Source organism: Jaculus jaculus, chromosome 1 (genome assembly GCF_020740685.1).
Source record: "Jaculus jaculus isolate mJacJac1 chromosome 1, mJacJac1.mat.Y.cur, whole genome shotgun sequence".
Taxonomy (NCBI): domain Eukaryota; kingdom Metazoa; phylum Chordata; class Mammalia; order Rodentia; family Dipodidae; genus Jaculus; species Jaculus jaculus.
In genome coordinates this window covers 310,160,243-310,304,421 of record NC_059102.1, presented here as the reverse complement: position 1 = coordinate 310,304,421, position 144,179 = coordinate 310,160,243, and the positions used below count along the sequence as shown (strand labels likewise).

General features: G+C 46.3%; 1 protein-coding gene across 5 annotated transcripts; it reads right to left on the bottom strand.

The window, feature by feature from the left end:
• Positions 1 to 38,740: 38,740 nt before the first annotated feature.
• Positions 38,741 to 137,591, bottom strand: Fam78b (family with sequence similarity 78 member B). Of its 5 annotated transcripts, none has more exons than XM_045159478.1 (4): positions 137,298 to 137,591; positions 51,153 to 51,834; positions 50,903 to 50,998; positions 38,741 to 41,773 (listed from the first exon to the last, which is right to left on the bottom strand). In XM_045159478.1, exons 1-2 carry the CDS (start codon positions 137,558 to 137,560, stop codon positions 51,312 to 51,314), a joined length of 786 nt encoding a protein of 261 aa, XP_045015413.1. In that variant the 5' UTR covers positions 137,561 to 137,591; the 3' UTR covers positions 38,741 to 41,773; positions 50,903 to 50,998; positions 51,153 to 51,311. The 5 variants fall into 5 exon arrangements, with proteins under 5 accessions (XP_045015413.1, XP_045015409.1, XP_004652005.1 ...); XM_045159474.1 differs by having other exon boundaries at positions 50,909 to 50,998; XM_004651948.2 differs by having other exon boundaries at positions 50,903 to 51,834.
• Between the last annotated feature and the right edge of the window lie 6,588 nt (positions 137,592 to 144,179).

Here is a 144,179-nt window from a genome sequence, read left to right as displayed (position 1 = left end):
GAGCATCGCCAGTGTCATTCTAACAAGCACACAGCTCAGGATTGAGCTGGGAAGGGCTAGTAGTCATGGCGCCGCCTCCTATAGCCTCTGGTCTTTCCTCTTGTTGTTCAGCTGCTTGTTATAATGGGAGGTAGAGGTGGAGGCCATCATCTTTCCTTCAGTGTCCACAGAGCGCTCAGTGCCTCAAAGTGCTGAAAGTCTCTATTTGAATCTTTTTGAATCATAGCCTCTGTATCTCCAGAAACTTGGCACAGTTTACTCAAAGGGTTGTCTGAGAAGATAATTTGAGAGACTCTATTTACTCTGGCTCCATCTTAAATGTTCCTTCCTTAGTGATTATCGGGGGCCCTGGGAGTTCAATCCCTCCAGCTCCTTAGTGGAGGAGGAATGTCTTCGAATGATACGGTTAGATGTCAGTCCGCCCTATTTGGTCATTGTTTTAGTCAGCGTATCCAGACCATGACCAATACTTTGTTCTGGGAGACAAGAGGATGTGCTAGGAATGGGTCAGAGGCACGTAGAAATGGTACTGCTTATGAAAACCCCTGATTGCTTGGTGCCTGATTTGTGGCTGAATTCTCCTGATCTCTTCTGTCCCTGAACTCCCTTGGAAATTTCCAGCTTAACTCAGAGTGCATGGTGGCTTCAGTGACACGCAGTTCCCAGCAGACATTCTGACATTTCACTCTAGGTGGGAGGACTTCACGCCAGTCTAGTGAAGAGCTGCTGGAGCTGTCAGGGTCAAGGCCTGTGAACATGCCCACCTGGACTATGCCAGCCCCAGGCATCCACAATGCACCATTTTAGCATCCCAGGGTTTGATAAAGACCCAGCTTTTACACTTACTAGCATTGTGTGAAACTGGCTGTTTGAAATATATTAGCAGCTGCTGTCATATCCAGCTGGCAGGAAGCCAGAGAAGGAAATTAAACTTTGCATTTTCCCGGCCCTCCCCTCCTCCTGGTAGCCAATCAGTTCTGCTCAGTGTGCCCGAGACAGCCGAGTTTTGCCATTTGTCGGAATGAAGGCGCGTGGGGAGGTCAGTCAATTCAGAGGGCTTCTGCCAACCTATCACCAGCACTGGGAAGTCTAACGTTACCCATGGAGAAGCGTCCCTGGCTGCCGCATACCTCACCCTGAACGGAGTGGGACCTAAGGAGAGGCAGAGGACAGTTGTGGTGGCCAACGTCACACTTTTAAATGACAAAGAGAAAAATAATTCATAAAAGTTGTAAAAGTGGCATATGCCGACAGTTTAATAAATCAGCATGCAAATCATAAATTACAGCTCTATTAACTCTATGATAATTAAACCATATCCTTCAATTGAGAGAGGAAACTCCAACTGTTCTGTGCATTCTTACTGAGACATTTACGCTGCAAGGCTGAAAGAATCTTTTCCTTTTTCTCAGTCATCTTTCCCCAGGCTGCTTCTTGGCCCAGGGCTGCTGGGGGCTAGAGCAGAGAGGAAGCCCCTCTCCTCCCACCACTGGAGGATTTACAGTCCCCGTGAGAAGCAGGCGTGCTCATTATGCCTCTCACAGCAGGATGCAGATCACACCCATCCTCCCAGTCAGCTTCCATTTACTAAACTTTTATTGTTTCCAGAATGTTTTTTGTCCTCATTGAAAAAGGCAGGAATGGTAGACTCATGACTTTATTTAATTAATTTATTTGAGAGAAAGAGGGGGTGGAGGAGGCAGAGAGAGAGAATGGGAGTTCCAGGGCCTCCAGCCACTGCAAACAAACTCCAGACGCATGCGCCCCCTGTGAATCTGGCTTATATGGGTCCTGTGGAATCGAACTGGGGTTCTTGGCCTTTGCAGACAAATGTCTTAACCACTAAGCCATTTCCCCAGCCCCAGAATGGTTTTCATACTAGGATCCCAAGACAAAATGTTGAGTCTCTGCTCTCCAGGAATTTGCAGTTTGTGAGCAACCAGGAAGAGAATGCTGCATTTGCAGAGTAAAGACTTGGGTTCAATTCCCAGCTCTGCCTCTATTTCCTACTAGTTGGATGGAGGAGGATGAGAACAATCTCAAAAGGTTAGTGGGTTGGAAACAGGCTGAAGAAATAGAAAAGTGCTGGATAATGGGAGTTAACCTGGGCTGCCAGGTGAAGGGGGAGGCGGGTGGTTGAGGCACCTCTTGGACCGTCTTTCTGGAAGAACTGACTACTCCTGCTGCTGGGGTCAGAGGATCGGACAAAAGCTTGGGACATACCCTGGTTTCTTTATAAAAAATACTTTATTTATTTCTTTAACACAGAGAAAGAGAGAGAATGGGCACTTCAGGGACTCTAGCTACTGCAAATGAACTCCACGTACATGTACCACCTTGTGCATCTGGTTTTCCTGCGTTCTGGGTGATCAAACTTGCTAAGCCTTCTTTCCAGCCCCACCCTGGTCTCTCTGCCCACGCCCATCTTGTCTTTTGGGGGCATGGATCCTCTTACCTGTGGAGCTCACTACTTCTCCCTGAGGAGGTACCTGGAACCATGGGATACCCTCCCAAGAGGCAGTGTGAAGTTTGCTAGGAGCTTTGTCTCTTATTTGGTTATTATTTATAACTTTTATTTTGGAAGATTCTAACCTTATGAAAAAGAGAAAAATACAGCTTGGGTATCTTTCATCTGAAATGTTTTGGACCTGAAGTGTTTTGACTATTTTTCACATTTGGGGATCTTTTCATATACATAATGAAATATCTTAGGAATTGGTAACCAGAATTCATTGCTTCATATACACTTTATACACAAAGCTTTTATAGAACATTCAAAATAATTTATACATGAAACAATTTTGTGATGTGGAATTTTCCACTTGTGACATCATATTGGTATTCAAAAAGGTTTGGATTTTGGAACATTCTAGAGTGTATATTTTAATAATTGAGATGTTCAGTCTGTAGTTTAATAAAATACCTACCCACACTTTAACAATCATTAGTACCAATTCAACTTACAGGGTCTTGCTATGTACAGAAGACTGGCTTAGAACTCATTATCCTCCTGTCTCAGCATACCCAGTCCTGGGATTATAGACATGTGCAACCTTGCCCTGTCTCCCTGTATTATTTTAAAAGAAAGTACATCTTAAAAAATTACAAACACAGGAATCTGGGGAGATAGTGGTTAAAGGTACTTGCTTGCAAAGCCTACCAGTCTGGGTTCAATTTTTCAGCCACCATTATACAGCAGGATGTGCATTTATTTGCAGTGATGAGAGACCCTGGCATGCACAGGCATGCGCGCGCGCACACGCACACACACACACACACACACACACACAAATGAGTAAAATTAAGAAAATGAAAAGCCAGGTATAGTGGGTCACAATGTGTAATCCTACCACTCAGGAGGCTGAGGTAGGAGGATCATTATAACCATGAGGACACCCTCTGCGGAATAGTCCCATGCCAGCTTGGGTAGCAGAATGAGACCCTGTCTTCCAAATCAAAAATAACCAAACATCACAATAGTATTACTATACCCAATTAAAAAAATCCTTAAGGGCTGGAGAGATGGCTTAGTGGTTAAGCACTTGCCAGTGAAGTCTAAGGACACTGGTTCGAGGCTCGACTCTCTAGGACCCATGTTAGCCAGATGCACAAAGGGGCGCATGCATCTGGAGTTCATTTGCAGTGGCTAAAGGCCCTGGTGCGCCCATTATCTCTCTCTCCTGCCTCTTTCTCTGTCTGTTGCTCTCAAATAAATAAATAAAAATAAACAAAAATTTTATAAAAGAAAAAATTCCTTAATATTATTAAGCATTTAGTTACAGTGAACTTTTCTCTGCCTCACAAATGGTTTTAGGTGGTCTGTTTCTGACATCGGGGACTGTCTGAGGCCCACATGCACTCTGTTGATACTTCTGCATGCCATGTGCTGACTGGGATGATCTAGACAGGAGAGACACACAAGGGAAAGTCTTGTGTCAGGACCCAGGTGATCCAGTAGACTTGGCATTCAGAGCACGTGGAGTGGATGGAGATGCTCTTGTACCTTAGTAAAGGAGGAAGCATGTGAGCATCTGAGGCAGGAGGGGGAAGCTAGGTGATTCTAATCTGATAGCTTCTGTGTTCTCTCTCTCTCTCTCTCTTTATTTATTTATTTGAGGTAGGGTCTCACTCTAGTCCAGGTTGACAGGCTGACCTGGAATTCACTATGTAATCTCAGGGTGGCCTCGAACTCATGGTGATCCTCATACCTCTGCCTCCCAAGTGCTGGGATTAAAGGTGTCCGCCACCATGCCAAGCCCCGTGTTCTCTCTTAATGGCATCTGAAGGAAATAAGAGAATTGATTTGAGCTGGGAACAGTCACAATGGCTTATCTGATAGGCTTTGAAAGGAAAGAGCAGAGATAAGACTTGCTGAAGTTTTAGAGCTACTTAATGACAGCTTTAAGAGCACAACTTTGGTCTTCTGCTTTTGAGTCTGGTCTTGTCCTAGCCTGGGCTGACCCAGAATTCATTGTGTAGTCTCAGGGTGGCCTTGAACTCACAGTCATCCTCTGTGGAAGTTTGATTCAGGTGTCCCCCATAAACTTAGGTGTTCTGAATGCTAGGCTCCCAGCCAATGGAGATTTGGGAACTAATGCCTCCTGGAGGTGACGTATTTGTTGGAGGTGGGCTTATGGGTATTATAACTGGTTTCCCCTTGCCAGTGTTTGGCACACTATTGTCCACCTTATGTTGTCCAGGGGATGATGTCCATCCTCTGCTCATGTCACCTTTTTCCCTGCCATTATGGAGCTTCCCCTTGAGTCTGTAAGCCAAAATAAACCCTTTCTGCTAGTAACGTGAACCTGAGTGCAACATTCTCCTGCCTCTGCCTCCCTACTGCTGGGATTAAAGGTATGTGCTACCACACCTGGCAGCATAATATATTTTGATCATAATATTTCCCATTACCTTCACTTGTTCCCCTTCTCCTATGCCCCTTCTACTACTGAACCTTTCTTCTTTTTCAACTAAACTTTCTTCTACTTTGATGTCTTTAAAAAAATTTTTTTTGGACCTCCTCCATCATCCATGATGGAATGTTGACGGGCCCAACACTACAGGGTTTTGGCAGATAATGATGGTCGCTGTGCGGTCATGACTGCAATGGAAACTTCATATCTGGAAGGCAGTGCTCCAAAGCACCCCTCCCCATCCTCTGGCTCTTACGTTCTATCTCCCTCTCTTCTCCACTCTTTCTTACACGTCAGAAGACATGTCTCATCGGGTGTAGAGCACTTGTGACTTACTCTCAGTTTTGAGTCTTTGCACTATCAACTTCAAAAAGAAGCTAATTTAGGGCTGAAAAGATGGCTTAGCAGTTAAGGCACTTGCCTGCAAAGTCAAAGGACCCAGGTTTGATTTCGCAGGACCCACATAAGCCAGATGCACAAGGTGGCACATGTGTCTGGAGTTTGTTTGCAGTGGCTGAAAGCTCTGGTGCGCCCATTCTCTCTTCTCTTCCTCCCTCTCTCTTAAATAAACAAACAAGTAAATAAAAAGAAGATAATCTATGGGCATAAACATAATATTTAGAGGGCAAGTTGATGGGTACAGCACATTCATTAGTAGATTCTCCTCTACGGTGTATGATCTTCCCAGCCATAGGCTTTTGACTGCTAATAAATAGGAGAATATGTAGTTCTCTGCCTTCACTCTAGTACTTCCTGGCTGGCTCCAGTGGGCTAGCAGGGAGAGTGTGTCTGTGAAGATTATTTGTATTTTCAGGATTGACTTAGGTAAGTCTAGATATTGGAAAGCATGATGTAAACCCAAGATCTTGGTAAAGGATGAAACTTAGAACCTCAAGACTGAAGTGGACAAGAATAAAGAAAGCTCAGTAGCATGGGACACTGCTGGACTTTGTAAACAAACATACCATTTTCCTATGCACCTGACAACCTATAGGCATCCAAGCACTCCTACCTGCATCCAGCTACACAGACACCCCACTTAAAATAATGAATTGTGTCTCCTCCCCTGCAAACCTTAAGTACCACCTCTTTTGTGGTCAGTTTCTATTTAAATATGTTCTAAGATATGTCCAGGAATGGAAGACAGAGGGCCATCTAGCATGGACTGGTTCTGAGTCCATGCACAATAAGAGAAACTGTGCCCCTTAAGTAAACTTCTAGCAAGAATCCCCTATTTACTATCTTATGCCTATGCATAAATGGGCAAACCTATGATTGAAGTCAGCTGTCATGGGAAGAGACATGCACAGTAGAGAAAAGGTTATGTAACTCAAGTCTGTGAATCAAAATAGAAAACCACCCAAACTATTCTCCTTAGTGACCAGCACTTTCTTCTAGAATGTAAAACTCAAGCCTTGAACAATAACTGAGGCCACTGAGTCCTTCTCCACTCAGGTGGACCACTGCACCTCTTTGAAGTGTACTAATGCTTAGCTCTTAAAAAATTCTTGCTGGTTTTCTTTTGTGTTTGCTTCTTTTCCAATATTTTGAATAAGATATCAAGAACCTGGAAGCATGCCGACAGAGACAGGACCTTTGATTTTAAAAAGAGATATTTTTTAATTAATTAATTTTTCATTTATATATATGGACATATTTAGCATGTTAACATCACATGTTGGTACCATCATTTCTTCCTCCCTGCCCCTTTTCTGAAGAGGCCTTCCTCATTGGGGATGCAGGTCAACCCCATGGGGAATGTGGGTCATGCATTATGGGGCAGCAGTCAGTTAGGGCAGAGAGGCAATGTCTCTGTGCAAAATGTACCAACTTGTGGCTCTAACAATCTTTCTTCCCCCTCTTCCACAAAATTCCCTGAACCATGCTGGGAGCATTTTATGTCTACTTCAGTGTTGAGCACTTAGGAGCATCTGAATCTCTGGTTTGGTAAATGTTGAGTGTCCTTAGGGTTTGGGGGATGGGAGAGGGTGAGGGGCATAAAATCTGAACCCAAATTGAGCTGGTACCATAGAATCCTATATCCTGGAAATCAGAATAAAAGGTGGAACCCTCAAGTGGATCTTAGAGGGGGCACCTGAATCTAAGGGCCCTGGAGAGAGTGAGATGAAATCTAACCTCAAATTTCTCCTGTTTCTCTTTCTTCTCTGGCTTTTTCTTTTTTCTTTTCCTTTGGTGCTGGCCTGTAATTCCCTGTACCAAGATATGGCCTAGATCCACAATGAGCTGTTGATCAGAGAAACCTACTAGATATCCCAAAACAAACAAGACAGACGTCTTTCAGAGCACTTGATTTACCCACTAGAGGTTAATGGTAAGACCTTACTGCTGAAGATACCAAACGCTGTTGGCACGGACCATGGAGAGACCTTGTTGGAATCCAGAGGAGAGCCAGTCTTCAGATAATTAGCCCATCTAGTGCTGGAAGGTGCTACATGAGCTACCAGGGGAAAGTGGCCAACATCTGTCCAAGCAACTCAAAGTCTAAGTGACTCAGAAGCAAACAACTTGATGTGATGCTCACACAAGTACAATAGTGGCACACAGCCATGAAGGGTAACCAGCTGCCCTTGGATTGGCTAACAGATCCTCTCAGTGGAAAGGAAACCATATCTTAATTGGCACCGATTTCACTCTCCACTGGAGAATCTGCTTCTCTTTTTCAGATGGGAACTGGACTTGGGATAAATGACCCAGTGTACTCCACCCCTTCCCCAGCTGAAACCACAGAGGAATTGGGGAAATGAGCAAGAATTCTGCTCTCTTAGTTAAGCTGATATCAGCACAAGGGTGATGGAGAAAGCTACTAAAAAGAAATCTTTTAAGTGTTCCTTGAGGTTGATGCTCATTGGTGGAATGTTTTCTGCAGCATCCTCCAATCCTCTGGCAAGTGGTCATTCAGTTAGTTTGACCCTGTGATGTGTCTGGGGCGCTCACCATCTTTCAGCTTGGATACCCTACTGTGTGGCATCTCTAATGGCAAGACAACATCAGTACTAATGTTGTATTGAAATCTGCCTCCCTGTAATTTCTACCTACAGAGCTCGATTCTGTTTCTGGGGCTGTTGCAGTGAGATTTATCCTTTGCCCCACCACCCCCATCCCGGGCAGTCCTTCAGTTGCTTGGAGCCACCTCTCAAGGACCCCTATTGAGAAGTGATGTGCTTCTGAGCTGGAGTGGAGGAGAGGGACAGAGAGAGGAAGAAGGAGAGAGAGAGAGAGAGAACATGAATGAGTACGATGAGTCTTAGTTTTTGTTTCTTGTTCTGTGTATTCAGATCAATAAACTCTGCTGCCCCTTCCATTTCTATTTCTTTGCATACATGCGTGCATGGGTGCATGCATGTGCATATGTGTGGATGCCCGAGTAGAAGCTCAGTCATTGTTTGTCAGGGCAATCCACTTTTGTTGAGACAGTCTGTCTTTGACCTGGAACTTGTCAAGTAGGCTAGACTGGGATTTCAAGTGTACACCAGTATACCACACTTTTATTTTTTTTAATGTGAGTACTGAAGATTGAATTGAGGTCTCATGCTTGCATGGCAAGACTTTACCATCTGAGCTATCTTTACAGAATATTTCTATTTCAAACATGCTTCCTTTTTTTTTTTTTCATTTCAGTGTTTGTCACCCCAATCAAATATTCAACCACATTCCTCTTCTCTTCCAAGAATCTTGTCTGGACCCTCTCATGTGCCCTGTGTATAGCAGCTGCAGCCAAGTTCTGCTTGGGAGAAACATGCTTCTCCCCTCTCTGCTGGAGTCCAACAGGAAGCTCACAGAATCAATCAGTGGTTCCTCCTAAACCTGCTTATTGGTGGGAAAACAACAAGGAGTCTTTGGCTTGGGGATTACAATTTAGAATCCTGATTGGGATCCTTACATCATCCCTGCCTATTCAAACCCCCTCCACAGGACCCTCCTCATCTGGAATGTCTCCCCCTAGTACTCGAACCTATATTAGCTCTGTCCCTTTTGTTAGTTTTAATTAACAGCAGTAGCATATGGTGGCAGGGTGTGGTAGGACCATCTGTTGCTGGGAAGAGGAATGATTTAGCACAGATATTGTTCAGAGTTGTGACAATGGAGATAATGAAAAGCAGACCTAACTTCACTCAGCCTTTTGTTTTCACATCTTCCAGGCACACTGCACTTGCTTGTCCTCGCACTGGATGATCCTTTGTGCCCCACCCACCAGGGTGTCACTGCTTAACAGCGACTCCTGCCTGCCATACGCTTTCTGCAATTGTTTTCTATGCTTTAGTTGCCCCCCCCCCACCTCAGTGGAGATATATTAAACCATTAATGGTCGAGATGAGACTCACTGCTTCTAAGCTTGACACAAATCTGGTCACATACCACTGTGAACAAAGAGTGGCCTGATTTCATGAGTGAATAATGGAGTTGCCTTCTCGGTAATTCAACAAAAGTGCACTATAGTTTTTAAGAAAACTACGTTTATTAATTTATTTAAGAGATAAAGAGGGAGAATACCGGTGTGCCAGGGCCTCTAGCCACTGCAAATGAACTCCACATGTACTGCTTTGTGCACCTGCCTTTATGTGGGTACTGGGGAATCAAACCCAGGCTGACAGATTTTGCAAGAAAACACCTTTATCTGATGAGCAATCTCCCCAGTTGGCATTGGAGGGTTTTTTTTGTGTGTAGTATGTGGCATATGTGTGGTGTATGTATGTGTGTGTACAGATGCACATGCTCACATATGTGCCAGCAGAGGTCAGATGGATGCTGGATGTTCGCTATTGCTCTTCCACTCATTTCCCTGAGACAGGAGTCTCTCTGCGAGTCTCTCACTGAATCTGAAGCTTACTGTTTTTGTTTACAATTATACCACCTGACCAGGGAGCCCCAGTGATCCTTTTGACTCGACACCCCTCAGTGCTGGGGTTACAGACTTGCATGACCATGCTTGGTTTCTTGTGTGGGTGCTAGGGATTGAACTCTGGTCCTTGTGCTTGTGAAGCAAGCACTCTTACTTGATGAGCCATCTCCCAGGTTCCTGCACTGTAGTTTTAATGTCTTTTTTTTTGGGGGGGGGTTTCGAGGTAGGGTCTCACTCTGGTCCAGGCTGGCCTGGAATTAACTATGTAGTCTCAGGGTGGCCTCGAACTCTTGGCTATCCTCCTACCTTTGCTTCCCAAGTGCTGGGATTAAAGGCATGCACCACCATGCCAGGCTTTAATGTCTTCTTCTGAAATCTTTCTTTCTGGACCAGCTTCAAGGAGATGTACAGAGCGGTCAAATGGGTGTGGTGAAGAAAGACCCATGATATGCATGGGCAAACCCCACACTTCCACTATTTTCTGGGCATGTGAGAAGAAAGAGATGGGCTATTATCTGGCCAATTGGGTCTACACCCACCTGGGATTCTCCCCTATTATCAGGGGCAGGAATCTGATTTTGCTCTTTTTGTTTTTTTTTTTTCTCATTCTTTCACTTCTTACCCTGCACCTTCCTTTCCTAATTACACTGATGGGATTTCCAAGTCCAGAGCATCTCTTTCCTGTTTTCCTCAGCTCATCTGATTTTATTTTCAGTTTGCTTGGGCTGAGCCCTTGACCTGTTATAATTATTTTCCCAAAGTGCCTGCAGTCCCCAGAGCACACAAGCCAATTATCTGCAGAGGCACAGAGTGATCTGTCAGCTCCTGTTGGATCTGGGGCTCGCAGACCCTGCATTTTAGTTGGGTCCTAGGGGCTCCAGCAGAGTAGCTTGCAATCACTTCAGCAGGAAAGGCTCCACTCTTTCTGAGGCTGCTCACATCATAAGCAGCACTGATACAGAGTAAGCCTTCTATGGGCACTCATTCTAAGACATGGTACCAAGTCTGCTTTCTGGAGTGAAGCTATGAGGGGAGATTCATCTTATTCAATTTATTTTCTCATCTATGAAACACCTTTTTAAAATACTTTTTATTGATAATTTTCATATATGAACAAAATGTAATTTGATCATCACCCCCTGTTGCAGTCAGGTTCGTATTGCTGGTAGAAATCACCCAACCAAGAGAAGATTGTGGGAAAAATAGGTTTATTTTGGCTTACAGTCTTGAGGGGAAGCTCCATGATGGCAGGGGAAAATGATGGCATGAGCAGAGGATGGACATCACCCCCTGGCCAACACAAGGTAGACAATAACAACAGGAGAGTGTGTCAAACACTAACAAGCGGGAGCTGGCTATAACACCCATAAGCCTGCCCCCAACAATACACTGTCTCCAGGAGACGTTAATTCCCAAATCTTCATCAGCTGGGATTTTAGCATTCAGAACACCTGAATCAAACCACCACATTCTGCCCCTGGCCCCCATAAACTCATATCCATATGTGGTGTAAAATACAATGCATTCAGTCCAACTTTAAAAGTTCCCATAGTTTTTATCAATCCCAATGATGTTCAAACATCCCCATAGCCCAAGATCTTTTAACTGAGCCATAATACCAAAAAATTTCCCCAAAACCCATAATGGCACAGAATAAACATTCACACTGCAAAAGGTGGCATTGGGCATAGCAAAGAAATACTCAAACTATTAATAAATGATATAAACAGGACAAATACCAAACTCTAAAACTCCAAGTCCAACAACTCTAGTTAGTAACAAGTCTCCCAGTCCGATAACTCTAACCAGCAACAAGTTTTTAGACTTCCAATTCTGCCCCTCCAGCTAGGCTACTCACAGTCCTGAAAAACTTCTTTGGGGCCGGCAGCTTTCCTTAGCAGCCATCTCATGGTCCAGCATCTCCACTGTGTCTCCACTGCAACCCACGGTTCATTCTCATGGCTCCATCGGGTCTCCATGCAGGCAACCAGAAAACCCGCTTCACACTGCCCATGGCCATTTCCAAAACACAAGACCATGTTGCAAACTCAATGACCCTTTCTTTCCTGCATTTCTTATACTCCACAATACCAGGTGGGGTACAAATTTGTTAATCCAGGGAGGTAATAAAGCAGACTTTGAAGAACAGGACACTCCTTGAGCGCTCAGGCCCTACAAAAGAGTCTGCATTCTTTCTGTTGCTCCAGTGCAGCTAGCCTAGCGTCAAAGGTTGTGATCTCTCAATTGCAGCTGAACATGCAACAGTTCACCCAAAGATTTTTCTTTCTGTGCCATATCCATCTGCTAACTATGGTTCATTTCTACGCAAAGCAACCCTGCACAACTTCTCAGGACATGGGCATAAGAGCAAGCTTCTCACACAAACTGCTAGCCCAGTCCAAGTAAAGCTCTTTCTCACCCTCATAAGACCTCACAGTCCATAGTTCTTACTGCATTCAGGTCTTGGAGCTCAGACCAGAATAGTCCATCAGGCTGTACTAACAGCACTACAGGGCATCTCTTAGGCCAAGGTTTCAAATCCTTCCACATTCCTCTTGAAAATCAGCTCCAAAAGGCCAAAGGCACACAGTCAGGTGTCTAGCAGCAACCTCCTAGGTACCACTTTCCTGTTGCAGTCAGGTTCATATTGCTGGTAGAACTCACCCAACTACGAGCAGCTTGTGGGAAAAAAGAGGTTTATTTTGGCTTATAGGCCCGAGGGGAAGTTCCATGATGGCAGGGGAATACGATGGCATGAGCAGAGGGTGGATATCACCCCGTGGCGAACATAAGGTAGAAATAGCAACAGGAGAGTATGCCCAACACTGGCATGGGGAAACTGGCTATATCACCCACAAGCCCACTCCCAACAATACATTACCTCCAGGAGATATTAATCCCCAAATCTCCATCCCCTGGGAACCTAGCATTCAGAACAGCTAAGTTTATGGAGGTCACCTGAATCAAACCACTATACCCCCCAATATTTTCTTTTGCCCCCTCCCCTTCCACTGAACTTCTTTCCAGGTAGTCCCTCTTCTATCTTGATGACTTTATTTTGCCCTCCTCAATCATTCATGATCAAATGACGAGCCCAATACTGTACAGGTCTTGTAATGACAAGGTAATGACAGATGCTGTGAGGTCATGAAGTAACTAACCACGACTTCCCGTCTGGAGGACAGTGTCACAAAGTTCTCTCTCCTTCCCCCGGCTTTCATGTTCTTTTTGTCCCTTCTCTTGGAATGTCCCCTAAGCCTTAGGGGATGTAGTCCACATCTTTTGAGCCCCAATTAGGTGCTAGCTGTTATGCCAGGTGCTATGTGCCCAGCACAGAATTGGATAAGATTCAGTCTCTGGTCTCAGGATCTGCGGTGTAGAAATGGCAAGCACACAGGATGTTCCATGTGTTACCAGGCGGGCACACACCAAATGCTGCAGGAGTCTAAAGATAGGAGGGAAATTCACTTCTAAATGAGGGAGCTGAGAATTCTTCATGAGCAAGTATATGTTTAAGGATTCATTTGCTTTGAAGAATGGGCTTCATTGGACATGGAAAGGTGGGATGGAAAAGCCCATTGTGAGCTGAGTCTGCAAGGGCTTTTCTGAGGCCAGTCAGTGGACCTGGCTTCTCCAAGGCCAGCTACTGGGCCTTCCCAGGAAACCTCTCCAACCCCCATGCGCCCTGTGCCAGCTCAGCTCCTGGGGAGGCCCTGCTCAAGGGAGTGTCGCAGGCTCACAGCTCCAGCTATATCTGGCCCAGCTCACAAAAGTTGAGGAAGTACCCTACTTCCCACAGTGATCTCCCCCAGGTGGATGAGTTATTCAACTTCAGAAGAAGGACCTACAGAAATCAATCTCCCCTCCTCCTAGGTCTGTCACTCCCAAGTCCTACTGGTCATCTTTGTACCATCGCTCAGGCTGATCTTCCATCTCCCACACTTCAATATCCCTTAAGACTCATCGCCAGTGTTGACTCTCCTTAGAACCCTCCACCATCTTCTGAGGCTCCTAGGGTCCCCATATATATATTATCAGTGTCCAGAGCCACAACATTTAAACAAAAACACCTGCTGTGTTTTTCCCTCTGTCATGTCAGTTCTTTGAGGGCAAGGGCCCAGGGTGTGCATTTCTCCTGATGCATAGTAAGAGCTTAATTGGTGCTTGTTCGATGAATAAATGCTGGCTGTGCACCCTATAAAACAAGTGTCTCTGAAATATATGTAGGAAACTTGGGGTAGAAGGATCAAAGAGAAGGGTTTTAGCAAACTTTTCTTCAAGCTGTTGTGGTATTTAAATAATGTCACTACTTTGTCTAGAGGGCTTGGAGAATAGGTTCAAAAAGTGGGAAAGTCTTCTGGGATGTGATGACAGACATCTGTTAAATGTGGCCCAGTGACCTGGGGCTAGGGGACCTGGACTCATAGGACTCTTTATTTCCATAAATGTGTGGCTTTTGTCAAACACTGGCCTCAAGAGTCCTCAAGAAGGTGATAGTCTAGATCAGTAGACCATGGAGTGTGGTCCTCAGACCAGCAGTATAAGTGGCACCTGAGACCTGGCTGGAAATGTCGGTTCTGGGATCCCACCTCAAATTTATGGCATCAGAAATGCTAGATGGGCCATGTGATCTGGGTTTCAACAAGTAGTCTAGGTAACCCTGATACAGGCTTAAGTATCACTGGGTTAGCTCAAAGTACTCTGTATTTATTTATTTTTTTAAAGAAAGAGAGAAAGAGACAGCGAGAGAGCGTGAGAGAGCAAGCAATGGACACATCAGGGCCTCCAGCTGCTTTAAATGACTCCAGATGCATGCACCACCTTGTGCATCTGGCTTACATGGGACCTGCAGAATTGAACCTGGGTCCTTTGGCTTTGCCAGCAAGCACCTTAACCGCTAAGCCATCTCTCTAGCCCTTGATGTACTCTGTGTAAGAATCATTTAGCAAGATTTACTTAAAATGGAGATCATCAGAGGCCAGTAAGTTAAAAAGGAGACATAAAGGGAAGAGAAAGGAAGGTAGGAGGGTACTTAATAGGTTGATATTGTATATATGTAAGTACAATGATTGTGATGGGGAGGTAATATGATGGAGAATGAAATTTCAAAGGGGAAAGTGTATGGGGGGAGGGAGGGAATTAACATGGGATTTTTTTTAATAATCATGGAAAATGGTAATAAAAATTTAAAAAAATGAAAAAAAATAAAAATAAGAAAAAAAATAAAATAAAATGGAGATCTTCTCTTCCCACCTCAGAGGGTTTCTGATTTAGAAATCCAGAGCAGGGCCCAGGGGTGTACACCTTGTGCAAGAGCACTGGGGAGAGTCAGAAGCAGGTCCTAAGGCGGCCCCTTCATCAGCACTGCAGGAGCTGATCACTGGGGTCCTTGCAACCTGGCTAGTGCCTGGTTCTGCCTGCCCAGGAGCTGATACAATGTGCAGCAGAAAGCCCTGCTTCCTAAGTGTACAGACCCTCACAGGAAACAATGGTGACTACAGTGTGGGACAGGATTCCACTTGAAAAGGGACAGACTTTCCTCAAAATAGCTGAGTGGTACCAGGGGGAGGGTATAGGTCTTCCGCCCCTTTAACCACTCTTGTAATTTACATTTAAAAATAGAAAGAAGCTCATGAATAATTGGTGAGTCATGAGCAAGCCCCTTCAAAATACAGTCATGAATAAAATATCCCGCTTTGCCTCCTCTAATGGTACAGGCCTTTGATGTTTTATTGATGGATTCCCTGCCCTGAGTGCTGGCAAGCTCCTGGATTAATTCATGCACCTGGCCCTCAACCCTGTGGGTCAGTGGGCTTGCCCTTGTTAACACATAAACACACCACCCTGTTTTAGACAGTTCAGGAGGCGGCCTCAAGTCCCCTTGGAACAGAAGCATAATTACAGGATGTGGGAACCCCTGCTTTGGCCCGCTGAGAGGGTGGGACCTAAGTCACCAGAAGCCCTTGTTTGTAGCCAGGTAAGTCTTTAGAGCAGCTGTGCATGTGTCTCCCATTTTATTGCTTCTTAAAAAACCAGGCATGGAAAGCAGACATTAGGGAGGTGTAAGTAATACTCTCCCAAAGCTTGGGGGTGGAGGGGGGGGGAAGAACAATGCCCTGGGGCGTGTGTCTCACCTCATAAAGGTTCTGCCTGTCCTGAGGGGCTCTGTGAGTGTTACTAAGGCAGAAGCCTCCAAAAGGGCTGTTAAAAAGGGTCCTTAAAGAAGGAGAGCCTTGGCTCTATATCTACCTAGGCAATCTATGTACTTGGGCAACTGCTGGAGACTCTATTTATAAGCAGAGACTAGAGACTGCCTAGGATATATTGTTGCCTATACAGGTATAATAAAAAAGGTGGTAATGAGGGACCCTTTATATTTTGTTTTAATAAAATAAATAAAACTGAGTATGGTGGTGCACATAGCTAATCCCAGCACTTGGGGATGAAGGCAGGAGGGTCAGAAGTTCAAGGTTTTCTTTGGCAATGTAGTGATATTGAGGCCAGCCTGGCCTACATAAGACCTTGTCTTAATAAATAAATAAATGGATATACAGAAAGATCTTATAAGAAGAAAGAGTTCCATGTATTAGAAGGAACACTGAGAGCCAGACTCGGTTGCTCTGAGTGTAGATATCTTGACTAGGAGGAGACCTCAGCTTCCCGGAAGATGGTGTTAGTAGGCTGGGAATGTACGCTGGGGTGCCACAGTAAGAGAAGAGGCTCCAAGAGCCAGTGAAGGTTGAACATAGTCAGGGGTGCACCAGAGGTTCATCTAGGATCTTTCAGAAAGTTCTTCCTGGGAGGGAAGATGGTTTCTGAAAGGAGAAGAGGGCAGTTACTTTCTCATTGCTGGGATAAAACACCTGACTAGAAGCAGCTTATGTAAGGTAAGGGTTTATCTCACCTTACAGTTTTGAAGAGGTTTCTATCATGGTGGGAAAAGCACAGCAGGAGCAGACAGCCAGCATTACATCTTCACATCAGCAGAGCAGAAGTAAGCAGAGTGTGCAAATACCCAGTGGGACTGGATTATAAAATTTAAAGGACTGTCTTCAGAGACTGTCTCCTTCTACCTCCCAGAGGTTCCATAACCTTTCTAAGTAGATCACCAACTTGAGATTAAGTATTTAAAAACATGAATCTACTGGGGACATTTTATATTCAAACCACCACAAGGCCAGAAAGACATATTTCTCCTTTGAGCATCTGAATTCTGTGAACCCACTTGAACAGACTCTTTGCACTTTCTAATTTTCTTTAAAAGTCATTGAGGGCCGGGTGTAGTGGCGCACGCCTTTAATCCCAGCACTCGGGAGGCAGAGGTTGGAGGATCGCCGTGAGTTCAAGGCCACCCTGAGACTACATAGTGAATTCCAGGTCAGACTGGACCAGAGTGAGACCCTACCTCAAAAAAAAAAAAAAAAAAAAAGTCATTGAGACTGAGGTGCTGCTGAAAGGCAAAGGGTGCTAGAACAAGCTTGGCTTAAGACAAAAACAAAGGAGCTAAAGATTTCTCACTCCTCCATTATGTGGAATGGTTCTGCTGGTATCCTACCCTTGTCTTAGAACTTCTAGGTACCCAGTGCCTCAATTCTATAAACTGGCCACAGTTCTATAAACCTCTTTTTTAGAGCTCAGACCTCACACCAGTCCACTTCTCTACCCCTTGACTTCCTGACCTTCATCCCTTCAAGAGCTAGTCTGGGAAGCTATTAAAGGAGCTAGTGATTTAGTCATACCCGCAGCCGCTGCTTTCTGCCTCTTGCTATGTAACCCCAGGTTTCTGACTCTTCTGGAGGTGGTAAAGCTGACCCACCGGACAGCCACTAGAAGCTGCTCTACCCTGATTGACAGCCAGAATCCAATTAGACAGGCTTCTCCCAGAACATGGAAAGGGAAACAGAGCAAACCTCAATCCAAAGTGGGAGCAAATGTAGAGAAGCCATGAGGAGACCAGAAGAGAGGAACTAGATAGGACACATGGCCCGGGAAGGAGAGGAAGCCGTGAAACAGCCAAAGCTGAGCACGGGAGGGGAAGGAGCACCCTCCGGAAGGGAAGTGAGACGTGATGCCCAGAGAGAGAGACACCTCAGTGTTCCTGAGGGGGCAGGAGTAGGCAGTTCTCACAGCTCACTTGGGCCCTGAGAAATTTCCAGCTCCAATTTTGTCTTCCATCCCCATGGTTCCTTACGGAAGATTGTCTCAATAGACTAGCAGTATAGTGTGGCTGGACCTCAGGCCTGGGTCCTTACTATGAACAACTGGGTCATCCTGGGTAAGTTGCATCTTTCTAAATTGTACTGAGTGGCCACCATGGGCCTCAGGCATGGTTTCTGGCACTGGAGTACCCAGTGAGTAAAACAGGCTTTCTTTATTCTGAGTGAGAATGGGAATGGAGATGCAGGACCACAGCATAGCAGGCAAATTGTCTGTATCTAGAGGTGATAGGTGGTATGGGGAAATTCAAGCAATTCATGGAAATTCAAGGAAATTCAATTAAGAGAGAGGGAAGGAGAGAAAGAATAGGTGCCTCCAACTACTGCAAATGAACTCCAGATGCATGTGCTACCTTGTACATCTGGCTTATGTGGGTCTAGGGAATTGAACCTGGGTCCTTTGGCTTTGCAGGCAAGTGCCTTAATGGCTAAGTAACCTCTCCAGCCATTTCAGGTTTTTGTTTGTTTGTTTTTCTAGTCATTGCTTTTGTCCGTTTGTTGAACATCTAAATCCCCTTACCTGGTCAGTTTTATTTTAGAGTCATAGTTTCAGCAGGAGCAGTCTGAGGGGGTCTCATTGAGGAGGTAACATTAGACCAAAGGCCTGCTGGTGAGGAAGTGAGCCTTGTCGGGATTTGGACTACCACCTCCGAAGGGACTACCAGGACAGTGGGGAAAATGACTGCGGTCATCTGTACACTCCTCTGCAGGGGGCACGCTGCAAGACCTCCAATGGGTGCTTCAAACTATGGTTAATAACTAATCTTTTTTCTTAAAGCCTTTTATTATGGTTATTTATTTTTCTTTGAGAGAGGGGCAGATGTAGTGAGAAAGAATGGGTGTGCCAGGGCCTCCAGCCATTACAAATGAACTCCAGACACATTATGCATCACTTTGCGCATCTGGCTTACATGGGTCCTGGAGAATTGAACCTGGGTCCTTTGGCTTCACAGGCAAGTGTCTTAACCACTAATCTGTGTCTCTCCACCCCATTAATAAGTAATCCTGAACATGTTTTACGTTTTGTTTTGTTTTTCAAGGTAGCGTCCCACCTGCTATAGCCCAGGCTGACCTGGAATTCACTATGTAGTCTCAGGGTAGCCTCAGACTCACAGCGATCCTCCTACCTCTGCCTCCCGAGTGCTGGGATTTAAGGTGTGCTCCACCATACCCGGCTTTTGTACATTTTTTTTCCCTATAACAATGATAAAGTTTGATTTGTAAGTTAGATACAGTAAGAGATTAGCAGCAATAACTAGTAGTAAAATAGAACAATTATAACAATAAACTATAGTAATATTACTTACACCTTGTGAATTATTTTTGGAAGTTTTTACTTGCTATCTTAAAAACATAATTGGCTGCCAGTAACAAGACCCTTAGAAAGCAAGTCATGGGTAGTGGAGACTACTGCTTCTCTTCACTTCAGTAGGATGGTCATAAGGGTAGCAAGTGCCTTGAAGATTGAATGATGTGACCTGTCAAAGTGGCTGGGTAAATTTTAACAAAAATGAATGAAAGCTGGTTAATAATTGTGCCCCTGTTTCCAGTGTTTGCATGTGATGCTTTAACCTGCAGGTGCAAGTTTTTATGCATGCGTTTTAGGAGTGGTGGGGAGGCAGGGACGAGGAAGATACATGGAGAGTTGCTTTCCAGCAGAAGTGGGCATTGTTAGTCAGGGGAGCCTCTTGATGTGCGCAATCCTTCTTCCTAGTCTCCTAAGGGCCAGAAGGGCATTCAGATGAAGGGTTACAGTTGTAGTTGAAGAAACTTCTCCTTCTTTCACTGCTATGACTTTGGCACATTCCCAGGACCCTCTCTAGCTCTTTCTCCCCAGTCTGATTGAAAAGGCCTATTTAGAGTCTCCAGGCATGTTCTCCCATAGGACACTCAACACTGATTCCATCTGAGAAGCAGGAGGAAGTTGGGGTGGAAACAAACTGAAGGCATAAGGGATCAGAAACCCAAGAGAAAAGGCACAGAAGACAAGGCTCACGATGCCTGCACCCCTGCTAACAAAGTGAGACAATGGGACAAAATGAGCCTGTCCTCCTGGGGCAGAGAAGCACCTTTGACTCCTCCTGGATAGAAAGTTATCATAAAATATATGAATTACTGATATTTATGGTATAAATGTTACCTTTAGGGTTGTGTTGTACACAGGTTCAGAACCATATATAACATCATGAGTGGTTGTGGGAAAAGGGCTCAGATACTACTCCAGCCCCGTGATCCTTCCAGGGGCAATGGCATTCCAACAGGATCAATGCCTTAAGGGAAGGAAAGCATAGCATTGCCCACTGGCATAGGGAATAGAATTTGTGTGTGGGGGTGGGGTGGGGGGGAGAATACTTATGTGGGCTTTCTTGGATCCCTTAAAAAGACCATAAATGTGCCAGTGGGTCCATACACACAGGAATACACTCTTGGGTGTAGAGGTGTTCACTGCTGACCCAGTTCATTCATTCTTCTATTTACTCATGACTCAAAGGCTATTTCAGTCCTCTAGGTCTTGGTGCAGAGCCAGTATTCTTCCCTGAGTGTGTGCGCTTGACATATTTGAAAGTGGGTGCCAAAGCTGTGGCTGTAGGCTTGGGTGTTGACATACTTGCACACAAGAAGCTCTCAGGAGGTGAGGATAGCTCATTGTTGCCTTGTTCACACAATCTGAGAGATTGTACAAAATGAGAAGTTATTGAAATTCCGGGGCAAGCAAACACGCCCCCCCCCCCCCGCAAAAAAAAAGATCTGGCAGACGTGAAAATAGAATATATTTCTGGATTAGCAGAGGGAGAATGTGGCTTGTACTTATCTTTATACCTCTCAGTAAGTGTTGAGCTGAGCACCCTTTTTCTGGAAACATATTTCTAATCTCACCCAGGTCCCTTTGTTCAGGATTTATGCAGTCATGACTGTGGTCTCACATGGCTTTGTCATCAGGCTGCCAGGGTTTTAAGGATCATACTGCTGTTACTGACTGTGTGTTCTGGGGTGAGCTGCTCTTAGGGAGCCTCAGTTTTTCTCCTATAAAAGTGACAGTTGTTCAATTGTCTTTTAGTGTTGTCCTAAAAATGTGTTTGGGAATGCTGAAGCAGCTGACAATAAGCTCTGGAAGAGTAGTTTCTACTACTTGTAGAAGAAAAAAAAAAACAAAGGAGACACATAGAAATATGCATGGATGTTGTTATTGTTTGATCAGAAGCGGCTGTCAGAGGCCCATATGCTCAAAGCTTATCCCTAGACTGTGGTGCTATTGGGAAGTGACGGGACATTCAGGAGGCAGAACCTAAGAGGAAGAAGTTAGGTCATTGGGTGCATGTGGCTAGAAGGGATATTAGAACCCCAGCCTCTTCCTTTCTCTCTTCCTTTTACTTCTTTGCTACCCTCTTCAGGGCCTTGTGATTCAGGTGTTCTCTCTAAGGATCTGAGGAAGGTTCAACCTTTTAGTCTGTCTTTTAGGCAGTAGAATTTTATGGTACCATTGCCACTTGGATCCAGTTTTATGTCCCCCACCCCCAGCCTTACCCTTCCTTCCTGACCCACCCTCCCTATTGTCCAGTCCTCAAGATGCTTATTATGTATGTCAGCATCTTGGTTAGGAGTCACAGATGAGTGAGACCATGCACCAATTATCTTTCTGTGATTGGGTGAACTTGCTAAGAATGATCTGTTCAAGTTTGTCCAGCACCACTGGTTGAAGACCCTGTCTGTTTTCCAGCCTACATTGTTAGGATTTTGTCAAATATGGAGTAGCTGTACTTAGTTGGCCCAAAGTCCGGGTCCTTGATTCTATTCCATTGGTGTATAATCCTGTTTTTATGCCAGTACCATGCTGTTTTTATTACTATGGCTTTGTAATATAGCTTTAATCAGGTATGGTGATGCTTCCAGAGGTGTTTCTTTTGCTGATGATATGCTTGGATATATGAGGCCTTCTTCCAGTTCATATTAATTTTGAGATCATTTTTTCTATCTCTGTGAAGAACAATGTTGGGATTTTTATTGGTATTGCATTAAATCTGTATATTGCCTTAGGTAAGATTGCCATTTTCACGGTGTTAATTCTGCCTATCCAGGAGCATGGGAGGTCTTTCCATTTTCTCAAGTCCTCCTCAGTTTCTTTTTTGGGTGTTTTTAATGTTTTTATTGTATAGGTCTTTCACATCCTTGGTTAATGTTATTACAAGGTACTTTATTTTATTTATTTATTTTTGTTGCTATTGAAAATGGAAGAATGTTGCTTATTTCTTCCTTTTATTTTTGTGCATTGTGATCTGATATTATGCAGAAAATTATGTTGATCTTCCTAAATATATGGAGGCAGACTTTATGACCCAGTATATGATCTATTTTAGAGAAGGTTCCACGGGCTGCTGAGAAGAATGTAGTCTGTGGATTTTGGATAGAATGTTCTGTAGATATCCATAAGGTCTAATTGATCCATGGTTTTGTTGAGCTTTCTCATTTCCCTGTTAATTTTCTGTTTGGAGATGATCTATCTATTGCTGATAGTGGAGTATTGAAGTCCCCAACTATGATGGTATTGGTGGTTATTTCTGTTTTGTTGTCAAGTAGGTTTTGTTTTATGAATTGTGGTGAATCTCTGTTTGGTGCATAAAAATTGATGATTATGATGTCCACTTGTTGGATCAGTCCCCTGATAAGTAGGAAGTGGACTTCTTTGTCTTTTTTGATTACTTTTGGTTTGAAGTCTATTTTATCTGATATTAGTATAGCTACACTTGCTTGTTTCTTATTTCTGTTTGCTTGGAATATCATTTTCCACCCTTTCACCCTGATGATGTGCCTGTCTTTAGTGGTGAGGTAGGTTTCTTGAAGACAACAGGTTGAGGGGTCTAATTTCCTGATCCACCCTGTTAGCTTATGTCCCTTGATGGGTGAATTAAGGCCATTGATATTTAGGGTAATGACTGTGAAGTTTGATTTAATCCCTGCCATATCATGGTGGCTTATGTGGTTTAGTGTTTTCTTAGACTTTGTAGCTTTTTGTGCTTTCTCTGAATTTGGTTATTGTGATCTGCTTCTTGTAGGCACTTGAGGTTGATTATTTGATTCTTCTGTGTGGAGAATTTCCTGAAGTACTCTCTGAAGATTAGGCTTTGTGTTCATATAGTTGTAAAGCTGAGTTTTGCTGTGGAAAGTTTTTCTTTCACCATCTATTAGGAGGGATACTTTTGCTGGATAGAGTAGTTTGGGTTGGAAGCCATAGGTTCTTAGACTTTGACGTGTTCCATTCCAGGCCCTTCTGGCTTTCAGGGTCTCCATTGAGAAGTCTGAAGTAATTCTGATGGGGTTACCTTTATATGAAATGTGTTGTTTCTCCCTGGGTGCTTTTAAGACTTTCTCTTTGGCATCGATGTTTAGAGTCTTAATGATAATATGTCTTGGAGAATTTCTCCTTTGGTCCAGTCTGTTTGGAGTTCTGTAGCTTCTTGTATCTTGATGGGACTTTCTTTTGAGAGAGTGGGAAAGTTTTGTTCGATAATTTTGTTGAACAAGTTCTCCATGCCTTTAGTCTGAATTTTTTCCTCTTCTGGTATTCCCATGATCCGAATGTTGGGTCATTTAAGGGTATCCCACAGTTCCCTCATGTTCTGCTCACAAAAACTTTTGAACTTATTGAAACTTTTGGACTCATGAACTGTTTCTTCTGTTTTGTCTTTCAGTTATGAGTTTCTATCCTCCACATGGCTGACTCTACTCTTGAGATTGTCTATAGAGTTTTAGGCTTCTTCAATTTGATTTGTATTTTCTACTACTTATTAATGTATAGTTTCCATCCCTTTGTCAAGTTCCCTTTTCACATCATTTTCTGATTTTCTTAATGTTTCTTAGAATTCATCCTTTCATTTTTTTGTCTCCATTAAGCTTAGTCAGCTGCTTATTGAGGTCCTCTTTTTCATTGCTGTCCTTCAGATCATTTAACCATCTTTGGATCTTTTCCTGGTTCTTATCTATTAGGTCTAATCTAGCAAGGACAGCATTCATATGATTATTGGCCCTTTGTTGCTCTTCTGCATGTTCTGCCATTTGCTTGGTCAGGGTTGCATAGCTTCTATCTTTATTTTGGGGTTCTAATCCTAATGTGTCTTCTATGTTTTGATTACAGTCATCCATTGTAGGACTGGGTGATCTTATTGGATTTAGTTGCATTTTATTTTCATGTTATTCCTTTTGCATTGTAGTCTGGCCATCATAGTATAGGAGTCTTATTTAATTTGGGAGGAAGCTGTAATCTACCCTGTGGGTCATGTGACATGTGCAGGGTGTCGTGGAAGTCTCCTGTGGTGGAAGAGCCTAGGGAGGAGGAAACCATAGCCTGCTGGCCTGGTTCCACACGTGGTGGGGCAGTGGTTTGTGGAGGTCCCTGGTGACTGCAGGGGGAGTGCTCTCCTGCTGACCTGGATCCATGTAGAGAGGTGGTGGATGGCAGCAAGTGAGGCCGTGTTCGTGCAAGGAGGTCCCCTGGTGGGGAAGGCTAGCCTGCTGGCCTGGGTAAGCTCATGGGGGTGGGGGACAGCAGTGAGGGGGATGGTGTTCATGCCTGGAGGTCCCCTGAGGGAATGCTAGTCTGCTGGCCTGGGTCCGTGCATGGGGGTGGGGGCAGTGGCCACAGGGTGGGGGGTAGTGGCAAGTGGGATGGCGTTTGTGAGTGTGGAGGTGTGCGGCCTGGATCCGCTTGCCTGTGGTTAGTGCAGGAGGAACCTGCTGCTGGGACTATGGCTCGGGTGGCTGCTTGAGGGGATTGGGGGACTTGTGGGCTATCTGGGAACATGGGAATCAACAGATTCCTTTTTTTTTTTGCTCCTCTGTGCCCCTCCCACTGGAGGTCTATTAGGGACTGCTCACCCCTAGAAGACCCAGTGAACCTTCAATGTCTTGCCTTTCCTTCCCTTGGAGGTGTGGCGCACTTAGGTGGATACCATTTTGACTGAAAGTTCCAGGTCAGGAATCTCTTTATCAAGAGATACAAGGGGCTGCCCTCCCAAGTAAGGAAAATCTGGGAATGCGGATCATTTCAGCGACAAAGTTGACACTTCTCCTCATTCAGTGTGATGTCTAAAAGGGGGAAGGGAAGAAAAGACCCCAGACATAGTTAAAGGGCCCTGCCCAGACTGGTGGGCTCTACTTTAGACCAGTCAAATTGCTTTTTTTCCCTCTCAAATAAGTAAATAAGAATAAAATAAAATATTTTTAAAATTATTATTGTTATTATTAACAATATATTTCATATGAATAAATCATGTGTTGGTACACTCTTTTCCCTCATCCCTGTCCCCATTCCACTGGGGACCTGCCTCAGTGGGGTTGCAGGTATTCCCTATGGGGTTGTGGCTTATGCACTGTGGGAGCAGTGGTCAGGTATTTTGGGGGGGGGGATGTCTCTGGGCATGATGCTTCAACCTGTGGCTCTTACAATCTTTCTGCCCCTTCTTCCGCAAAATTCCCTGAGCTATGTTGAGTGGGTTTTAAATCTACTTTAGTGATGAGCTCTTAGGAGCCTCTGGATCTCTGCTTTGGTAGGTGTTGAGTATCCTCAGGGTCTGTCTCTTTCACCCCGGTGCTGATTTTCAGGTTCAGCATGGAAGCAGCACTTTTGCTCATCTTCCCCATTCCTCTGTGGATTCAGCTGTGACTTGGCTGCAGTGAACTTGTGGCAATCCTTTTCCTTTTGTCTCTGCTTCCCAAGTGCTTATAAGTTGCTTAACTAAGGTACTTTGTCGCAGTGATAGAAAGCTGACTAAAAATTTCAATATGAAATGTGATAAAAGCTAAATATCATTAAATATAATAAGCTTAAAACTTTTAAATGGATATTCACGAGTAGAAACAATTCAAATTTGGAAAAGGCTACATATTCTGTTAATATTTCTAGTACTCAAGCTTCCCTGCCACACATGGTAAGTTTCCTCCCTCCTCTTTGAAGGGCTGTAATGTACTCTCCTCAGTTTCACTTTATGCTTTAGTCATTTTAACTTCCAAGACTTTTTATGAACCTTCTCTTGCCTGAGAGCCAGAAAACATGATTTCAAATGTCTAACAAATAAAAAAGCACCCTCAAGTTTGTTCTACAAAGGATTAGTTTTCCCACACCTCGGTGCCCCAGACACATCCATCTGCCTTCCTGACACCTCGAGAAGCTGCTGGTGTGCATCTGTGTTACGTGATGTGAGGCAGAAGCTGGCATCGTGGGTTCAGGAGGTGTAAAATGTGTGAAAGACAGATTCCAGGTCAGAGTGGGCCCCGGTGGGCACTATGGTCATCCCGCACTACTGCCTCTTCTTAGTACAGTGTGACTTTCCCTTGCTGTGGGCTCTCACCTGACAGCTCTCAGCGCTGGGCACTGGAGAGAAAGCCAGTGTCACAGCCAGAATCTCTCTTTGGTAAAAGGTAAGCAAGGCTGGGGAGACAACTCAGAGGTAAATTGTTTGTCTAGTATCTGTTGGATCCCAGCACCTGGTAAGGGGTGGGGATAAAGAGACAAAGCCAATGAAAGGGCTGAACTCCTACAAATGATGTTGGCTACCCCCTAACCCCCACTTAGCTTTCCTATGGGCTCCTAGTACCACTCAGCCAAGTAGAGGCCCAGTGACTCCCAGAGCTGTGTTGGGTCCAGGTGACTCCAGCTCTGAGGATATTCTGCTTCATTCTGGGCGCCTCATGTCCTAGGCCTGTGAGAACCAGGAAGACTGTCAGGAGCCTTATGCCCAGCTTGTGCATCTTCCCACAGCCCCCATGAGAACTCCAAGAGGCATTCGGATCCAGCGTGGGTGCTTCCCCCATGGAACTGCAATGACCATTCTCAGAGCACAGGTTCCAGGATCAGGGGTCCGGGAGTATACTTCCATTTATTCAAAGGGTATATCGAGGCCTTGGGGTCCTGACCTTGGGGAACTCTTAGTAAGCAAGTGGCAGGACAAGTTGTGTGGATGCTGAAGTATGTAGGAGTGACTGGGGTGACTGGGTTTTGCAGCATAAGTTGGAGTGGGGAAAGAAGGGGGAATATGTAGAGGGCAGTTGGGTAGAATTGTGGTGAGAACAGTGTGGTGTGTACGCACACTTAGTTCTGTCTAAATAGTCTTTTGCTACTTTGAGTGCCTTGTATATACTTATTTTTCCCTTCCATCTTCTCCATAGAGTTCTGAAGTCACCTTCATCAGAGATCGAGGAACTGCTCTACTAAAGCATTACCATGGGCTAAAATCTGACTTCCCAGCCAGAACAGGCTCATTTCTGATGTAAGCCAGTGATGTAAAGCAGTGTTGATCCAACTCAACAGCACTCAGAGGCGCCCCTGGAGAGCTGGGTCTTGGAGATACAGCTCATTTCATTCCAGTCACACTGGGCCTCTGCAGTTCTTTGATCACATTGGCCCGAGTCCAACCTCCAGACCTTTGCCTAGCTCATTTTCTCTTTGTAGTAAGCCCCTTCTGTGGGAATATGCAAGTCTCATACCCTTCTTCTAAGTCTGTCTCAGTTCTATCTACTCCATCAGCCTTCCTGGGCCACATTATTTTAAGTTCTTATCAGGCCTCATCCTTATTTCCTGCTTGACTTTTCACAAGAGCCATTATCACCAGCATAGCGTATATATTACTCATTTTCTTTAATATTTCACTTCTATGACCCTGACTAGAAACCAAGCTCCTGAAGACAGAATTTTATTTGCTTGGGTGACTTGTATGCCCTGAGCCCCTAGAACACTTTCTTTTTAAAAAAACCTATTTTATTTATTTATTTATTTATTTGATATAGAGAAAGGGGGCGGGGAGAGGGAGAGAATGGGCATTCCAGGGTCTTCAACCACTGTAAATGAACTCCAGATGTATGTGCCACCTTGTACATCTGGCTTATGTGGGTCCTGGAGCATCGAACTGAGATCCTTTGGCTTTGTAGGCAAATGCTTTAACCACTCAGCCATCTCTCAAGCCCCCTAGGATACTTTCTATCACATAGGAGATGCACCCCATATGCTTGTTGAATGAATGTCAGGGAAATGGACCCTTTGTCTCCGAGGACTGAGTGATGGAAATGAGGGAGCACTGGACATGTCTGCTGAGAGCTGCTGGATGGTACACCAAGAGCGAAATAAATGAAGCTCCCCGGCTTGCTCTCTAAGCCCTGATCTTGGGATTCCAAGGTCCATGGTCTTCTTTCCTAGGGGATCTCATTCCTTTACCAGATCCAGGTCACAGGCTCACTCAAGGACTGGGCTTGGAGGGACTGTCTTGCTTCTCTTTGCTTCCCCATGGATGTTCCTAAACTCAACACTCCCCACCCCTCACTGACCCAGAGAGCTGACTTGAGTACAGTCTGTGATTTCCTACTAACTTGGCAACAAAGGTGTTAATCGTGGGTACAAGATTTCCTTGTTCACAGCTTCTAGTTTCTGCCCACCTGAACTCAACAGCAGGAAGGTCCTTTGTTAATGGGGGCTTAGGGGAGACAATACAGAGTCAATGTGCTTCCTCAGCTTTGGCCCTGTTTTTCCTGCTGCTTTTCAGTGGCCTCCCTGACCCTAGATCCCTGGCTGCCTACTGAGTAACTTCATCCACACTAGCAGTGCGTGCATAATCACTTCAGACTGAAGCGGAGACCTCCCGGAACCCTGCCCTGAGATGGGAGTGTGACACAGGAGCAAACTGTGAGGAAACTGGGGAGGAAAAGTATGACAGAGACCAGGTGGGATTAGGTCTGGGTTTGGGCACTTTCTCCAAAATGCAATCCCTTCAAGAGCATATAAATTGTCTAGAATTTTCTCACAATCAGACTTTCTCGAGCTGTCTCAGGTGAGGGGATTTCCTCAGGACTAGGGGTTGTTGGTATTTCTCAGCCTTTGCAGGGCCTGAGAAGGGTACCCCAGAACCCTGGAGAAGCTCAGGCACATCTTTGGCACCCACTATTCTGGCAGAGAGGGCCTTGGCTTCTGGGAGACTGAAGCTAGAAAGGAGCTTGGGATGGGCGTGGAGCCCAGTCTTTGAGCAGCAATGTGGATGAGTTGGACAAACACTTGACTTAGACTGAGGCTGGTCCTCAGTGGACCTGCAGTGGTATTAGAGGAGATGGAAACATTAGCAGTTTCACATTTCAAAATGAGGTGGCCTTGGGGGTATTTCTATATAAGCCATACATAAACCAGTCCCCTTGTTATTATCCTCAAGGGGCCTGTCAGCCTTCCTACACCCTAGGGTCCAGAGCAAGAGCTCTAGCTCTGAGGATCTTCTTTGTGATGGAGGCAGACAGCTGAGAGGGCTTTTCTCTGCTGAAAGCAGAGCAGACAGAGGCTCAGAACCCAACAGAAAATAACCTGAAGTATTTCCTGTCTGTCTCCTGCCTGACAGAGGAGGGATAAGCCCAGGGAAGAGACTGGCCTCGTGCTCTCAAGGGCCTTTTTATTGGGCAGAAAGCTTCTCTAGCCCTGAGCCAGGTGACACCCTAGCCAGCTGAGTGCTGGGAGGAAGATATCTCTCCCTGCAGAGCTCACTGTCGCTCCCTGGCTGAGCAAATGCAATTGCTCTTTTCCGTTCACTTAGTTTTTTCATCCTCAAGCAGCATGGCTTTGTGATATGCAGGCTTCTCATCAAGGTCCATGCTGGTGGCATGCTAAGTACATTGACCATAGAACACAGGCTAAGAAAGTCCAGTGAAGTCCAGCTTCTGACTTTATTGCCTTTCAATCTCTCCATGTCTGTTTTTTTTTTTTTTTTTACATGTATATCAGGGCATAACACCCCATAGAGTTGTTCAATGGGATAGAGTGACCCAACTTTGTAAACCACTGGTTTTATGTAGGGGGCATACTGGACTTTAATTCTTGAGGACATGGACTTGTTTATTCATCTCTCAAATGAAATTGTGTACTGTTACAAGAGATGGCCACATCACAGTAGCTGTTTTATTTGACATCAAGGAGATATGCATGCATAATTAAACAATCAAGAGGATCTGATTCTAGATCACTTCTTGACAACCTAAAAATATTGCCTGGCCATGGGTACCCCAAGGTTTCCTACTCTCTCCTCTGAGAAGCCAGGTTTCTCCAGGAGATGGGCTCTCTACAAATGTGGCTTGGGAGGGCTTTTATTTTGTTTGTTTGCTAGAAAGTTTATTAGCTATTGTCAGGCTTAAAGGTCATTGGGGATGGAGTCCTACCTCATACTCAGCTGTTTGGAGAACTAGGAAGTGCACGACTCTTGTTACCAGTCAAAAGAATGGGACTTGAATCCTATCTTTGGCTCTAAGTGAAGGCATGACATTGCCAACTGACCAGAAGGTTGGAGGATTACTACTAGCTGGATGCTTCCTGGTAAATAAAAGAGAGGTGCCATTGTCTTCCCCCTAAGAGTTAATCCAGAAACATGGGTCAATCATGTGGGCTGGAAAATGCCCTTTGAGGGAAGCTGTTTCAGACACTTCAGAAATCCTATGACGCCTACCTAAATATAGATCAGTACAATGGTCTCTGCTCACTGTCCACTTTTGCCCCATGAAAGTGCTGCTCTGTGATGGCCTCTCTCGCTAGTGTCTACTCTTACCCCTTGAAAATGCTTCACTTTGCTATGTCCTAAGCCCCCTCTATCTTCAGTACTGTGCTCTGAGTGTCGGGGCATTTACAAGGACTGGGAAGCAGAAGGAAGTCCAGCGGGAGATTCCAGTGTCACTTTTAGGTGTCAGTTTAATTTCTTGGAATTCATAAGAAAGAGCCAGTATCAAGTCAGAATTTCTTTTCTCTCTGTCTCTGTCTGCCTCTCTCTCTCTCTCTGTATACACACCACAGCACATCTGTGCACCATCTTCTTTGAGATAGGATCTCTTACAGAAAATGAACTTTTAGACTGCAAAGGAACTTGAGACTAGTTGACCCTGGAGTTTGTGTGTGTGCCAACAATTTTTTAAAAATTATTTTTTATTTTGCAACTTTAGTCCTAAATATTTATTTTTCATTTTTTGTTTATTTATTTATTTATTTGAGAGTGACAGACAGAGAAAGAGACAGACAGAGAGAGAGAGAGAGAGAGAGAGAGAGAGAGAGAGAGAGAGAGAGAGAATGGGTGCACCAGGGCTTCCAGCCACTGCAGACCAATTCCAGATGCGTACGCCCCCTTGTGCATCTGGCTAACGTGGGTCCTGGGGGATCGAGCCTGGAACCGGGGTCCTTAGGCTGCATAGGCAAGTGCTTAACTGCTAAGCCATCTCTCCAGCCCTATTTATTTATTTTTTGAGGTAGGGGCTCACTCTATCTAGACCAGGCTAACCTGGAATTCACTATGGAGTCTCAGGGTGGCCTCAAACTCACAAGATCCTCCTACCTCAGCCTCCCAATTGCTGGGACTAAAGGCATGTACCGCCACACCCAACAATATTTCTTATTTTAAACTTTTATTGACAATTTCTGTAAATATAGACAATATACCATGATCATAATTCCCTCTCACCACTCTCCCTTTCCCACTTCCAAATCCTCCCTTCACTGAATCTCTTCTTATTTCCAGCTAGTCTCTCTTCTATTTTGATGTCATCATTTCCCCCTCTTATTATGCAGGTCTTGTGTAGGTAGTGTCAGCCACTGTGAGGTCATGAATATCAAGGTCACTTTGGGTCTGGAAGACAGTATTGTAAGCAGTCCTCCCCTTCCTTTGGCTCTTACATTCTTTCCACCACCTCTTCTACAATGATCCCTAACCTTGGACAGTGATAGAGATGTCCAACCATCTTTCTGAGGGGTGATTTTTGAGGTAGGGGCTAGTTCTAGCCCAGGCCAATCTGGAATTCACTATACAGTTTCAGGATGGCCTTGAACTCATGGTGATCCTCCTGCTTCTGCCTCCCAAGTGCTTGGATTAAAGGCATGTGCTACCATAGCCAGCCTTAACTATCTTTTTTTTTTAAATTTTTATTTATTTATTTGAGAGCAACAGACACAGAGAGAAAGACAGGTAGAGGGAGAGAGAGAGAGTATGGGCACGCCAGGGCTTCCAGCCTCTGCAAACGAACTCCAGACACGTGCGCCCCCTTGTGCATCTGGCTAACGTGGGACCTGGGGAACCGAGCCTCGAACCGGGGTCCTTAGGCTTCACAGGTAAGTGCTTAACCGCTAAGCCATCTCTCCAGCCCTTAACTATCTTTTTTTAAAAAAATATATTTTTATTTATTTATGACTGAGAGAAAAAGGCAGAGAGAGATGGGGCAGGGAGAAAGTGAGCACACCAGGTCTTCTAGCCACTGTAAATATACTCCAGATGCATGTTCCAGCTTGTGTATCTGGCTTATGGGGGTCCTGGGGAATTGAACCTGGGTCCTTTTGCTCTGCAGGCAAGTGCCTTAACCACAAAGCCATCTCTCTAGTCCTTTTATACTTTTTAATTGACTATTTTATAGATCATAAACTATGATAATTTCCTCCCCCACTCTTTCCTTCATAAATCCACTATCCATCATATCCCATCCCCCTTTCAATTAGCCTCTCTTTTTTTATGTCATTATCTTTTCCTCCTAGTATTATGGTCTTGTGTAGGTAGTACTAGGCATTTCAGGGTCATGGATATCCAGGCCATTTTGTGCCTGGAAGATTGCATTTTAAGTAGTCCTAATGCTCTGTGTAATTTGAATAGATGACCCCCAATGTATTCAGTGTTTTATTAGTTTGTAGTTTGGGTCTACAGCAACCACACTGGAGGAGGTGTCACTGGATGGATCTTAAGGTGTGGTGGTGAGTTTTACATTCCAATATAAAAATATGCAAAGTGCCTACTTCTGCCTCATGTTCCTGAAGTGTGCTGTGTGGCTTTGGATTTTGGCTTGGAGCTTCTCTCTCTGTTGGTCCTTTAAGAGGGGCCAACTTCTTCTGGCACTATGGAACTTTCCTTGGATCTGTAAGATTAAATAAATCTCTTTTTTCCATTACTGTGCCTGGTCTGGGAGTTCGTCTTAGTGAACCTGAAGCTGTGTGCTACAGAAATTGGTACCAGGAGTGGGGTGAGATGAATCTGACCTTGTGGAGTTTGGTCTTTTGGAACTTTTGTTTTGGAGGAATGTGCATGGACATGGTACTTAAAACTGAAAACACCTTCTGGAGTGGTAAGTCATGTTTTATGGACTATTCTGATGACAGTTTGAGAATGCTAAGTACAGTGAAAGAGGGGGCCAACTTCTTCTGCCATTATAGAAGTCCCTCTGGATTTGTAAGTTTCAATAAATGCCTTTCTTCCATAACAGTGCCTGGTCTGGAAGTTCATCTCAGTGACCTAAAGCTGTCTGGTACACCTTCCTTTGGCTGGATGCTTGAGTTCTAAGTTTTTCTGGTTCTCTTTCCCATTTCTGTAGATGGGTGGGGATCACAGATGCGTGAACCACTTTGCATCTGGCTTTATGTGGGTGCTGAGGAATTGAACCTGGGCCATCAGGCTTTGCAAGCAAGCACTTTTAATCACTGAGCCATCTCTCTAGCCCTATCAACTCCAAATTTCTCAAAGAACAATTTCCTTGCTTGTTGTATGTGTCTCTCTTATGGGCTGTTCTATTTTGGATGGGAGAAGGATGTTAGAAAGAAAAGCTCGGGATTCCCCATTAGGTATCATTTTCCCACTCAGAACCTTAACAAAAGATACCTACAGCTTTGATTGGAGCTCATTCCTCTCTTTCCACAGTAATAGAAAATAACTGGTTCTGATCATCTTCAGTGTGGATAATCGCACCAGAGTGAACAACTGCTAATGGCAGACTTGTCTGTCGGGTCTAGACAAAGACCAGGTTCCAGCACTTAGAAGATAGATTTAATTTAAACTATTTTGTGCCTTAGTCTAAGGACATGAGATTTTGTCTTGCTGACTACGATCTCCATGATTTTTAGCATCTCCCATACCCACTTTACTTATTCTTGGAGTTCTTTCATCTTTACCTTAGTTCCTTTTCTATCTTTGAGATTCTCAGTGCTTGAAAATGAGGCTTACCCATTTTCTTCATTTTCAACCTGGGTTCATCAAGGCATCTTTGTCTTTTGTGTGATTTTATCCAATTTAATCTTGACAGGAAGGAGCCTGAGAGTCAGGGAAAGGACACTTTTGCACAGGTTGCCTTCTCTGGTTATTCTAGAGTCACATGCTTTGGGCAGCAATAGACAGAGCAGGCAGCACCTGGAAGCACTATGACAACTGCCTTTACTTTATGTTTATGGAACCTTTTGAAAGTGAAAGCTTTTTTTTTTGGTAGAAGCATGGGTTCTACCAATTTCAGGCCCTGCTAGAAAACAGAGCTGAACTCTCCTCTGAGAGTTTGCTTCCTCTGAATGTGCTCAGGTGTAGAGATATCTTATGTGTCAGCTTAGACTGATGGACTCCTATCAGTTTCTTCTCAGCCTAACCCCACACTGTTTCCCCCATACCCCTTTCTGCTCATGGGTGGAAAGTTTTCCAATGACTGGAATTAAAAAGAGGAAGCAGAGTTCAGGGGGAGGGGGAAGCAATCAACTGGTTGCTCCCAGCTACATTTATGCCTCAGGGATCATGTGTGCCAACATCTTTTTCTCTACCCATGTGTGAGTCAGAGGATGCTGAGAAGTCAGAGCCAGGGCAACACACCAGTGCTTCTTCAGCACCCTGAGAGCAATTCCGCGCATGCTTTTTGAGAACACCTTAGGAGTGGGCTTGCTTTGAATCCATTTGAATCAGATAATTGGTTTCTAGACAGAAAATATATACTGTTTTAATTTTTCCAACTCAAGTAAGAATTGCTCTGGGAGTTGTGTGCACTGTGCTATAAAAATAACTCCTTTTAATTATATTTATTTACTTAATGAATCACACAGATAGTAGGTAAGTGCCATTTTGAGACAGTCTGCAGTTATCCCAAAGTATTGCATTTGTTCTATGCCTTATAATTTATAATGTAACTTCACAGCCCATCTTATGCTGTGTTCACAGGGAGTCTTTCTAGGTTTAGTATACCTAGTAAGAAGCAACGCTGGTGTCCCAATATTAGATCTTCTGGCTTTGTGGACATTGAGAAAAATCATATAGGGTCCTTGCCCTGACACCAAGCAAGTATGTGGCTTTAGAAAAGTCACTTTGCCACTCTTAGTGGCAGTAACCAGAATCTTCATGGGTTGCTGCTAATGTAGGAGAAAATAAACCAGATTCTGCTTTGGAATCTATAATGTGTAGGTCTAAGGATTACGTGGAATGGGATGCCCATTACTGTAGAGACTAAAGGGAGTGCTTGGTAAGGCCAGAATTATTATTATTATTACTTTTAATTTTATTTACTTATTTGTTTTTAAATTTTGAGGTAGGGTTTTACTCTAGCCCAGGCTCACCTGGAATTAGTCTCAGGCTGGCCACAAGCTTACAGTGATCCTCCTACCTTAGCCTCCCTGAGTGCTGAGATTAAAGGCATGTACCACCATGCTCAGCAGAATTATTATTTTTAGTAAATGTATTTTACAATTACTTCTTGGTAGAATCCAGATACAATATCATGTAGAAGCAATGCTTCTAGCCTCTTGGTTACCCTTATCTATTCTTTCTTCCCTTCTTATAATACTTCTCATAGTTGAGTACATTATTTTCTTATTTATTATGTCTATTGTCTTTCTTCTCACTAGAGGTTCCCAGAGGAATAGATAGAGTTTGTCTGTTTACACGGCAGTTGCTTAATATGTCATACGAGGTACTTTTGCCGTGCAGCTCACTTCATTGGTCTTTAATTATGCAAATATAGAGTTCCATGGAGAGAAAGGAGGGCATGTGGGATGTGGAAGTAGATTAACTTGTATAGGGAACGTGGGACTTTCTGTGAGGCAAAGAATGATAGTTCAATTCCTCTTCTTCAGGTTTGAAGTTGGGCTGGCCATTGGAGTGTCCATGGGGACCCAGATCTGGGCTCAGAGCCCAGGAAACATGGTGAGGTCACTATGTTGGGGAGAGCAAGGACTCAGGTTGTTGACTTGGTATGTCATCCTGGCCTGTTGGGCATTCTTGGAGAAGAGAGTGGTGCGGGGTCTGGCCAGCACTACACCTGTGTCCCGGACACCCTGACAGCAGTGAACTGCTGGCCTGCCGCGCGCAGTGGTAGGACAGGGATGGGTGGTTAGCAGGAGCAGGTTAGCCTGACTCTCTTTCTGCTTGCTGCTCTCACTTTCTCTGGACAGAGTTAAGGACACAAGGTTTTTGAGAAAATGAGGAAACCTTAGGAAGGGATCATTATCTTTTCTGCCATAGGAATGCAAGAGGGTTCCAGTAATTAATATGGGAAACGAAGTAAGTGGCCATATTTGTAGCACAAGTTGATTAGGCATGTGAGACATTCCTTCACGTAGGTAGCAAAGTATATAGAGTTTTGTCTAAGTAGCCTGTCTTTGAATGTTTTCTTTAAATACGTCATAATTTAGTTTCTTTAAAATTCAGAAAATGTCATTGTTTCTTTCCCCAAATCATGACAGAGTCAACTGTGGAACTTTCTGTATTTTTTTTGGAAGTGAGAAAGAAATACCACTGATGCTTTCAGTTTGCTTCAGCTGTTGCCCTGCCTCTCTAATCCTCACGGCTACATCACAGCTGTGTATGCACTTGTATTATAGTAGTGAGTTTGGCCACTTTACTGTTTATTTCTTAAGCAAACTAAGGAAAGGGGGTAACTATATTCTGAGGCATGGGGAATTGAACCCACGGCTTCATGTGTATGAGGCAAGTGCTCTATTAGTAAACTATATCCAGAAATCTCTTCTTGTAGATAGCACACCTCAGACCATGCTTTCTGACACAGAGGATGCAGGGGTTTCTAAACTCTGTGGTTTCTTCCTACAGAGTTGACCATGTGCTGGTCTCTTGACTTGGCCCATAAGCATGCTTAAAAAGTAGCCATGCACAATAGAGGTTCTTGTCCTATGTATGCTTTTTTGTGAGGCAGGGTCTCACTCTAACCCAGGCTGACCTAGAATTCACTATATAGTCTCAGGCTGGCCTCAAACTCACACCAATCCTCCCATCTCTGCTGAGATTAAAGGTGTGAGCCACCACGCCTGGCATATATGCATTTTTTTTTACAGGAGTATAACCTACTATTTACTAATCCTTTTCTCTGTGTCTCCATCTTATTTATTTATTTGAGAGAGAAAACAGCAGCTCAAGAGCAAGAGAGGGACAGCAAGAGAGAGAATAGGCATGCCAGGGCCTCTAGCTGCTGCAAGCACACTCCAGATGTATGTACCATCTTGTGCATCTGGTTTTACATGGGTCCTGGTGAATTGAACCTGGGTCCTTGGGCTTTGCAGGTAAGCACCTTAACTGCTAAGCCATCTCTCCAGGCCTATCTGTCTTCTTGCTCTCTTTGTTATGTCTTTTTGTCATGTATATGTGTGTGTGTGTGTGTGTGTGTGTGTGTGTGTGTGTGTGAGTGAGAGAGAGAGAGAGAGAGAGAGAGAGAGAGAGAGAGAAGAGAGAGAGAGATGACAGAGACAGAGAGAGAATGAATTAGTGACTCTCAGCCTTATTAAAACTGCTGATCCCAGAGAAGAGTCATATCTCTTATGGACAATAACCATGATAGATATGAATAAAGGAGAGAGGAGCTGGTAGATGGATGACACCAACCACTTACCAGTTAGGCTCTGGTGCCCACTGTGGCAATGAGGGCCAAGGTGTAGGCAGTGGGAAGAGGCAGAAGGAAGGCATGGCAGAGCAAGGGGCTTCAATGCCTTCCCACCCGTGGAGTTCTCAGAATCTAAGTACATATCGCAACCTCCCTCCCAGCCCTGCCCTTCCCACTCTCACTTGGATGAGGTCTGACTTTTTAAAAATGTGTCTCTCAGAGAGAGAAAAGGCAAAAGACCGGAAACCTAACCACCTTCAGGAAGCCATCTCTCCAAAGTTAAGAAGTGTACTCAAAAGCAGGGTGCAAACTGGCCAAAGGCACTCCATTTCTAGAATATTCTCGTTCCAACTTCACAACGTTGAATCAGAGACTAGTAGAGTGCTATCATGTAATGTTTGTGTCTTCCTCCCTAAATTCATATGTTGAAATTCTAAACACACACGGTGATGGTGTTAGGAGATGGGGCCTTTGGGAGGTGATCAGCTCATGAGACTGGGGTCCTCACAGTGGGGTTGAGTGCACTCATGGATGAGGTCTTAGGGGGCCTGCTCACTCCTCCTCCTCCTCTTCTTCTTTTTGTTTTGTTTTTTCAAGGTAGGGTCTCACTATAGCTCAGGCTGACCTGGAATTCCCCATGTAGTCTCAGGGCTGCCTCAAACTCATTGTGATCCTCCTACCTCTGCTTCCCGAGTGCTGGGATTAAAGGCGTGCACCACCACGCCTGGCTTGTTCACTCTTCTTGCATGTGAGAGAACCCAAGGGGAGGTTGTCCATGTGCCCGCAAATGGACCCACACCAGTCACAAGTATGTGGGAAACTTGTTAGTCTCCAGAGCTTCAAGGAATACATTTGTTGTGTGCACAAGCTACATGGTCACTGGTCTTTGTTGTGCAGCCTCAGCACATGATCGCTGGGAAGGGGGCTCCCTGTCTTTCCTCTCCTCACAGTCGTCTGTGTCTCTTTCTCATTGTAACGTTTGGAGTATGTGGCCTAAAGTGTCACAGCTTTCCTAGCTAAGCAGGTCTCTTGCAACTGTTTTCTGTACATTCCAGACTCTGTGTGTACCTGGAGTCTCGCCTAGGTTTTGTGGAAAATCAGGGACTTAAGTTTTAAGGACCAAATTAAAGAGAAATATACTTTGCTGTCATTGTTGAATACATACTGTATTTTAACACTTTTTTTTTAATCCCAGAGAAGTGAAATGCAACATCCGTTTAAGTTTATGTAACATCCAAAGACTGACGACTCAGAATTTCCTAATGAAAGTCATTTTTAAGGCACTCTGCAGAGCCAGCTTTCGTCTCTTCCTTCATTGAGTTTTTCTTCAAACTGCAGCAGAATACCTGGCTTCTTTGTCTTCAGCGACACACACATGCTCATGCTCTTAACCTGCGCTTCTGTCCCCGACGACACTGGAAAACAGCACAGTTCCAAGGGCGGGGAGGGGGCATACTTGGGGGAAGGTAAGAAGACAGCAGAGGCCACGTACACACGAATTAACTGATACAGCAGAAGCAGAAACGAGAAGAGCAGGAGGGAAATGGGACAGGGTGGGGTGGACCAGATGGCTGGTGGCCGATGAAAAAATAGGCTGCATTTCCCAATGAGGTTTAAATTAATTTAGCTGATTTTTTTTTTTAAAATACTTTTTCCATTTTTAAAGATAGGGCCAATGCAAGGGAGGTATCTCAAAATGATGGAGCATGTGTGTCGGTAAATGTGCTTGCTTGTGCTCATGTATTTATGAAGGGTGATCCTGAAGATAGGCATGTCTTGGGGGTGAGATTCTAAAATGCCAGCTGATTTAAACACAAAAGGTAATTCTCATACTGCGCCTGAAATTCCCACCATTAGCGCCACTTTTTCTGATTAAGGCATTATCTGTAGTCCCAATCGACACATAGAGGTCACCTGGGAAGTGTAACGCTCAACTCTTTAGCACCCACTGACTGAGCTGGCGCCCATCACAGAGCAGGATCTGGGAGAAGAGACTGGGGACAGGGTCCTTCTGACTAATGGAGAGAAGGCATGGTGCTATGAATTCAGGAGAGGACGGCTGGGCAGCTGAGAGGGCGCTGAACGCACTTGCTCTGGGAAATTGCTCAGAGTGGGGGAGATGAGATAGGAGAAATGAACTGCCCCCATGTTACAGACTTCCCTGTGCTCGCTTGCTCTCTCCCTGTAATGGATATGACCAGCAATTTTTTTTCTGTGTTTATAACGGCTATGGAATTTACTTGGGCCCATGATGAGTGCCATGCCAGTGACACTTCACTGAATGAAAGACACCAGGTAGGTCATTACTGTAAAATTGCAGTCCAGAGTCCCCAGAGATGTGGGTGGTTGATATATAGTGCACTCACGTGTGCACACATCCACATGCTCACACACTCAGTCGTCCTCAGCAGCGAAGATCTCATAAATGTGAGAGATGAGGAGTCTCTCCGTCATCTAGAGTCTGTTTGCTTAAGGGTTGCTCTCAGGTTGTCTGGCAAAGGACTGGCCTGGGGGACAAGGTGACTCCTTCCTATTCCTAGGGGACCCTCAGTTAACTCAGCAGCTCTGCAGGAACAGCTAACTGTTGGGTTATAAAGATGGGCACGAGTCCTACCAGGAAGTGGGCTGTGGAGACATGCATGTCAAGAATGTGCCCTTTGCCCTCTTGGAGCTCGGGCTAGTTGAGAAGGTGCAGGTGGAGAGTGGACCTGCGCAAGGAAAAGCCTCGGTTGCTGGAAAGTCAGAACCTGGGCAGGCACCAAGCTCAGATGGGACTCTGGGGACCTGCCACCTCCTCAGGACCTGCCCAGGCTGGTGGGGGAAGGTCCAGTGAGGAGGAAGAAGAGCTGCAGGAATGGGAAGGAACTCCGGAGGAAGCTTGAGAGCTAATGGAGAAAGAGAGCTGGAGGGGGAGCAGGGGTGGAGAAGACACTGTACGTTCTTCCTCACCACAGTTTCACATGGGAATCCCCTGGATCACTGAAAACCCTGCAGCCTCAGCTTCTACCCTTATCGATTCTGCCATTGTTGTCTTGGGGAGAAAACCATGCCTGGTGTTTCAAGCTCCCCACAGGATTCCAATGTGCATCAGGTGTTGGGCACATTGCACCAGAGCCGAGTGAGAGGCCTAACTCAATGGTCAGCATGGAGTCAGCTGGCCAGCCTCACGTGAGGTCAGGACGGAGGGGAGAGGGAGCACAATGTAAGGGGCAGTGGGTGGGGGGATTCTGTGAATTGTCTAAAAGGTTGAGCTTGTGCTGATTTGCGTGGCTTTATAGCTTGCTAGCTGGTGGTTTCTAATCCTGTTTCTGGTTGAAAATCTGGCTGGGGAGAGGGAGGTATTTGGGCACAGGGAGAGAATTTCCTCTGTCTTTTCTGTGGCTTCAGATAGTCGTATTCACTGTGCTCTATGGGAGCCACAAAGACAAATTCAGGACTGATGCTTCAAAGATGGAAATGAATTTTCTGATGTATAATAAATACATATCCCATATATAAATAAATCGGTGAATATGCAAATCAATCAATCAATCAATCAATTAGTAAAACAATGCACACCATTTTGCAGTAGTTCTTCCTTCACTCTATGGATCTGGTAACACAAACTCTGCCTATGGTTTCCTGAAGGCACCCAGCAACGTCATGGCAGGGCAAACAATGGCCTCCCATGGACCTTATAGAAACTTCAGAAAATGAACACTGACCATCCATGTGGAGAAAAGAGGAGAAAGGGAAGAACCACATCCCCTCTGTTTCCCACCCAAGAGGGTGGGGTGGGGAGGCAGGTTTGGAAACCGAGACTGGGCCATGTTTGGTGTCTGCAGCCCAGGCCGATGCAGCTTTGTCTTTGAGAGGCTTCCCTTGAGGGTTGGGATGGGCTAGAGGTCTGGGTGAACCCAATCTCTCCACACACGAAAAAGATACTGCAGGCACAACTCCCACTTCAACATAACTCCCCACGAGCCCACCAGCCAGTGTGCTCTGGCACGTGAAGGTGGGGGAGGAGATTCTGGTCATGGGACAGGAAGGTGGTGAGAAGACAGGCGTGATGGCACTTTTAGACAGGAAACCAACTGTCCCAGGGAATCAGCTTCTGGAGCCACCAGCCACTGTGCATTTCCTCCTCAGTCTCTGTCATTGGTTCTGCTTGCTGGGCTTGCCTTGTCCTAGCAGGAGACCTGAATGCAGACATGGAAACATGTAAATAGAATAGGTGTTATGACACTGACCAAAGAAATGGCATTCCCTGAAAGAAGACGTTCATCGTTAGAGCTCCCTAGGTTTCATGGGGAAGACAGCTGAAATTCTGTGCAAAGTTCTGAGTACCTTTATGCACATTTCTGCATTAAGAAGGTCTATAGCTTTCATCCAGTTCTTAAAGGCTGAAAGACTAAAATTTATTAAACGGTTTCTAAGTCACGTGTGTTAAGCCCATAAGGCACAAAAGAATCTGCAGAAATGGTCAAAACAAACAAACAAACAAACAAAAAAAACAACCAGTCCTTTAATGGCACTGTTCATTAGCATACCTGGCAGGAATCTGCAGGAACCTGAATGACTAGACCTGTATGATGTAACCAGGACTCCTATCCCTGGCTCATGCCAACATTACCAAAACCTTCTTCTTGGGTATGTGTCTATATTGTTCAACTTGAAATCACCAATAAATTCTTCTTTAAAAAGAAAACATGTGGAGGATGATGCCGTGCAGTGGCAGAGCACGAGCCTTGTGTGTTCAAGGCCCTGGGTTCAATCTCCAGCACCACAAAAGCAAAACAAAAGAAAACATTGAGTCAAGACTGTGGGTCCTTGTGTATACTGCTGCATGTTTTAGTTGTAGCCTTCAAGAAGTAGGTGAGCTGAATTGTTAAAATAAAAAAAAAAAGTAATTTTGAATGTACAAAGAGAGTTACTCTGAGTTGAAGCCAAACACTGGGCATTTCTTCTTTCTTCTGTGATTAATATTTTCCTATTTGGGTCCTGATTTTTCTTTTGGACTTACAAGGAGGTATTTCTATAATGGTATGAATATTTTTATGATTACAAATTAAGTAATATTTGCTTTTTCAGATCGCATATGTAATTCTACTTTTTAAAAAATTATTTTATTTTTATTTATTTGAGAGAGAGGGAGAGAAATAAGCAGAGAGAGAGAGAGAAAGAGAGAGAGAATAGGCACTCCAGAGCTTCCAGCCACTGAAAATGACTTCCAGAGTTGTGCGCCACCTTGTGCATCTGGCTTATGTGGGTCCTGGGGAAAAAACCTTGGTCATTTGGTTTTGTAAGAAAGTGCTTTAACCACCTAAGCCATCTTTTCAGCCCTGATTTCACTTTTAAGAAAAAAAAAATCAGGTGGGAGAGATGGATCGGCAGTTAAAGGTGCTTGTTTACAAAGCCTGATGGCCAAGGTACAATTTCCCAAGTAGCCACATAAGCCAGATACACAAAGTGCCGCATGCATCTGGAGTTTGTTTACAGCGGTAGGAGGCGCTGGTGGGCCTATATTCACACTCACTGTCTGCCTTTTTTTTTCTGTCTCAAATAAACAAATAAAAATATATATTTTTAGAATGAAAAAACAATCCCAAGCACTTATGTAGATGGTCAAATAAAACTTTGAATTGTCTGAATTCATACACAACCCATTATACATAAAAATGGGAACTTAGCCTAAAATCTATTCTACAAAGTGTCCTATAGCACTCTGTTCACTGGAATAGTGGCGGTGCTCTTTGGTAAATACCTGACAGCTCCTTGTCTGCAAGAATGTGATTGGTCAGAATTGATTGTAGGCACTGACTAGGCCAGGCTTTGCCAGCTCTTGTTACCTTGCATGGCATAAGAATGACAACCATGACAAGGATAGGGAGGGGGTAAAGTACAGTATAATTCTACGTGTGCCGTGGCCTTGTACCAACTGAGAGTTGGCATGCTGCTTACAGACCGCTCTGCACAGATGCCCATGTAACATTACCAGGATGACTGCCTTATACAACCATTATATTATTATCATATCAATTCTATTATGCCTATTATATAATAGCGATGCCATGGGTTAGTATTTTTGTAAAAAAAAAGCTATTGCATGGCCAAGTTTTGTCCATCAGTTTGCCCAAAGCAAAGTACAAGATTCTCAGAGCTCTCTGCTAGCATGTTTTCACAAGCCTACAACTTTGGGGGCAGTGAATATGGCACTGAGAATCAGACTTTTTCCTGTTTCACAGACTCAAAACCAGACCTCAGGAGTCTCCAGGTCCCAAGACTAATCTGTGCCATTGAATATCATGTTTGGTACAGAGATCTATTTGGTAAGATCTACTTTGCCAAAGACAGAAAGACAAGATACGTTTTGGCTACAGAGGGTTTGGAATACGCCTGAGTTTAAAGTCACTTGTTTTACAGCCAACTTCTCGTGTCCCTTCTTGTGGTCCCTGTGCCCAAAGAAGGGATCTTTCTTTGATTCTGTGAGTGCCTCCTGTGATAAGGCCAGGCTGTTTAAATCCATGAAATTCTTTACGTGAGGCAGCAGATGTTCTTAGTTTTCTGGTGTGTGTGTGTGTACATGTATGCACATGCACACAAGGGTAGCTTCTTGGTCTCTATTCATCTGATTTGCATGTGCAGAGTGTTTTTTTTTTCCTAATTAATTAGAAGTAATAGCTTTCCCTAGTTTCTGGTGCATGAGGGAGTGAAGTGGGAAATAATTTAATTGGCTGTCTTGCTTTCAAAGCCCAGTTTAATGAAATAGTTCTCAGCCCAAAGTGCATGCATTATCTTTCCTGTTATTTTTCCAATTAACATTTCATTGGCTCATGTCTGTGTGGGATATTCTAATTGGTTTGAAGGGTGGAGGTGAAGGGGTGCAGCAGGTGGAGAGATAACCTACTATCTGTTCCACCTCCAGTGCTGGGTTATGTACTGATGGAGTTCAAGGATTTCCCTGACCCCTTTCTTCTGGTAAGCACACAATGCTTAAGAGAAGCCATTGCAAACTTATCACCCTCTGGGGCTAGAAAGAGACTGGACCATTGCCCTAAAAGGCAGACTGGCTGATGTGCTGGGCAGAGAGAAGGCTAAGGAGACATTTTTCAAAGTTCCAGGCTTCCTTTGAAATGTTATGACCCAGTGATAAATGAATGGATTCTGTGGCTTCCTATGACATCTATCTCCCTGAGGGTGGGGTTCTGTTTAGCCTGGTGCATAGGAGAAACTAGATACAAAGATTTGTTGAAAAAAAAAAAAAAAGACTATTCAGAGGCCTTCCAGGATAGCTTCCTTGCACTGCTGTTCTTCTGTAGTAAACAGTGAGCTGATGTAAGTCTCAAGGTCAGCCACTAGGAAGGCAAGCCAGGACCCTGGGCAAACATCTAGGCTGCTCTCACAAGGTCACACAAACACACAGACCTGAGAAAGAGCATCTTCTTACAGTCTAGATGTCCTAGTGTCTTGCACAAATCACCCTTGTCCTAGGCCTGACATGAAGCCAAGCACCCTGTCTTCTTCTCTGTCTCCTCCTAGTTCCCATAATGCTGGCCATCAGCCAACCTGAGTCATCCGTGGACTCAATGACGCTTCCGTGAAAATACTTGTGGCTCTCTGTGGCCCTTCACAGTCTCCAGTGAGGGCTGTGTGGCACTGGTTCACGCTCTTTCTTGGCCCCTTCCTCCTCACTGCTGCAATTCTGGCATCTATTTTCACTTCTACTGGGCATTTCTGACCCAGCACTCAGCTGTTTTAAGAATCAGCCCACGTTTTCTGGGTTAGCCAAGGACAAATATGAACTGGGAGGCAGAAAGGAGGCTCTAAGCTTGGCCACATGGCACACTGCCCAGAGGCCTTGGCTTAGTATTTGTCCTGGCGAGAAGAGCTGGTTAGGTGCTCCTAGGGAGCACACGTAGGCTCAGCTGGGAGAGAGGCATAGTTTGGGGTGTGGGGCAGGAGAAGCAGCTGGAGGAAAGCAATTCAGCTCACCGAAGGGGACAACAGAGAATGGGGCTACTACAGGCAGATGGAGGGGATGCTATAACCACACACACCTCCAGCATGGCGTGACTGCCTGGGGTCTGCATGCTGGGCAGGAAGAAGCACTTCCTCATTTTATTTATACTCACTTGACAGAGTCTGTAAAGTCACTTCCAAGTTGTGGGGTTCCAGCCAAAGCTGGAGGGACAGACAGGCCAGTGGAGAACCACACAATAGTCTGAATAGATGTATTTCCCCATTTTGTCATCTCATTTCCTAATGGGAAAGATTCACTTGCTCCTGGCTGGCTTCTATAGCAACTTAAATCCAGCAAATGGTGCTGGGATTTTATGTCTGGCTTAGTCCTGATAGTCACCTCTCCTCCCCAAAAGGCCTCTCGGAGTTTCTAGTATCTTCAGGACTGTGTGCCATTCTCTTTTCTTTCTGTCGCTGCCAGGATATAGGCCTTCTCCAGAGAAGTGGCAGGGGGTTGGGGGGAGAGCTCAGAGCCCTCCGGATTCCCCGCAGGGGGCCATGCCTTACCAGGCCAGCAATTCTATTGATAAGGCAACGCTTTAGACATGTGGCAGTGTTTCAGATATCACTGCAGTGTGTATGGAAGTTGGTGATTAGAACTGCCTTGGGAGGGTCCTAGCTGACCTGGGGGCAATAAGATTGCACTTCCCTACAGGAATTCCTATAAAAGCGCTTGGGAATGGTTAAATAACCTTGGCTGTCCTCTGGTCACTGAACTAGCAACTGTCTGGAAAGCCTTCCATAGGCAGATGTCCTACCAGGGAAATGAGAACCAGATGTACTGAAGATCTCAAAAGAAATTAATGGCAATAAGACTGTGGAGTAAAAATATCTGTGTGCACTGAGCCTGCTCACTCAGCTCCTGTTCTATCTAAAGATCATTTAGGCTTAATTATAGAGTTCAGGCATTCATTGGGCTTTTGATTAATTTTCTTTTCAGCCTGGAAAGTGTGTGAGTGTGGTGGTTCTCTTCTCTCTCTCTCTCTCTGTATGTGTGTGTATGTTTACATCTTTCTTTGCAACTCAGTTGGGAGCTGGCTCTAGCAATGTTTAATTGTGCCCTCAGTTCTAACAAGAACATTCAATGTGCCAAGCAGGGCTTGGAAAACCATTGTTTCTGTTGCCTCCGCCCCCCAGGCTGCTCCTGCTCTGTGTATTGAGGGGCTACGGGTGGCAGGCAGGCCATGCTCAGCTGGGACCTCAGCTGTAGGATGCATGCTTTCTGCCTGTTTTTGTACTTGTGGTGTTTGAGGGATTCTGAGACCTGGAGAGCAGGTTTCCTACTCCATTAATTATGACTCCTGTGCTAAAGGCTGCCGAGTGACAGCCAGCTCCCCCACAACACAGCCCTTGACAGGCATTTTTCTGGGCCAACTTCCCTGGGGATTACAAGGTTCTTTGCAGAGGAAAACAGTGTTCATTCTCTCATTTTTAATAAACCCACTTGGTAGATAGGTAAGGACTACATGACTGCGCAGGTGAAAGTGAATTGCTTTCTCCTTTCCTTTCTCCTCTTTTGTTCTCCTTAAATCAAGACAAATCAAGGGACAGAACCATATACAGGAAGAATGTGGGATTTTTAAGCAAAAAGGCCCAATTTGAATCCTGACTCCTGACACTTTCTGTGTGTGTGCCTATGGGTATTTTAGTCTCTCTGGTCTTAATTTGCTATCAATAAAATGTGGGCCATCAGTAAAATAATAAAACCACCACCACAGTGTGGCACTTATTATAACATTATCTGGAGATGAGAAAATACTTGTGAAGGCTTTTGGTAAAATATGTTATCAATCATCTCTCTTTCATTTTACTTCCAAGAATCACTTCTTAGAATGATTTTTTAAAATTGTTTTTTATATTTTATTTATTTGAGAGAGAGAGAGAGAGAGAGAGAGAGAGAGAGAGAGAGAGAGAGAGAGAGAGTAGGAGGAGGAGAGAGAGAGGATGGGCACACCAGGGCCTCTGGCCACTGCAAATGAACTTCAGATATGTGTGCCACCTTGTGCATCTGGCTTACATGAGTCCTGGGGAATCAAACCTTGGTCTTAAAGCGTCACAGACAAGAACCACTAAGCCATCTCTCCAGCCCTTAGAATATGATTTTGATCTTTGACATATCATTTCTAGCTCCACAGGAAAGAAAGTTCTACAAGTCCATGGAAAGGCAGCCAAAAAGAAAACTAGCCTCCAACCTTCCCATGTGCCACAGAACATGGGATATGATATAAATACATCAGAGAATTCACAGCAGAACAGCTATCACAGATAAGAAGCAATATGGAATATTCATGTATGTATGATATACATGCACATGTGTGTTCACATGTGTGTGGGTGCACATCTCTGTGTGGGCACATGTGCATGTATGGAGGACAGAAAACCACCTTGGGTGTCATCCTTATGACTGCCACCTGCCTCTTTTTGAGATAGTGTTTCTCACTGGGCTGGAGCTCACCAATTAGGCTAGAGTTGAAAAGCAGTAGGCTCCAGGATCTTCCTGTCTCTGCCTCCCCAGTGCTGGGGTTCCTGGTTCATACCACTAGGACTGGCATTTTACAAGGGAACTGGGAATTGAACTCAGGACCTCATACTTTAGAGGCAAGGACTTTATTCACTGTGCAATCTCATCAGCCCCTAATGTTTGACATTGTAGTAAAAAGGCTCTCTCTTGTTCCTTATAGGATAGGCCCAGTTGTCTTTAATTTTTAGGCTAATTGGTTTGTGGGTAAATGATTCAGGGATGATGACAATGTTTTGGCTGGAGACAAGGGGAGACTATGGGTCCCAGGTGATCTGACTGTGCTATAAGATGAGACCCTGGGAGATCCACATCTTCTCTCAGCCTATGCTGATTAGTTATGTGACCCTGAATAGCTGACCTAATTTAACTGGGCCTCAATTTCCTTTGAGATCATAAACTAAAAGATCTCAAAGATGACCTCATTTAAGAAGTTGAAATCTGATGAAGTGCTCTTTCATAGAAAGGATTCAAAAGTCTTATGCCACTAAGAAACTATGTGTGTATAGAATTCAAATATAGCCTAGAGGCCACACAACTAAAGCTGAAGGATATAAATAAGTCCTCTTAAAAGCTGATGTCACCTGGTGTCTAAACAGACATTCTCAGAAGGAGGAAGGCCTATGAGAAGATGGAGATGACCCAGCAGGGATGCCAAGGTTAATTCTCTCTTGCAAGAGAGCCCTTCATTTGGCATTATAGTGACTAAGCTACAAAGCAATGATCTATAGATCACAGGGAGAAAGGAGATCATTTTCTTGTAAAATAATGATTACTTTAAAATAATTGGCCACAGGGCAGTTGAATGTTCTGGCAGGCTGATTTCAGAACTGAGAGACCCAACTGTAGAGCTCACAGTAGTATCAAATGACAATCAAGGCAATGCATTTTTGGGTTATACTTTTATAAGACCTTTCCCATATTTTTTCTCATATATTACATCATTCCCCATAAAACTGCCTTAAGGGTAATCTCTTAAAATTCTGAAGTGTAATTCTCTTTCCTCAGGAAGAATACATCAGGTTAAATATGTTATACTTTATAAGTATAGATATGCCTCTAAAAAGCTGTATTATGCATAAATATCATACCTTAACATGCTATGGAAATTTGAGGACTGAAACCTTGCATTGGATTTTGTAATATTAATTCATTCTCAACAGGTTTATTTATAGTAGGGCTACATGGATTAGAGTCCAAGAGCAGTATTCAGCCCGCTTCCTAATCCTGGAAAAATGGCATATAATTCAATGGGAGGGAGAGATAGTTGCTTCTGATGTCAGTGTGGAATGTAAGTAGCTTTAAACAACAACCATGCAACAATATGGGGCTACTCTTCCTGTAAGAAAACAAGGAAGCATGGGAGACAGAGACATGTAATTTTAACAACTACATTATTTCTAAATGTAATGTCTCCAGGTCTTCTCTGTAAGTCACTGATATTTCATTTATGTGTAGCTATGAATAATTTGCCATCAATAACTAATCTATCAGACTGATGGCTGAGGTGTGGAATTAACACTACATAATGTGGAGTGGACTTGTTAAGCCTCTTATGTAAGCAAGTACTATCCTCTGGGACCAGAACATGAAAGAAATTAGACCAAATTGCATTTTAAATAAAAGTAATGAACAAGCCCTCCTGTTTTTCATTCTCTATCTCATACTTTGGTAGATGGTTGATTTTGTAGTCAACTACAGGATTTGTAATAATTGCTCTAGACTTGAACTTTCTCACCTCTGAAATTTACTCGTTATATACACAATAATATTATGAGAATTTTCTGATTAGTTTTCATAGGGAGTTTTTGAACAAGGGAAACATATATTACAATTTGCATTATTAAAATAAAAGAAAAGATCATTATTGGGGAGATGATTGAGGCTGGAAAGGCTGAAAAAGTTCTCACTGCAAAGATTAGGAACTCTAAAAGATTTTCATACGGGCTTGATTAAAAGACACCTAGCTTCCTATCCTTATTATATAGATGTCAGCAACATAGGTTGCTTAATATAAACACTCAGATTTTTCACCAACAAACTCTGAAGATAAGCTTTAGGAAGCACTTTCCCCACATGTGTTCAAACAGTTAAGTAGAAATGCAGTGAAACAGATAAAAATTAACCTATGGGTACACACAGCATGTGTTGGGTAAAGGCTGTAGGTTCATTTGCAGGCACTGCTGGCAAGTCTAGATACTATGATATATGTATCCTGTGTGCGTATGCATACATGTTGACACTTCATTGTCAAAATGATCCAGAAACAAAAATAACAAACTGTTCTTTTTCGTTGAAAAGCTCTTGAAGCCTTACACGAGTTCATGACCTATCTAATCTTTGTAACGTTAGGGCTGATGATGGTGACAGAATAAACAGTGGCAAACAAAATTCCAGTTTGGATCATTGAAAACACGGGCAGGGACCTAAGTGTCATAGGTACTACAGCAAACAGGATCCATATATCCAAATACTGTGTCTAACAATACTTTGAATACGCAATCTTTGGAAAGAGATGGGTGGATGGAACCATTCTCCGCGGGTTTGCTTATGTCAGCACCTCGGACAGTTCCCAGGAGGCCTCTCCCTCAGAAAGGAAGCGCGGCACCATCCCTCCAGTTTTCTAAGTGTTCCTTTCATTTCAGTGAGTGTGTTGACCATCACCTAATATTTGGTTATTGACATTTGGCATCCTCTATAGTAACAACTTACTCTTTTCTCTCCCCATCACCCATTATCTTTCACAACCAGTTCCCCAACACCCTCCAGTCAGACCAAAGGGCTGTCTTACAAACACCTGGTGTGGATGTTTTCACTCCCACTTCTAATTGGTTGGGAAGCAGCATTTGCCACAGGCACTGTTTAGTTTCATTTCCATCCCCTGCATCTAACAGGAAAGAAATGGTCAATAGTTCAAATAAAAGAATCATCCTGGACAGCTCCAAAATATGGCTACTTGCATGGTCATCACAGCAAGTCTGTCAAATCAGTGGTCTTTATTCCTAAGAGGAAGGGGCTTTTCCTAAGGATAACGGTCCTACCACCCAAGAAGCAGCTCTACTCTCCTCCAGTAGCTGCAAAGGCTGGCAAACCAAGAGGTCTGCTTTGGCTCAGAAACTCAGTTTGGCTCCTGCCACCTCTGGCAACCTCACTGCGTGTCTCAGTGGCATGTGCTCCACACACAGTTGGCCAGTCTGCTTCTATTTAGGAGGTATTACAACCAGAGGTGGTCCCCGCTTGGGCCTCCACATGAGGACCTGGGCATCGTTAGCATTGGGCTTCACTAGTGCATTAGGGGGGATGGGTTCCATCCGGCTCAAGATCCGGGGCTGCTCCTGCTGAGTCCTGCCCACCAGCCGGGCCCGCTGTCCCAACAGCTGAAGAGGGTCCACTTCAATGTCCACCCTCATCCTCCACTTGATGGTCTGCAGAATGATCTTCTCCTTGGTGGTGGTGTTCATGGCCACAAGCCAGGTAGTGAAACTTTGGTCCCTCTTGATTCTCGTGAGCAGTGGCACATTGCTGTCACTCACTGGCACTGCCCATGTTACACTGGGGTAGAAGTTGTCATTCATGCTGACGGAGAACCTGGAGATCTTGTTGGTGGGGCCAACTAGGGTCACAGTTTCTGTGGTGTTTCCGTACCAAGGGTAGCTCACCCCATCTGAGTCACTGATGGCTTTAACTCTCCCTTCCCTCAAGTCAGGCAGTTCCCAGCTTGACCTGGCAAATCAGAAAAGATGCATAGAAAAGAGACTGAATGAATCTTTGAAAAGCTGGAGAGATGCCCATCACTTACTAACACAAACAAATCAAACAAAATGGGGAATGTATAGGGAATTCCAACTAAAAAGTTCTGTCTTAGGATTAAATTGAGAAAAACAAAGTCAAAACAGAAATTAAAAAAAAAGAAAAACTAGCAATGCCAGAGCTAGGGAGATGGCTTACTGGTTAAAGATACTTGTTGGGCTAGAGAGATGGCTAAGGCGGTTAAGCGCTTGCCTGTGAAGCCTAAGGACCCTGGTGCCTGGTTCAAGGCTCAATTCCCCAGCATCCACATTAGCCAGATGCACAAAGGGGGGCATGCATCTGGAGTTCGTTTGCAGTGGCTGGAGGCCCTGGCATGCCCATTTTCTCTCTCTCTCTCTCTACCTCTTTTTGTCTCTGTTGCTCTCAAGTAAAGAAATATAAACAACAACAACAACAAAAAGAATTTAAAGATACTTGTTTGCAAAGCCTGCTGGCCCAGAGTTTGATTCCCCAATATCCACATAAAGCCAGATGCACAAAGTGGTGCATGAATCTGGAGTTTATTTGCAGTGGTAAGAGGCCTTGGTGTGTCCATATGCTCTCTCACTTTCCCTTTCTTGTCTGTCTATATGTCTTTCTCTCATAAAAAAACAAAACAAAGAAAGAAAGAAATTAAAGAAAAACAGCACTGCCAAAATAAGTTAAATAAAACTCAAGGTGACCCAAAAGGAAAGCAGAAAGCTCCAAGTGGCAGTTGTGAGGCCACTGAGAGCCATCAACCCACCAGGGTGTCACTAATCAGCTGTTCGAGGTAACCCAGGACAGGCTTCCTTGGTGGGAAGAATAATTGTGGGTAAGGTTTGATTTCAGGAGGAGATGGTGGTTGAAATTTAATGTTCTTGGAATGAGGTGTCAGGTGGAAAGGAGGGATAAAGGAGGCAAAGCTCAAGGTCACATTAATTTCTTAGAAAAGCCACAGTAGTAGAATTTCTACTCATCCAAGAAGGTTGTTTAAAGTCTAGCCACAAGCCAACACAGAGAATACAGAGAAGGAAAGGGTACAAGGAGTGCTGGCCCCTTCTGAAAGTTAACCGTTCTGTGAAAGTTGCAATTCAGGCTGACATGCTGTCTCTGCTGTGCTTTCCCCTGGCTTTGGGTCCAGCCTGGGAGCCTCCCCGCTCAGCCTGGAAAGCTTGCCACTCTATCTACTTTTCTTGCATGTTTCCCACGTTTCACAAAGGAAGGTAGGAGGACATGCACTCACTCCTGGACTAGTCATCTTTTCCCTGCCAGGGATCCTCACATGTAGCAACAATGATGTAAGAATGGCAACGACTGGTATTTATGCAGCGTTTACTGTACTCCACTGTGAAAAGTACTTCCTGTTATCTTAGCTCGTGCTGAAAATATTCTGCAATATAACCGAAATTTATTTTCATTTTCCACATAAGAGGAAGGAGGCTTAAAAAATGTTAGGTACATGTTCTGTAGATTCTAAGACATAGGTCGTTTGACTCAGAAGCCATTTTTTTTGTGTGTGTATGTGTGTGTGTGCAAGATGGTCTATGTGTAGCAGTGTGCATGCACATGTATGCAATGTGTACGTGGAGACCAGAGGTCAATGTCAGGTGACTTTGCTACTTTTCCACTCCATTTTTATGAGACAGGGTCTTTCACTGAATCCAAACTTCAACCATTTGACTAGATGTTCCAGTCCCCAGCTCTCCAGAGGACTGTAGCTGTGCTTCCCGTGCCTGGTATTTTACATGGGTGCTGGGGATTGGAACTTATGTGGCAAGCTTGTTACTTGCAGCACCGTGCCCCCAGCTCCCAACTCTATGCTTCTGACCACTGTACCACAGCTCTTCCAAGTACGCTTACACAGTAATGGAAGAAACCAGAGCAGAGGAGACTTAGGCTCTCCAATGAGCTAGATGCTCCCTAGGCAGCCACAGGGAGTTAGACTGGGCTCTAACAGAGCCATTCTCCATAGTTCCAACTCTGGGACCAGGAATGATGCTTAGTAATAACACTTAAGAATTCAATATTTAAATAAAGAAATACAATTGTTGCATTCATCAGCTAAGCAATGGTGCCTTTGTTTGATATTAAATGTCCTCCTCCTAGGAAGAGGCAGAAGATCCTATAGGGCTTATTCAAATAGTCTAAAAGGAAGTTACATGGTAAAATTGATGTTGACAATGTCTCAGTATCCCTTGCCATCACTTGGGGACATGGAGACACTTAACTGCTGCCTCCACAGCACTTCCAGTGCCAGTCGGCCCATCATAAGTGAAGGGAGGCTGGGCCTCCTGGGGCGGAGGTAAGCCCACAGCTGCAAGAGCCTCTTTTCTCGTCTTCATGACCTTGATAACTGCTGGGAATAATTGTAGTGTGTCAGGGTTGGCAGAAGCTGAGTATCAGGAAATGACTTGATGCAGTTAGACAGAGCTCATTCTATGAAATATGCTTGGGTAGCTGTGCCAAGGATAGCTCCCAGAACATTCTATACCCACTCCTTACTGTGTGCCATACAATCATGCAAGGGTCAGAGTGATGGAGACCCAATCTACTGATCTGCTGCTTGGGACCATGAAATAATCACACTGTGGTCATTGTGCCCTAGCTAACCCATTTACTTTTGTGTTGCCTAACCCAGGTTTATCTTAGTTAGTGATCATGCCCTATGGGCCTTGGATTCTTCTGTGTTTCTGGAGTATAGGAGTTAATAGCAGTCCCAGACCATGCTTACTCCTCTCCTTAATCCTGGGCAAACACTGATATACTAACCTGGTGAACACAGTTTCAAGTGGACAGAATTTGTATTCTGTAACAGCAGTTTTCTTTTCAGGACTGGGCATTTTTCTGGCCAATTCAATTACTTCATCTGTGGAGATTTTACTGTTTACATTTCGAACCCCATATCCTGCCTACAGCCATGAGCAGAGACATAGGTTAGGTTACAGGTCAGTCTGGTAGGAAATTATAAAATTTAGTCTGGGTCCTGGCTTCTGGATAAGTTGAGATACTATAGTGAGGATCATTCCTTTTCCTCTCAGGGGACTCCCGGGAATACAGACATATCAAAAGACACTTCATCATCACGTCCCGTCAAGCATGTGGCTGGGCGTGGTCTTGGGTACAGTGACCATGGCAGTGTTCATCCTGCTGACTCTCACGGGGCTGCTCTTTTGGAATTATTTTGAGTTTGAAGCAGGATCTCTTCCACAGCCTCTAAGATTCAACATCCACCTCCATGCCATAAGGGATTATGTGGTTTTGGAAATAACCAAAATTCATTATGACTTTAGGCCTAGTGAGTATAGCGTGATTTTTCTATTAGAAAAGAATCATATTTTATTTTTTTCTATGAATACTAGATATGTATACTTATCCCAAGGCAGTGTTTTTTTTTCACTTTTCAATTTTTCCCAACAAGAGTTATGCCTATAAAATGCACAACTTGTTTATGTAGGTGATAAAGTGGCTTTGACAATGGTTTTCAGAAGAGGCTTTGAAAACATTCAAGAACGGTTGTAGCAAAAGTCCCCCCATGACCACGTAAGGGGACTGACTACTGTGAACAGAACACTGGAGGCACTCACTTTGGACTCCACTAGGCCAACATTGAGCTTGTCACCCACACCATAAACCAGAACCTCTTCCCATCCGGCTGCATCTGACCTTCCAGCTCAGAAGTGAGGCAAACTTTGGTTCTTCACATCCCTTACCTAGGATCTCATTAAGACTGAAACACGTGCTCCCCCGTCCCTAAGGGATGCTTGACTTTATGTCTTTTCCTCTATCCAGCAGTCACTACTCTCATCCAACCCTAGTTCTCAGTACCTTGGACAGGCTCTCCTGAACTGACCATAACTGACCCCTCTCCATCCAGTGCTACTCCCTCCCAAGTTCATGTCTTGGCAGCACAAAGTAGTCAAACATGCAAATATGTTCGTGCCTCTTCTACACAGAAGACCCTTCCCAGCTCCTCTAACATGGAAATAACAGGCTCACCCAGAGGATAAAATCAAGTTCCTTAACAGGACACACATGGCTGTCTGTGAGATGACTCCCTTTGCCATGGCCCCTGCTGCTTCTCACCTCGGCCTCTTGGCTCTGCGTACACTGCTCTCCTTCCTGATAAATGTCACCATGCCTAACCACTTATCCTTTGAGAATCATCCCAGGAATCAGCTCCCCCAGGAAGTCCTTTTTGCTATGCACTCATGGATATACCCAAATCTACAGGTGCAAGATTTTTTTTTTAAACTTTAGCTGTTACAACTGCTTTCCCATTAGTTGATTTGGGGGGGGAGGAGCATTGTGATTTATTTTTGAATCCTGGATATTGCTTGCATACAACAAAACAATCTTCACTAAAGGCTGTTTTGTTAAAAAAAAAAAAAAAACCTTTTTTACATGTCTGTGTGTGTGGTGCATGCATGTGTGTGCACACCCCATTCACCTGAGTGCCGAGGCCAGAGGAGAACAGCGGTGCTTTCTACTCCCTCTATCACTCATCTAAAATGACATCAGTGATCCCACAGCTTGCCATTTTCTTTGAGGCAAGCCCAACAGACTGTCCTTTTTATACGAGAGAGAGAGAGAGAGAGAATTGGTGTGCCAGGGCCTCAGCCACTGCAACTGAACTCCAGACGCGTGTACCCTTGTGCACATGTGCGACCTTGCGTGCTTGCCTCACTTTGTGCATCTGGCCTATGTGGGAGCTGAACACAGCTCCTTAGGCTTATGCAGGTTAGTGCCTTAACCACTAAGTCATCTCTCCAGCTCCAGTTTGCCATTTTTATAAACCCCGGAGATTCTCTGATCTCTGCTCCTTGGGGAATACAGATGTGTTTGACCACAAGCAGCTGTTCATGTAGGTACTGAGGAATCAAACTCACATTTTCTCAGGCACTCTAGGGTCCTATGCTAATGTGGGAAGTGCTCCTACCCACTAAGCCATCTCTCCAGGTCTGGGATTCACTGCTTTACCCAAGTCATTTTCATGCATTTGTTCCTGGATTGTGGTAGTGCTTGTATATGAAATAATCCTTTATAACAGCTTTACATGTTATATACTTACTCATCTTTAAAATCTAACAGCTATTGTTCATTTGACATCTATTATTAGGATAGAAGCACACCTTGCACTGAATAGCTTTTTCTTAAGAGGTAAGCAAGCCATACTTAAGCTGAATGAATTAGTGAGCACGAATGTGTTTTAGTGACTGTTCATGCCAACAAATTTTTAACATACAAAACGTGAGTGGTACAAACTCCAAGGGATACAGAATCCAGGGACATGGACATCTACACAGTGCTAGAAGGGAGAAAGCTTCGTGAAGAAAATGGATTAAAGACAGGCACTCCCCACTGGGAGATTTTTGTCAGAGGCCAAAGCAACATCAAGCATGAACACAGAATGTCAGAATGTATGGGAAACAAAGACGGGACCATGTCAGGTGGGTGGGGAGGTGGGTGATGGGAAGAGTGAAACCAAGCCAGGGGAAAGGGTGGTCTCAGCTTGTAGAGTGTCTTTACTAATAGGTTTCAGCACCTAGACTTTAGCCTAGAGGCTGTGAGACTTTTGTGCAGGAGAGTAATGGACCAGGGTCCAGTCTTTGGTTCTCTTTGCCATCTATTCACAGTTTTTTGGTGATCCCATCTGGTCTCCATGGCTTTAAGTACCATATATATAGACAATTTCCAAATTTATATCTCCAGTTTGGATTTGTCCTTTGGGCTCTAGATCCACACACACCCAACTATGTATTTGTTAAGAAAGTCTGGAATCACTTTTGACCACTCTCTCACATGCAATACACACTTACTAGGAAGCACTGCTGACGCCTTCAAGTCTCTTAGACTTCAGCCCCTTACCGCATCTCCATTACCACTAACCTGGACCACGCCAGTTATCTTCCTGGATTATGCAACTGCTTCCTAACTGGCCTATTCACTAATACCTCTGGTTCTGTTTCTCTGGTAATTTCTGGTAACTTGGGGCCAAAGTAACCATATTTAATGTATGTGAAATCATCTGTTTCCTGCTCAGTGTTTCCTTTAAAGTTTTAAACACATTTTATTTATTTATTTGAGAGAGATAGAGAGAAAAAGAGGCAGGTAAGGAGGGGGGGGGCTTCTAGTCATTGCACAGGACCTCCAGATGCAGGTACCACTTTGTGCATCTGGCTTTGTGTGGGTACTAGAGAATTGAACCTGGGTCCTTTCACTTCATAAGCAAGTGCCTCAATGGCTAAGCCATATCTCCGTCTCCAGCCCTTAAAGTGTTTTTTTTTAAACTTGTTTTTGAGGCAAGCCCAACAGACTGGTCTTTATGTATGAGAGAGAGAGGGAGAGAGAGAGAGAGAGAGAGAGAGAGAGAGAGAGAGAGAGAGAGGGAGAGAGAGAGAGAGAGAATTGGTGCACCAGGGCCTCCAGCTGCTGTAACTGAACTCCAGATGCATGCATCACCTTGTGCATCTGGCTTATATGGGATCTGGGGAGTCAAACATGGGTCCTCAGGCTTCACAGGCAAGTGCCTTAACCACTAAGCCACCTCTCTAGCCCTAAAAATCTGTTTAATTAATAATTTTCATAAATGTACATGATGTTTGTTAGCATTTCAGTTTTAGAATTTTAGAAATAAATTTAGATTTTGTTAGAATTTTATTTTACTTATTTGAATTGGGAAAGAGAGACAGAGAGAAAGAAGCGGACAGAGAGAGTGAGTGTAAGTGTGCCAGGGCCTCCTGCCTCTGCAAAGGAGCTTCAAACATATGAGCCACTTGGTGTATCTGGATTTATGTGGATACTGGGAAACTGAACCAGCCATCAGGCTTTTCAAATAAGTGCCTTTAACTGATGAGCCATCTCTCTAGCCCTTTAATATGTTTTTACACCTCCTAACCCGCTCAGGAAAAGTCCAGGTTCTTGTGATGGTCTGTGTGGCCTCACATGATCTGGTTTCCCATTTCCTTACTAACTCCATCTCCTTTTCTCTCTTTCTTGCTCATTCTGGTCCCATGCTATTCACTGAACATGCCCAGTGAACTCCCATGTCAGGTCCTTCACAGTTACTTTTGGTCTTATTTAGAATTTCCTTCCCTTGGACACTCAAAGGACCTACTCCATGCCTCCACCATCCCTGGCTCTAATACTACATCCACATACCTGGCAACTACATTGAAACTGCAACCTCCTGCCCGCTCTCTCCACCCTCCCCTGACTCTGCTTCATGTTTTTTCTCCGTAGCACCTTCTAATATACCATACAAATGACTTTGTTACTTCCCCAGTGTAACACTTAAGCAGGCAACGGTTACAATATTCTTTATTTATTGGGACATCTTTCATCCCCAGAATAGTGTCTAGCATACAGGAATTGAAAATTATCTTCTAATAAGTAAGAAGTGAATTGACCTGACGTGAGGAGACTATGGCTTCAATGTGGATGCTGTGGCTTTTGTGGAGTTGACTAGAAGATGGAAAATGGCTGTGATATAAGGAGAAGTTCATGGCTAGAGATGCACATCTGCCAAGTACCTACTGGAGAGAATAAGGTGGCAAGGGGTGATGGTAATATCTGTAAGGATGAGAAGCTTTTCAGATGGGAAGAGACAAACAAGAGTCTATGAGGCCAAGAAGTAGCCACTTAAGGGGAGAACAAGCTTCCAAAGTCCAGAGAGCTCTAGGAAGTTGACAGTGTCAAAAGCCACAGAAATCACAGACAGTGATTTGACAAGAATTGACCATTGGATTTGTCAATTATGGAGACAGTTGTATTAGGACAGGCTCGTGGAGGCCATTCTCCAAGGGGTTATTGGGAAACAAGAGACAGGAACACATGAGAGTTCAGCTAATGACTTTAAGAAGCTGAGCAGTGAAGGGAAGAAGGGGCACGAAGGAGACAGCTAAATTGCTTTTGCTTTTAAGCCCAGGGCTATTGTTTACTAGCTCTGTGAACTTAGACAAGCTACTTGCTCTTTTGGTCCCAATTTCCAATGCATACAAGAGGAATGAAAAATAGCACTTATGTGATGTCCTTGGTGTGAGAATTAAGGGATGTAATGAATGTACACAGCAAGTATGGCACAAAACAAGTGACCATGAAACTGAAGAGCTATTAGGTCAGAGAGGCGGGAACAGGATGAGAGAGAGGGAAACTAACAGCTCTTCTTTTTTTTTTTTGGTTTTTCGAGGTAGGGTCTCACTTTGTAGTCTCAGGGTGGCCTTGAACTCACAGTGATCCTCCTACCTCTGCCTCCCGAGTGCTGGGATTAAAGGCGTGCGCCACCATGCCCGGCTATAACAGCTCTTCTTTATTATTATTTTTTAAATTTATTTATTTGAGAGCGACAGACACAGAGAGAAAGACAGATAGAGGGAGAGAGAGAATGGGCATGCCAGGGCTTCCAGCCTCTGCAAACGAACTCCAGACGCGTGCACCCCCTTGTGCATCTGGCTAACGTGGGACCTGGGGAACCAAGCCTCGAACCAGGGTCCTTAGGCTTCACAGGCAAGCGCTTAACCGCTAAGCCATCTCTCCAGCCCTAACAGCTCTTCTTTATGCAAGCGCTTGACAGCAACCACAAAAGGCAAGTGTTGCTACAGTTTATTCCTCAGTATGCAAAGCATGAGAAAAAGCTCAGAGTGGATTTCTAAAGTAGCACAGACGTTGGATTTGAACCCAGGTCTCTCTGAGCTCAAATTCTAGCACCTCTGCAGTATCACACTTGGGGAAGATCACTTTTGAGCTCTTCATCTTATCCATTTTAATTTCCCTCTTTTGTTTGTTTGTTTTGAGATAGTGGCTTTCTCTTTGTAACTCATGTTGGCCTCAAACTTGTGGCAATCCTCCTGCCTCAACCTCCCAAGCACCTGGATTACAGGCATGAGCCACTATGCTCAAATAACCCTCTTTCCTTAAAGTTTTTGGTGAACAAAGCAAGTACCCAAACTGCCCTTAGGAGTCGTGGGTGTCTGTCCACGTTCAGAGCTAGCTGATATCAGGTAAGTCACTTCTGTCAGCCTCATGATCCTTATGTGTAGAATGGGAAGAAAATCAATTCTAGCCATCCCTACCTCTCAGAGCTAATGCAAGGATCAAATGAAGCAATATCGTAGGAGCAAATGCTTCATGGAATGCAATGTGCTCTGCTGGTTCCACTTATTACCTCATTCCCAGCCTTCTCCTCACTATGATAAACTGTGTTTTCATTTCAGACAGCCATTGACCCAAAGCTCACAGCTAATTCACTTGCCAATGGGCCTAATAGTGAAAACATTGATTATTACAACCTTTATGCTTTCTGCATCCCACTTTTAGAAGAAAGTGGAAAACCTCAATCAAATGGCACATGCTAAGTATCTCATTCAAATAAGCTGTCTCTGGGTTCAGGTCCAGGCTTCCCCCATACCCAGCCAGGGCCACCAGTGCCCATGAAGGCCAAACAGACTAGCCTCTCAGGAGCCCACTCTGTCCTCCCTGATGCTGGTAGCCATTGAAGAGCTGGGGGTGGGGGAGGCTGGCAGCAGTATTGGAGAAAGGCATGCGTAGGTAGGCAAGGGCTCTACATCCCTTGATGGGGCATGTGGGATGGGAGGCAGCAGTGGAACCCTATGTGGAGGACTGAAAGTTTCAGGTTTGGAGAGCTTCCAGGGTAGGCCTGGGATCCAGGATGGCACTATCCTTAGGGACTGTGAGAGGAGCCCTGGCCTGGCCTTATACTTCAAAGGGACACACTTTGGTATCATTTGGCCATAGCCTTCCACATTGGACAAGGCGTCTATGCGATAGAAAGGACATGTCCTCTCCTCCTGCATCGCCCCTCTGGCTTCACAGGACCACAGTCATCCCGCTTCTAATGGCTCCAAGGACATCCATAGGGTCCACCCAGGCCTCTGTGTGTCCAAGGACAGTCCATTGTACTATCTGTGCACTCTTGTGCCCAAGGGATAGCCAGAGGGTAATATTTGTTGGGGCACGCACAGCATTTGGGTGCACACGTTGGGCGTCTGCACGCACATACGTGAGAGTGCGTGTGGCGCAGGGACAGCGGTAGGAAGGGCAGTGGGTGGGTCTGGGCCGAAGGTCACCTTCTCTAAGCCTCTATGTTATAGCACAGATGTGGAGGAAAATACAAACATTCTAAACGTGAAGCCCACCTTATAGTTATGAGAAAGGCACACGTGCCTACGTAGGAGAAGAGACCTTATTTGACTCATCATTCTGCTACTTCGACTTATAAATGTTAAAAAGTTTAGCAAGATGGTACTCAAGCCTTCATATTCCTACACTGGAGCCCACAGGCATTAGGAACAGGCATGCTTTGAAATCTAAATCCCCAGGCCTGGAACCCTGCTTAGTTCTAATCTAGAGTTTTTCTTCTGTTATGTGTGTTTTTACTCACATTCAACACTCGCACATTTACTTTGTACATCAACTGCATGAATCAGGGATCATTCATCTTCCCATTATGCAGAAAAGAACTTGTCCAAGGTCACCCAGCTAGGAAAGGATGGAACTGAGTGGCATTTCTGATTCGAAACCCTTGACATTTTATGGTGCCTCCTTGGTACTAACTAAAAAGTGAGAATAGTCACGGATGACATAGGCTGGTACACGCTGCTCTGACCGTACCAGCTGTTCAAACATGAAACACTTTGGAACACTTGTGAACAGTTCCTCTCTTTCCCCACAATGCCTCCCCGCTGGCTATCCAGGCTTCCCCAAGCCCCAATTCTCCTGAATCCATCAACTAAAGGGTTAATGCAGGCCAGGCCGAGCAGAGGACCTCTGAGATCCTGCCCCACGTCGGAGGCAGGCCGAGGAGCTGTTCTGAGACTATCACCCCACCATAGCTGACATGTAACTTCCTGAACGCTGGCTCTGTGCTGACAGTCTGTGGTCTAACCGCGGTCTTGAGCCTGCTCATTAAAGGACTACTGGCCGCTGCGTTAACTGGGCTGCACTTACAGGGTGGTCAAGAGGCTCCCAACCTTTCTCTTCATCTGCACAGCTGGAACCTAAAAACTTACCATTCAGCAGTGTGCAAAGTTTGGTGACACAGAACACTTTCCCTGAGGACTCAAACCCTTCTCCATGTAACACTGAAGAAGAGAAAAGCGCAATGTGTTTCCTTTACGGGACAGATCTATGTCATGTCTGGCTTTGCGGCACCTTTCCCTCCATGCCCCTCCCTGTGAGGGGCTGGCAGTAGCTCCTGGCACAGCGGTGGAGCAGAAGAGGTGTGGGGCAGGCCGGGCTGGGCTCGGGGCTGGGAAGAGGTCTCTGGTGCCGGTGGAGGAAGTCAAGGGAACCTATACCATGACCCTGAGTTACTTGTTGAGTCATGAAGCCCATTGCTTTTGGGCAGGCCACACAGCTCCTCATACATCAGTTCCCAGTCTTGGTCCTGGCCCACATCCCAATTCTCAGATGGTTTGCCTCATAATTGAAGAGTAAGTTTTAAAATTAGGATTTTCCTCATTCTGCACTGTTTATGTCAGACTCCAAGAAGCCTGTAAATACAATCCACCTACGTCCTCTGCCACCCCCTTCCTTTCTGACCACATCCTTTTTTTCTCTGGCACATAGGGAGACATTTTTATTCTCATTGCAGGAACATAATTTCCCATGTTTCTCAAGAGTCATGGGTACTGGGAGAGGCCCTGTGCTTAAGTAAGTGGAGGCTTTTCTTTCTTCCCACCTCGTGCTCTGTTTAGACCGAGTTTTTCTACCATTTCAACACCTTTTCACAATGTGCTCATCCTTTACTATGTGGTGGTCAGTTTATTCCACCTGGGATCTCAGTGGTCTTTGCTGACTTCCACTTGACAGCCCCAAGAGCTTAGGTCAGTGGTCAGTTTTCTGGGTCATGTGTGAAGATGGTTTGCCTCAGACCCCAATTCTACACTTCCTGGAACAGAACCCCATTCTCATCTGGCAGCTGCAGAAGCTGGTAACCTTGCACATGGGAGTGTGCTCACGCATGCCTGCAGGGCAGCTGTGCAGACCCATCCCATGTGCCTCCTGAGGGGCTGCCCACTGGCCATGCAGCAAGCAAGCTCCTTTGGCCCTGTATCCTGCACAAGGCCATAGTGCCAGGGACAGAGTGTCCTTCCCTCCGTAAGGAGCTCACGGCTTACCTGATAGTGGGCCAGATGCTTTCCAAAGAAGCAAAGCACTTCATGTCCAATACTGTCTGGGCTAAGAGGAAGCAATGCTTTGCACATGGTAGGGGCTTTGTAAACGGAACTTATTGTGCATATTGTTTGTTTGAAACTAATGTTGACTAGCTGAGACATGAGCCACTTCAAAGGGGCTTTCTTCACCTTATACAGATGAGAACTGACTTCAGGGTCATCCTGACAAAGTGACAAGTGGACAGATGGTCACACATCACTAATTTTGTAGGGTCACTGCAATAGAGAGGTGACCCAGTCATGGCATACACACACACAAAAAATTTTCTTTCCCAAGTTCTTCATGTAAAGTTTTTGTGCTCTAGTATTGTGTTAGACTTTGTGGATGACACTGGAATCCTAGAACACACACACACACACACACACACACACACACACACACACACAGACACACTTCACAACAATTTCATGGGAAAAAGGTTTCTAGCCTAAAAACACCTTCTCTGGGAGCTACCAGCCTGGCTCCACGCTGCCATTCATGTCCTTCTGAGAGACTTTTGAGCTACATTCTCCATCGGAGCCCTTTCATTTTCAAATTGTCAACTATTCAACTGAGAAGGCAGAAAAAAACAAAAAACAACAAAACAAAAAACCCACTCTCATAGGTGAGGCTCAGGCTAGCTCCTGTAATGTTTAATCCAAGATTCTGGTCCTTGGGCCAATAGTGAACCAGAATTTCAGGACCACAGAAGAACAAAGTTATGGCTTCAGAGGAAATGAATGTAGTGGCCATTCACTACCCAGGGATAAGCTTCTGCTCCCACCACGCAGGACTGTACATAAGGCATCCTCCTGAGCTTTAGTGCCACAAGGGACTCGGGGTTTCTTCCTTGGTCCTGGGTCTTCATTTATTTCCTTCTCTAGGTTTCGGGCTCCTCCTGCCTAAGTTTCCGGCACTGCCTGCAGCTGGGAACCCTGACAGATGTTTCAGAATTGCTGGTTGTCAAGCTCCCAACGTGGGTAGCAGGTGGCGGGAGGAGGCGCCACTCCTGCTTGTATCCTGTCTGAATCCCCAAAGTCAGGCCTCCCCTAAAGCGCCTGCCAGAGTCTCGAATCCCACAGCTCCCATGACTATGACAAGGCCTTGACACTATGGACAGCTGACATTTTCCTTTGCATTTCTTTCTTTTGTGCCATGTCATCTGCTGGGAGGAAGGGCAGCTCACTTACTTACCCCTGCATCATCTAAATGGGATTCTTAGTATAGAGTCTTCTCATGGGTCCTCAGGAGTAAAATCTTGAGGTCTTTCTGTTTACCCTGTGCTGACACAGTCTGGCCCTGCATTGTTGGAGCCAGATGACAGAGCATCTGCAATTATAAGCTATAAAGACATGTATATTCTATGGCTGAATGTAATGGCATTGTATACATCTGTTGGAGACCATGAACAGTGAGAACGGTTGGCTGGGAGACACTGGACAGTACTTGAGTGGAGAAGGACCACTCTGCCATCCCTTGACATCTGGAGCTAAGCTTGTGTTAGCTTTGGAAGTTGCAGCCAGAATAGGTCTTTTCAGATCTGTTGGCCCAGAAGCAGTTGCTGTAATTTCTTCCCGTCTGATGTGGGAGTCATTAAGGGGAACAAATCTTTAAGGCCAAGGACATATTGATAAGGACACACTTGTCAAGTCTGCAGGTGCACAGGGAGTCACTAGCTATGAGCTGACTGTATGCAACAGAGGAATGTCCTGGGCCCATGTGTGGAAGCAAGGGTACATGGGTACCACCAGCCTGCAGAGACCAGATAGCAGTTTTGCCTTTCTCCTATTTCAGTGTTCGCTAACCAAGACCAGGATGTGTCCACGCTCATCATGTTTAAACCCAGCTCCTCTGGGCATAGCTGTGGGGGGGGGGGGCTCACTGGTTGCTAGGTGATAGCTAACATGGGAGAGGAGATACCCCTTCCACTCCTACCTACTGCCTGCTCCAGGGGGCATTTGTCTGGGGTGGCTGGAATTGGGAAGAAGACAGGGATAAAGGGAGAGGGAGCAGAGTAGAGGCAGACAGACTCTTTGTCTGGGCCCCTGAGATAGAGATGGGGCTCAGGAGTGACAAGGGTCAGAGTGCCTGGGGATACATGAAAGTCTGGGCTGAGGATCCTTGACCTCAGTAGTCTATCCAAAGTCTGGAGATGAAGTCACAGTCAGAACAATTTGTTTACTGGCACAAGAACAAGGCCAAGGGGACCGCAGAGCCAAACAGCTGTGGTGACCAGTTGAGATGATCAAGGCAGAGGGCAGGAATTTCAAGTCAGGCATTAACACTGCCTCTGCCAGTACGTGCCACAATCGTACAGGGAGCGTGGGCTCGGGGTTCATCACTCAGCAGTGTCGCAAAGCAAGGAAGTAACAGGGCCGAGGCCGACTCGCCGGCCCCTGTGCTCCCTCCTTTTCATTATCAAAGGCTGTCGGAGTCAGTACTAGCCCGAGTCCTCTGACCTGATTCTCCATTCCCAGTAGCTCCAAAGCACTGATCACTGATTCTCTCCACAAGTGACATCAGAGAGGAAGCATGTCCCAGGGGAGACAGTGTGACAGACCGCTGCTATTGTCCGGGCACTGATGCAGGAAAAAAAAAATCACTTGTTTCACTGGCACTGAGGGTGGGAAGAGGGACAGAGTTTCCCGGTTGTGACCAAATAACACCCAGGAAGGGGAAGCTGGGGGAGGGGCTAGGTTCGTGGATACTGAGCAGAGAAGGGGGCAGGCACAGGAAAACAGCAGAAGGATGGAGGAGGAGTGGTCTAGCGGCAGAGGTTTCAAAATCAGACTTTATGGTTTTCATTAACTTTCCACTTGGTGCTCTCGGCATGCCGCGTTTCCCTGCCTGCTGAATGCGGTGGCAGATGTAGGGAGCGGCCAGCAGAGGCTGGGGCGGGGGTTGCGGGCAGGAGCCTGCATGTGTGCTGGTGACAGGGCTGTGGAAACGTCTCACCAGCACATGGAACGGGTGTGCCTGTCTGTAGTGGGCAGACGAGGGCCGCACTGACACACATGTATTCACAAGGCTGTTTCCAAACTGGAAACGAGAGAGAGGTTTGCGAGATCTCCGGGTGCCGCAGGCAGCGCGCGCGGGTGGGAAGCCCTGCAGCTACCGCGGATGTAAACACTTCACACGCCTGTCCTCATTTCATCTGCGACTCCATGCCCAGTGGCTACTCCGCCACTACCACTGCCACTCTGCAGAGGAGAAAGCCCAGACCCAGAGGCCTGTGGGATGTCTGGGAGGACAGCTGCGGTTACTCACAGAGGCGGCATGCTCATCTGGGCACTTGCCTCTGCAGCCCTCATGAAAGCCCCCAGGGGAGGAAACGACCACTACTCAGGTACCACTATTCTTCAGGTACCATGCTGGGTGCACTTTGGGTGCCAACCAGAGCTGGAAAAGGAGGATGATGGTTGGCCCTATCTTGCAAACGCTGCAACATGGATGGAGAGAAGCCATCTATATGATTGTCTATACCTTCCCAGCTTGTGTCAGAGCTGGGATCCAATGTGAGACTCCCCCAAACTGCTCCTTTTGGTGTCCACAAGGTGCATGATTTATCTCCACTGCCTATTCACTGTGCTTTTCATCCATTGGCTCATCCCTCTAACAAGCTATTATTTAAACCCTAAGTGTGCAAGGCAACACGTGGGGAGGGACACAAAGATGCCTGCTCCAGGCAGGTGTAGTCCTATGTAAGTGACTCAGTGCATGGGGGAATGAAAGCCATGCTGGTGAGGCCAGAGAAGGTTCTAGGCTGCCAGGTGCAGCAGAGAACACTGGTGCCTGCTGGGGCCTCCTTCTGCACCCTGGGCAAGGGTCTCAGAGGCCAACTTCTCTCTGTGAGCTGACCTGCAGGAGCTTTGAACGGATTCTGCGCAGGCTGTCTGTCGTCTCCTTCAAACGCTCAGGGCACTGGCTTTTGTCCCTGGGCAGATCATCTCTGCTCTGATAATTCTGGAGTCAGCAGGGGAGCCAGCATGCACCAGAGGCCTCAGAAAGCTCACACTCTTTAGATGTTAACTTGAAATCAGGAGCTCCGTGACTCTTCCTTCAGTGGGGGGCCCTTCAAGCTGCCAGGGAGGGGAAGGAACACAAGTGCCAAACCTGCAAGGTACTTCACTTCACCAGTATCTCCCCAGGAAAGTCTCCTCTCTTCTGCACACCCTGCTGGCTTCGGCCTCACCAGATCTAGGTCCACAATCTCGCCTGGCACTCAGCTCAATGACTCTGCTGGGCTTCAGGTCCTGAGCTGAGTGATGGGTTAGCCATGTTCTCTCCAAGAGTGCCATGTGGCTCATATAAGTGTTAGGTTATGCCTTATAAACTTTTCCAGGTGTTATGGAGTGATGTCCAGCTATCCGTGGGCCATTCCTGCCCTCAGAGCCTCTCTGATAGACTTCCTAACTATTCTGGCCTGCCTGACCTCTGGAAGGCTGTGTGCTTTATCCCGTAGCATATGACTGCTGTGGGAAGGCAGGCGGAAGACACCAACCTGGGCTCATGTGGGGTTTGGTTGTGCTGGGCAAATGGCTTCCTCAGTGTTCCACTCCTGAAAGGCTTCCCGTGGCCAGAACAGTGTAACACAAACCCTAACTTGATTTTCACAGTCCAACATAATCTGATCTCTGACAATCCTCCCAACTTCATCTGCTACTACTCTCCCATGCTCTCGGCGCACCACCTGCATTAGGCTTCTTGTGTGGTCCTTACATATGCCAGTCTCTTCCTTAGAACCTTCGCATATGCCCTGTGAAAGGTCCCTTTCCCCGCCAATCACTGGGTTAACTGTGAATAACCCAATAGAAGGAGGGGCAAGTATTACTTTCCTCTGGGACGCCTGCCCTGATCCACCCGTCTCTGCCTCCCATACTGAACTAAGTTAGGCCTCTGTCAGAACCCCATCTTTCCCTGACTTTTACCACTTAGCACCAGTTGTAGTTACACTTGTGCACCAGCTGGTGGCTTAGTGTCCATCTCTTCATGTGGCCTGGGACATGTGAATGGATATACAGGCCCAGTCCTTGCTAGCACATCATAACACCTCATTCGATTGGGATGGATGGGTGCTCGCGTGAAGGAGTTGGCAGTGGGAAATAGGGATGGGACCTAGGGGGGAAGCAGTGTGGCCAGTGAGGTGTCCTGGGGGCAGTGAGGTGAGGAAGCCGGGGAGGGGCAGAGGCTCTGTGGAATGATGACACATCAGATCCAGCAGAAGGCCTCAGAGTGGACTGTGGGGCTTTGAGCTTTCAGTGAAGGCCACCGTGTCGGGGGGCTCTTAGAAAGCAGCATGTGCAGTCGTCTGAGGGACTTGAGTGTGCGGGGCATCCAGAATGTCCCAGGAACTCAGAAACGGCCAGGAAACAGGAGGATGGTGGGGACTGACACTGCCTGTCTGTATGTGCTGGGCTGGTCCTGCCTTCTGAGGCGGGGGTTGGAACCTCACCAGTGTCCCTTGGACTCAGTATGACAGAGATTTCTGGGGAGAGAAGACCGTGCTAACAGAGCCACCATGCAGGCTAAATCACAGCTTTTCTTTGGTACTTTATAGCCTTTGGCTGGCAAGGATGCATGGATTCCCTGAGCTCGGCTCCCACTGTCCCTGAGCCACTGTGAGGCCTGCATCCTCCTGGCAGCAATTACAGAGCTGAACAGCAGAGGCGAGGGAGGATGGAAAGGACAGGAAACTGGTAATTGCCTCTTGCAGAAGCAGCTGTTTAAAATAAGAGTTTGTACCCAGGTCAGTTACACAATGCTTCTCCTATGGCCCTCTCAGAACACTGCAGTTCTTCCCAGTGTCCACCGTGACCCTACATTTGAGTGTAGGTCGAAAGATGTTGATGTGAAAATTGGGGCGTAAAGTACTGTGCACACACCTCATGAGCACACAACTCTGTCTTCTCCAGGCCATGGTCTTCAAGAGCATCTGTCCCCTCAGTGATACAAGAGCCTTCCCAGCCCTGGATAAGTGAGGCAATACTGCACCCCTGAAAATGAGCCCTTACTCAGCATCAGGAAGACTGAAAGGGTGAAAGTCAGCAGAGACATAGATGCCATCGGCCAAAGGAGCCACCTCCCCAGTGACAACGAAGTAAGAGCCTTCTAAGAGCAACAGGTTGAAACTCTTCCTATGGTCATGATTAACCCTACCTAAGAGAACGTAGTCCCAGTCAAAACCCAAAATAAAGAAAAGCTCTTCACATACAGGGCTCATCTGACATCATCAGATCAATGTTTTCTTGACCACTTTCTGGGAGCAGGGGACGCCATGTTTCATAATGCAGTACTACCTGTGACCTATATTTTTTGAGGAGGACAGATTGAGGGACCAATGCAATGTGGGATATTTAGGGACAGGGACATTAGTATGGAGCAGCAGAAAAAGTGTCTGGGGGGCTGGAAGACCAAGAGGGGAGGCTCACTACGCAGAGACACTACTCATGCCACTGCACCCACGCCGTCCATGAGGAACCTTCACAGTGACCTCAGCAGCTCTGTATTCGCATATGCCCATTTAAGGAGCCGGAACACTGAGGTTTGGGGAGGTGGAGGAAGCAGCCGGGGACAATGGAGAATTTGAACACAGGCCAGCGGGTTGTCTCCTGAGGATTCTGGATGCCAATGAACAGAAGAGGTGGCAGCATGGGTAATGGCCCCAGAGCATGGCGTGGGTAGAGAGGGTAGAAGAGTTTCCTGCAGTGTAGAGTTTGTCCGAGAATGAGGGAAGAGCAAGATGAGAGGGAGGTGGTGGTCTTGAAACTCATCATGGCTGAGTATCTGGGAGGTAGCATCCAAGGCACAAATATTTTGGGGTCCCACCACCTCCCATTTCCACAGAGATGCTGTCCCAATACTTCATGACTAACTGAGAAAAGAGCTTATAACCAGACATTCACTTGTACATTTCACCAAATAATGCCCATTTAACCTTCATTATAATGCTATGAAGTAGATAGCCTGGAAGGCCAAAACTCAAAAAGGCTAAAAGCTTTTCAAAAGGGCCAACAGTAAGTGGTGGAGACCGGGCTTGAACGTGTGTCCGTTCCGTGTTATATTTCCTACCACTTCTCTTGCGCTTCTCACTGAGCACGACTACAGGAGAACCTGGAAAATGTGCTCAGCACGGCGGAGCCAGAAGTTTTTCTGCAAAATGCAAAGACCAGGTTCCTTACATGTCAGAAATCAAGTTTTCTGAAGAATTTTCCAGAACTTGGCTCACAGGGAGAAGATCTGTCCAAACTTCCTATAATATACTTGGTAAACATGAGCCAGAAATAATTAGCTAATGAGCTATCATCAATGCTAATTATCTGTGCCAATCGAGGCAAGCATTGATGTGGAGAATAAAAAGCTCTAGAAAAGTGTCCCTTGGAGCGTGAGGCAACCCTGGCCTGGCCTGGCCTCTGTGTAGCCCAGACCCCGCCCTCTGTCCCCTGGTGCTCCCAACTGCCCCCTGCCCATTAGGGTCTGGGCTAACCATTCCCTCCTCCTACGCTGAGGGTCCTTCCTGTCTCTTCTGTCCAGAAGACCTCTCTTAAACCTGTTCTTATTATCCAGAATGCAAACTCTGGTCTCTGGCTTTCCCTCAGCTGCAAGCCAGCCATGTCTACCTTGCTACAAAACTGGCCCTTGGGGCTCTGGGGCATGGGCTGCCTAGGGCAAACAGTCTTAATAACTTTTGTAATGCTCCACAGCCAGGACTTCAGGTCCAACCATACCAAATATACTGTTAGGTTTGGTGATACCTGACCAGTAATTTTTTGTGTGATACAATAAGAAGCTCTCATAAATGTCTTTCTAATACACATATACAATTTATATTATCTTTGATCATTGTGTATATGGCGTATACAGCGTGGGTATGATGTCTGCATGTTTTTGTGTGTGTGAATGTGAGTGTATACATTCTACCGTGTGCATGTGGAGGTCAGAGGACATTAGTCCTCACCTTCTGTGTCGTTTGCCACTGTGTAGGCCAGGCTAGACGCTCCCTGAGCTTCCAGGGACCCTGTCTCCACCTCCTAGCTCACCATAGGTATGCTCCTATGACAGACACCGGTGCTACTACGTGCAGCATTATGTGGGTTCTGGGGACCTGCACTCCAGTTCCTCATGCTTGCTCAGTAAGTGCTATATTCACTGGGCCATCTCCTCACCCTGTGATACACAATTTTTTTCCTTTTGATGAATGAAGAAATAAGTAGATTGCTTAATCCTTTCAACAACAGTACTGTTTAGGTAGGTATGAGCATTTTGCTTCACAGCAAGCACACTGGATCTTAGGGACATCATAACCTTTCAATAAATGACCAGGCTGGAATTAAACTGGGGTTTATCAATGTCTCGCTCGAGTCACCCTCTTTCAAGTCTGCTTGATATACATTCAACACATCTCCTTAAAGAATCCCCAAGAACCGAACAATTTTCATGTTACAATTTACAAAGCATCCATTAATTGTTATGTTTCTTTTGAAAATTATGTCTAGAGATTTGGAGGAAAGTGGTTCATTGTCTAGCATGTGTGAAGGCCTGGGTTTGATGTTTGATTCCCATTGTGGGCTCACACACACATGCTTGCATACACACACACACACACACACACACACACACACACACAATTTAAAAAGAGAACAAAGAAAATTATTGTATTATGTCTAAACTCCCTCTCTCTTCATCCACCTTCTTAAAGTGGGGAATGGCTTGTGAGATTTACCCAGAGCAGTTATTGGGCAGATGGGTGTTCGATTACGTGGTCAAGCACACACTATAGGTAAAAACGGTGGTTGTGAGCTGCAGGGAAAATCTCCAGATGACCTTAAGTTCTTATTTCTAAGCAGCTGTTGCAAGTCCCTTTCCAAGCCATTGCTTCTACCAAGCCATGGAGCAGGTGACAGTGTTGTTTCCTTTCATTTCCTTTGCTTCTCAAAGGCAGTGAAAAGGCCCTAACATGACTGGCGCATGACCCAGGCTCACAGACCCCCATTTGAAGGCTCTTTTTCTTTTCTTTACTTTCTTTCTTTTAACGTACAGTATCTTTCTACCCCTTCCCACATGTGAAGGCTCTAAGAGATTGAACCTGTGCTAAATTAGCAGAGGACAAACCCATGAGAGAAAAGTGTGTCAGAGCAATTCTTGGCAGAATAAAAGAGTCCTGACTAGCAGAGGCTTCCCAGGGGCCTGGGAATGACAGACAGTCACATGGGAAGCGCTCTTTATTATATTTTAAAAGAAGGCAACACAATTAGCAGGCGAGGAGTGGGGACTGAAGGAGAGGTGGGTATTGATTTTTTTTTCTTTTTAGAGATTTGAGTAGTTACTCAGTATGTCCTGACTGGGAAGTGTGCGGGGAGCTGCTGTGGCAAAACCCCAGTTCCCAGGATCAGTTGCTGCGCACAGAGGGGATGGGGGACCAGGAGAGGGAACTTGTCATGTGGCAGAGCAACTGCGTGCATGCTGAGTCCGTGCTTTGTGGAGCCCCGCATCTCCGCCGTGAAGGGCAGAGTTCAGCCTGAGAGGAAGCCACATGGGTTGGGGTCTGACCTTGGAAGGTGCCCAAGCCCACAGCAGAGAGCAAAATCGTGGCAAGGGGCTAAAATAGGAAGGCGGAGGAGATGAGAGTCAAGTGGGCCCAGTGAAGAGGGCAGCTGCATTCTAGAGGAGGGGACAGAAGCCGAAGGCCGCTCCCCGCCCCCTGAGTGGGGGTGGGCGTGCAGGAAGGCGGCGCCCTGCGCTCCGGGCGGTGTGCGCGCCGCGCGGGGACCCCTGCGCTCCAGCAGCTCGCCGCAGGGGGCAAGTTCCAAGCGAGGTGGCCTCGCAACTGCCCTTGGCCACGCTGCATTGCGCTGAGATGAGTCTGTGAATTCGTGCTGTCGCGTTCTGTTAGGGCAGAATTCCCTGGGCTTCAAACAGCCTGCGCTTTTCTTGGAAGACGGATAGGGTAGGAGCACGCTGTAGATGTGGGCACAGGGTGTGCCCTCATTTCTCTGCGGTGAAGATTCCGGACCCTGTGATCAAGGCGTCCACGAAGCTGATGGATGGTCACACAGTCAGCAGGGACTCCCGAGGGAAGCAGCAGGGTGGTCAGGGGCCCCCCGAGGCCGAGTTCAAGCCTTCATATGCCTGACAAAGCAGTCGGGGTGGTGGTGCTGGTGGTTACTGAGGGAGGCTTACAGCGCTATTCAATGCCAGAGGGTGTAGAGCATTTTACAGTTAGTCCTTTACTTAATCCTCAGAACAACCCTCCTAAACTGCGAGGTTTAGACCCACTTTATGTACAGTATCTAACTTACAAGATTTGGCAGGAATTTTTTTTTTTTTTTTTTTTTTTTTTTTTTTTTTTTACTTTACGGTGGTCCAAAAATAGCAAACAATTGGTAGAAACTATAGTTGGAATTTTAATCTTTTGCGGGGGGGGGCTAGCAATACACAATATCATGTTCTTATGTTGCTGGGTGGAAGCAATGATAAAGGTAAGCAAACTGGTAATCTTCAGGAATGCTCCATAGGCTACATTACACACTTTTTTTTTTGGACTTACTATATTTTAAACTTGGGATTTTTTTTTAATCAGGAAATAAGTTTATTGCCAGTGTATCAGTTAAAAATAAAAAGCCGAGTCTGGAGAGCTGAAGGGACTTTTCCAAGGTGACTAAGTCAGCAGGTGGCTAAGCTGGCAGGTCTCTGTGGCAGGCAAGGCACCACTGCTTCATTATTAGGCATTGCCAACTCTGTGTGCCTGTGCTACCCGCGAGGACCCTGCAGAGGCAGGTCTCTTTCCCCTCCCTCCCTCCCTCCCTCCCTCCCTCCCTTCCTTCCTTCTTAATGTATTTATTTGTTTATTTGCAAGAAGAGAGAGATAGAAGAGAGACAGGAGAATGGATGTGTCACAGCCTATAGCCACTGCAAATGAACTCCAGATACGTGTGCATTTTTTTGCATCTGGCTTTACTTAGGTACTGGGCAATTGAACTTTGGTCGTTAAGCTTTGCAAGCAAGCACCTTAACCACTAAGCTATCTCTCCTGCCCAAGTCTCGTGACACAAAGCCTGCAGAGGCTCAGCAAGCCTGTACTTGAGCTCCTGCACTTCCCCTGCTCCCGAGGGGCTTGCTCACACCCTCCGCATAGGTGACTTTCCTTCCGCCCAGCCCGGCACACTCCATAAGGCAGCCCCACCCCTCCCATCTCCACCAGTGGTGATGGAGCAGAGCAGCCCCGACAGGACTGGGGATGCAGAGTGCGCCAGTTTCGGGAGGCCCTGGGCAGTCAAGAGTACCCAGGTACCCACATGAAAGAAGGGGTGTAGAGAGCAATCCAGGCAGGTAAAAAGTAGGGGGTGGGATGGGGTGTCAGTGCATCAGTGGGCCACGGATCAGGCAGGCTGGCAGGGCAGCCAATGGAAGATGAACAGCCACAGCATACAGCCTGTTGGAGTAGGCTGGGCGCTGCTGGCCTGTGGCTCAGGTTGGGAAGGTAAGCATTCTTCATAGGTGTCTAGTTCTTGGGCATGCACTATCCAAAGCTTCTAAGGGCTTCAGGGAATGACGGCACAAGCAGTGGTCTTTTTACAAAAATCTTTTCTTTTCCTTTATCTACTTGAGAGAGAGAAATAGGCGGTGGGGGGGGAGATAGAGAAAGAGAGAGGGAGGGAAGGAGAGAGAGGATGGGTGTGCCAGGGCCTCCAGCCACTACTAACGAATTCCAGATGCATACACCCCCTTGTGCATCTGGCTTAGATGGGTTCTGGGGAGTTGAACCTAGGTCCTATGGCTTTGCGGGCAAGCGGCTTAACAATTAAACCATCTCTCCAGCCCAACAAGCAGTGTTTTCGATAAACTACAGCCAAGCTCCTCCACTGGACTCTCAGGTGCTTGCAGAATCCTCACTCCTCCCTCTGCTGCTGTCCCACTCCCATGAGCCCACGGGGTTCCAGGCCTTCCCAGAGTCCTCTCTCCTTAGCCTTTCCATGAAGGAAACAGGAGGAAAGAACAGGAATCCGCCCAAGTGACAGATTCAGCAGACCTCCCAAATGGGACTCCCGGCCTGAACTAGATAAACAAACTACTGGGAGGTGGTGCATCCTGGGGAAGGGTGGAGAGGAGCAAGGTGCTGGCTCCCGAGGAGGAGGAGGAGGAGGAGGAGGACGAATGACAGAATAAATGCAGTGATAATCAGATACTAAATACAAGAACCTGCAGACAGAGAAGTGATTTCCCCAGCTGGAAATGGCAACACCTAAAAATACTGAGCTGCGGTTCTCCCTGGAATGCTCAATGGCCCACATTCAATCTAGAATGGCTTTGGGATTATGGGTTAGAGTAAATAAAGAAGATCATCTAAGCAGCATAACCATAGGTTTTTAGCTTAAAATGACATCTGGTACCAACATATTGTCTGTCTCTGAGAAACTCAGACTGCCATTCACCCTGGAGTCTGCTGCTCTCAGCAAATCTCCATCCTGAGTTGCTCTGGCTGGTGGGAAAAGCGCGAGCTTGGATTCTAGTTCTCCTGTAGCTCTTGGAGGCCCTGTTGATGACCCGAGAGCTGCTGCTCAGGACGGGCTGGTTACTGGTCAACACAGCCTGGCAACTCTGTGGGGGGTGGACCAGAGCACTTGGTCTGCTCACATCTTGGGTGGTCAGCTCGAAACTGGGCAGCCATGCCTAAATCAGTTTTCCAAGGAAACAACCTTAAGTGCATAATTATTCCATGGTTGACCAGTGCCTTTTCTTTAAGGATGAAAACTTTTCATCTGCTAGGTCTAACTTCTGGTTCTGCGGCACCCCACTGATGTGACGGAAAGCTAGCCACTTACCACCACGTGGCCGTTTCCTCATCTGAGAAGCAGCCTAAAATCCCGACTGTCTTGAAAGAATGCAAAGTCCCACACGATTGTTTCTGTCCTCTTTTTCCTCACTGCCTGGCCTTCCTCTCCAACTGACTGTCCACCTCTGCCCCTGACCTCTGACTCAGGAAGCCAGCTGGCTGCTTAGGGGAGTCACCCTGAAGTCCTAGGACCTAGAAATGAAGAGCTGTCTTCAGAAGAGGGATTTCTGCTGGCCCCAACCCTGCCGCTCTCTGGGTATCATGAAATCTCACCTTCAGATCCTCGCTCTGCACTGCTGGACATCTCTGAACAGTCAGCCAGTCAGAGAGGACACTGCTTTCTTACTTCTGACATTTGGGATATTATTCATTAACTGCCCCACCCCCATGACTGAGGCCATGAAAGAGATAAGCAATCACTGGATTTTCCGCTCAGGAGACACTGCCTAAAGCCCACCTAGTAGCCGTCGTCACTGCTTCTGCCTTGCCTGCCCGTCACTGAAAGCAACCGCCGTGGTACGTGTTCATATTGACTGGCAGCAAGACGGCAACAGGGACTTCAGATGCTATGATGCTTGGCACTGAGCCACACAGAAAAATCACAAGCTCCTGGCTTTGGAGAGAAGAGCCGAGGGCCCGAACTATGAGTTTTGGTTCTGCGACCTCGTCTGGCTTAACTTTGAGAAGCTGAGCACAAGTAGACCTGGGAAGCAGAAGACACAGGGGGTCATCATGGTCTTGGGACAGATCGTGAATTCAGCTAGAAGTGAGCCTCTGCTAGCACTCTATAATCAAGCTGCGGAAGGTCCTGTGTCTTTTACATCTGCAGACAAAGCTCAAAGGCTCCTGCCAGGCAAACATGAAGGGTGCAGGAGCTATAATAAATAAAAGGACCAATATAAACCATTATTGCAGAGAACCCAATTCAGAGAGTGGAAGAGGGAGGGGGCTTTGGGAAGAAGGCAAGATGGTCACCCACTATATACTGTCATCTTCTGAATGTTCCAGAAGTACTGGCCGACACCTGGCTCTTCTCCCCTGGGTCAAGCAACTACCAGGTCCAGGTGACTGGATTCGGTTGAGGAATCAACACGTCTGCTATTTTGTACACCAAAGAGATCCTAGATTCATGGTATTTGCTAGGAATAGGAATTTTGTCCATGACTAATGGGCAGCGGCAGGAAGGACAGTGCTATTGTGGGTTTTATTCTTTGGGTATCGGCTCAGCCGATGGGCCTTCCTGAGAGTGGGTGTCAGGCTGACGGGCTTCATCTGCAAGATTTCACCCAGTGCGGAGTGACTGACGGAAATCTCAGGAGTGACCACACCTACCTACAACAGAGGCTGGAGTGTCTGTGACAATGACGACGATGGTGACCCATGGCCTGTGGTTCATGTGTCGTGTCCCTGCTGTGCCTATGGTCTGTTCTGGAAATGTAGTAAGTCTCTTGCTGTCTTTGCAAGTAATTGGGGATATAACTTCTCCTGGTCACCTCAAGTGCCTAAAGTCAAACTGCCAAGGTTAGGGACTATATCTTTGTAACAGAACAGTGCCTGAAGTAGATGTCTTCCATACAGGGCTTCTGAGGGAATTCAGGGAATGTAGGTCATCAAAGCTCATAACACAGTTCCTGGCACATAAAGTTCATTTAGCAAGTGTGTTATATTTCCTAATTCCCTGTGACATGTGAAATATACCGCCTCATGGAGCAGGGCTCCTGGCTCTCACAGGCTGCTTCATACCCCATGGCTTTCCATGCTTTATTACTTTCTGGCTAAATATCTATCCATGTCCTGGTGATTCTGTCTAAGAGAATATAAATTAAGTTCAGTCAGTTGCATGATCCAGGATCCTGAAGACTTTAATAACATCAGGAGACATTACTCAGCACCGTGGCTCCCAGGTTATAATTCTGCAGTGTTGCCTCCAGAGGCAGCCGGGCCTCTCTGGTATAGCTGCTTCTGTGTATATTCTTAGGGTGTACCTCTTCAGGGGCTCTGCAACTCTCTTTCCATTCATCCATTCCCATTTTTAAACAGATTCACTAGGGGTTAGTGTTCTTAGTCACTTTTCATATTTCTGTTGTAACTGTGTTCACAAACCTGGTCCCTGGATAGACAGACACAAAATAAACTGAGGTTGAGGAAAAGGTGTGAGCGCACAGCAGCCTCTGTGATGCCCTCTGTGATTTCCCTCTTCTGATCTCTACCTCACTTCACCCCATGTATTAAATTGTCCGATCATGTTTGGCAGGTCAATAGATTGCAGTAACTGAGGAGAGAGAGAGAGAGAGAAAAAAAAATTTTTGAGTCTGAAACGGCACTTTATCTCAGACTCTGCCCCCTGGCACTGTGACCCCCCAGATCCTGCTCTCATGATATCGCCTCAGCTCACACAGACCTCTGCAAGGCCAACCATGAAGATTCTTGCACTCTGCTCATGGCAAACAGAGCGTGCACTAGCTTCCCATGCTGGCCGCTCCCTCCTCCACTATTCAAGGTGTGGCTGCAATTCACTGCTGCTATCCCTGGAAGAGGCAGACGCTGCCAAACTCCTGCCCTTAAACACAGAGAGCAGAATGAGGTTATGACAGTCAGGCTCGGGACCACCCAGGATTCGGTGAGCATTTGTACATGCCTGTTCGGAGCCAAACCCGCTACTTAACAGTCACCTCATTTTACCTTCATAGCAATCTCCTGCTCTACGTGCCAGGGGTTACTTGCATTTGATAGATGTGAAAGCCGAGTCCCCCACCGGGCTCATATAATTTACCCAGTCACATCTCTAATGAGGGCCAGAGCTGGGATGTGGCTGCAAACCATCACACTCTAATATCTCTTGTCTTGTGAATCCACTAACATGCATTGTTAGAATGGCTAAATTAAGCTGGGTGTGGTGGAGGAGGCCTTCAATCCCAGCACTTTGGTGGCAGAAGTAGGAGGATGAGTTTGAGGCCACCCTGAAACTAATTCCAGGATAGCCTGGGCTACAGTGAAACCCTTGAAAAAATGGGGGGGGGGGTCTGTTAGAGGTACGAGAGAGTCAAAATATTTTTTTTTCTAATTAAATAGATAAAAATACAGAAAGTATAGTAAATCTGGTTTAGCTGGGCCCTGTATGATAACCTGATGACGATCTGGGCCCCCAAGACCTGGGTATCCTATCCTGGTCAAGGTGGGGCATGGTGGCAAGGATGTAGACAGTGGAAGGACCAGTTCTCACCAGGGCCTCTGGACCAAACTGGCAGTCCTTAGCCTCTGCCTCTTCCAGACTTCTTAGAAGTCAAGGCGGTTGGGGAAGAGACATGCTGCTCAGGGAGACAGAGCTGGGATGAAATCCCTTTTCTCTTGCTTGTGGCACCATGGGCGGATCACTTTACTGCTCTAGCTTCGGTTTCCTCAGGTGTTACAACAGAGCTCACAGCACTTTCACACAGTGATGGAGATTAAAGGTGTGATGGGAGAACACCAAAGCTTTCTCGGATCTTTGTACCTAAGTAGATAACTAAATTTATCTTCATCAGGGTGTGGGTGACCATTAGGAATCCAAAGAGCTGAACTTTGAGAGACTCTGAAAGATGAATAGGTGAGGTTCAAATTAGTTGGAAGTGTATGTGACATTAGAAATTCAGAAGTCCTGGTCCTCCCCCAGCCAGCTGCAAGGACTAGCCTGTCTTGTCTCATTCTAGTGGCCCTCCCTGTTCTGGTACTCTCTCTGTCCTGAGCGGCCCTGATAGCAGTGACTTGGTATTTCTGGGTACAGAGAGACTGCATGTGAACAGACACCACTGTGAAACCACAAAGCCTTTACTCAGCTCTGTCCTGAAGGGTGGGAAGATGGGGGGAAAAAAGAAGGTGCTACCCAATAGCAGTGTCAACCAATGAAGGCCAAATATGGGCCAAGAGGAGGCAGCCTATCCGAACCTTTAGCATTGCTACACCATTGGGACCCTGATAGCAGTTAATAAGCATGCATAAAAAATTAAAACAAAACAAAACCAACCAACCAACCAACCAACTCCTCTTGCCCAGGATCTTGCTGCACAGCCCAAGCTTGCTTGGAGTTCAACATGAAGCTTACTTAGGCTGCCTCAGCCTCTTGAGTACTGCTATTGTAGGCATGTGCTACCACATCCAGCCAAAGTCTGCAAATGACTTAAGTAACAAGGCACAGGACCAGATACACACCAAACAGTTATCACTCATCTTTTCACTAGTCTTAGGCCTCCTGTATGTGCACATTCTATGCTAGGTACCTTTGGGGGACGTCACATATGGTGATAAAATACCACTGCACATTAGAATTCTTGAGTCACTCATATACATAGTATCTATACTTGAACCAAACCAGTGTAGTCTAATGCCCACTTAGAGGTAAGGAAACCAAAGTTCAGGCTGTGATGGTACCCTAAGACATAGCTATTCAATGGCAGAGCTCAGGGTGTGATAGTACCTTAAGACATAGTTATTCAATAGCAGAGCTTAGATTCATTCATTCTTCTATTTATAAAATGGTTGGGATTTTTTTTTCAGAATTGATTTTTATACCGTTACATATAGATTTGTCAACCTTCGGCAAGGATTTGCATTTGAAAGTTCTGTGTGAACTTTGAACATTCTACACCTCCCATGCAATTGGAGTACACAGTAGAGACAAATCTTTCTGCACTATTTTTTCAAGGAGAAAAGAAGAACTGCACTTCAAGCAGGAAAACTGGGTGGCTGGGAAGGTTTCCAGATAGGAGATTTCCAGCAGGACTTAAGACAATGTGGTCCACCCTACAGTCTAATGGAGTGAGTGGAGGTAGGGAGAAGGCTTCTTCCCTGTGCTAGTTAGCTCAGAGGATAGAGAAGAGGGAGGCGTGGTGCCTTCCCAGGAGGGAACAGAAAGACTTAACAGTGTAAATTTTTCCCCCCCTCTTACAAAAACTCAGAAACCATGGCTATCATGGCCAACATCTATCAGACTCTTGGGGGCTCTTGGCTTCCAGGGACATAGTCTGGTCTTACAGAACAAGTTCCCTTCAGCATTCTCCATTTGATGACATAGATGTGGTGGTTATCAAATTGTGTGGATGCCAAGAGCAGGATGAGAAGTGAGAGATTCAGCAGAGTTATGTGGTACTTGCTGTCCTCTGAAGAGGTGACAGGCAGACTGCACCTCTAGTTCTTTCTTAACATGGGGTGCTGTGGTTTGCGCATTCAATCTGTGAATGCTGAATGAGGGCCAGGGGCTGTGCTGATGCACCCTGGGGTCACAGTCAGGAGCAAAACAAAGCTCCTGCTCACAAGGATGTCACCTCACACAAGGCACAAAACAAGGGAATGAGAAATGGGGGCTGTTTTGCAGGACGGGTGCGAAGATGGCCTTAGTCATTTTAAGCAAGTAGTAGGTGAAATGTGGGACAGAACTGTGTAGACATCTGGTCACAGCATGTTCCAGGTACATATGACACAAGAGCAAAATCCCTGAGGTGGCAAAGTATTCCTGCATGTGATGCAACTTGGAGAAAGTAGGTTGAGCCGAGGTCAAAGAGGAGAGGACACAGCAGTGGTGTAGTTCTTATGGGCCCCTGGAAGTAGAGTTGATGGCCTTGGGATATTTATTACATATCTTCTATGTCTGTCAGCCATGTACTAGCGTCTAGATGACTAAGCTATGGCCCCTGCCTTTATGCAGCTGCTGATGTAGCAAGAGATGATAGACAAAGAAGGAAATTAATAGAAACCCCATGGTAAGTGCTGAGAGCATTTGGAGGGCCCAAGGGCCCAGGAAAGGGTTTCCAGATAGCACGACACTAAACCCAGCAGGATCAGTTGTGACATACACTACAGGGTGGATGTATTCTGCACCCAGGGTCACCTTCTTTCTCCTTTGGCCTAATCCTCTGATATTTCTCAGTTTGAGCTTTCTTACATGTACAGTGAGATTAATAAGACTCTATAGAGAAAACAGTGTCGAGGTATGAGCTTTGAGGACTATAAGAGTCCTAGAGAGAGTTAAAGCACTGTTACTACCTAGCTGCCCTGTTCTCTCTTCCTACCCCTCATGACTATATGAGCATGCACACAGGTAGATGCAGACTCCTCACATGTCTCTTCCCATCTAACCAAGCTATCCACTCAGGTTCCAAGGAGCTCGAGCCAGGCTTCTTAGCTCAGAGCCTGGTGGCCTCAGTGCAAACTATAGCTTTCAGTGAATGTGCTGGAGACACCATTCTTAAGGCATTTGCTTCAACAGGTAACTGGAATTGCTCAAACATGTGTGCTCACTTCTGATTGCTTCTGGGCCTCTTATTGACTCTAACTAGAACTGGAGATAGGATTCTGCCTTTGCTCTCCAGGCTCAGACATTTGGGAGTGGGGTGCCATTCTCAGACAAGTCAGGCATGGTGATGTTTCTCTATAGGACAAGGTACTTAGCTGGGGAAAAGGAGTCTGCTCTCTCTATAAAGAAGGTGCAATCAGGGAGTAAGTTTCCATCACAGTTCAAAATGAAACAATGCCCAACAGTGAAGTTAGAATGAAGTATGAGCCACAGGCTCTTTTCTGGAGTCCTTTCCCCTCCCCCAAGGGTTATACCATCTTTCAGTGCATTTTCTCTCATCACAGTTGTCCTCCAGTAAGCTACCTCCTTAGTGAAATGTCCGCTCTCAACTTACAGAGATCTGCTGAGAAGGTTCAAGAACTTGAGCATGCTGTGCATCAGTGACTATCTACAAAGCAACTGCTAGAACAGAACACCCCAAGGTTCTAGCTCCAACTTCCTTGGACTTCACGGCTTTGTTGCCAATGGCAGTGCCCTTCATCTGTCCTGCTGGAGGGTCACCATGTTCCTTGAATTTAACTTTGACTCTTGCCTTTGAATGCTCTCTTTCTTCTTTTCTGCCTGGTTTGGGAAACACAGAAGTTCCTGAGTAGGATTTGTGTCTCACTTTGCACCTTGTGCAATAGATTTCTGTTGGTGTTCAGTAAACACCACAGCAGATTAATAGGCTCCCAAGCAGCACATTTTCATTTCTTCATTTACACCACCAGCCATTACCGTCTTGGCATTCCCATATCACGTTTCCTCCTCAGTGTGAGCTGCCGTTTCTCTGATATGCTAATAACAGTAAGTATCCATTTACTCCCATCTGAGAACCGCTACTCTAAGGGCCTCCATTTCATTGCAGTCTTAATGTATTTATTTTTCTATGGATGAACGCGTATATTAGCATAGATTTCTATTGAGGAGGCAGCTGTTTTACTCCTGCTGGAATGCTGAACTGTGAGCATACAGGTAGTTGGAAGGCACTGGATGCCTGGGAAAGAGTGAACCTTAATTGCGTAAGGGGCATAATGTATTGTAAACCTTTCTCCTGGACTAACTCTGGCCCCTGAAGAAGCTTCTGAATGGTAAGAGTGTAGAAGTTGGGTCACATTTGGTCAGACAAGATAGGAGTTAGGCTGGAACAGAAAGCCAGGCAGACAGTACCGTAGTACCATTCTCCTTACATGGCTCAGCAGAGAAGAGCAAGCTTAGCACAAGGCAGTGGGGACAGAGGTGCTGGGCCCAGGGACCTCCGGTCAGACCAGATTAGTGGGGAGTGAAGGCCGTCCTCTGAGGCTTCGGGACTTCACAGCAGAATGGCAGCTCCGTCCACAGAGCACATGGCTGGAAAGGTGAAGAAGAGCAAAGGAACAGGCAGAACTAGGTCCATTAGGAAAAGTGACCGGAAGCAGGTTCTGCCTTTGCTAGAGCTGCTGACAGATGGAGAGGGGCTTTGGTGGACAGGGAGGTCTTCTGAGGTGTCAAACTTTTTTTTTTTAATATATATATTTTTTAATTTATTTGAGCGCGACAGACACAGAGAGAAAGACAGATAGAGGGAGAGAGAGAAAATGGGCGCGCCAGGGCTTCCAGCCTCTGCAAACGAACTCCAGACGCGTGCGCCCCCTTGTGCATCTGGCTAATGTGGGACCTGGGGAACCGAGCCTCGAACCGGGGTCCTTAGGCTTCACAGGCAAGCGCTTAACAGCTAAGCCATCTCTCCAGCCCATGAGGTGTCAAACTTTATGTGGAGTACAGATCACCAGGAGTTAGGGACTTGTTGATGACCTTCCAGAATGGACAGGGTAGTGGGCCTCCATGTCCTCTAAGGTCCTAGGAACTCTTAAGAGTCTGAAATCCTGTGGGATTAAAGAACAAGTCTATGCTCAGTTATTGATATGTTGGCAAACAATGGCCTGCTGCCTATTTTTGTAAACAAAGTTTTATTGGAACATAGCCCTATCTGCCCATTTACATATTATCTTTGGCTGTTTTCATGTTTTAGTGGCATAACTGGGTAGCAGTTGTGACAGAAATCATATGGCTCATGAAACTTAAAATAGAAAACAGTATTGGCCTTTGACAGAAAGTGCTTTTCACCTTTTGATATAATCTAATCCTTCAGTTTTATGGATGGAAAAACCCAAAGCTGGAAGAGTTAACTGACTTCCTCCAGGTGAGCTAGCTGGTGGCTGAGTCAGGACAAGAGCCAGAACCTGTGACACCCGGGCCTGTGTGACTCCGCCTCAGCCCACGGTGTCGCATCCCAGCTGCTCACTGATCGGCGCCTCTCCACAACACGCACACGGTCACTTCACGGACACAGGGCACAAGGAGCAGAAGTGAGTTGACTGGCCCAGTGTCACCCATATGCCCACTTTCCCCAGCTACTTCCAGACTTACACGCCAGGGAGCTGCCGCCATGGTGGGCAGCAAGAGGACTCTACCAGCTCTGCAGACGAGAACTCATTTGGCTTCCCAAGCCCCACTCAGCATTAGTATTCACCTTCTGTTAGCTCACAAAAGGACACATTTACAACTGTCTGGAGTTCAACTTGAAAACCCTTTTCACAGGTTTCCAGGGAAATTACTCCAAGAAGCCCTGATGGGTTAAAGTGATTTTAACACACCTAGCTCCTGCAGTCCCTTCAGCAGCATCTGCTGTAAGTAGCGCAACCTGAGTCAGCTATTTACCTTCCTTCGAAGTCAGACACTCCAAAGGAGACAATGCACAGGGAGAACAAGCCCCATCGGCCCACAGTCATATTTAAGGGAAGAAATGGATAATGATGCTCATGTCGGCCTTCTCCTTTCTGAGCAGGAGATTTCCCAGAGTGACAAGCATAAATTAGGCCTTCAGAACGTTCCCATTTGTCCAGGACAGCACACACCGAAGCCGACCTCTACTTTAACCTCTCTCCCAGTTGTCCCTCAAGAGGGCTGTTCCCTTTGCTGGTTCTACACCTTCTCATTTCTGGACTTCCACTTTACCACGCATGTCTCTTGGAAAGACAGGAATGAATATTCGCAGAAGAAATTAAAAGTGCATTAACAGTCTGAACCTGTGTGGCTGAGAGAACGGAGGATGCATGTTGTAAGCAGCCATACAAGACGCCCAGTAGCCTTGCCGGAGCAACACCCTGGACGTGTGTGTGAGGGCCACGGCACTTCTGCCCAGCTCAGCCACAAGCTTAAATTTCAAGGGTGACAGTTCCTAGCCATGGGAGGAAAGCTAAGGCTGAAAGAGAAGATGAGTCCACAAAAGCATGTTTGCTGGGGGCCCAGCCAGTTGATCTCCTGTTACCTGTGCCTCAGAACCCAGCCCACCCCTTCCCATGAATTGGTTCCTCTCAGTGGAAGAAGATGAGAACCAATGTGGACAGCAAGGCTCTAGGTGTGGAGCTGGGGATCAAAGGCAGACAAGGTCCCTATGTGTACATTTATTGAGAACCTGTCTGCACCTGTTGCTGCACTAGGAGCTTTGTACATGCTACTTCTTTAAACCTTCACACAGCCACGAGGTCGACACCACTGCTCTTGTTTTCTACATGCAGCACTCACAAATCAGAGATGGTAATAAGTGCTCCAAGCACATCGATCGGGTGAGGGACGGGGTGAACATCCCCTCCCGTGGTACCAGTCCCAAAGCCTAAGGGCTTCTTTCTTCAGGGTTGCTGGCTGGCAGGGTCTCACCCACCCAACAGGATATCCAGCAGCTGCAGGAACATGTGTTGAGACACAGATGCATTCAGCGTGCTGGACTTCATGTTGAAAGGACAGCATGTTGAAACCAAAGACCACGTGGCATGAGAACACATCTGAATTTTGTGGAAACATAACTGTGTGAACATTATAGATTGATCATGGCTGGTGAGAATGCCAGATGTATAGACAAATGTGTTCACCTGGGTCCTGAGTAGGTGTCTCTGAGGGTCACTGCAAAGGAAACCAGAGAGTAAGGTGAAACATTTCAGCCGAATCTAGAGTGAGGTGAGAGGATGGAAACTGCAGGAACTACGAGCTGTTTCCAACAGCAGAAGTGGACTCAGGAAAGCAGGGCAAGCAGATAGATACTCTGGGCAGGAGGGTATGCCTGGCTGGAGAAGCCTGCCTGTCATCTGCAAACACTTTTCCAGTCCTCCCCATTCCATCTACCTGAGCAAAATGAGCAGACAGAGGGAGAGAACAAGTCAATACCATAACACAGTCGCTGCCACCAGTCACTGGTCCCTGGGGTATCAGCTGAGTAACCTTTTCTGATCTTACTTTCCACCAGTGAGATTATCAGGCTTACCCCTGATGCTCACAGGGTCTGGAGCAAGAATAAAAAAAACCACACCCATCATTTGACTATGTAGTTAAAAGTTATAATTTGGTTCAAAAGTTGTTAAATAGGTGATAGTCTCCTATCTCAACAACTGCATCTTCATATCTGGTGAAATTCAGAATTCAGAGTCCATAAGGGGCTTCACAGAATGAACACATGGATGCCATCCTCCTCAAGAGGCCACACACTCACAGTGGGACACCAAAATACACAGGATCAGGCATTGCTCATGCCATGACCTTCAGATAACCTTGGGCCTCTGAAAGTTTACCCTGAGTCTAAGCTATTTAAGTGTGTGTGGGGGGGGAGGGGAGGGTGTTCTAGGGTCTACCACTGAAGAATGGTGAAAGAGTGGCATACTAGTTACTTTCCTTGTTGCTGTGACATCTCCCTCTCGAGCATCAGCTTTAGGGATGAAGGATTTATCTTGGCTTACAGTTCCAGGGCATACAGTCCATTAGGGTGGGGAGGACATGGTGGCAGGAGGCGGCAGCTGGTCACATTTTGCATCCAGTCAGGAGGAAGAGAGTGATGAAAGCTCATGTTCTACTTTCCACTCAGTCCAGGATGGCAACCTATGGAATGGTGCTTTCCAGTTTAGATGGATCTTCTCATTTCAATTAACCTAATCTAGAAACTCCCTCAGATTTGCTCAAAGATGAGTCCCCTAGGTGAGTCTAAATCCAACCAAGTTAATAATGGAGATTAACCATCACAAGGGATCTATGAATATCTCCTTGGCCCTCCAAAACTCGAAACTTGTGAGAAGGTTGTGGACAGAGACAGAGCAGGACACTCTAAAGCATGGGGGTCAGCACAGGGCTAAGAACAGCCATGGCCTCTGGTAACACTGCTGTATGTCATGTATTAATCATATTTAGGATTAACAGTTGCCTTAAGCAGTTTACGCACAATAACTTTTATTTTTCATGAATCTCTGAGGTAAGTGTTCTCCAACTTGCCTCCTGAGGCACTCGACCACCTGGTAAACTCTCCGAGGTCCAAGCGTGACTGAAGGTCAGGTTATGGACAGCACCTGATTGTGTGTGGACTTTTATGTCTCACCATGGTATTTTTGTAGGAGGAGTCAGATTCACTGACTGAGCAACTTTCCCCAGGTTCTTCATGATGGTGCCTGGTCAGCTGGCTGTAGGTCTTCTCTCCTGTTGACATACCACATTCCTCTTACACATGGCTGATGAAACTTCTACAGCAGCCCCCAGAGCTCAGCGCTGAAGACAATTCCTCAGCAGTCTCTAGTGACTGCCTACTGTATGCTGTGGCCAAAATTCATGACTGTTTGGAACAACTCTTTGTCACAGCCCCACACTCTAGCTGCTTTGCTGAATCACAGATAATTTCCTGGCTCTGTGTAATGGATTTGCTGAAGCATTATTTTGGAAATTTGGAGGTAAATCAGGAGATGGACTTTTTCCCTTGCCTCAGCCAGGACAAGGGATGAGATCCCTGGGGGAAGGGATGAGATTTGGCCCACGGCATTCGTTGGCCTGGAGCAGGAGATAAAACCCAAATAAGCAGAATTTCAGTGCCCTTGAGTTGAGGAGAAATAAAACCCAAAGAAAAGCACCAGTGCACCTCACCTCAGTGCTGGAAGCCCAGCATGCCTTACCTAAACCACACATTGAATAATATCAAGAGACACAACCCATGTGATATTTACATATTTTTGTAAGGCTTACTGTCTAACACTACATAAACGAACTCACAAGCAGACCTCAAAATAGGATTGGCTGCAATCTACTCACCAGTGGTTAAAACACCATTTTGAAAAAAGTGCTGTGAGTCATTCCAGCCTTGAGAGCAAACCCTCAATCTGTTGCTAAGCAGCTATGTAGGGATAGGTACATCACCCTCTGTCTGAACCGTGGCTCTCTGAACCTTGGTTCTCTTGTCTGTAGAATGGAGGTACTAAGTATCTAACAGTATTATTGCAAGAATGAAATGAAATAACATGGAAAGTCTCTTTAAAAAGACAAGATGTATTTTTAAAAAGTCTCTTTTGCTAAGGCGTGGTGCCGCATGCCTTTAATTCCGGAACTTGGGAGGTTGAGGTAAGAGGATTGCTTGCATTTTAGGTCAGCCTGGGCTACAGAGTAAGTTCCAGGTCAGCCGGAAACTAGAGTGACACTCTGCCTTAAAAAGCCCAAAAGAAAACTAAAATGCCACTTTCCCTTCAGGCCATTTTCAGCTCCTGATTATCCCTCCCTAAGCCTCTGTCAGAGGTTGTCTTCAGGAACCCATGGGGTGGGTTGTCACAGCTACTAGAATTTCCAATTTGCGTGGGGAAAACATGGCCAGGCTGAGTCTGAGAAGGAAGGTAGATAGGCCTACTTTGAACACAGACACTCTAAGGAAGGTGGAACTAGCCATATTCATTTAAGAGAAATCCTTCAGTGGTAGAGACAAGGCAATACGGGCTGGACTGTGACCCAACAAGGTGACAGTGTGGTGTGGTGGAAAAGCTTTTATTGTAAGGAAAGGACAGACCTTGGATACCTCTGACAGCTGCTCAGTTCTGGGCCTCAACCTTCAAGCCAAGCCTCCTACATACTGAACTACCTGTAAGTGGCCTTCAATTTCGTAGGTGGAGGCATTGTACCAGTCATCTTGGCATGGCCTGCTTGACCACCCTTGATACTTTTCAGACCATCTCCTCTGTTCCTACTTCTATATTCTTTCTTCTCTCCTGGACAATGGACAACTTCTAACCAGAGTTTCCACTCCAACCTCTGTCTCTTAATTCTCCTTCATAGTGCTGCCTAGATGGCAGCTCTAAAATGCACAACTGATTCCAATTTAAGTCCATAAGATAGCTCCTCACTGTACAGAGGACAAAATCCAAGCTCCCTGGTCTATTCCTTGGGCCTTTTTCATTTGTGAATGTCAGAAGCTGGCTTGGAGAAAGTCTGGTTTTACAAAGAGTTTGCTGGCAGCACACTGGGAAAGTTCACATCACAGAAGGAAGAACCAACCACATGGAATTTCCTGGGGAGAAAGATCACAGGACTTTTGGGAGCTCAGGAGCCAGGCCTGAGGCTCCTCCATGGATGAGGCCTTCCTTGACCCAGAACCACCCCTTCCAGTAACCCGTCGGGAGCCTCAAGCTGCACTCTTCCGCCTCAGCTCTGGCAAAATTTCCAGGGAATATCATGACCAGGTTTGGTCACATGTTCATTCCCTTCAATCACGGCCAAGACAATGGTGGAATGGAAGTGGTATGTGGGTTCCTTGTCTGGGTCTAGTGGAGGGGAGGAGTGGGATCAGGGTTAAAGAGATGAAGAGACCAGTGCTCAAGGGATCTGAGTAACCCTGAGCTGGCGATGCCACTGCTCCACGTGGAGTGTGACTTCACAGCAGCACACATACCAGTCTGTCTTACACCTCCACCTCACGCTCGTGGTTTCCAACACCTTTGTCTGGGACATTTTCTGCGTCTTCTTTGCTTGGGTAATACCTCGTCATCTTTCAAGGTTATTTATTTATTTATATTTTGAGGTAGCTAGCTCTAGCTCACTATGTAGTCTCAGCGTGGCCTCGAACTCACAGCAATTCTCCTACCTCTGCCTCCCAAGTGCTGGGATTAAAGGCATGTGCCACCATGACCAGCCCAGTTTATTTTTCTATTTCAAGAATACTTGGTCTGGGGAGATTGCTCAGTGGTTAAAGGTGCTTGCTTGTAAAAAGCCTGCCAGTCTGGGTTCGATTCTCCAGTACCCAGGTAAAACCAGATGCATAAAGTGGTGCATGTGTCTGGACTTTGCAGTGGCAAGAGGCCCTGGTGCACCTATTATCTCTTTCTCCCTCTCTCCCCTTTTCTTTCTCACCCTCTGTCTCTTACTCTCTCTACTTGAAAATAAATATTTTTTAAATTTTTTATTTATTTATTTGAGAGTGACAGACACAGAGAGAAAGACAGATAGAGGGAGAGAGAGAGAATGGGCGCGCCAGGGCTTCCAGCCTCTGCACACGAACTCCAGACGCGTGCGCCCCCTTGTGCATCTGGGTAACGTGGGACCTGGGGAACCGAGCCTCGAACCGGGGTCCTTAGGCTTCACAGGCAAGAGCTTAACCGCTAAGCCATCTCTCCAGCCCAAATAAATATTTTTAAAAGGGCTAGAGAGATAGCTCTTAAAGTTAAAGGTGCTTACTTGCAAAGCCTGATAACCTGGCTCAATTTCCCAGTATTCACATAAAGCCAGATGCACAATGTGGTACATTCATCTGGAGTTACTTTGTGGTGGAAGGAGGCTCTGGCATGGCCATATTCACTTTCTCTCTCTCTCTCTTTCTGTTGTTCATAAATATATATTTTACAAAGAATTCTTTCCAGGGCTCCTATACCAGATCTAGTGTTTTCTTTTTGGGCTCTCAGCACACCTATGTGCCTTTATGCTATTTGCTACAAGATTAAAAATAGACAATGAGGGCTGGAGAGATGACTTAGCAGTTAAGGTGCTTGCCTGCGAAGCCTAAGGAACCAGGTTTGATTCTCCAGGTTCCACATAAGCCAGATACACATGGTGGCGCATGCATCTGGAGTTCATTTCTCAGTGGCCAGAGGTCCTGGCATGCCCATTGTCACACACACTCTTTTTCTAATAAATAAATAGATAAAAATAAATCAGAAAAAAATTAAAAAATAGACAATGATAATGATATAAAAACAAACATGTAGCACTTATCATAGGCCAGGCATTGTTCTGGGCACCTGATATTTTAATTTACATGCTTCTCATAACAGTAGAGGCTATGATTAGCCCCTTTTTTTTCCTGAAAGAAGTAAACTGAGGCCAGATGGTGTGTGTAACTTTCCTGAGATCACAGAGCTAAAAGATAGCAAAGCCACCATGACTCCAAGTCAGTGTGCTCTAGAACTAATTTAACAAGCCTCCATCTGTTGTAAGGAGAGCCTTGTACTGTCTGCTGGAGCTGAGTGAAGGCACAACTGGGCAGCAGCAGAAGAGAGAGGGAGGGAGAAAAGGACACTTGGGTCCCTGGGAATTACACTTCAGAAACTACAGGAAGATGGTCAGAGAAATACAGCCCCAAACTGGCTGTCCACTGGTACAGGGAGGGAGCAGAGGACATCAAACAAGCTAGCCAGAGCCAAAAATATCCCTTCCCTAACCAAGCCACACTTTCCTACATTCCAACTTGTCTCTACGCTCTTGAAGCCAAGTTGGCTTCTCCTGTGGCTTGCTTGGCAGCATGGCAAAGGAAGTTTCTACATGGAGCTCTCCCTGGTATGCAAGGGTCTATGTTGGGGTGAGCATGTGCTGAGGTATGTGTCACCTTGAGCTGTGGTATCACTCAATTCTTACTTTCCCTTAGTTGTTGGGCCAACAGGCAGACTCCCGAATCACTGCTTTTCCAGAAATAAGCTTTCACACTATGACTCAGTTTCTCCAGTTGCATAGTGAGGCTTACACTAATAACATGCCTCAGTAGCCACGTGGTATCTGATGCCCATTCTGGGCAAACTCCTCAGGATGAAAGCACTGTCTGGGGTGCTCTGGGAATGGTGAGGAGTCAGGTGAGGTCAGGAAGGAATGAGGATGGGGAGACAGGGTGAGGGATGATATAGTCCCTGCCATGGAGGGCATGAAATGTACCATTATTACATTTCATAGGCCAGAAATGGGAGCCATCATTGGACTAATTTTACAGATAAGAAAACTGGGACAGAGAGAGGCTACATGTCTTTGTCCAAGATGACATGACCTATACATGTCAGAGCTGGCCATGTACCTCTGTGGTCTAAGAACAGAGATCATGTGAACAACCTAATTGAAAGACCCCTCCCCAGATGTGACGCACCAAGCAATTTCTTTCACGGTGCCCTCCTCCCTCAACCAGGTGAGTCTGGGAAGGACTCAAGACTCAGAAATTTTTGAGCTATAAAGAATCCCAGAGACCTAATTCTGGTGTGGTGGAAGAAACAAAAGATTTCAAAGCTCAAGCCTGATTCTTCTTCTGTCTTGCTGGGTGACGTATGACATAATCTTTCTAAATGCCAGTGGCTTCACTGTACAATAAAGACAATCACCCCGACATTTGGGGACTGGGCAGAGTCAATGAGAAGATGCATGTGCAAGGGCTCTGAAAAGTGCTGACAGACCTTCTTTCACTTCCTATCTCCTTCCCCAGCTTCTTGCAGCTGCACTCAGTGACAATCCATCTCCAAGTGCAATCCTGTACCAGACAGGGACGGTGTATATACTGACAGCATCCATCCCAATTTCCACCAGTCCAGTGGAGAGCTTGGCTCTGAGTACAGGGTTTATCTGAGACTATGGGCCCTGCACCTGAATTTAACTTCCTCTCTAGGAAACCAAGATAAAATACAGAGCTCCACAAGTCCCCAGGCTTGAGACTCCACAGTCCTTCTCTCAGCACTTAGGTCTCACTGAGTACGGTCACAGCTGTGCTTAGAGCGTAAAACATAGCCTAGATGCTCAATAAGTTGTCGTTATGGCTGTTATTAACTAGGAATGGAGTTTGTTGCTATCAAAAATGTATGCTCAGGGCCGGGTGTGGTGGCGCACACCTTTAATCCCAGCGCTTGGGAGACAGAGGTGGGAGGATTGCCGTGAGTTCGAGGGGCCACCCTGAGACTCCATAGTGAATTCTAGGTCAGCCTGGGCTAGAGTGAGACCCTACCTTGCAACCCCCCCCAAAAAAAAAGATGTATGCTCAGTTTGCAAGTAAGCATCTTCATTCACTGAACCATCTTTTCTGCCTAATATGCTCAGTATGAGTAGATGTTGATAATGGAGACCTTGGTGATGGGAGAGAAATATAAGTTTAGTTTACAGATTTGCCTGACCATGACATCGAGGTAAGGCTGCCCATGAAAAAGTATCCCAGGGTCAGAAAGTACACAGAGCACCTGCTGGGTGGATGGAAGACTGAGGACAGTCCCCAGATCACTCCTAATCTGACAGAGACAGCCCTGGCTGCCTGGTGGCAAGAGGATCCACACAGACTTCTTTGGCTTGTGACCACGATCACCTTAGAAATAACTAGTAAGAAATATAGAGCCACTGTATCTGGCAAGCCATTTTGATATGTGACAAAAGTAACCTGTGAATCTGGCCTCAGTATAAAGTTTACTACAAGAGCACTGGAAAATTATTAAGCAACAAAAGTTGGGGACAGTAGAACTGAGAGAAATGTAACACTGAGAAGTAGAAAAACTAAGCCCACAAAAATTTTTGACCCCCTAATTAGACCTATTCCATGTCCTTTTATATTTAATTGTCCCTCATTTCATTTATTCATTCTACTCATTCTTTATTAATTCATTCACTACGTTCCTACTTATGCACCCTCACATCATGTAGGCTCAGATGAACAGAGAAGCAGGTGCAGAGAGCCTGTGGAAAGAGAGGGAAGGGAAGCAGGTTGAGGCAGTGCTGAACAGGTGGACAGCTGGGGTCTGGTTTTTCACTGTCATTTTCATCCCCCATAATGTAGGGGGTTAATGACTGCCAGTTTCTACTGTGACATGAAACAGGCCAGTATTGGAGAAAATACCTAATTAAAAAGTACCCATTTGTTATGGTTTAGTGAGACTTTATTAGATTAAGAGAAGGAAAGAGCAGTTCCTACCAGAAGGGAGGCAAGAAGGGGTAAATCCCACCCTATGACCCAAATTGAGGTCATTTATAGGTTCTGAATGGGTGTGAGCTAACCAGCCATGATGACAACTTTTGGGCTGAATTTAACCAACCACAATGTCAGGATGGGATTTAAACCTTCGAATGCTCCTTCCCAGGGAAGGGCTCAGGCTGTTTATGGAAAAACACATCTAAGGAACTTCTTTAGGTGAGAGACAAGGAGAAGCCAGATTTTCTTCTGATCTCTAGCAGATTGCAAGGACAGGCCCAAAGACATTCCTGCTATTTACTTCCAGGGCTCAGTCACCCTAAACTGGCTCAATCTCCCCTCTGAAGAAGTAACCCTAACTGCTCTTAGGGAATTGGAGTGGAGACAGATCTGGCTTCTTTTAGCTAAGTGGGGTTACTGGGTGTGGCAGTTGGGAAACTTCTCCAATGGGACTATCTAAGGGACACTGAAAGTGCATGGTGGAGTGCAGGAAGACAGTCCCGGAAGAAAATGTTGGGGAGAAAGAATAAAGGCAAGGAGATGAGGGAAAGTGGACACATAGCAAACTGGAGGCCTTGAGGGTTCCCATTCTTTTAGACTTTCACGTCTTGGAGAGGAGAGTGATCAAGAGGACTCAGGTAGATAGAGTTAAATTGTGTCAGGACCATCTGAGTGGGAGCTGACTAAACAGGAGAGAAGGTCTCATAGCTGGATCCTTTTGTCAACATCCACCACTGGTAGAGGATATCGGATCCTTTGGGCTTTTGCTCCCTGTATCCACTCACAATAAACACGAATGAACGCGGAGACAGGATGGTCTTCTTTATGTGGCAAACCCACTAGTGCATGAAGCATTCCTTTGGCTGGTTAGCAGTTAATATTGATGAGTAAATATGCATTCAGGGTAGAAGATGGATGGGTGTCCTGGGAGCTATCACTTTGATTGTCCCTCCTTAGATGTATGTAAAGAGCAGCCTCATTAGCTGCATGGAGTGCTGGAGTGAAATAATAAATAGGATGGGGTGGGGAGGCAAAGTCCTTCAGAAGAGTAACGGATCAAAGTTCAAGTCACCCACTGAGAAGACAAAATGGAAATGCAGGAGGAGTTGCTGGGAAGGCTGGAAGCCCTTGGCCAGAACACACGGATGCGATTTGGTGCACAGCTTCCCCAGTCCAGGCTGTGTCTTGCTGTCTGTGTGCCCAGTGGTAGGAAGCCCAGTCAAACAGCTTAGTGCCTGGAGTCCCGCTGGGGGCACACTCCTGTGCATGCATAGATTTAGAGCACCTTGATGTACTGTTAGAATATTAGGAAAAATCAGCATATGGCACATGCTCCACAGACCACTCTGCTCCTGCTATTAACTCAGTTACACCTGAACTTTTGATTCTTTCCACTCATAAGACTGTACTTCGTAGGGGGACTAATGCCCAGGGTGAGTTGCTTTTCCTTTTTTTTTTTTTGTCTTGGCAGATGTAGTGGATATCCTTCTCTATTGCTCTCTCACCCGTTTCCTTGACACAGGAACCTGAGGCTGTCTACGTGTTTTGGTTAGACTGCACCAGCAAGCCCCAGCAATTCTGTTTCTGCACCACTCGTGCTGGGGTTCCAGGTGTGTGCAGCCATGCCTGGCCCGTTATGTGGGTGCTGGGGATACAATTCAGGCCCCCGAGCTGGTGCAGCAGGAACTCTTGCCAACCAAGCCATCTCCTCAGGCCCCAAGTGCTGTTTTTGAGGGTCACGCTTTCTTTCCCTCTAAATGATGAAAGCATGAAAAAAAAATCTCCATGGAATACACAAAGCACTGAAGAAAAACTCAAGCGCCTTTCTCACAGGAAGTATGTTGAGACCTTTCGGCATGGATGTGGAAAAATCCAGAAAGCCCCCAATTTAATGCTTTTCCCTGGCCCTTCTCCAGCACTCAAACTTCCCAACTCCTGGCTCATCTTCTTGTCTTCCTCTGATCTGTTAATAGGAGCCCCTTTCTCAGGATTCTGATGGGAACATTCACTCCTGCTTGCCTGTTCCTCTTCCAGCTCTCCTCACCAACCCTGCCGCTTTTCCTATGCTTTCCCCTCCGCTTACCCTGTCCTCTTTCCTCTCTCACTGCTCTCCTCTATTCAGGTCTCCGTCACCTCATCCTGATTCTCTTCACTCACTCAGGCTTTCCTATTCAGCATGCTTAGAAGACAGCTTACCACGGCCCTCTGTCCACAACTTCCCACTGCAGGCTACATTAAAGACACCGCAAACCTGGCACCTGGAGTGTCATGAACTGGTGACCAGGTGTTACATCATGTTGTCTTCACACCCAGTCTTCTGTGCTCTCTATCCTGGACTACGCTGCCCCTCTGCCTGGACCACCTTCAGACAACGCTGTTCGTTTCCGTTCTCAGGGGCTACCCTGCATCCCACCTCCTCCATGGAGCCATTGCTCTCTGCCACCTGAGCACCTCCTTTTCATCTAGGTTTGACTCTGCACTCTAGTCAGTTTTGTGCTTAAGAATTCCTCCCAAGAGAATCTGTCACCCAGAGAAACAGACACTGCTCATCGCTGTGACTCTTAACACACAGTAGCCCTTAAATACATTACAAGAGATGCTTCCTTGAATTGTATAAAGCAAAGCACAGACCCACCAAGTTACTTGAAGTGTGGGACATGAAAAAGATGCTATTTCTTTTTCCTTCATTTTTCTAAAAAAATTAAAAATGATTTGTTGGAGAGAGAGAGAGAGGGAGAGAATGGGCGTGCCAGGGCCTCCAGCCACTGCAAAAAAAAAAAAACAAAAAACAAAACAAAAAAAAAAACTCCAGATGCATGCACCATGATGTACATCTGGCTAACTAACATGGGACCTAGAGAATCAAAACTGGGTCCTTAGGTTTCGCAGGCAAGTGCCGTAACCACTAAACAATCTCTCCATCCCTCTTTTTCCCTCTTTTACATCGCTGCAGACAAATCAGAGAGCACCAACATCACAGAGGTGGAGGATGGAAGCCACCATGAGGCCCTGCACTTCTCAGATAACTGCGGGATGTCTCTAGATCAACCTATGGGTTTGTATAATCCACATGGGGCCACTTTTACTACCTGGGGTCCCCTGGCTAAGTCAGGAGAGCCTTTTCCTTGTGACATTTCAGGGGTGCCACTTGCATTTAGTGGGGCAAGCAAGATTCTGCTACCCATCTGATGACGCCCAAACAGCAGTGATGACAGAACTTATCCAGGCGAAAATGTCAATAGTGCTGCTGCAGCCTGGAAACCTTGAATTAATGTAAAACAGGCACTATGAACTCCATGACTGATTTGAAGAAACTGAGGCACAAGCCATGTTTCTTTCCCAATGTAACAGCTACCAAGAGCTAGAAACAGGCTTAATCTTTAGCACTTGGATTCCCACATCATGTGTTCAATTGCATAATCAAATGTCATGGCAGGAGCTGAGAAGAGAAGCATCAAGCTAATAAAGAACACTGACGTCCTTCAGCTTGGTAGATGTCAAGGTGATCACAGTCCAAACATAGGCCCAGGCCTACAGATTCGCCCTTGAGCCTTCCCCAGGTGCTTCTCATTGCCCTTCCACATGGAGTAAGACAACGGGAAGCTATGCTAGACATACAAGACAGCTAAGCCCCACTCTAATGGGCGAGGAAAGACTGCCAGTGTTGAAGCAACTTGACTGGTCCACATGAGATGTCAGAGAGGAAAACACTGCCAACAATGGGGAACTGAGCCTCCAGGGAGTGGCTTTGCTGACTCCAAACATTATCAAGGTCCAGTCCTTGTTGCTCGTGGAGCTATGGCAGAGCCTGGGAAGCTGCCCAAGGAGTATAGATATCCTTGTGATGGGAGTGCCATGCTGGGAAATCCTACACCAAGCCTGGGATATTGAGTTTACTCAAAGGGAAAAGGATGGCATGAAGTGGAGAGGATTTGAGAGACACAGGCGCCATGTGGATACCACCATCAGGACAGTGGTGGGTTGGACAAGGGTTGTGAGGACTGGTGCAAAGAGAAAGAGGGAGTCTGAAGGTCATGAGCATTTCTTCAGTATCTGTAAGATAGCTGTGTGGATCTGTAGGAGACAACTTAAGGAGCTTGAACAAGGCTGGAATATGAGACTTGGGCTCGAAATGAAGATGAACGAGAACTATCTAAAATGGCATAAAGTTCCATGTCACTGGGGTTCAAGTGAGCTGGATGACCACTAAGGACACTCAATAAATTCCTAATTGGAAACCTCCAAGGTCTTGTTTTGCTTTATGAAAGAAAAGGAGGGTTATTCTAGATGCTAACTGCAGGGCTTGAGCCACCTCTCCTGTGTGATTGAGGGAACGTGAAAAGTCCGACCCCGCATGGTAGGAGAGGTTCAGCTGAGTGCGGAGGATGCAGCGTAGAGCCGCAGCGGCAGCAGCCTGCGTGCATTCCTGTTGCTTGGATGAAAGCCATGTAGTTCTGTCCAGAAAGACTTCTGCTCTCAGCTGAGGCAGGACCAGGGTAAAACCATGGCAGGTCTTTCCAATTAAAAACAACAACAACAACAACAACAACACAAATGGTCAGTAAATGTCTCTACAGTAGGAGCAAAGGGCTATGAAGACTCTGTGAGTGAGCATGTATAAGCCATTATCATGAAAGATGATTTATCATAAAATGAATGTAACAGGTTCCCTGACATGCTATCATTTCTATTGTGTAACAAGCCATTCACATAAATAACTGAGAGAAATTTTGATTTTTCTGTTCTTTGTACCCCAGAGGTCATTCCCAACTTCTCCCTCTCCCCAATTACTCACAGTGTGAAAAATCAGATACATTGCTCAAGTTCAAAATCTCGTGCAGCCACTTAACACTATCATCCTGGGCATGCCACTGATTTTTTTTTTTTTTTAAATGAGAGAGTGAGAGAGAGAGAGAGAAAAGGAGAGGGTTGGCATCCCAGGGCTCCAGCCACTGCAATCAAACTCCAGATGCGTGCGCCACCTGTGCACATGCCCAACCATGTACATGCGTCACCTTGTGCATCTGGCTTACCTGTGATCTGGGAAATCAAACATGGGTCATTAAGCTTCGCAAGCAAGCACCTTAGCCACTAAGCCATCTCTCCAGCCCGTGTCACTGCTGCTTTCCGATCTGTAAGTGAGGATAGTACTACTAATTTACCCCAGCAAGTACCAAGGATTCAATGAGACGTGTGTGAAGGGTGTAGAGCTGGTGTGTGTGCAGCCAGGAGGTGAGGAAGGCCAGCCATGTAACAAAGGGCTTCTCCACATGTCACAGTTGCATCGCGGTGCACCAGCAGAAGGCTCCCTTCATCCCTCCAGAGAACGGATGTCTATCTTCTCTCCTGCCAAGTCATCCTGTCTCATTAGGAAAAGATTCTCAGGTTTGGATGAAGTCAAAAAGTTCAAAGGCCACTTTCCTACAGCTTTCTGGGATGAAATCACCACTATATATATATATATATATATATATATATATATATATATATATATATATATTTTTTTTTTTTTTTTTCTGTGAATCAACTGGGTTAGCTTTGTTGCTGACTGCCCTAGATCATACAGACACAGTTAAAATACCAGCTCAACAAGAAGACGGAGCTACTTCACAATACCGGCTCTTCAAGACAAGCCCTGATAAAAGTGGTAAGGGCAGTTTGTGAGGTTGCGTATACCTTCTGTGGTATGGGAACAATCTTTGGGGCCACTTTCAGGTCATAGGCAATTTGCTGGAGAGCTGGACCCTTCATTAAGAATAGACAGGGCAGGTTGCTTATTAAACTGGTCGTGTCGTGGCGGGCACTACTGACTGTGAGCATGGCAGAGTGATTTCTCTTTGAAAGCAGATTCCCATTAGGGCTGAGTTTTGTATTGCGAGCCTTGATACTACAGCAGCAGATGATATTCCTAGTAAGGACCCCGCTGGGATTCCTAGAGAGCTTGTCAGGAGAGCTCTTAGGTGAGAGGATGCTTGTTGTTGCTGTGTAGCTTTAGGTGCAGTGTTAAACTTTCCGAAGGTAGGCCTTAGTGGTATTATTTCTTAAAAAATGAACCTGCAATTTGCATACTCCACCAGCAGGTGGCAGCAACAGAAACAAACCACCTGATCCCACTGTATGTCTCCCCAGACTCAGGACAGTTAGTTGGGGAGTTTCTTAGGCTGAGTGGCATCTCCTTATACTGCCCTAAGAGTGTACACTCTCTCCTATTAGAACAGGAAATATTTGATTTTTTTTTCCTTTCGGGCAAACCAGGCAAAACAGTCCCCCTCACCTAGGACCCAAGGCATTCCACAGTCCAGAAGTACCCATTTGAGAGACTAGACTTTTAAGGGGAAATGAGATGAGTAAAGTGATTAAACCGGCTTAAAAAAAAAGTGGAGCCAGCTGTGGGTGGTGCAAACCTTTAATCCCAGCACTCCGGAGGCAGAGGTAGGAGGATCGCTGTGAGTTCAAGGCCATCCTGAGATTATATAGTGAATTCCAGGTCAGCCTGGGGTAGAGCGAGACCCTACCTCAAAAAACAAAACAAAACAAATGAATGAAAAGAAAAAAAAAACAGTGATGATTTTTTTAAAATTTTATTTTTTTGGTTTTTTGAGGTAGGGTCTCGCTCTACCCTAGGCTGACCTGGGATTCATTATGTAGTCTCAGGGTGGCCTCAAACTCAGTGATACTCTACCTCTGCCTCCAGATTGCTGGGATTAAAGGCATGCACCACCATGGCTACAAGTATAAGTGTTTTTAAATGGCTCAGTAGGTCCAACAGCCATCACTGTCTTCCATTCTGTCCCTGAGGGCAACATCAGGACAGTCACAGAAGAAGACAGGTGCCTTATTTATAATGTTAACTTTAAAATTTTAGGAAATGTCCCCTATCTCTCCTTTAATAACCCAGTTTATATCTTCCATCCATGACTTTCTCTAAAAGTTCACTCCTGGAATCTATTTATAACATCAGCCCATACTGTTTCTCCTAGTAACGATTTTCACACATTTACTACCTACAGGGTAAAGTACGACTTCTTTCTATTTGGCCTAAAACTATCGAGCATTCTGGCTTGGCTCAGCAGGGCAGGATACAAAGCCATTAACATCTTTCACCTGAAGAATTATTTTTAAAGAAGCTAATTAAGTCTACAATGAAAACAGGCAGAATACTATGCAAACACATTAATTAGGCCAATTGTGAGGTTCCAACAAGTGCCCTGAAAAAGTTCAGTTCATTTACAATGTCTTACTTTCCCCAACTGACTTCCACTTAGAATCTACTTTGGCAGGAATTTCTCTGGACACCTGTATGGGCATGGTTTATATCTGACCCAGAAGAAAAAATGAAAAGATAAATAAATAAATAAATAAAAGGTGATACTGAGTGACAGGAATGCATACAATATAGCTCAAGTACAATAGCAGTGACATCTTGAAAATCATTTCTCTTATTTCCAAATTCTTGTTTGGTCTACATTGTGAAGGGCTAACCGCTGTAGCATATAAACGGGGTAGATGAAGAGTCACACTACATTACCAGAATCCTTCCAGGCCAGGGCTTATAATGAAAGCATGGCATGTCCCCCCGCCCCCCGCCCACGTGTGTTTCATTGCTGGAAGTGATAAGCCTTTGCTATCTGTTTGCTCAGTGTAACAGCATGGCTGTGTTTGGTGAAGATGTTCTCCTTAGATGCAAAGGCAGGAAAAACGGTGTTGTTAAATCTCCTTTTGCAGGCAGAGAAGGACAGGGATGGAGAAGAATCAAGCCAGAGAGAATTCCCAATGGGGCAGTTTTCCCCATGGTTCCACCCAACACAGCTGCAGGAGCCGGGTACGTAACACAACACCATGACTTTGCCAAACGTGGAGGGGAAGCCAAGGCCCAGGTGAGTTTTCTCTCTAAACAGTCATCCTGTGAATTTCTAGAGAGAGTGCATAGGTTAACAATCTGAGACATTTTAGACTTGGTACAGACAGAGCCTATTTTCCAAAGTTGGTCTTTGATTTATGAAGAAGAGATCTAGTCTTCCAAGACCTAGGAAATCCCCAGGGGTTCTTGCATTCTTAAGATGAAGCAGATGGAATGTAGGAATGTGGCAAGCCTCTTTTCAAACAGCCTTTTTAAAGGAGACTTGCCACTCTCTAGTACCCTAGGTGTGCTAAGTACAGTGTTTTTAACCAGATCCCACCAGTAATTTGCTTGTCTACAGGACAAGTCGGGAACTAGCCCAGGACAGTGAGATGTTACAGCAAAGGCTGTAAGAATTCTGATGCATGCAGGGTGTCAGAAACTTAATAAGAGTTCAGTCTTTTAGCAATGCCTGAATTCACAGCATGGCTTTTCCCAAGAAGCGCCAAGTGCTTTAAAGATGACACGTTAATCTTCACAGAGCCTGGTAATGGAAAGCCTTAGCCTGCAGGGACCCGGTGAGGGTTGGGCAAGCTGACTCCTAACTGTGTGCTCTCTCCCGTGAGCAGATCAGTGATGTGGGTAACTGGACAGCTGTCTCTAGACACCTCGTCCCTCTGCCCTCTCAGCTACTGCTGTCCCTGCCAACTCTCACTCTGAGTGTTAAGAACCCCTCTCTCTCCCCCGCTCCTCCCTCCAGCATCATTTCATCTACACGCAAAGCAAAGAAGAAAGGAGGCTAAGAGCAGATAAGCTAGTGAAGGGGAATAGGAGGATCTGCCAGAAGGGGGAAAAACAGTGAAGTGATGGAGGTAACATGATGTGATAAAAATCCCCTCTACCCAAGGCCTGGGGAAACAGGCCTTTGCTGGGCAGAGTATGTGAAGATGAGCAGCTGTGTAGCACAGCCTGGTCCACAGCTTAGGCTCCCAACAGACACAGAAGGCAGAGACTGTGGATCGAGAGGCTTGGTGAGGAAGTCAAGTTCCTGTGTGTCAGCACAGGGCCTGGCAGACCCTGAATACCCAGAACTGTGCACCAGACACTTTGGAAGTGTTCGTTCACCCTATCTCTTACTTTTCCTAACTACCTCCACGTAAACATGAAGAAACTAAGCTCATGACAGAGGGAAAAGGGATCTGACCTGAAGTGTCATTCTCAGTCTATTATTATTATTATTATTATTATTATTATTATTATTATTATTATTTTGGTTTTTCGAGGTAGGGTCTCACTCTAGCCCAGGCTGACCTGGAAATCACTATGGAGTCTCAGGGTGGCCTCGAACTCACGGCAATCCTCCTACCTCTGCCTCCCGAGTGCTGGGATTTTAAATTCTCTGCTGAACTATAGAAAAGGAATGTTCCAATATGACCTGGAGCAAACACGTGACCGAATGGGAGGAGACCTGTTTTATATGCCCAGAATGTTAAATTGGAAAAGAACTTGGACAGTTAGCTGAGGGACAGCCAGCAATTGTACTTCATGTGAGGTCTGATTTTCAGCAGGGGCTGTTGGTTTCTGGGGGTTTTGTGCTGCGGACTCTAGGGCTGCTTCTGACTCTGGGATAGTGTTTGGTAATCACTTATCCATGTCTGTCACAGCAAGAAAAGGACTAAGAAGATCACAGGTGTCACTTATTTGCCACAATTCGTTTTTCTAGTCCAACTATTAATTATTTATGAAAGAGAGCGAATATGGTATGCCAGGGCCTTTTGCCTCTGTAAACAAACTCTAGATGCATATGCCACTTTGTGCATCTGGATCTACCTGGGTGTTGGGAACTAAAACCTGGGCCATCAGGCTTATGCAAGTGCCTTTAACCCCTGAGCCATCTTTCCAATCCCTAGTCTAACTTATTTTGTTGATAATAAAATTGTTAGAAAAACATGTTTTGTAAGTCACATAGCTGGACAAAGTAGAGCTGGACTTTGAATCCACAACTCTGGACAAGTCTAGTAATATTTTTACTACTATTAATACTAGTACTTTTTTCATTATGTCATGATATCCTGGTCTAGTTATTAATTACTAGTTGTAATCATGGATTAAGGAGCTATTTGGGACCGAGTTTCCTTATTTGTAGATCAGAGAGAATAGTTCCTACTTTATCCGAATCCCAGAATTGCTGACACTTGAATGGAGTTAGAATTCCAGAACACTGAGCTCCCAGCTCATGTCCTTGCTACTGTGCCATGATATGATCAACAGAAGGGAAACACTGAGATGCCCAGGCAGCCATGAGAGATGCAGGTACTACAGGATGCCAGGAGCTTAGCGCCCCCAAATCTGCTTCAGCTGCATCTGTTTGACACCCGTAGGCTTCCACTCTATCTCTATGTGTAGGAGCCCAGGAGGAAATCAGGGCTTCAGTTCCTGTGCAGGCAGCTGGAGTGTGTGGCAAAGGTGAAAATTCCTCACAGGGGTAGGAGGACTTCTGTCCTCCTGTATCCTTCCCATCTTTTCCTTCCTGTTCTCATACTGGACATCCCAGACCATTCAGTGAGAATGAACTTGTGATTGGAATCTGGGACACTATATGTAGACTCCCAACTCCTCAGAGAAGAGCCTGATGGTAGGAAAAGAAACCAGGAGTTCTGGGTCTCCAGTTGGTGGTTTGCATATGTGCTGTTTCCTACTTCTACCTTCTCTTTACTCTCTTGATCAGGAGCCTCAAGACTACTTGTCTGGAGCTGGGTGTGGTGGCTCACACCTTAAATTCCAGCACTCAGGAGATAGAGGTAGGAGGAATTCCATGAGCTCGAGGCCACTCTGAGACTACATAGTGAATTCCAGATCAGTCTGGGCTAGAGCAAGACCCTACCTTGAAAAACCAATAATAATAATAATAATAATAATAATAATAATAATAGTAATAATAATAATAATACTGGCTTGCTTTCTATCACCCCGTTCTCTTTCCGCACTTCTATTGATTGGTCTTTCAATGAGGATGCTCAACCCTTACGGTCTCTTTCTTCAATCTTACTATCAGAGTCTAAAATAAAAACAATAATTTTAAAGCACTATTTCTTGGTGCCTTTCATAAAAACATCCCATTGCATCTACCTTGATGAGATGCTACCATAGAGTGGAGGAGATCACAATTTGAGACAGGGGTGTTAGAATTCAGAGATCATGGGCTGGAGAGATGGATTATTGGTTAAGTGCTTGCCTGTGAAGCCTAAGGACCCTGGTTCAAGGCTCGATTTCCCAGGACCTACATAAGTCAGATGCACAAGGTGGCACATGCATCTGGAGTTTGTTTGCAGTGGCTAGAGGGCCTGGAATGCCCATTCTCTCTCTCTCTGCCTCTTTCTGTCTCTGCCTGCCTGTCACTCTCAAATAAATAAATAAAAATAAAAATAAAAAGAATTCAGAGATCATTTATCTTAACTAGCCATAGACTCATGGGACTGCAGGGTTAAAAGGAACTAACAGAGTCAATTTGTCTAACCAACAAGTGGAAATGGATTTTAAATGTACGTTTGAACACTGGTGCAGTTTGGATAGGAAGTTCCCCTGAAGATTCATGCAGTAAAGGCCTAAGCTTGGGTTCAGCAATGTGCACAGGGGAGTACTTCAGAGGTGAATGTACCATGAGGGTGCTGACCTCATGAATCGGTTAACTTACTGATGAGTTTGTGGCAAAATGGAAGGAGTCAGGTCACTGGAGTTACATCTTTGAGAGGTGTAATTTGATTGTCCCTTCCTGTTCTCTGCTTTGTGGCTCCCGTGAAGTAAGCAGCCTCTCCCACCACAGACCCCCATTATCACTATGCTCCATCTTGCCTCAGCACCAAAGCAATGGCGTAAGTCCACATTGGACTGAAGCTTCTGAAACTATTAGCCGGAACTAAACAATTCCTACCTTGATCTTCTCAGGTAGTTTTTGTTGTTTGTTTTTCTTTTTTTTCTTTCTTTTTTTTTTTTTGTCACAGTGACAAAAAGCTAACATGGTAATTGCTTTGACCTTACCTGGTGGTGGGGTTAGGAAGCCTGTGAAACTTGTTTGCCGAAGAAATTTGAAAAGAAAAAACTTGGGAGAAGACAAACAAAAAGCATATATAGGACCCTATGAACAGAACCGAATAGGGTATCATGGTGGGAGCTCAGGAGACCAAAATTCTGATAGGATTATGGCAATAAAGACTATGGTCATGAGAACAGGGACTTTGCTGGAAATAGTTATATCTGCATGTTTTTTATGCCCCAAGACTATGGGAGACCGAGTTTAAAAGTGATGGACTAGTTTGGCCGAGGAAATTGCCCGGCAGCACAGCATTCAGACTGTGGCACTGCTATTACTGGCTGCTTTTAGCCAGATTTACAATGAGAATGGGGAACAAAAAGCAAAGCAGAAAAATCTGAAAAACTTACAGTTTGGTGAAAAGAATCAGCACCACTAATATGGGCATGGAAGAAGGTGTGGTGGTCTGAGTCAGTTGTCCTGCATAAACTTAGGTGTTCTGAATGCTAGGTTCCCAGCTGATGGAGATTTGGGAATTAATGCCTCCTGGAGGTGGTGTATTGTTGGGGGCAGGATTATGGGTGCTATGGCCAGTTTTTCCTTGCCAGTGTTTGGCATACTCTCCTGTTCCTGTGTGACCTGATGTTGGCCAGAAGGTGATGTCCATCCTCTGCTCATGCTGTCACTTTCCCCTGCCATTATGGAGCTTCGCCTTGAGTCCGTAAGCCAAAATAAACCTTCTTGCCCACAAGCTGCTCTTGGTCAGGCGATTTCTGCCAGCAATGCAAACCTGACTGCAACAGTAAAGTGTACCAGAGGACTGGGATTGCTGCTAGACACCTTACTGTGTGGCTTTGGCCTTTTGGAGCTGATTTTCAAGAGGAATTTGGGAAGATTTGAAACCTTGACCTAAGAGATGCCTTGCAGTGCTGTAAGTACAGCTTGATGGACTATTCTGGTCAGAACTGAAAGACTTGAATGCAGTAAGAACTATGGACTGTGAAGTTTGGCTTATGAAAGAGCTTTGCTTGGACTGGGCTAGAAGCAGTTTGTGTGAGAAACTTGCTGTTATGCCCCTGTCCTGAGAATTTGTGCAGGGTTGCTTGGTGTTGATATAGACTGGTGTGAGCAGAGGGATATGGCACAGAAATGAAATTTGGGGCTGAAACTTCTGCCCTGTTCATCTGAAATTATATGAGATTACAACCTTTGAGATCAGGCCAGCTGACCTGCACTGGGGCAACATGAAGAATGTACATTATTTTGAAGGGGACTGAGTGCTCAAAGAGTGTTCTGTTCTTCAAAGTCTGATTAATTCCCCCCACCCCCCCCACACACACTGGATTAACGAATTGGCACCCTACCTGGTATTGTGGAGTATAAGGAATGCAGAAAAAGAGGGTCATTGAATTTGCAACATGGTTTTGGGTTTTGGAAATGGCCATGGGCAGTGTGAAGCAGGTTTGCTGGATGCCCGCATGGAGACCCAATGGAGCCATGAAGATGGACTATGGTTTGCAGTGGAGACCCAGTGGTGATGCTGAGACCACAAGAAGAGTTGCCAGCCCCAGATGAAGTTTTCCAGGACTGTGAGTAGCCTAGCTGAAGGGGCAGAAGTGGAACTCCAGAAACTTACTGCTGGTTAGAATTACAGAATTTGGAGACTCTTCACTGGCTAGAGTTGTCAGACTTGAAACTACAGAGTTTGATGTTTGCCCTGTTTAAATCTTGTATTGGTTGAATATTTCTTTGCTATGCCCAATGCCATCTTTTGCAGTATGAATGTTTATTCTGTGCCATTGTTATTTTTGGGGGTGATTATTTTTTTGTATTTGGCTCAGTTAAAAGATCTCAGACTATGGGAATAATTGAACATCATTAGGACTGACAAAAACTATGGGAACTTTTAAATATGGACTAAATGCACTGCATTTTACATCATATATGATTATCAGTTTATGGAGGCCAGGGGCAGAATATGGTGGTTTGGTTCAGGTGTCCCCCATAAACTTAGGTGTTCTGAATGCTAGGTTCCCAGCTGATGGAAATTTGGGAATTAGCACTTCCTGGAGGCAGTGTATTGTTGGGGACAGGCTTATAGATATTATAGCAAGTTTTCCCTTGCCAGTGTTTGGCACACTCTCCTGTTCCTGTTGTCCACCTGATGTTGGCCAGGAGGTGATGTCCACCCTCAGCTCATTCCATCCTTTTCCCCTGCCATTATGGAGCTTCCCCTCAAGTCTGTAAGCCAAAATAAACCTTTTATCTCACAAGCTGCTCTTGGTCAGGTGATTGCTGCCAGCACTGTCTGACTGCAACAGAAGGTGTGGCTGATGAAGAGAGATCACCACTAAATGAATCCCAGGGCATATGTACCAGGACAGTAGGAAGGGGGGCTTGAGAGCATCTTAGGAATTTGCCAGAGCTCTAGGATGGAAAGGGATAAACCCCGCTGAAAGATTCTAAGAAGTACTACAGTGTCCTGCTTACAAAGGATTCCTAAGAAGTTGTCACCACAGGATCCATGCCACTGGAACTACAGTCTGAACGGGCCCGGCTTCTGTTCAAACTGGAAATAGTCATCTGATGGTTTTTTCACAGGGATGTATAATGCAAGCATTATAGCTTTCACTCAGATATCAAAGGAAGGCACAGGAGGCTAGGCGATATGCCAGCAAGGTTGAAATCCTTGAGGACAGCTCCTAAGAGGCAACGCATAAAATGATGAGACCGAATGCAAGGAACATGCTAGGGACTTAAAGAGATGCCAGAAGCATAGAATATCTGCTCAGAAAAGCCACAGGCAGCAAGTGGGGCAGCCTGAGAAAGTAGCCATGTGGGTTGCAGACAGTAAGGCCACTGTATTACTGCTCACATCATGCCGAAATGATGGAAATGGAAACACAGGAGTTAATGTTTGCTCTCCTTGGCTTAGACCTCACTTTGGTCTTATTCCTTTTTGCTATTTTCTTTTTATTTATTTGAGAAAGAGAAAAAAAAGACAGATACACACACACACACACACACAATGGGTGCACTAGGGCCTCCAGCCCCAGCAAACTCCAGATGCATGTGACACCTTGTACATCTGGCTTTACGTGGGTCCTGGGGAGTTGAACTAAGGTTGACTTCCGGCTTTGCCAGCAAGCAGCAAGTGCCTTCACCACTGAGCCATCACTCTAAACCTCCTTTTAGCTATTTTCTTATTCCTTCCTTTTAGAATATAAGTATTTATTCTACCATTGTATGTTGGAAGTATGTACCTTTTTTGTTTAGTTTTATAGGGGCTTACAGGTTATAGTTGCCTTGGGTCTTCAGGGAGATTTTGAACTTGGGATGTTTGAGTAATGCTGGCTCTGGAGATTTTTGGAGAAGAACTAAATGCATTTTGCATTTTATGAGAGATGGACATGAGCCTTTGGGGTCCAGAGGCAGAATGCTGTGGCTTGGAGATAAGTGCCCTCTCAAAGCTCATGTATTAAGGGACTGATCTCTGGTGCACAACGTTCATAGATGGGGCCTTGAGTGATTAGATTGTAGTGGTACTAACACTATCATCACTGTATTGCTCTACTGAGGAGCCCATAGTTGGATTGGCTAGATGAATGGGCTGAGCATCCCATGGGAGGCAGGGTCTGGTTGGAAAAAATGGGATCATCCTGAGGGGTAAATTTTGCCCCAGCTCCTTCTTCCCTTTCTTGCTAATTCCTGAGTGGCCTCCTCCACTTATGGCTCCCACCACTGTGATGTTCTACCTTGCCCCAGGCCCTAGGCCATGCAGTCCACAGACCTTGGATTGCACCTGTGAAACAATGAGCCAAATTACAAACTTCTTCCTTCAAGCTGATTTCTCGGGTATTCCCGTCACAGGGACAGAAAGCTGACTAACGCAAATGTAACTCAACCATCTCCATTGGAGTCCTTTTGATTTTGGCTAACCTCTGTTTCTGAGAGTGTAAACTCCAAAGGGCCAAAGATTTTTAGTGGTTTTCCTTACGACTTGCCTAGCATTGTGCATGGCATATGGCATCCACTCAAAAAATTTTTTTGTTGAATGAATTAATAATTGGTTTGTTTATAGTCCTTGGGGCCTTTCAAAAGAATCTAATCCTTTTCATCGTCTACATGACAGCCCTTGAAATAATTTAAGACAGCTGTCACGTTCCCCAAGCCATCTCCTTATCTGACAAAACATTTATAGTTCCCTGAACATTATGTGAGGAATATCCAGGTCCTTTGTCTTCTCGGGGGCATTTTCTGACCATGCCTCAGGATCACAGAGCAGCAGCGGGATACCAGAAACATTTTCTAGCTAGCCAACACTTATTTTGCAAAGATGAGGATGGAGGTCTGTAAAAATACAGCGGCTGTGTTGGAAGGAGAAGCCTGGGCTCACAGTTGCATTCAGTAGGAGACAGGCTACTATCAGAAACAGCTGAGAAGAGGTCTGTGATGCAGTAAATTTATAGCAAAACAAACCCGGGATCAGGGTATTTCCCATCTTTTTGATGTTATCCACAAGAGTAGCAGAATTCTAAAACAAGTCCAGCCTCTTAGCCCATCCTCTGAACAAAAAAGTCCAACTTGACATTTCATGAAGACATAACAGAGTACAAGAAAACCTCATAAAAACTCTCCAACACATTGTGCGAAACACTATACTGTGACATTTCTGGACCATCTCAGACCCAGCAGAGTATGTCCATAGGCAGTCTGAACAAACCACTAGAGCTTTATAAGCAGTCATGAGAGTGTGCGAGTGTGCGTGTGTGTGTAAGTATAGGTGTGCGTGCTGGAGACTGAGCCCATGCATGCTCAACTCTACCACTGAGCCTCACCCCCATCTTGCTAGTGCGTTCTTTTTTTCTTTTCTTTTCTTTTCTTTTTTTGGTTTATGAGGTAGGGTCTGCAGTTTCAGGGTGGCTTTAAACTTACAGCGATCCTCCTACCTCTGCCTCCTGAGTGCTGGGATTAAAGACGTGCACCACCATGCCCAGCATCAGCATATTCTTTATCCATACTACAAACACTGAGTTTTGAGTTTTGAAATACCAAATTGAACATCTTTTTTTCTTTTCTTTTGATTTTCGAGGTATAGTCTTGTTATAGTATAGTCTGACCTGGAGTTCATTCTGTATTCTCAGGGTGGCCTCTAACTCATGCTGATCCTCCTACCTCAGCCTTTTGAGTGCTGGGATTAAAGGTGTGCGTCATTACACCCTGCTTTGAAAAACGAGAAGTTTTAAAGCACATGGCACTTACAGTCACCTAAGGTGACAATTAAAATTCCACAAATAACCACAGTGATCTCAAGACAAAGGTCAGAGGAAAGAGAGGAGACATCCCTGAGTCAGATAAGGCTTCCAGGAGGAGGTGGAAGCATTTGAACACCAACAAAACCACATTTGCCTGGGTTGAGTTTGCGAATGTATCTGGAGTGCAGCTGTCAGAGGCAGTGGCAGGCTTGCCTTAGCCAGGTAGGTGAATCCCAAAGCCTGCTCTTCCTGTGGACACCTTCACTAGGTCAGACGTATCACAGTATAGTCTTCCATGCAAAGTGCTGGAGAGTTTTATGAGGGTCCCCCTGTTCTCTGTTGGGTCATCATGAAATGGAAAGTTTGGTTGATCTGCCCTGAAGAAGGAGCTAAGAAGCTGGTCTCTTCTGCGTGTGAGTTTCAAAGGGAGCCTCCATAATGCCACTGCCAGGGACCCCTTGGAGGTGGAGTCGGGATGAAGGGGAAGGCAGCAATGGCTTTCTACAGATTTTCAGGAGACTGCTTAGGTCAGTAGGAAAGAGTTCAGAGCACACATACTGTACTTCTGACACTCTGGCAGGGCTAGGCACTTTGAAGTTGTGTCTTCACCTAGACACTGTAGGAAAAGTGGCACTATTCTCTATTCCCACAAACCTCGCAGTGTGTGGGTCGTGTTCACTCTTTCTCACAGCTTATGCTGCCCATCGGTGGCTCCCAAGTCACCATCCTGGAGAAAGAAGGCTGACTTGCTGGGAAGCAGTGAGCTTCAGCGTGATGGGCAGCTGGGAGAATGTGGATTGGACAGTGAGAGAGAACATGCAAATCGAACCCCAGACATTGTTAGGGGCTAGAAACAGTGTTTATAAATCTGGGAAGCCAGACAGCAGCCTCGCAGCTTCAGGCTTTGAGGAAAAGACCAGTTAAGGCCACTAATAAATCTGAAACTTGACTTTTCAACTGAGCCAGAGGAGGGACAGAGGAGCCATCAACCACAGGAGTGGGGATAATGGGCCTGATTGGTAGGATGCCTTTGTCTTTTGCCAGGTTGCTGGTGCTAAGTTGTCAAGGCACCCCAGTGTCCTTAATGCAAGCAGCAGGATAAGTGATTATTAGGAAACAGTGTGTGTGGGTCTCTAAGAAAATGCTTAATAATAAAACATAGCAAAGAAGGCTTTGTTGAGGCGTGATTTGTAACCCCCTTTTCACCAGGTTCCTGCTTATCTGTATTACAGGCAGGAAATGCTTTGAAGTCTAGACAATAGCTTCCCATAATTATGCTCACTTCTAAAACCAACTCTGTGAGCCAGGTATTATCATCATGCATCCGTCTTTCAGACGGAGAGGCCATGGCTCAGAGCAACCTGGCCATGTGCTCGAAGTTCACAGATACCAACAGACTACCTGGGACTGTAGTCTGCTCTTTGGACAACCAAGCCTCTCTAAGCAAATGCATCTGAGTTAGAAAGTCATGACATGCCCACTGAATCTGTCAGGAGTGCTGCCCTGAAAGTGAAGGCCAGCAACTCACAAAGGGGTCACCTGCATGACCCCAGAAGGGTGTGCTGAAGCACGAGCTTCGGGAAAGGGGTTCGAGGTCCTGAGGATGATGGTTTACAAGGGACACAGACCTGCTATCTGACCCAGGATCACCAGCGCAGAAACACACAAGCTACCATGCAGTTATGTCACAAGAAGGCAAATGGTCAGTGGGACAAATGTTGATGCTGAGCACCCTGAAGGTATGGGGACATGAAAATTTAGTGAGTTTCACTCCCTTCATGAGCAAGATGCCCTCTGCATATCCCAGCCACATGTACAATCAAACAACTCAATGAAGCGGGCAGATCCCTTCCGGTATATTTCCATAGTATCGAACATACTTTATCTAAGACAGACTTATTTAAAGCTGTTCTTAACTGTTCCCTGTATGCGGGGAGCTGGGCCCACAGCAGGTACTTAACCAATATTTGCTAAACTAATAACTGTAGGTTCTTGAATAATGCCCTGCAGGGCAAGCATGTTATTCCCACTTCACAGGAAAAGAAAATATGTTCCAGTTTGCAGGCAACTGGGGCTGCATTTCCACGTAGGTCACGGCAAAGGGTGACACCCTCGACAGCCACTGTTAACCAATGCACAGTCCACGACAACCTGAACTGTCTTGTGTGTATGTATGATGGGGCAGAGTGGTTCATGCCAAGTACACAGACAGATGCTGTTCTGAGGATGGCGTGGAGAGGGGGAGGAGGCCAGCCGGCAGGAGATGGCTGGTCCCGCAGAATTGCACTGCTCTCTACAGATCCTGACGGGCCAGGTCCTGGCTCTCCTGGTTCCGAGCACAGTTCCTCAAAAGAGGAGGCACTAGCCGTCTACCACCACACATGTATCTGCATAGAAGCTGCCTTTTGGAGGTGTGTTCTCCGGTAAGTCACTAAGGGACACTGTGCAGTGGAAAACAACTGTTCAGTGGACAGAAAGACCACAGATTGTTTAAAGGAAGTTCTAGTGTCTTGAACGACTCAGGCATATTGCAGCTTGGGACTCTATCCCTAGAAACTGACTTCCACTCTGGCCTTTCCCAGATGGCCCAGTTTCTGGTGTGGTCTCCACCACCCAGCCCTGGGAAGACCGGAGAGCTGAGAGTGCCTGGGCAGCGGCGGGAGACTTCAGTCCAGAGCGAGGGCCCGAGGGGCCTGAGCACCAGCACTTACTGAGTGCTGGGCATGAGTTATGTCTGACATCTGCTTCCTTTCTTTCTTCAGTGGGCTTGGAGACTAGCTGGGAAGGAGGGGGGCCATTTTAATGTGAAGATTGGCCCCAAAACAAAGAAACTATTTTTTTTTTTTTTTTTTTTTTTTTTAGTTTTTGAGGTAGGATCTTACTCGAGCCCAAGCTGACCTGGAATTCACTATGTAGTCTCAGGCTGGTCTCGAACTCATGGTGATCCTCCTACCTCTGCCTCCCAAGTGATCAATTATTGAGATTCGTGTATAACTTTTATCTCTTCAACCAAATTATAAACTGCCCCAGGGAAAGCCTGGTCTTCTCGTCTTCTGACCTCGGACCTCATCGATGCAGCATACGGAAGGCACTCAGGTCCCATGGCACTGGAGTTCATTGCCTACGGAATGAGGTGGCATCTGATTCCAAGAGGTGGGTTGGGTTAAAGTCTACTGAGTACCACAGTCCTAGGAAGATGGGTGGCCTGACAGGCTTAACCAAATCCTGCTCCCACCCTGTGTCAGGCATATAGAAATCACATTATTTCTCAGTTAAGGAGCTCCTTCTGGAGTAGCCATGGTTTGGTTCATAGCACAATAGTGAAAGAGGGTTCAGAGCCCATGAATTCCATGTGTAGACTTTGGAACCAGATCACGTGGATTTAAGTACCATCTCTTGATCACGTGGATTTAAGTACCAGCTCTTAAAAGCTGGGAAGTCTTGGGAAAAATCTCTATTTTTTTTTTTTTTTTTTTGAGTCAGATCTCATTCTATATCCCAGGCTGACTTGGAAGCCAGTACACAGCCCAGGCTAACCCTGAAGTTGTGACAATCATTTTGCCTCCTGTCTCAGCTTCCTGAGTTCTGGGATTACAGGTATGTCCCATCACACCTGGCTCCTCATTTAAAGAAATATTACATTCATTAATTTATTAGAGGGAGGGAGAAAAAGACAGAGGGGGGGGAGAGAAAGAGAGAGAAAGAGAGTGAGAGCGAGCAAATGGGCACACCAGGGCCTCCAGCCACTACAAAGGAACTCCAGGTGCCTGTACCACCATGTACATCTGGCTTATGTGGGTTCTGGGGAATCAAACCTGGGTCCTTAGGCTTTTTAGGTAAATGCCTTAACCACTTAATCATCTCTTCACCCTTGTTTTGTTTTGTGTCTGACTTTCCTCACCTATTAGGAGCCCTAACAATAAGGTGGGGTTGTTGTGAGGATCTAATGAGTTAAGACATAGGAACTCCATGGATACACATATGTGTTAACTCATAGAGGTGAGGGGCACACAGTACAGACTGGGGTAAAGGTGCCTGGGAGGCTGTCTGGATGCACAGGTGTCTTCAATGAAGGGTGGGTGACTGCAGCTAGGAAACAGCATGAGCAAAGTCTAGGGCGGCTTCCTGGATAGGAGCTGCCTGTCATATCCAGTGGGGCCAGGCAGGGGCAGGAAGATAAGGTAGGCGAAAAGAAGCTCTGGTGTCCTAATCAAGAGAGCCAGGTCATCAGAGTTTTCCTTCCTTGCTAAGGAAATGGGGGAACCTTAGGAGTCTTTCAGCAGTGCGTGTGGTCAGCTTTACACCATGGGCTGCCTGCCCACTGGTGCACAGGACAGGCGGCGAGGGAAGACAATGCGGTAGAGGTGGGGATGCAGTCACACCGGGGAGCAGTCAAGACTTGTGTGAAGAGGCAGAGTGAGCCTAAGGTGTGAGGATGGCGGAGGCGGGATTCAACAGCATGACTAGCAGATACTAAAACTCTATCAGCAACGATAACACACCCTGGGCCCTTAACCACACGCAAGATCCTGCACCCAACAGTGGATGGAGCATGTCCGTAGTCCCTACCCAAACCTTCCAACCCTCAGTGGGGGGCGGGGGACAGGTGGGGCAGAAGTGGTACCTTGAGGAACAGAAGCACAGGTGAGTCACGACCTATCGACTCACCTTTGATGAAGATGGAAAAGCAGAGCAGTTTCGTTAAGGAATTAGTGAGGATGAGACAGCTAAAACGGGATAATAAAAGGCACAGACGAAATCCAGGGTTCAAGTTAAAGATTCCAGAAACAAGGTTTCTTAGGGGATGAAGGAAGGAATTGGTACCCACCTACTTTTAATTATTTAGGAAGCAACAAGAAAAACTTAAAATTGCCTGAAAGTCTGCTACTTGTGTGTGTGTGTGTGTGTGTGTGTGTGTGTGTGTGTGTGTGCACGTGCATGTGCATGTGTGTAAGCATCTTCTTCTACCCATGTTCAGCCATTTGAATGGGAGAGAGCTGTAAGGGAGGATCCTAGGCATGGTCCAGTCCTCTGCATGAATGATCATGCTGTGGGTGTCACAGGAATGAAATCAACAGATGGCAATAAATTTGTAGGGAATGAGAGAGATTTAAATCCAGAATCACAGTAACCCTTCAACTCTTCTATGCAAAGGAGGCAATATGAACGTTAGACATTTCTTAAAGGATTAGCTCAATTCTGATTAGCCTCCCTGCAAAGGAGGGAGACAGTAATAGGGATGAGGAGGAGGAGGCTAGCTGTCCTCATGATGGAGCAGGAGGAATTAGAGAGCGATGGGGTAGGCGGGCAGGGGAGCAGAGAGGTCCCCATTCATCTTAAACTGCCTGACTCCTGACAGACAGGGAGTAGGTGGCTGTTTATCTTTGCAACCTCAGCTATTTTTTTCAGTAAGGAGGTGTAAACTAACTTTCTCGAGGGCAAATCTTCAGCTGCCATTGGCACATCAAAGGCATACAGCACACAGGGGAGAGGTTTGCCATCTCTTCCTGGGAGAAGCCCCTCTCTGTTCACCACAGTACCTAACTCCACACACAAAGAGCAACATCTCTTCTGGCCCATGTTCAAGAAATGGAGAGTTTGGAGGATTCTTTGAAAAACCCAGAGGTTGGGGAGAGGCTGTCCTAGGGAATTCAACATAACCTGCTAGCCTTGACATTTATTTTAGAAGCACACATCAGCTCCCTGTACCTTGTATCTCAAACCGTGCCAAAGAGGACAGGTAGGAGGCTGAAGGAAATGTTCTCAAATTAAGTACAGTACATCCATTATTGTCCTAGTGAAGGATGGCCCTAGGACCAAGGCTGCACCCCTCTCTGACACACACACACACACACACACACGCTGGAAGCTAAGAGTTTCTCTACTTCAGACTCCTCTGAAGTCCATCAAAGCTGCCCCATCATACTCATCTATGCAATTCAGAGGGGACCCTGTAACACAGTGCCAAGGTAGGGTTCCACATTGCCTAAGTTCTCCCTTGTCTCTGTCCCCTGTCCAAACCCAGCTCTCCAGAGAGTGTCTAGCACCTGTGTTCCAGGGTAGCCTGCAGGCTGCTGCCTGAGGCCATCGCTGTATGCAGAGCTTCGCCTGTGCCTTCAGCAGGAAAGACTCAAGAGAGCAAGGGCACATGGAAGACCCTCAGGACGGAGGATGCTTACCTGCCTCTATGTGGCAGCCAGGACAGGAAGGCACGAGTCATGTTTCCCCAAAGCCCTTTGCAGCTGCTTTACGACTCTAAGATAGGCCACAATGCATTTTCTCAGCCCAAGTCAGCAAAACGTCCAGTTTGGGATCTTGTATAGATCCCAAGAGAAGTTCAAGTCAGACACATTCTTGGCCTCTCATGGCGTTCATTCATGTAAGCTTTGACTAATGGTTTTCCTTGTTGGCTGAATGTTAAACTGATGCTCAGATTCCAGACCCGAAGGCCAGCAGGATGGTGATGTGGGCAGGCAGTGGACAGTGAGTCAGAGGTAGTTTCTTAAGTCTCTGGTCTGTGCTTTCTGGCCTTAGGCAAGTCACATAACTTATCAGTGCCTTAGTTTCTTCATGAGTAAAAGAAGGATGATATCTTTTTTTTTGAGAGAGACACAAAGAGGGAGGGAAGGACAAGAGAGAGAGAGAGAGAGAGAGAGAGAGAGAGAATAGACTTGCCAGGGCCTTTTAGCCACTGTGAAAGAACTCCAGATGCGTGCGACCCCTCATGGGCATGTGTGGCATTGCATGTTTGCGTCACTCTTCCACTGGCCATACCTGGGATCTGGAAGATTCGAACATGATTCCTTAGGCTTTGCAGGCAAGCGCCTTAACCGCTAAGCCATACCTCTAGCCCAGGTGATTCCTTTTCTTCCCTCCTCTTGCAGCTACTGGGGGGGAGTATCTACTACCTGTGATCCTACTACCTACAATAAAGATGGCAGTCAGCACAGTTGGGCACATTCACCATCTTTGCTGAAGAGAGTGCAATGGGGGACTTTATTCCATGGACTGATGACTGAGTTTACTGTCACTGTATGTTTTGCAAAGGCTTTTGACCCCAAGGAGTAATTTCTATTGTTCATTGAAGGTGCTATGGCACCTGGGAATGCAAAGCATTATGTTTGTACTACCCCTGAGTTCAACTTGTAATTTCCATTGTCTCCCTCGCCCCCCGCCCACCCACACTCACACCCCGTGCCTCGGACAGTGGTTACCTCTGCAGGAGGTACCCTGAGCTTCCTCTTTTGGAAGTTTCAGGTTCTTTATCACCCCTCAGATTTGGAGCACAGGCTCAACATGCCGCTTTGTGATAATGGATTGGAATCTCTTGTGGGTCTGATCCTCAGGTCCCCAATGTCACCGAACACATACACATAAAAGCCACCATAGTTTCCAGAATTCTGAGTTCATAGCCTACTCCCAGAGCTTTGCGTTCTGGGTCTGATTTTTTTTTTTTTTTACTGGCTGCAGCTCAGAAGAGGCTAAAGCTAGGAGGAGGTGATGAGGACAAAATCTCAGCTCTGGAGAGTGATGGTCAGCAGGGAAGGAAGTTCAGCTTAGTAAGAGCAGCTATCACATGGGGAAAGGAAGTCCGCTGGACACCAGGATAGGAGAGGCTGGGGTTAGTGTGGTGAATATGGCAGAAGGTCCCAGGACTATCCAGGGTATCCCTCAAGGGTGTCCCTTACTGGCATTCTGTGCTTTCACCATGTCAGCATAACACTAACTCCAAGATGGGACCAGTGAGTGGGAAGGACGGTGACGTCCTCTCATGAATGCAGAGGGTTTGAGTCAGGGCTTCTCTGGGCACAGAGTGCAAAGGACGAGCAAGCGAAAGCCGTAAGAACTTCTGTTGAGAAGTGGCATGACTCTGCAGGCAGAAGGCAGGATCAAAAGACTATCTCTGGTGTTGTTCAGTTCTTCTGGGTTGTCCTGCTCAGGATAGACTACCCTGACCAGGAAGTCCAGAGTAGATGTGGCACAATCCTAAGCACCTGGGTGCCTACCTGGGTACTTACTAAATACCAGCTGTGACACACTACACGGTTTTCTCCATAGCATGAGAAATTTCCTCATGAAGTTCCTGGCACATGTTAGCTATTCAATAAATATTTGTCCATTATGTTATTTATCAGTCGGTACTTAAATAATTTAACAACGTTAAATAATTTAACACTGTACCCACAGTGCATCGAATACTGTTTTAGACATTTCACAAAAGTTAACTCATGTAATGTTTGTGACATGTCTATGTAGTGGACAATGATCACCCTCATCCAGGTAGGGAACAGAAGCAGAGACGCTGATAGGCCAGCAGTCATGTAACTGGAGTGTGGGGCTCCTTGCCAAAGCCAACAAACCAATAAATTTAGGGTATCCCCCAATCCTTGTTTTAGGAATTTAAAGAATTAAATCCGTACACCAGAGGGTATGTCTTAGAGAGACTTTATGAGATTAAGAGAAGGAAAGAGTAGAAAATACAGAGAGCTCTTGTCATGTGGTAGGCAGGAAGGGATTGAGAGCCCACATGGGAAAAGGAGTCTTCCCCGCCCCTGCAGGGCCGAGATGGGAGGGGGGCTGTTTACCAGATCAGGGACCTGGAAGTTAAAGGAAGGTAAAAAGCGAAAAAAAGGGTTGTGCCCACCTGGTAAGGTTTTATTTTTAATGTTGTGGTGGGCTTTACCCTTAGGCTGGGGTGAGGCTGGCAGAGCTGACTGGTCTGGGCTTGGGGGCTGGCTCAGGAGTAAGGAAGGAGGGAGACTGCTGATCGCACAGGCTGGATGATACGATGAACCCGGGTTCTGCTCAAGTGGGCAGGGCAGGTGCTGTGTTCCCTCGCTGGACGCTCTCTCCTGACTGGCTACCTAATTCTCCTTCCGTAAGAGATGCTAAGTGGTAGGGACAGAATTTGAAAGTGCTTTTTATATGTTGTTTCCCATCGAAGGGAAGTCAGGGGCAGTGAGTTCTTGGTCGTGGCTTCGGAACGTCTCCATTTGTGGTACACGCCTTCTGCTAAGCTAGACCTTCATCTCTAACAATAGGGGGTCTTCAGCTCTGTGCCCTATCTGCCAGAAAGCCTCTGTAGGACACAGAGGAAGTTGTGAGGTAGCCAGAGGGCTGGAACCCCAAAGAACTCAACTCTGTCATAATACATTTTGAAGTTTTGGGCTTACCGGATGAATCTTGAAATACTTTTCACATAGCTACAGTTTGGGAAGTGGGTTTGCAGTAATTTTGTTTGAAACGTTCCAGTGATTTGCTGTTTACAACTTTTTCAAATCCTTCTCAGAAGCTGACATTTACGTCTTTGTTTATTTTCACTTTCCTTTTTTAGGTAAAGCACCTGTGTGTTTGGTTGTCAGGTGGTCAGATGCAGATTTGGAATTCTTTGCACTACAAGTCTGGGCAAGTTAAATGAGCTTTTTTCTTTCTCTACATATGGCATGGAGGTCATATGAATGTGAATGAGCTTTAGATGAGTTATAATTTGTGTAAACATCTAGCACCTCTCATTCATCATTTTGCTGTCAGGCAATGAATCACGGTGGGTATATGACAGGTATGTCGGTGGGACGTAGCTCAGATTTCTAAAGGGGTCTACCTGAATATTAGGTAGGGGACAACCCCAGGCCCAGGTGACAATGGGGACTCAGATCCTTTCTTTCAATACTTTTGTATATTAGGATAGGTCATTCCTGTAGACTGTCATTCCATGAGTGAGTGAGTTTTCCAGAGAAATGCTAAAGCGGTCATAAAAATGAAATTCACTGAATAAAAGTGGTATTTTTGAAACACAGACACATAAAAAGAAACCCTATCCTTTCAGGATCTCATAGCTTTTTGGATGACCTTGGGCAATTCCCTTTTCTTCCTTTTACATCTGTTTTCTCATCTATAAAATAAAAGAGTTGGAATCTCCGAGGTCCTTTTAGCTTATGAAGTTCTATCGCTTTCTTTTTTTCCCAGGATGAGCTACTTAAAGGGAACACTCAGTTGGGAATGGATGGGAGGTGTCACCACTTCCTAACTGTGTAAACCTGCCAAATCAGTTTGGCTTGTTGAGTCCTATTTCCCCACTTGTTCCTTGGAGAATAGTTCCATCTGTAACAGTGGGAAGTAACACATGTAAACATTTCTGCCAGTTCTGGGTATAGCCCTTTTGTTTTGTTTGTGAGTCTCTGGGTTTATATGGTCCCAACTAACCCAAGGGCTCTCTAAGTCAGAATGGATCAACACAAGGAATCCTGTGTCCCTACCTCATCTCCAGAGTCAGACCAGCAAGTGCCAGGGTAACACTAGGCATGTATGCCTCCTCGGGAGTCCCTGCTTGCACCTTCCAACTGGCGGTAGTTTTGCCTTTTGGTCCCGTCCCCACTTCCCTGTCCTCTGTTGGTCCTTCTTGGAGCTCTCTGGAAGAGAAGAAAGACGACAAACTTCTGCCTTGCCAGAAGACAAATGCCAGTGCAAAATGAGCCCTTGGGGTCAGGCCAGAGAACAGGTGCAGGGACACTGGAAGCCAGCTGCTTGCATCCCTGATGCTTCACGGAGACACTGAGAACTGCTGGGCTTCAGGAGAGCTTGGAGGTTCTGCAGGATTGCAACCTCCTTTTTGGAAAAACCTCTTGGCTTTTTGTGGCGGTGCCAGGACCCCAGAGGTCAGACAGGTGGAAACAAAGGCATGGTTATTCAGCAGAGTCCCTTACAGCACTTTGGAGACGGCAGATCTGCTGAGGCTGTGGTGCGCCTCTTGGCTGTGTCAAGCACACAGTGGGGTGACTTGCTGGGTTCCCTTTTCCTGTGTTAGACTTAAGACTCTCAAGGTGCCTTGGCTCCTATTTCCTTCCCTAAGAGGAGAGCGCTAAGAAGCCTCGATTCTTTCTAACAAAGAGCCCTCCCTATGTACATAGATTTCTTCAAAAAGCATTCACTCAGGCTGGAGAGATGGCTTAGAGGTTGAGAAACTTGCCTATGAAGCGTAAGGACCCATGTTTGAATCCCCAGATTCCACTTAAACCAGATGCTCAAGGTGACACATGCATCTGCAGTTCAACTGCACTGGCCGGAGGCCCTGGCATGCCAATTCTCTCTCTCTCTCTCTCTCTCTCTCTCATAACCCGCTCCCCCCCCAAAAAAATTCACTCAATCCAGATAAAACAGCTTGTTTCTGCCCATAATTAAAGAATGAAGACTCTAATAAGCAAATAATAGCATACTAAATATACTGGGGGAAAAACCTCCATTACAAATTTCCTCTTGAATGCATGGCTGTGTTTTCATAATAAATCCCTAGGAGTCAGAAATGAAAACAAAACTCAAGGAGGGTGGGTAAGAGGCCTCAGCCTCAGAAATGTAAAGCTAAAACCTGAAAGAACTGTAAGAAGAGTCATAAACACACTAGGCTAGAAATTTCAACAGATCTCTTCAATAATTGATAGACCAAACTGATAAGATTGACAAGAACGTACAGAATGTCTGCACAGCACACATAACAGGCTGGCTCTCATGCCCAAAAGAGATACAGATTCACTCAAGAGCCCACAGAAGCAAATCATGAGAGAGCAGAAGTTGGGTGAAGTGACCTGGAACTGAGACTCGGATCTAGTTTGGAAGCCATTGGCGAGGGAGAGCCATTGGTTCTGTGTTGGGCCCTGTGGGATGGAATCAGAGGCGCAGCAGAACGGAGGAGCCTGGCAACGCCCGAGCTGTGAAAGCTCAGGAGTTTCATCTCTACCCTGCAAACTAGCCTGTGTCCTCGAAATTCAGACGGCCTTAGTCACCTGTCCCTACAAATACAACGCGACAGTCCTACCCATTTCTCTCTCCTTGGTTACTCTGATTTGGCGCAAACAGAGACATTTCTAATAGAGTATTTTCCTGATTGTTTTGCTGGTAAGAGATGGCATGAAAACAATCCAAGAATCTTTTCCTCTTTGCGGAATGTCGCAATGTTAGGAGTAATTCTGAACGCTAAATCAGATGACACTTCAGGAAGTAGTGGGTACTGAAGCTAAATCTTGAAAAAAAAAATTCTCCCAGCATCTTTCCCCTCAGGATGGAGACCTAGACACTCCTGCACACAGATGTGGGACTCCACCTGCTTTTAGCGAAGCAGTGACAGCCTGTCCAGTTATGGGGGACTTAGCCTATGAGTCCCTCAGATGTCATCTGAGGCCCCTGATGTAAAATGCACTGTAAGTGAAGAAACCATCTGTGTTCTTTCTCCACAGTATGGCTTTTCCTGAGTGACCCTACCTCAAGGGCCACACCCACGCATTCACTCAACCACTTGCCTAATAAGAACTTCCTGTTTTGGGCTGGAGAGATGGCTTAGTGGTTAGGCGTTCGTCTGTGAAGCCTAAGGACCCCGGTTTGAGGCTTGGTTCCCCAGGTCCCACGTTAGCCAGATGCACAAGGGGGCGCACGCGTCTGGAGTTCATTTGCAGAGGCTGGAAGCCCTGGCGCGCCCATTCTCTCTCTCTACCTGTCTTTCTCTCTGTGTCTGTCACTCTCAAATAAATAAATAAAATTAAAAAAAAAAGAACTTCCTGTTTTGTGAAAAGGTAACTAACTACACATAGACGCAAAGGTAACAAGTCAGTGGACAGTGTTTCCATGAAGACTTTACTTTGTAGACAGATCTATTTGTTACCTTCCATTCCACCTTGAGGGCCTGCAGTGGCTGTGGAAGAAAGGGGCCTGCTATGTTTACACCATGATCCCTTCCAGCCAGTCTTCCTTCAGATCCATAGTTCCATCTCTGAAAGTAATTAAGAAAGCCCTCAGGAACCACAAAGGTCTAGGGTCTGAGCAGTCATCCAGGGCCTTTCTGGTGGTTACGAACAAGGTAAGAGCAGTAAACCACATTCTTCGACTTCTTTCATACCTGCTCTCTTTTCCAGGACTTTCTGTGATGAACTGGTTCTCAAAGTTGTTGTTTTGATCTTCTTCTTCCCTGCATCCTCCCTGGCTTCCAAACCTCTCCTTCTCCAGGTCCCCAGTAAACTACTATGGCCTAGACTGTGCTTTAGTTTCCATTCCGGGAGTCCAGGACTGCAGCTTCATCAGAGCTTTAAGCTATAAGTAATTTTCTCTAAGAACCACCCATGGAGGGCTTAGCAGTCCATTTGCTCTCAGGAGAAGGGTGGGGGATCCTGCCCCTAGGCTGAAGGACAGTGTTGCCGCTTCAGCTGTAGCTCCCTCTGCATTTGTCTCTCCAACTTCAGAGAGTGAGTGATCCCAAGACAGGGAACCAAATAAAGTTAGAGCGTCCATCAGGGTTCCAAGTGGCTAAGACTCAGTAGTGTGGAAAGGAGACCTGCAGCCCAGAAGTAGAGGGCCAGAAACCAGATTGTTAGAAGTTGCACTGCACACAAGACAAGACACGTAGATCTTGACAGATGCGGCAGGAGCCTGGGAGCCTGTAACTGTAGAAGCAGGCAGCATACTGTCCAGGTCTGCATCATTAAGAGCTCTGAGGACTTTAGGACTTGCAAGGGCCATGGCAGGAGATCTGAGGGTACCTCTTCTCCTGGGGAGGGCAGGAGCTTGGTCCTCATATGGGCTCTGAGTATGAAGGCAAGGCTGGCGTAGAATCACGTAAGGGAAGCTGATCACCTGACTTCAACCTGGCTTTCTAGAATCCTCATGAGACACTGGAGTGGTACAGATGGCGACTCTGGGGTGGTCACAGCTACCAGAAAGTCCATAGTGTCCTCTGTGTACTCTACTAACCTCAGGTCACAGCAGAGGCAGTGGAACAAAGGCTGGCCTGGGCCTGCTCTGTCCTGCTCCTCCCCACCCCATCCCACCTGCTCTACGGGAAGGAGACACAGCACAGTTAGATCACACTACTATGCTGAAGTGCCTTCTTAAGCAAAAAAGATAATAGTAAAAAATGAGTAAAACCCAACCAGAAGCCGTCACAGAGACAGAGTCCCCAGGCTGCTAGGATATCCTTCTCAGACTTCCCCCATCTGTTCTGCTCTCCAGGGCCTCCCATCCGAGCCCTGCTGTCTGGGGAGGGCCCCTGGCCCCCTCACAATCTGTCATCTTTGACACCGCTTGGATCTTATTTCTTCTAGAGCTGCCAGGGTCCGGGAGGATACCATGCCTTTCTGTGGGCAGGGAGCCAGGAGGCCCATGCCAGTCGTCAGCACCTGGGAAGGGCTGGGTGGGGGGGCGGACTAAAGGCTCTGGGTTGTGGGGCATCCTAGCTAAATTCCAATTTCTACGTACATCCTGCCTCCTTGGGCTGCCAGGCCCTCCCATTTCCTGCCATCTGTGATGGGTGTCTCTGGGGAGACCCTCTCCTTTCTAGCTTGCTAATCACTGCATATGGACGCTGGGAATAGGCTGGTCTTTGCTCCTGGCAATTGCATCAATATCCCATGGGATGAACTGTGTTCCGCTCTATGCTGCCGAGGGACAGATTCATCCTGGGATGGATGCTTCCTCTACAATACAGGTGGTCATCTCTGTCTGAAGACCTAGAACCTCAACTAACAAGGGGGCAGTAGTGAAAATGTAGGAGGTGCAAGCCCCTGATTACTGCTTTTCAGACCAGAGAACTAGAGACATTGACTATAGGGTCAAGTGGACCTGACTCACCTGCTCACACTCATATTTTCATCCTGCCCCTCTCTGAGCTTCAGAGCCTCCATCTGTAAAGTGTGCAGCTGGGCAAGATGATTTCCTAAAATGTCTAACATCCATGAGACAAGGTGGATTCTGTGGCTTTTTTCCCCAGCTATTTCTCAATTCTTCAGTCTAAACTTTGCTTTGAGCGAGAGCTGGGTGCAGTCCCTGGTCCGGTGGCTGGAAGGGCACAGAGTACCGACTCGGGTGCTCAGATGGTCGCTTGGAGCTTTTTCTAAGACTCTGGGCTCATTAGCATCAGAGCTTGACCATCTGAGCCAGGCAGCTGGGAGGCGAGGACACTAAGCATATCCAACTTGATTTTAAACCTTTGTTTCCCAGGTCTCCAGAGTAAGGACAAAAGCAAGCATTCATATAAAGTCCTGAACATTTGTCATTAATTAATTAATTAATGAACTCACTCATCCATCTATTCCTTCTGAGGCAGTACAGCATCACAGAGTTATTGAAATTAGCTTTATCTGATTTCCAAACCATCCCCTGTCACGAGTTAGCTTGGGAAAGGTTGGGTATGCCACCCAGACCTCTTTAGGGCTGTTTCATTATCTTAATACAAGGAAAATGATGATGGTACCCACATCAGAAACAATGCATTTGGCACTAGGTGTTTTGTTATCATTTGTTGCACATTGAAACATGATGAGCAAGTACTTGAACATCACCCAACCTGTACAGTGTCTCTAAAAGTTAAGAAAATGTCTACAACAGGAGCTTGGGGATTTAGTTCGGTAGTGCAAATCTTTCATCCTCTCAAAAAAATGTAATGACAGTTCACAGAAACTTGAAAAAAAATCTCAAGAGAGTTGAGTCATTTACAAATCTCATATCGATTTCCCCAGCTCAGGTGTTAAGGCTGCCATTCTGGAATGGTGGCTCTGTGTACGACTCTCAGGACAAAAGAGTAATGAGCAGTCAGATCTTGTTCTCACAGGACCTGCATCTTCACTTCCCTCCAAGCCTCTCTTCCCCTAAACATCCCAGCTCCCAACTCTTCCCCGACGCCATGATGGAGGGCAAAGCAACAACTAATCTGCCCATTTCTGGCAGCTCTCAGCATTTCCAAAGCTTTTGCTGCCACCACTCATTCCCTGGAGGCCCTGGCCTGTGTGCCCCTTTAGGATGCTGCACTGACTGCTGACTAGGGATGTCGATGTACAGCTTCCCATTAGCCAGACCTCTGACAACCTCCTAGAGTGCCTTGGACTGTCACAGGTCCACAAGGCAGCTGGGAAAGGTCAGGCCCGGAAGGACAAGACAACAGAGGCTTCTGAGACAGGAGCGACCCACTCACCCCACTGATGCACCATCAGATGCCACATGGCCTTACTTACTTTGTTCTGATCTGACAGCCTGAATATTTCTCCTTACATTGCTGGATGCATTTAGATGTGCCTGTCTTCCTTTATGGATCATCAGAGACCATTATGAATGACGTCCCAACAGGTGCCCACATGCTTGCTGGCCCAGGGGTATCAATGCACACAGCCCTGGGATGACTTCTCCCGGCTCCAACTTCCATCTCTGGTTGGCTGACTTTGCACTTGGTATAAGAGGGCGTGGTCAGGAGGTGGGGGACCTGGCGTGATTCTACTGACACTTGCCAAGATGACTTTGCACCCATTATTTAATCTCTATGGGCTTCTGTGTGCTTCACTAAGACAGGTACTCTTTTCCTACATATGTTTCATAGACATTGTGGGGTTAATTATGTGAGGTCCTCTTATAGGCAGACAAAATTGTAAGAGGGATTTGGAAAGAATAAAGAATATTAAAAATAGTTTGGGACATAAATGAATGCAGGCACTAGTCTCTCATTTGTCTCCTCTAAGATAGAAACTCTCTAACTTTCCTGGTATTAATAGTGTGACACTGTCCCCAAGTCCTTGCATCTGGTACACTGTCGTGTGGGTGCCCACCTAAGCACAATGATACTGTCACCAAGGGAGGGAGCGGGATAGAGTGGTTAGTACTTAAGAGAATATGGCTATATCATAGGGATCAATTCCATGAGTTCAGGCCAGCCAGGGTTCTGGATGCTGCCCAGTGCAGAGCTAGAAGGGTGACTGGTGGGTGGAATCGCGAGGAGACCTTGCTCCCCTTTGTCTGAATGCAGTACAACACAGCCCTGGCTTGAGAGGGCTCGCTCCACCCCTAGTCCAGGGAAGCCCCAGGACCACCGCTACAACCTCCCTCTTCCCTAAGGTATACCCAGAGTTGTCTTCTGTTAACAATAACACATAAGCTCTGTAACATTAAAACTGACATGTACACAGCACAGTACAGTTTGGAAAGCCTTCTTACAGATTTCATTCCATTTAGTTCCTAATTCCAGACATGACTGCTCATTTATGTACAGGCAAGTTAGACACTGAATTGTTAAAAGAGGATGCCAAAGGTCACAGAGCTGGCACTTTACCCAGGTCTTCTGATTTGAACGTATGTAGAGGCACCAGGAACTCGATTATCAACTGAGCATAGTGAACAATTCCACCTGGCATGTATCCCAGAACTTAACAAAAAGCAGTGTCCACACAACTAACACAGTGGTCTGCAGGACCTCGATAAAAGGAATACAAGAATTCTGGGGATCCAGAAGTAGGTGTGGGAGGCTGGTGGTAGAACCACTAGAGGGATCCCCTTTCTCCTTCTCTTCCCAGTCATCTGCCAGAGTTTGAGGGTCAAACAAATCTAGTTCCCGAGTGATCTGGGTGAGTGTCACCAGGGATCTCAGGCTGCCCTTCAGGACTGATGTGTGACCACAGGGAGCTCCAAAGGTATGGGCACAGGGCTAGAACCCAAGAGCTGAGGATGGTGCCCTGAGCCCAGGGACCGAACTCTGCAGCACAAGCTCATTCCTCGCTATCTTTGCTCCCACCATCCCACAAAGATGCAACCCTTCTCGTTAATCACTAATGCCACCCTCAGAGGGATTCAAAGAGGTTCACATCATGTTCTTTGGACTCAATTCCAAAGGAGCGAGGAAATGCACAAAGCAGACAGAATCAGTAAAGCTAAATTCATTATTTTTATTTTGCAGGGCAAGTTTGGAGAGCCTTTTTTTCTGGAGCAAGGCAGTCCCTTAGAAATGGAAGGGTCAGAGAATGTGGGCTGGACTACATGCTGGGCTACTTGCTGGATGTGAGAGGCAGCTTAAGTGCTGAGCCTCCATGAACCTTGTATTAGGAGAACCTCCCTCAGGAAGCAAGATTTCCATGAAGCCATGTATAGAAGGCATTCAATATGGTGGCAGGCACCCAGACCCCTAACACATGTAATATGCTATTTTATGATCCTTCCCTTCCTAAGCAAAGTCTCCTAGGTCCTCCCAGCACTCCTTGATGTGGACAACTCTCCCACACATGCAGTCACCCCCTCTTTACTGAAAACCATGACAACAACTCCAGAACCATTCTTAAAATATCACATTGATGTGGACCCATGAGAATGACAGGGAACATGCCCCATGACTGCCTACATGGGTGACGACCCCACACTGAGGGCATCTGTTACTGAAGCACAGGCTCCACCCCGTCCCGGGAAGCTCAGCATCATGCAGGCTCTGTCTCTGTGAATGTTCACCAGAATGTTCCATTACTGCTAGTTTCCTACGATAGCTCCTCTTAAGGGAATACATCATAACCAGCTTCTAAATTATCATTTCCTGATTAGTGTTAGCACATCAGAAATAGTGGTCTCTATCATCCATGACAATTGTGACAACTCTTCTTCTCAGCAGATGAAGGCAGACGAGAAAGGGGCTGGGGAGAAGGGAGATGACGCCTCCTGAGACCTGGCCCCAGAGGTAGCCTGTGCCCCTGCTGCCAGGCAGAAAGTCACCAGCATTCTGTGGTGCAATGTCCTCAAAGCTCTCCCTCTCCCTGCTTTCTCCAATCCACCCACTGCCCGTAGCCACAGACTGGCATCACAGGCAACACAAGCCACATTTTGTTTTCTTTCTTCTACCTTTTCCCAACTCATTCTCATCTCCTCTATGTATACAGCCTAACTCTGGAGATGTGCTTTATCTCCAGTGAGCTTAATGCTTTGCTGATAAAGCCAGTTAATCCTCTGCTGCAGAGATGGAGATTAGAGGAAAAGGGTTAGGGCAACTGCCCTTCAAGGACACTTGGGACATGTGGCACAGAATTGGATCCCGATTTTCCCACCTGATGCTCCAGACCAGGGTCACGTGCATTTCTGATGAAAAGCAACACTGGCTGCCTCCAGATCAGTGGGAGGGGCAAGGGTCAAGCAGTTGAGAGACTCACCAGATTCCCTGGACACGTGGCTGATCTGGTCTTCAAGAACAAAATGCCTGAAGGAGGCATGCCAACGACCACCCTCCACACTGGACATGTAGCGGACTGGATCTGGCATATCTGGTAACACCGAGGTGAGCTCTAGCTTAGGGGGCTAGGACTCAGCCTAGTAAGGCCTTTAAGTCATCTTTCCCAGCAGTCCTGAGAGTCACAGACTTCATGATGCAGGTGGAACAACACTGCACAGATTCTGCATCATGTTTCCTTGGGTGGACAGTGGGTGGCACGTTAGAGCACACAGGTGATGTGAGAAGCTTCTGTGTTCATCAAACAGAGCATAGAAAGGAGACAGAGGAGGGGAAGGCAGAAGCCCTGTGCTGAGAGGCTGGTGGGTGAGTGCAGAACAAGAGTGTGGTGAAGATGAGTCGATGTTAGGGCTAAGCAACCACCAGCGTGTCAAGAGATCAAGACCTTTGCTGGTCAGGTTTGTGTTGATATGGAAAGCTCATTTAGGGGGTCTGGAGAGATGGCTTAGTGGTTAAGATGCTTGCCTGCAAAGCCTAAGGACTCAGGTTTGATTCACCAGTACCCACATAAGCAAGATGCACATGGTGGTGCATACATTTGAAGTTCCTTTGCAATGGCTGGAGGCCCTGGTGCATGCCCATTCTCTCTCTTTCAAATAAATAAATAATTTTTTAAAAAAGCTTATTTTGAAGAGACATCATTTGTCGAAGTGGACACAGCTATTTGAAGTCATCAAATGGCTCATTTGTTAAATCATATTACATGTGTTCTAAATGTCTGCTATAGTCCAGGCACTGCTCCTAGAGAAAGGAGTGAATGGGATAGCTAAAATGTCTGCCTTTGGGCTGGAGAGATGGCTTAGCGGTTAAGCACTTGCCTGTGAAGCCTAAGGACCCCGGTTCGAGGCTCGGTTCCCCAGGTCCCACGGTAGCCAGATGCACAAGGGGGCGCACGCATCTGGAGTTCGTTTGCAGTGGCTGGAAGCCCTGGTGCACCCATTCTCTCTCTCTCCCTCTATCTGTCTTTCTCTCTGTGTCTGTCGCTCTCAAATAAATTTAAAAAAAAAATTAAAATGTCTGCCTTTGTGGTACATACGGAAATTCTGGTGGGAAGTCAGAAGTCAAGCAAACCATTATGTCCCCACTAGCTGTGACAAGTGTGGGTACGGGGCATTAGGAAAGAGTAGAACTGGAGGACCCTAACTCCACTTGTAAAATCGGGGTGGCTGAGATCTGAACGAGGCATAGGAATTAGCTAGAACAGGGTAGGCAAGGAGGACACTGCAGATTAAAAAAAAGAAAAAAAAAAGACAGCACAGGGCAAAGCTACGCATGAGATAAAGTTGGTTCCTCTGAAGAACTTGAGAAAGCTGATGTGACGTAAGTAGAACAGATTCAGAGTAAGAAGAGGTTTTTGAATTTAATCCGCACTTGTGATGGAAAGCCACTAAAAAGTTTAAGCAGGAAAATGGTAACATTAGCGTTCTCAACCTATTGCTCAGCCTGCTATGTGGGAAGCAGACAGCCGGGGAAGTAGGTGTGGAGCTGGGAAGAGCAGGTGACAGTTGATGGTGACTCGTCCTACCTAACATGGTAGCATTGACCATGGGGCATGTTGGCTGGGTTGCAGAAGTTTTAGGGGCTAGGGTCAGTAGACTTGATGATGAAGCAGTGGGGGGAGAGATATCTAGAACGACATAGCTTGAGTAACTCGGGAAGGGTAGGCATTCTTTACTAAGATGGGGAAGGATGGCAGATTTTAGGTTAGAGCTTCAGTGGAGACCAAGAATTTAGGAATACATCTGGGTGTGGAGGGACATGCCTATAATCTCATCACTTGGGTCCCTGAGGCGGCAGAATGGCCATGAATTCCAGGCTAGCTTGGGTTATATAGTCAGCACCAAGCCATTGGGGGCTACATGGCAAGATATTGTCTCAACACCTATCACTTCCCCAAAAGAAAGAACTCAGGTGTAATGTGGGAAGCTTGCGCTTGAGAAGTCTTTCCAACAGTCAAATGGAAATTGCACATAGGCACTTGTATCTGGTTACATAACAGAAAGAGCATCTGCTGACTTTGGGATGGATGAAATTACTGGGGGACAGTACAGATAAACAAGAGAGACATTCTCATGAACTATGTAAGATAGAGTAACAACTGAGAGAAGATAAATATTCTCATGAAGTACACAAGATAGAGTAACAGCTGGAAAATTAGCATGGAAGCTAAGGGATGGGAGTGACTCAAGACATGAAGAAGCTGTCAATTATATGGGATATTATAAAAAGATAGGTCCATAGAAGTTGGCAATGTGGAAGTCACAACATGAGCGAGAGTTGTTTCTGAATGGATAGAGATCAGATTGGATTGCAGTGAACAGGCTACAGAAATGGGAGGATAGTCAAATTCTAAATAACCTGGCCAAGGAGAGAGTAGGAAGTCAGGCAAGAACTCTCTCTTGAAGGAGAGGAGTGAGGTATGATCTCCTCAAGTCTCCCCCAGGTCGAAGTTCGCCAAGCGTGAAGCTCTGAGCTGATCATGGAGAACCCTCATAGCACTGGAAGACAAAGCAAACGGAAGGTCCTCTGGCTATTACACCTTTCCCCTGACCTCAGCGCTGCCTCATTCAGCACTGGCACAAGTACCCCATTCCAATTCAAACCCCACTCACAGGAAATCTCTTGCATGTTGTGCACGACAATCAAGGTTATTTATCATCAAGCCCGCTGTCTCTGCTGGAAAGCTCCAGCATACTTAAGAAGTGTGGTGAAGCCACAGAGAGTCTCCTGATACCTCTATGGCTCTTTTCAAAAGACCCAAACCTACCTGTCAGACTTTTTCTATGGTTCTCTTTGAATACTCCATTGTTGACTATTCATTGTACCCTAAAATATCTTTAGTTTCCCAGCCTCCAAATACCTGCTGCTTTTCTCCATCAGAATTACTCTCCTCTCCTTGTCTCCCTGGATATTTTTCATCTTGCAGAGAGTCTGCACTTTTAAGAAACTGTCTGGCCTCCATTCTCTCCCAGGCAGGTCTTCTAAAATGCTGCACAGCACTGTTTTTTTGTGAAGGAGTTGCGAGGCTATCTGAATGGGTCTGTTGTTTTCTTGGTGATGCTAATACTTGAGAGGTACTTGGTAAATATTTACTTATTGCAGATGATTGAGAAAAAGTCAGGGGCTCTGCCTCTTCCCTGAAGGATGAACACTCGTAGCAGTCTTTTCAAGCTGCATTAACAAGATTCACTGGCCCAAATGAGGAATAAATGAGGGCCACAAGATTCAATAGCCTGGTTTCTTATGGAGCATCTGGGGACACACTAAGTCATTTGAGTTCAAGTTCAAATGAAGGCATCATTGCTAAAAGATGGTTAGACCCTTTGAAATGAGAACACCTTCATCCCATATCCATACCAACTAGACAAACCTTGGGAGTATTCTTTTAGAAGCCTATTCCTTCTTGAAGAAGTTCAACATTTACCACTAAGGCTCATGTTTCTTTCTAATCCTGAAAATAGAGGCTCCTGGCTATTTTAAGCTGTAAGATTTTCTCACACAATCTTTTTCAAGATCTGGAAAAGGCATCTTTCTAATTCAGACCCTTCACCACATCATGCTTCCTGTGACAGAACAATGCATAGGAGTCGCAATTCAGCCGGCAGCATGTTTTCCACTTAAGGCACTGGCTAACTCAGACATAATAACTAATATACTCGAGTGACTTTCAGGCAATATGAGTTCCCATTACAAGTTTGCATTGGTGAAGTTTTCAGGGCATAAACATTTTTTTTTTTTTTTTGGAAAATGGTTCAATAAAATCTAGGCTTCAAAGTGGCCTTAAGCACATAGCAATTATCGCAACCAAGGAAAGCCATGTGAACTCTAGATACAGACCTATAATAACAATTTTATGTTTACTTGGGGACTTTTTGCTCCCCTGCACCAACAACATGAGAATTGGGGATCTTAGCACACAGAAGGCTGCAACTAAAAGAAAACAAAACAACAAAAAAAAGTCTTTCCAAACCCCCAGTGCAGGAATTTGGTAGGGAAGGTTGGGGAATCTGTTGTTAAGCATTCATGCTGTTATAACAGTTGGTTCCAATGTGGACACACCCTTCTTTAGAATGGAGCAAATTCTACTACTATGATTTCTGTTTATAGCTCAGTTTGGCTTTTCTGGCAGAATATACTTTATGGAAAGAATTGTTGATCTATGTATATGCTTTTGATTTACTGATTTATAAAGAATTTTCCCAGGTTCCTACAGGGTAACCTTGGGAAAAGGGGTCTGATTCTTTAGGCCTCCTCTTCCGCGGGCTTCAGGCTGCCTCACAGAGTGGATACTGGCAGCAAGGTTAGCCACTGCCATCCAGGCTAAGGCCAAGGGGTGTGAGAAGGAGTCCCTTGCCTTGTTTGTGGTTTTCTCTGACTTGGCTGGAAAGAATGAGTTTCCAAAAACTCAACCCCCCCCCAAGAAAAAAACCAAGTTTTAAGACACATGTGTGGAGATATAATCATTTTTTCAGGGTGTGTCTTTAAAATAGCATGATTCACAGAAATAATACATCCCCCATCTCTCACATCTTCCTAAAAGATAGGAACATGGTGTGCAGAGGCATATTGCAAACTTGGATTCACATTTCCTCACCAGGAACCAGCTTTCTCTAGCACTGAGCCTTTATGCTTAAAGGGAAAAGTGGAAAGTCCGGGAGGAAAAAAAGAAACAAAACGATCTGTCAAAATTTCTTTTTAGCACCTATGACTAGTGTTAACTTACATGCTTTCGGAGTGCAAGAAGAAGCCCGAAGGCTGCTGCTAAGGGGATGGGGTTGACCTTTTAAAACGAGAACTCCCCCACCTCTGATCCATATTAAACAGGTAAACCTTGGGAGAGTTAGAGTTTTGGATTAAGAAATGAAATAAGGCTGGATTTCTAGAAAAAGGGTTTCCCTATTGTATACAGGCTACTCAGAGTGTTCTAGACCGACCCTGTAACTGCATGTAGAATACAGGCCCTAGACATTCTTGCCATCAGAGCTGAGAGACTAGGGGCGAGGGGGCAGTTATGAAAATTCAGTAAATGAAAAATGTCCAGGACGCGCCCGCCCAAAGCCTGCGGTTGCAGGGCAGGATGTCGGCCCCTGGCGGCCAAGGAGCCGATGATCTGGGTGCATCGCGGCCGCCAAACCCCATTTACGCACCAACCGGCGCTGCTGAAAGAAGTTGGAGAGCTCCCAGCCTGACAACAGGACTTTCCGGTGGGCGCCCGGGAATCCCATCCAGCGCCGCAATTAGGAAAGTTTTGAAAAGTAAAGACCCTAGTCGGAAGAAGGGAGCCATCCTTTCGTTGAGCACGTGAAACTGCTAGCACCGCACCAACCCTCTGTTAGCACAAGGCCACCAAGCTCTCCTTGGCCCGGGAGCACCTGGTGCCTTCCAGCTCTTCACTGCCCCGGAATTCATCCATGGGGCGCGAAGACAGATGGGCGGTTGGGCCCTGTTTAAGGATCCAGAAGGAAATGCCTTCAGGCTCGCTGGCGTGGGGGTGGGAAGGGTGGGGAGCACACGCATTCAGAACCACTAACTCTCGCTCGCATGCCCTGGACCTTCCCTTTCAAGCCGGCTCGCGGCACAGCCCATGCGCCCCCGGCACTAGTACTCCAAACCTCCCTCCGGGCATTCCCCCCAAACTCTTTCTGGGGAGTCCCACAGACACAGACGGTGTCCCGCAACTCTCAGGACACTCGTCAGCCACCCCCACCTCTGCTTCTTGAACCCTCCTGGTCGCGCTCTTACAGCCCCGCGCGGTTCTCCTTGCGTTTCTGGGGGAATCAGAACCAAACCACGAAAAAAGAAAAAAAAGAAAATGCTTTCGCGAGGAGCCTCCCGACACCCGCCCTCCTGTCACTGAAACAAAAGCGTAGGGAGGAGGGAGGTGGGTGGGGAGGCGGGTGAAAGGTTTAGCAAGAGGATGGGGACAGCGGTCGGGGAACTGGGGAGGGGGGTTCGGGGTGGAGAGCAGAGACAGGGGCCAGGACACCCCCGGCTCCGGGCGCCTCGTGGCCGGTCGCTTACATGCCCAGGTCGCTGTAGGTGTTGAAGAACTCCATCTGGTTGCACGCCTGGATCCAGCCTACCACCCAGGTCTCGTGGCGGGGGATGGGGGGCATGACCACACGGGCCGAGGCTTTGAAGTAGGGGGTCTTGTAGCGCAAGACGATGGGCGAGGTCTCCTCGATGCGCGTGGGGCACTGGTCGATGGTGGCGCATACATCGTACACCACGATGTTCTCGCGCCGGATCCGCGCCTTGCAGGTGATGCTTTGGATACAGCCCATCCTGCCGCCCGGCGCCGGCGCGGCGCGGCGCGGCGTGGGGCAGCGCGGGGGCCCGCGCGGGCAGCCGGGGGGGCGCCCGTCACGCCGGCATGGCGACGCGCCGCTCGCTCGCTCCGGGTCTGGTTCAGCTCGCTCCTAGGAGCGCGAAGCCGCCGCCGCCGCCGCCGCCGGGCATCCTCCGGGCAAGCCCCCGCCCCGCTCCCCTTTTACCGCTGGGTCGCCGCCGCCCCGACGCCCGCCCACGCCCGCCTCGGTCTCCGGAGCGGGGCGCGCGCAGCGTGCGCTCCTAGGAGGCTGCGGGCGACCTCGGCGGCTCCAGCGCCCGGGCGGAGGGCAGGGAGGGGAACGGCGCCGCGAGGAGGAGTGCCCACCCCGGGCCGGAGCCCCCCGCCCTTCGCCGGAGAGGAGGAGGAGGAGGAGGCGGCGGCAGCGGCGGCGGCGGCGGCGGCGGCGGAGGCATGGAGCCGGGGGAGGGAGGCGGCCGCAGCGCCCGGGCTGTCTGTCTCCGCGGCGGCAACAGCAGCAGCCACCGCCGCCGCCGCCGCCGCTGCATGAACCTCTGCACCGCGCTGCCCCCCGCGTGCAGCGCACCCAGCGGCGGGCGAGCGGGGCGGCCCGAGCGCCTGCCAGGCGGAGGCAGCGGCGGCGGCGGCGGCGGCGGGAGACCGCGCTCCCGCCGGCCCCGCCCCGTAGCTGGACTGCGCCGACACTCCTCCTCCGCTGCCGGGCCGTGGGGGGCGCCAGGGGCCCGCGGTCCCTCGGGGTGGAGAGCCCCACGGGCTGGGGCAGCCGGGGACGTGCTCCGCGGAAGAAACTGGCCGTACGCCATGAGTTTGTCCCTTTCCGGCTGCCGTCCGGGTGTGTGTGTGTGTGGGGGGGGGTTGGTGTGTCAGGGTGGGGGTGTTTAAAGGGCCGCGAGCGCCAGGGTGGGGCCCGGCACGTGGGGATAGGGCGGGGCCGGGACCCCGGAAGGTGGCGCCTCGGGGTGGTGGTGGGGGAGATGCTGATGGTGGTGATGGTGGGGAGTTGGGGGGATGGGGGGGCCGATGGTGGGGGGGCAATGGGGGGGGTGCGAGCCGTCAGCCTGCGCGCTGGCGTGGGTGGGGCCGAGAGGGCGCGGCGCTGTCCAGAGTCCCGTGGGAAACTACCGCAGTCCAGCGAGCGGTGGAGGAGGGCGGCGGGAGACCACCGAGGGCAGCAGCTTCACCGCCGTGGGCATCCTGTGTGATGTGACATCCCGAATGCCCCGTGTACTACTCTGAGGAGGAAGGCTAAGGGCCGGCTCTAGCACGTGTGCTAACCTGTCCCTGACCTGCTGTGCCCTCCCTTCAAGCCTGCCCCCCCACACACCCCCTTTCATTTCCACCACTGTGGAGAAAGAGAGAGTGTCCCAGGAATCCTTCCGGACGCCAGAACGCCAATGCCAGTGGAGGCACGAGCTCAGCTTTTACTCACGGCCTGCTCTCATTCAAATCTTTTGCTCCCTGGAAAATAAGCTTTGAACAGACAGCACACATTTGGAGAGTTGGAGCAGCGGTGGATTTTAGCCGCTGTTAAAAAAAAACAAACCCAAAACATAAAAACATACTACTGTGAATATTAGCATCCTCATCCTGAGACGGATTGAGCTCAGCGAGACCATTTAGTTGGATTAGATCACTTAGCTGCCGTCTTGAAGTTACCCAAGGCCTGCCTGTCAACGTCCAAGGGGAATGAGAATGTTTGGGAGCTAGGTAGGATTAAAGAGTACTTAATACACAAAGTCAAGGTACCTGTTTGTAGTCTTGCACCCTCTCTACCCTGGGATCTCAGGGATACACGTTTGTTCTGATTCTCCAGAGCATCACGTAGAGACTGACATGTAGACAAGCTCAATGCTTGTCTGCGTGTTAATGAACGGTGGAGGACCCGCGGCCTGGCTGCAGTTGTCCTGTAGGAACTGTTACTACGGATACGGAGCACTGGGCACAGTATGACCACTGCCACGTGTGTGATACTGTGGTCTAATGCTTTAAATATGAAGACTATAGCGGACGTTTTCACTGGACATCATCTCACAATTTATGTTTCAGAGCCAGTAGCTTCTTTTTAAGTACTTCTCCCGCAGTCATTGAACGTTTACTGGACCTGATACCTGAGTATGAAATACTTCAACAGGCCACAGGAGGCTGCCGGGCTTACTCTTCAGCTATGACAAATGTGACGAGTAACTTAAAAGCACGCTTTGTCCTTGTTTTAACTTTCCTGACACCTTGGTTCACTTTATAGTTAGCAAAAAAGCAATTTTCTCCTTTGATGACATGCCTCGTTTTATCATGAAGCCGCAGACCTCAATCCCTGGTCCTTTCATTCAGCAAACACTTCCTGACTGCCTAGCAGGAGCCAAGCATTGTGTGAGTTACTAGAGTTTCAAAGTTGAGAAAGACCACATGGGCCACTGGAGAAGATGAATGTGTTAACAAGTTGTAATAGTCAGCCGTGACTCTAGCTTTAATAAGGACATGTATCCAGTGTCACTGTAGGCCAGACAGGAGAGCCACTGAAATTTACACATGGCTCTATGGAAGCAGTGACATTTAAATTAGATCCTGAAGGACTGATAGAGGCCTGCCCAGAAGAGAAGGGTGAAAGGGCAGGGATAGGATGAGTTTGTCAAAGACAAAATGCAAAGAGATATGAAAGAACTTGTCTTACATATGCTTATAGGGGAAAACAGCTCCCTGTCAAATCATTTCTCAGCGTTCTATGGGGACCATTGCATCAAATCACTGGCCAGTACCTAGTTGTTGATAGGATTACGATCTTCAGAGGAAGCCAATGAAGGCAAGATTTGCATTTTGAGGAAAAAATTACCCCATTGATGTAGCGGATAGAAATGAGTTCTGAATCTTGTGATGACAGACGACTTGGTCTTGAGTTAGAGCATCACTGCGGGGCTCTGGAGGCCTGGCAGCATTTGAGAGCCATTAGGACGTGAACTCGACATACTTGGTGACTGATTAGACGTCAGGAAGCTCTGCTGAGTTTTTTTTTTTTTTGTTTGTTTCAGCTTTGGTATCACACATATGTGGCCAGTAGTGGAGGCAGTCTCGGGGTGCAAATGAGTAAAATCATGTTAAGATTGAGGCACTCGGAGGGTATTTTGAGGAGGGTTCAGAGTTTGCATGTCAGTGGTTATAGGTTTGAGGAAATGATGCAAAGAAAGGTTGGCAACTAGAGAATCAGGCTATCCACTTCGTTCGAGTGACACGTCAGTTTCTAGTCCTGTGGATAAATATGTCCTTTGTCCTCTAGTGGTACATACCAAGCTTTCATAAGTGGAAAGAAAATATTAGCATCACCTAACTTATAGGAAAAATTATGTAAGGAGGGATATTTCTTATTTTAAAACAGAAAAAAAGATCTTGTTATATCTGGTAGGGAGTATTGAGGAAGTTTAACTTGTTATCCACAGACTTGGAACCTTTATTTTCTCAAAGGGTTCATTCATGTCCTTGGTGAATCTTCCAAATCATGAATCACAGCACATAGTTTCTAGAAAAATGTAGAGTCCTTTCAGATTCTTTATTTATTTTGAGGTAGGGTGTCATTCTAGCCCAGGCTGACCTGAAATTCACTAAGTAGTCTCGGAGTGGCCTTGAACTCACAGCCATCCTCCTACCAAGTGCTAAGATTCAAGGAATGTGCCACCACACCTGGCTTAGATTCTTAATAATTCCATAAACATGGGGCCATGATCACTTCTAAATACATTTAGAAATCTGAATAATTTTCCATTAAAATAAGTTCACTTCATTACCTTGCACCTTTACTTTATGGGGTGCATCCTTCCGTGATTCTGGTTGGAATAAAACTTGATCACAGTGTGAGAATTACCATGAAGATGTCAGTGACAACAGCGGCACTAAATTGTGCTGGGCCACGACGCCGGGTGTAGAGTGTGGTCCACACGCTGGCTGTGTGGCTGGAGAGGACACTTTGGCCTCTTCTTAGCACATTCAAATTTTCATCTCAGAAAATTACTTCATGACAGGGACTGTTCGGGTCACTCATTAGAGACCACTTTTTATTCTCAACTATTCAGCTGGCAAATTCCAGTGACCTGTGCACGGGGCTGAGCTGAAGTACTCAGAAGCTCAAGAACTTCAGTGTGGGATCTCCTGACTTACTTTATTTTTTGCCAATTCTGTGGATCAAACCCAGGGTCTCCTGCACACTAGGTGAGTGCGCTGCTCCTGAGTTACATCCGGCCCCACTGGGCTTCTCTTTCTGTCCCCTCGCTTGACTCCCCCTGGCCTCTGCCAGCACCACATGCCTGCCTCTCCCTGCAGCCTCCCTGCTGTTTCTAGTTGTCTTCTCAGTCTTCTCTCCCTCAGTAGGTTGTTTCCTCCTCAGGAGAATGTGCCTTCCTCCCTTCTGCCTAGTCTGGTGCTTGACACTGAAGACTTGCTCTATAAGCATTTGACAAAGTAAAAGTATTCTTGGAAAGCCAATGAAACCTAGCTTCTCATGCCTTCCCTGGAAACGTTAAAGGCTGCCTCAGTCCCTCAGCAAGCACGAGCTTTTATCCTGATTCGGTTCCCTTCCACGTTTTTATCCCAGTATCACCCTCATGTTAAGTGATGCCCTTTGTCTTTTGAGCACTGTATACACAGTCTCAAGGATTATCAGCTCTAGACACCAAGAAAAAACCCCAATGACGAGACCTTGACGACAGTCATTCCTTGTGATGCCCTTCATTGAGTTTACTCCAGAGTGAAGAACAAATGCTTGTTTGTACTTCAGTTCCTTTGATGTTTTGGGGCAGGACAGAGCTCCTCAGTTCCCCATCTAGGACCTTCCCGCCCACTTCGTGGGATGCTGACTTTGGCCCCTCTACTACAATCCCCTCCTTCAGCTGTGAGGACCCTGCACTGTGCCCTTTCAGAAGAGGGTGATCTCTGACTCTACTTTTCCTATTGATTGACTCATTACTCAGTTTGTCAAGTGTGCCTTTTAGAAACTGTGGGCCACAAAGGCTTATTTTCTTGTTGACCCCGACAAGAATTTCTAGAAACTATCAAACAGAGTACCAAAAATTAAAGAATTCCCACTGCAACTGTTCAAAATAGAGATGGATTTGAATCTGGCTTTGATGGCCTGAACACAGGCAAGAGGCTAGATGAATGCTCGGATGAAGGATCTCGCACCCTGAGCATTTGGTACTCACTCCGCCGACCATGACATCGGAGTCAGGGTGACAAGCTTCTCTTCAAGGACATTAAGAAGCTCAGCATGTACTAAACTGAGATTATGGACCCAGACTTTGCCAAAGTCACTTATCCCAAGTTGTGGGAGCTTCTTTAGTCACTGGTTACAACTTTGTATTTCTTGGCTTAGGCTGTGGAGACCTCGCAGAGGATGCTTTGGTTCCTTAGCTGTCCTGTCAAAGGTTCCATGTCTGATAGGTTTCAAGTCCTTTTCCCCGTCCTTATCAGTTTGATGTTCTTTCATTCCTGAATCCCAGCATTCTGCACATCCCTCTTGTTTTTCCTCTTGGCTTCTGACTCCTCCTGCTTTCCCTTGGTCTCAAGGTAACATCTCCTAATGGCCTCTCCTAAAGTCTCTCAGGACATTTATACATAAGACCAATAGGTTTTAACCATTATTGCCATGGATGCCTTCCAAGTTTGTTTCACCAGCCCAACACTTCCTCCCAACTCAAGGCTAGCATTCCAACATGGCTGCTAGATGTTTCTCTTTGGACACACTGCCATTCCTGTCATGTCAATGAGTTAACATACTCTTCCTGCCAGCCAGTGTTTTCTGCCAGACAGTCCTAGTTCTGGCGGAAGGCCCTAGTGCCTCCCTAGCCGTAGCTCTGAACCAACTGGCGCTCTCCCTCTCCTTTTGGCACCCTCATCTAACACAATAGCTTACGGCAAACTTCACTCATGTTTATCTCGACTGTAAGAAACCTTCAGTGTTCTCATGCTCATCAAATTCATCACAGATCCCTTACATTGGTATTCAGTATTCCATGCTAGAATCCCAACCAATCTGCTTTTCGAGCTTTATTTCCCTGTGCTTCCCACCCACTCTGAGCCTCACCCCAAGCAGATGCCTAACTTTAGTTTTTCAAGAGGCCCCTTCTATTTTGGTCAAGCCTCACCCTCTGATGGCATGCTCAGGTCCCACTCTGTTCCATGAAGTGTCTGTGTGTGCATGTGTGTGGGGGTGTGTGATAGCATTATGTGTCCCCATTACAGAGAAAGGTACTGTGGCAAATAGAGTAAAGGATTTCCTCAAGGTCAGAGCTTACAGATGGCTCAGATCAAACCCCAACTCTGTTTGACCACATGCTAGTGACCTAGTGACTCTCATGAGAATGGCTGTGAGCATTTCAGCTACAAATGATCTTTACCACTGATGAACTCCTGCTCAGAACATGGTGTGGCACTTGCTTGCAAACCCTGATGGGCCCAGTTTGGTTACTCAGTACCCACATAAAACCAGATGCTCCAAGCATGCATCTGGAGTTCATTTGCAGTGGCATGAGACCCTGGCATGCCCATACTCATCCTGTGTACCACTTTCTCTCTGTTTCTCAAATGAATAATAGAAGTATCCTAAAAAGACT

Coding starts and splice junctions, on each gene's coding strand:
- Fam78b (XM_004651948.2), bottom strand. CDS start 137,560: ATGGGCTGTATCCAAAGCATCACCTGCAAGGCGCGGATCCGGCGCGAG. Junction 51,835..137,297: donor ACCTACAGCGACCTGGGCAT/GTAAGCGACCGG, acceptor CTGATTTGCCAG/GTCAAGCTGGGAACTGCCTG.